Source organism: Myxine glutinosa, chromosome 3 (assembly GCF_964187855.1).
Source record: "Myxine glutinosa chromosome 3, kmMyxGlut1.1, whole genome shotgun sequence".
Lineage (NCBI taxonomy): Eukaryota > Metazoa > Chordata > Myxini > Myxiniformes > Myxinidae > Myxine > Myxine glutinosa.
Genome location: NC_136263.1, coordinates 48229770 through 48356118, shown reverse-complemented (window position 1 = coordinate 48356118; position 126349 = coordinate 48229770). Strand labels below are relative to the sequence as shown.

General features: G+C 46.0%; 1 long non-coding RNA gene across 1 annotated transcript; it reads right to left on the bottom strand.

The window, feature by feature from the left end:
• Nucleotides 1-9185: 9185 nt before the first annotated feature.
• On the bottom strand, nt 9186-99705 carry LOC137423612 (uncharacterized). The gene is made up of 3 exons (XR_010983755.2): nt 99575-99705; nt 10741-10856; nt 9186-10171 (listed from the first exon to the last, which is right to left on the bottom strand). It is a non-coding gene; the product is annotated as an uncharacterized LOC137423612 (long non-coding RNA).
• Between the last annotated feature and the right edge of the window lie 26644 nt (nt 99706-126349).

The window sequence follows — 126349 nt, the reverse complement described above, 5'->3', positions numbered from 1 at the left end:
AACTTTTGTCCTGGAAGTCCTTGGTGTCCTTGTGTTTTATACTTCTCCCTCCCCCCCCCCCTTCCCACGCCTCCTCCCCCCAAGCCCTCTCCCTTCCACACATCTCCCTGCTCTCAAATGTTGTGTTTGTGTGCTTCCCCTTCTCTCCCCATCTTGTTTTCCGCTCCCTCTTTTTAGATATTTTGTTTGTCTGGTTGATTTGTTTGTGAAGTAAATGTTAGCTCTTTCACGAGCCTCGATTCAGGATACAAAAAGACTGACCTGAAATTTAAAGAATTTGCATATTGGGTCACAGAATTGGTTCACCAATCAAAAGCTAGAAGCTGATTTTTTTTTTTTGATCTAAAGCTCAAAGGTCAAAGATGCATAAAATCATCAATTTTTTTTGGTATTTTTTATAAACGGTTTTTGTTATTTTGAGCATACGGAAGGAGAAGAACGTCTGCAAACAAACAGACGTGGACGGGCTTTGCATTTTCAGATAGTTTCCAGTTTGTCTTTGTGAACGTGGATCTCTTCCCATTATTAGTCTCACTGGTTTCACCAGACTATAGGTTTGCTCTCCCGCCAGGCTTCTAATACCTGACTACGACTACGTTGACCCAGAACCAACATGCCTTTGGGTTGAGGATCATAACTAGTCCGGTTTTTTAAACTTTTTTTTATTACAAAAAAGGCCTCTCCCATAAACAGGTCAAATACAGGTGTAGGAGGGTGATGGGGGCAAGATATTCTTTGTTCCTCTCTTTAAACCAGTTTGGATCTTAAAGTTATTGTGGTGTTTTTTAAAGGATGGCCTCATGAATTGTGCTGGTGTCACGGATTCATAGATGGACAAAATTCCCATTCCCCAAATTCCTCCAAAGGACGAGATCTGACGTTAGAACACCAAGGGCGTTCGAGAAGAAGAAGAAGCAATTATTGTCAGATCTGGTCTGTGGTCCTCCTTCACGCAGGTGTGCACACTTCATTTACCGACAAGGGATGAGGTAAAGAGTGCGGGGAGGGGAAGGGTTATGGGGTGCGAGGTAGGGGAGAAACTGAACGAGGACTCGTTGGCTTTCGAGAGAAGGGGGAGGGACCAACATAACGGATGGGTGGAGTCACTCCTTATAAGGTCTTCAACACAGCTGTTCACTGCCATCTCAGCTCATCCCCAATCCAAAACCATGATGTTTTCCACCCTCGTTAACTCCACCCAAATCCCTCCTATTTTTCCAGTTTTCCCACCTTGGAGTTTCCTTCTCCATACATATGCGTTTTGCGTCCCGTTTTTCTCTGTTACCTCCTAATCCGTTCAGTGTACTAGCTCTTCCACAAGCCTCGACTATGTATATAAAAAAGCCGGCCATGCTTTAAATGTTTTAACTGCGCAAAAACAACGAATGTAATGGTACGATATGTACTGACGTCGTCGCTACTGCGGATTGGTTGAGGGATTAAAAGTGTGTTCTTTATTACAAACGAAACCTTCCATACAACCCCCCCCCCCCCCCCCCCCGCCAGGACCCTTTTATTTAAAAAAAGAAAAAGGAAATTGATGTTGTGCAATTGATAATTTGAAAGATTTATTGATTAATCCATACACCCCGTACACATCGCAGTAAAACCACTGCACAGTATTGTATTTACTACACAGTAATATACTGGTTAAATGTTTGTGGTCACCCCAAATGCGCTAAGCACAGCAGGGTGAAGCAATACGCAACTTTCAAAATTACGTAATCTGCCCCGAAATTCTCGGTGGACATGTGCAGAAATTCAAAGAAACCTGCGTGTTCAGGGCAAAAGAAAGTATGTCGAGTTTTCAGGATAAGGATTGTTACTGGAAATGGTTCACAAAGCTCAAAAAAGAAGCCAAAAATATTTGCAAAAGTACCTGAGAGAAAGGGCTGTGCCTCTGCACAACAAAAGACTTGGAGACCTTTCTCAGCTCACCGAACGGGCACCTCGTCATAGTAAAACTCCCGACCAGTTGCAAGGCCCAAGTGGACAGGCACAAACCCCTGATGGACCGCTACCAGTGAATGGACTTTGTATCTGGATTAGGTGCTTCTGAACACCAATGGGAAGGATATATCTGGGGCTTGTCAATGTACAGGCTAAGTTTAAAATTATGAGATTTGCTATTATTCATGTTGGGAGAGGGGGAGCTGCAGGTGAAAAAGTCACGTGAAAGAGTCTAGTCTACAGTCACGTGAAAAAGTAAGTACACCCCATGTAAAGTTTTGACTTTTTCAACATGCTCTCCCGCCAGGCCTCTAATACCTGACTACGACTACGTTGACCCAGAACCAACATGCCCCTGGGTTGAGGATGAGGATCATAACTAGTTCGGTTTTTTAAACTTACTTTTTCCACATGGGAAATTTGCATTTATGTTTATTTAAATTATACAATGGACTACAAAATGTAAATGTTTCATGATATTTGTTATGTTATATCACCTTTATCTATCAATATTGTTGAAATGAAGATCAAATGCTGTATGTTGAAATATGTTGAAAAAGTCAAAACTTTACATGGGGTGTACTTACTTTTTCACGTGACTGTATGACCTTCTTTCTGAAGGCCTCAGAGATCTCTTTTGATCTAGGCATGGTGACGCCGCACACTTCAACAACAAAGAGCAAACCAAACTAAATGTCTGAGGTTTAAATAAGACAGGTTCCTCCAAGATCCTCTCTAACGATGTTCTAATCATTTGCACTAATCATTTGTTCTAATCATATAGAGAGAGAGACAGAGAGAGAGAGAGAGAGTAGAGAGAGAGAGAGAGAGAGAGAGAGAGAGAGAGAGAGAGAGAGAGAGAGAGAGAGAGAGAGAGAGAGAGAGAGACAGACAGACAGAGAAAGAAAGAGAGACAGAAATTATACTAGATTTTTGCATCTCTTGCTAAAAGGAGAAGCATCTGTCAGTTTGTATGTATAAGTGTGTTACATACACTGCTGCTGCTCGCTGTACTAAAAGAAAATGTTACGAACCATACTCCTCTAATCCACAGACATTTCTCGCATTCCTATATTTATATGTGTCCGATTTGCATTCAGCAACAGAACAATTATGGTTAACAATCGCAAAATTGCCACTCTTTCGTCTAAATGCTGAAGATTATGTTTAAAAGACTGCTTGAATCAAAGATTTTGTGCCAGCAATGGCAATGGCAGGTTAAAAGTTCCCGAATCACTGAAAACACATACAGAGCGGTAAAGCAATATTGTTTCAGTTTGTCTGTCTGGCAGATGAACAAAATTGAAAATAATTTCAAGCCAGAAACATACTGTTTTATGGATGTCATAAAGAACACAAATAGCAGGAATAAAGAACTAATTTAACGTGTTAAATCAGGTGGTGTAAAAAATGGTGCATCACTTTTTTTTCTACAGCCTTTAAAATGTTTTTTTTTTCTACAGCCTTTAAAACTTTAATTTCATTTCAATTTAATTAGCCATGGGGATAAAAGTTTGCAAAAAGATACGTCATCGGTCACGTGGTTTGGTGGTGATATTGGATTTAAAAATAAAAATTTAAAAACTACTTCTCCGAAACTGCTTATCCCATGGATACGAAACTTGGAACACATGTTTACATTCCAATGGGGGAAAATATTTGCACACTATAACGCCAACAGTCATGTGGCTTGGCCGCCATCTTGAATTCAAGCAAAAAAATGTAAATAATCTTTTCCGTAGTACCACTCAACGGATCAATGTGAAATGTCAGACATATGATCAACTACTGCCATGGGAAAAATATACCTAAACTATGACATAATCAGTCACATGATATAGTGGCCATCTTGGTTTTAAGGAAAAGCTTTAAACATTTTGTTACGTTTGTGGGGGGTAGGCAATACCTTAGTTCAGGTAGAATTGTATAGGTAGTATGCTCCGACTGTCGTGAAGAAGAAGAAACCCCATGTATCATAAGAAGGAAATTTGTTTAGACCGGATGTCGTGTAAGAGCGTATCTTCATTCCCATCACGAGGAGTGGGGTTTTGTTAATTAGTTAGGGATTATGGGTAATTAATCCCCTGTATGTAATGGCCTCTGTTGTTTTTCCTCTATTCCTGATGACAAAGCAGCACACACACCTTGCAAAAAATCGCGCATTTATAACACTAAATAAAACCAAACGGAACAAGGCGTTGAACAATACTGCTGGCACTGCCAGCCGCGACATCACCACATCAAGCAGGCAGGGTCATAAGGCCATGCCCCGGAGAGCAGTGATTGGTCCGGGACCATGGAGTGAAGGGATGGCGGCCGCTGATTGGTGAGTGCGCGAACGTCATCGGAGGAGTTGGAAGACCGGGGAATAATAGACTTGAGTCCAGACATTTTGTCCTCTGTTCTTGCGCGATTGGATTTGATAGAAAGCAACCACCGTTCGTGTTGTCTCCTCTTGGTTTCTCTCTCAGTTTTCTGGCTTTGATAGAAAACGGTCACCGACAAGCTCTCTCTGCTTCGGGATTTCACGACGAACAGTCACAGTTCATAGCGCTCTTGCGCGAGGAGGATTGTCGACGAGCACGTGAACATTTTGTTGCGCTCTTGCGCCGGGGACATTGGAAGTCTGGACGATTGGGAGGATGAGCGCGGCTGAGTGTACGAGGGTGTGCTGAGGCCTACTTCCCGCCAGGGCCTGTGCCACACCCGGATTGCACTCTCGGGGCCTGGACGATTCCCGACGGGGTTCAGGAGCCGCTCAGTGCTGAGTGCCCACAAAATAACACATTTATTATCCAGTTATTCTTCCTTTTGTGCTGTGTACAAGTCTATGTGGGGACGTCCCATTTAGGATACTAGGACGTGCCCGTACGTGGGTGCCCGTTCCTTGGTGCGGCCCAGCATCTAGTCGAGACCCAGTCACCCAGGCCGATCACCCATTCCGACCCCAAATTCCTCATCGACGATAACTAAACAATATATTATATGAATCGCACCGTACATGCCTCCTTCTAGATCTTGTTCTTGTCTTGATATACTCACTCAGGCTCACTCTATCATGACTGAGTCCTCCCAGCTCCTCCAAATGGCGCCCGCTACGCCTCGAATTACTATCCGTGCACGCGCTCTCACATCGGCCACGCCTACGCAACAACGTGTTCTGTGATTGGCTGGCCTACCCCGCAACCTGTTCTGTGATTAGTTTGGTAAATAAATCGCCATAGCTCGGTAACTACTTGTCCGATTAATATGAAACCTTGAAAAGGCACATCCTCAGGTCCCCAGCAATATACCTGGCAAGTTTCAAGTATATCGGACCCGTGGTTGTCGAGAAACAGCGGTCACAGACACACAGACACACAGACATACACACACACATACACACAGAGATTACTGGAATTATAGATAGATTAGTTCTATCGTGCATTTTCTTGTTTGCTGGCATTTATTTTCATTAAACCTGTTTATTTGTTGCAATTTGAATTCTGTGCCGGTTTGAGCAGGTTCGAAGACAGCCGGTGGACCCGTGCAGGTAAGCGCTTGTAGCTCTTCTCCCACTTCTCCCCCCCCCCCCCCACACGTATAATGAAGGTCCGCCATTGGATTGAACGCCTTGGAGTTAAAGCTCGTTTGGGCATCCGTGTTGCCCTGCGGTGTTCACTACAGGATAGACACACGACAATGTTTTTTTTCCGAACTGCTGAACGGATCAATATGAAATTTCATATGTATGATCAACTCCCCATGAGGAAAAATGTTTCTAAACAATGGCCTCATGAGTCACGTGGTAAGGCGGCCATCTTGGATTAAAGGGAAAAAATTGAAAATATATATCTTCAGAACTGCTTAACCGATCCAAACCAAAATGTACAGATATGATTGACTACATATGAGGAAAATTTATTGAAAATGATGACATCATCAGTCATGTGGTATGGCGGCCATTTTACCTGGAACCCTATCATTACTGCTCGCAGTTTTAGTTATATATTTTAACACTGTAAAAAATAATCGCCTTGTTTGCACCTCCAAAAACATTCAGTTTAGCTGTATTTGGGCAAAATGCTACGCTGTCTCGAGCAATGAAATTTGCCACGCTCTCTGAGGGCAGCAGAGCCACAACAAGAATCAGATAAAATGGCGGCAGATAGTGATACAACGACAGAGCTAACTTCATTCAAAAGATCTGCTTCTTCAGTGTATATTTTTCTGAAAGATCATTCGATAAATTTAATCCTCCGTTTCTCCGAGAATAGTCGGGCGAAGGTTCAGCTCTGGACTGTTCCGTTTGACCCATTTGCTTCGTATGGTTTTCATCGAGCCTGCTATTCAAAGTTCACGAAGAAAGCTAATGTATAAACCGTGGGAGGACGCGAAAAGTAGGAGTTAAAAGGATCATTCCCAAGTCCTTATTCTCAAACTCTGTGGGGAAAGGTGTTGATATGAACCCTCTTATTAGTTTTACAGTTTGAACTGCACAATGCGAATGAAAACCTGAAAATAGCGACACTTGTTTGAATGACAGTGGAAGACAAAGTGAAAGTCACAAATAGAACATTCGGGGATGGAAAGAGATATGGGGAAAGGGTAGGGGTGCAAGCAGACAAGGTTTTTGTTTGTATTTGTAGCAGAGGAGGATAAACTACAAATCAAAAAGGTTCGTATTAACACTGTACAGTAACTTAGTGAGGCCTCATCTAGAGTATTGTGTTCAATTTTGATTACCACATTTAAATTTTGGAAATAATCAATCTGAGGAAGGACATAGCTGCCATAGAGAGGGTTCAGCCTTCAGCGTAGAGTGACTAGATTGATTCTGGGACTAGCTAGACTCAGCTATGAGGAGCGGCTGAAGGAGAGACAGGGCTTTATATATTAGAAAGGAGGCAGGTACGAGGGGATAGATTTACCGGGTTATCTAGTAGTTCCGTCAAGTTTTGTCCTACTTCTGGTGACATCATGATCAGATTTCTCCAAAGATCGATCTTTATCCTGCTCTACTTTCCGAAGATCTGGTGGAGACAACTTCGACCGTTGAAGCCATTACTCCATCCATGCAGTGCATACAAGCACTGCCTCTTCTTCCCTCAACCTCCCAGCATGGTTGACTTCTCCAGACTTTTGTTTTGCATGCAGGATGTCCTTCTAATATAGTGGCCTAATTTATTCAAGCATTGATTTGTTTGCTGTTTTTGCAATCCATGGAATTTTTATCAGTCTTCTCCAACACCACATTTCAAAAGTGTCAATCTTCTTCCTTTCTCTTTTCACTGTGCATGACAGTATCCGACCTTTATTTTTCGTGCGTAAAAAATAAGAAGCTAGGGAGGCGTTGATTGGTGCACGTATGTAGGCGATCCTAATGCACACGCGTGAATTTTTTCCCACGTGCAGAAGCTGTCATTCGACGGCAGACCGCCGATGAGTGAGGACATGTAAGTGAGTGCCGTCGGATTTTCGTTTTTGACAAAATGACGGAAAAACTTGAACAACGCTACTGCATCAAATTTTGTGTAAAGCTTGGCGATTCCCAAGTGGAAACGATCCGCAAGATTCAACACCGTTCATTCCATTATGAAGGAGGATTTGGGCTTCAGGAGAATCTCAGCGAAGTTCGTGCCAAAGCTGCTAACGATTGAGCAGAAGCAACTCCGTTTGGAGATCGCACAGGACATGCTGGAGACTGTGAACAGCGATCCCAGCTTCCTCAACACAGTGATCACTGGCGATGAGTCCTGGGTTTATGGGTACGACCCAGAAACCAAGTCGCAGTCATCACAATGGAAGCATCCAAAATCCCCGAGGCCAAAAAACACAAAATTTGATGCAGTAGCGTTGTTCAAGTTTTTCCGTCATTTTGTCAAAAACGAAAATCCGACGGCGCTCACTTACATGTCCTCACTCATCGGCGGTCTGCCGTCGAATGACAGCTTCTGCAGGTGGGAAAAAATTCACGCGTGTGCATTAGGATCGCCTACATACGTGCACCAATCAACGCCTCCCTAGCTTCTTCTTTTTTACGCACGAAAAATAAAGGTCGGATACTTTTTGAACACACTACGTACATGCATACAATGCTCTGTTCATGACTTGCATCCATCATCCACCAGCCTCCTCTTGGTTTGTTTTGTCACATCTTTGTCTTTCTAGAACCTTGTGCATTCTGACAATGCTGTTCTCCCCAATGTTAGCTGGTTATTAATTACTCCTCCACTTTCTCCACTCACTTCAATATTAGAACCCAGGAAGATGAAACTCTGTACTATTCCCACATCATTGTCTCCCAATATGAACATGTCAATTTTCTCAGTTGATAAGATTTGAGTCTTTCTTCGGTTTAAATACCTTTCCCTCTTCACAGAAGTTTCAGTTTGTCTGCAGAAGTTTCCTGAAGTCATCTTTACTTTCTACTAACAGAGCTGTATCGTCAGCCTACCTTAGATTGTTGATGCGTCTTCCTCCAATGTTGACTCCGGCCTCTGCCATGGAAGTTTGATTTCCTCTTGATGTATTCACGATACAGATTGAACAAGTAAGGGGAAAGCATGGTGACATTTTTCAAAAACTTCACCAGACTTGGCAGGAAATGGTGAGAGCGTTCACTCTGAGTCTGGGCATTTAAAAATTAGATAAAAAACAAGCATAGGTTGGTAATAATATAGCACAAGCTTTGATGGGATAATGGCCTCCTCCTGTGTTGAGGTTCCTTTTATGATGCATCGCTGTTTGACTCCTTTTCCAATTCCAAATAATTCTGTCGCTCCATACTCTGTTCTTTACTGTAGACTCCGAAGACTTTACTGTAGACTTTACTCTTTACTGTAGAACTCTGTTCTTGTTTGGTGTACAGTGGAGTGGTCCAAAAATTTGAAGATTGGATTTTCATTTCTCCACAAGCCTGCCCCTATTCCTATTGAAGAAAGTAGTTTGTGGTGAAAATTTGAGCTTGATTGGACAATATTTAGAGGTTGCTCAAAATGTTGACAAATTTTAATGAATAATAAGATACAGAATTTTTAGCATCATACATCAATTCATAGATAATTATCTATTTTCAATTACTCAAATTATTTATTATTGTTATTGTTGTTGTTTGTTTGGAAACGAATAAATAATTATGTACAATGTACCATTGCACAATGTACATGTATGTTCAATAATTGTTCATTGTTCAATGTTCATTCATATCGTCAAATTAAGATTAAAAACAAATCAGTAGATTAAACTTTCATGTATTAATTTGACAATAAATCATTTATCGGAAAAAATAAATCATCCATCAGAAAATATAAAATATCTATCAGAGACGATAAAACAAATCTATCAGAACAATTAAAACAAAGTAAACATCAGAATACACATAATTTGAATGATTTTACGTAACATTGTTTTCAGAAACTTGTGTTTCAAAACATTGCCTACTTCTTTGACAAGATGGCTTTGGTTGACACTGGAAAGTTTTCACGATGAAGTTTCACAACTCTCAACACAAATTGCTTCTGCTCTTCATTCTTGGTCAGAGTGTCATGGAAAGTTTGGATGAGAGCAACACCTCGCTCAGCAGAGTCATTGATAACCTTCATGCTGCGTATCTTCTTCTCAAGCTCTTGGTATGAGTTGTCTGTGTTCCAGAGGTGTGGCTCCTTTTCCAGAAAGCTCAGTGATACTTCTTTGTCAGACTCTGAGATGACAACACCAAATAATTCAAGAGATCGACTTGTGATGTAGGTGTCCACTGAGTCAGAAAGCCTGAAGGCTTTAGCATCTATCCTATGAAGATTGTTTGGCTTTGGAGCCCGCTTGAAGTTCTTCACCATCTTTGCCTTTGTCTCATCATCCACGCGGCTATCAAAAAGTGCTAATGCAGCAAGGTGTTCTGACAAATACCAGAGGTGTCTAGTGAAGGCTTTGACAGCAGTTTCACAGACAACCATATCTGGGTAAGAATCAAGGGTTGAAAGAAGAAGCAAATCATTGAGATGTGCCTTTGTGGGTAGCGGCGCCTCATGCCAGAATCTCGCATACACAAGTGCAACAAAAAGAGCAATCTGTGTAATTCCCTTCAATTCACGTGATGTTAGCTTTATTTGGTCTTTGAAGAGAACCATCTTGAGAGAATATATGGCTTATTATTGCTTGAGAGCATATATCCCCCATATATTATTTCCTTTTCAGACTTGCCCAGCAACCAAACTGTGGAAGAGCTGCGAGTTTCTGCCATCTGAAAAAAACAGGAAAAATTAAAAATGTTATTTTTTGAGCAACCTCTAAATAAGTTCCAATTGACCTCATGTTTGGTTCATATGATCTTTATAAACATAGGAACAAGGGCAGCCTTGTGGAGCATGGATTTTTAATAGTATTAAATATTACATATATCTGTGGACCACCCGAGACTGTACAGACTTCTAATCTGACATCAGGTGCCCCATTTATCTCAACATAATCCTCATCAATTGATGATCAACACAATCAAAAGCTTTGCTATAAACCATGAAACAGAGATACACCTTCCTTTGATATTCCCTTGCTTTTTTCATGATCCACCTCAGATTTGTGATGTTTTTTTGTATGCAAGGTCAAAGCTCATGGAAGAATGAGAACCCTGTACGGATCAGAACGCAACAGAATGAAAGGAACAGCAAAAGAGGGGGGGGGGGGGGGAAACCCCCAACAGCAGGTTTGTACGATAAAATATAGGGAGACTTGGCCAAATATTGGAAGTGGGGAGGAAAGAGAGGTTGGGGAAGATGCAGAGGATGGACAAGATTGATACAGAAGCAAACTCACAGGAAGGAGAAACTGGAAATTTGGAAGGATGTAGGAGAGAGGTTGACGGGGTAGAAAAGATCATGGTTTCGGATGGGCGATGATCTGAGATGGTGGTGAACAACTGTCTTGAAGACCTGGTGGAAAGAAAGAGATTGAAGAGGATGTGGAAGTTGGTTTGAGAAAAAAGAACAGAAAAAGAGGAACTAATGAGTGGAGGTGCGCAGTGATCCTGGATTCAGGTAGTTTCACCAGAAGGGGTTGGTGGTGGAACGTGTGAGCCCTGCAGAAGAAACCTGGGGGTAGGGTGGGCAAAGCACAGAAAGAGCAGAGGGTGCAAGACCAGAAGCCGTAGAAGAAACCGATAATGAAGGGCATAGACAGAATATGATATTATGGAGGTAATTAATGATAATGGAGTGTATAGACAGAATATGATATTATGGAGGTAATTAATGATAATGGAGTGTATAGACAGAATATGATATTATGGAGGTAATTAATGATAATGGAGGGCATAGACAGAATATGATATTATGGAGGTAATTAATGATAATGGAGGGTATAGACAGTTCGGTGACGATCCTGAAAAGAGCCCTTGGAACAAAACTCTGAAAAAGTTGAACATTTTGGTCCATGAACCGTGATCCCTTACCTGGGAGGACTCCGTTCCGCCTCATGAAACCCGCAAATGGAGATAACAACCAACGACACACACACACACACACACACACACACACACACACACACACACACACACACACACACACACACACACACTGATACACACGGCTCTCTTATAGTATAGATAGTTGGACAAAACGAGCTCTTTCATTCCGTTTTAATTGTCACAAATATAGGGGGAAAAAAACGTATTCCTATATTTGCGTACGTAATAAATATATGGCCAGCATGAAGTAAATAGGTTGTCGCGGTTAATTTTCTCGTATTAACAAACGGACTGAAATACTTCTCGTTGATTTTAAGATGTAAAACAAAAGTCGCCAACATTAACCTCATCACGGCCACGTGACGGGTTTTGTGACGTCACCCATGCGCCATGACGTCATGTAAAACGAAGCCCGATTCTCACGGCGTCGTTTAAATTGTAATCCAACGCGATGGCTCGAACGAGGCAAACGGTCCGATTTGTTTGACTAAACGTCGTGAGATCTTGTGCAGAGGAAAAATAAACGAACGAGGAATAAATAGTCCAGGAGCCAGAATCTGCTCAAAATGGTTTCGTGCAACACCCACTACACAGTTGGTTTGTCACTTCCAGGTGATTGGAGAACATCTATAGAACAAATCCAGCCCTGATGTACAGTTGAATTGTGGCAGCAACAATACATGGCAGCCACTTTTCTATGAGGGGGGGTGGTGTCCGAGGCGTAAATCTGAGATTTTGACGGATTTCATTTATTTATTTTTTCTCTTAGCCCCTCCAGGCAAGATACATCCAATTTTGTTGTGAAAGTTTCATTCATGAGTATGAGACATCTATATGTGTATGTTATAAAATAGTTTCATATTTCGCATGTCACAGCTGTTCATATAATTATGCAAAAATAATATCGCCTAATTCGAGGAATTCCCGAAATTTCCAAATATTTTGCTATCAAACATTTTACACAGTTGTCTATGCGTTGAAATAGTATTGATGTGATGAAATATCATATTATTGTCGTAGCATGAAACTGCACTTTGTATTTTGCAGTTGTCTGAATAAGAAGCAAGGAACATAACAACCTAAGCATAGCGAGCGAGAGTAGTGCAGAGGAATCTTTCCCACTTCTACCACAAAAACGCATGAAACTAATCGATTGGAAAAAATGCATCATCTGCCAAACAAGCACAGCTTCAGATTTAAGGAAAGCAGGTGATGAAGGAATTGCAACGTTTGTATCAGCTGCAAAATACAGTGTATGTGTGTGTGTTTATACACTTGTTTATTTTATATATGTATGTTTATTTTAATAATACAACAAATAACAGTTATGTGCTTACATTGTAATGTTCAGTGAATGACTATGGTTATGATACGCAGCCAGATTTGACCTGGTGAGATATTTTTGCTGAGATAACTTGTGGACTTTTGGTCATAACAGGAGTGAGGTTGATGATTTAAGGGGAAATGAAATCTATATTTTTCTGACTTTACTTAAGGATTGTCCAATTTTGTTTCTTGAAAAGATCATAAAGATATATCATATTACAACCATAACCACATTTGAACAACAAAGATAATATTGCATAATTACAGTCGAAAAGCATAAACTACATATTTCAGCGATTTTGTGTGTTTTGGGTATAATAATTTTTTTTTTTAAATCATACTCGAACAGCATAACGAAAATCCCCTCATACTTCCCACTATCCTTTTAATTATAATGTTGAAGAATCCCTGTTGGAAGAGCAGAAAAAACAAAAATACAAAAAAAAATCGTCAATTTCGAGCTTTACGCTACCCCCTTAATAGAAAAGTGGCTGCCATTTATTGTTGCTGCCACAATTTAACTGTCCGAGAGCCCGAGAGCAGACCGCAAGATGCTGAAAGACTCTAAGAACCCCAGAATGTCATCACGGGACCTACAGGTAGCTCTTGCCACTGTTGATGTCAAAGTGCACGAGTCTACCATTAGAAACAGGCTGCACAAATTTGATCTACATGGGAGGTGTGCCAGGAGGAAACCTTTGCTGTCCAGAAAGAACATCAGGGCAAGACTAAAGTTTGCCAATGAACACCTAGGCAAAGACCAGCACTTCTGGAACAATGTGCTCTGGACAGATGAGTCAAAGGTAGAGCTATTTGGCCACAGTACCAGAAGACATGTTTGGCGAAAACCAAAGACAGCATTTGACCACAAGAACCTGATACCAACTGTAAAGCATGGTGGTGGAAATATTATGGTTTGGGGCAGCTTTGCTGCATCAGGGCCTGGGCAGCTCACCATCATAGAATCCACTATGAATTCTTCATTGTACCAGAGGGTGCTTGAGGATAATGTGAGGCCATCTGTGGGAAAGTTGAAGCTCAACCGAAGGTGGACCTTGCAACATGACAATGACCCTAAACATACCAGTAAATCCACCAAGGAATGGCTGAAAAGAAAGAAATGGAGGGTTCTGGAATGGTCAAGTCAAACCCCGAATCTAAATCCCATCAAGATGTTGTGGGGGGGGATTTGAAACGAGCTGTGCATGCAAGAAACCCCTCAAACGTCGCACAGCTGAAAGAATTCTGCATGGAGGAGTGGGCAAAAATTTCTCCCAGTCGATGTCAGAGACTGGTAGACAGTTATAAGAAACGCCTACTTGAGGATGTTTCTGCCAAAGGGGGCAATACCACCTATTAGAGCCAAGGGTGTACTTACTTTTTCCACATGCGAAATTTGCATTTATGTTTATTAAAATTATACAATGGACTACAAAATATAAATGTGTCATGATATTTGTTATATTATATCACCTTTATCTATCAATATTGTTGAAATGAAGATCAAATAGCTGTATGTTGAAATATGTTGAAAAAGTCAAAACTTTACATGGGGTGTACTTACTTTTTCACATGACTGTAATTGTCCGAACAGTAGACAGTAATTTTCTTGTGTAAATATGGAGAAGGACGGAGCCTTGCTTGCAATAAATACATAAATACGCTTTGTTATGAGAATCGCTAATTTTTTTAAATTGTAGATTTCACTCTATATTTTGACACTTATTTAGTCCACGAGCTCCGATCCTCAAATCCGAACATATATTTCGAGTACACTACTCACAATAAGTTAGGGATATTGTGGGAGTGAGTTAATTTTTTTATAGGGGTTAGCGTTATGGTATTGAAATCAAGAATGCTGTGTTTTTTCACATTCATTAATAACCATAGAATTAGGACCAACAACTTTTTTCAACATAATTAATACACAAAATCAACTACACCGAAGAACCTGCCAATATCCCTAATATAACTTATTGTGAGTAGTGTACATGCTTTAATTCATGTATGAGAGCCCATCATGGAAAATCGCATCATCTTACTATAATTCACCAAATGTCTGTCCATCCGTTTGAAGGTACCGCAAAAACGGCTCAACCGATCGCAACGATATTTTGGATGGGTATTCCTGGGACCCCTGGGAGTAAAATAAGCTATATTGTTTTTCCAATTTTTCCAAGTTTTCCAGTTTTCCAAACACGATGGAATAATATTTACCGATATGAACAGTGATGTGGCTTTTGTTGAAATTCAACAAATGCTCTTTATTGTACGTACCAGAAGAGAGTAGATCGACTCCTGACGAACTCTTCCTATATAAACGTGCGGCTCCGAAGTAACACGGCAGCGTGTGCAAAGCAACTGAGAAACAGGTGTAGCGGCCGCTTCCGTGTTACAGATTCGGCGCGCACTCTTCACACATAAACGTGTGACTGAGAAAGATGTGCAGCGGCCGCTTCTGTTTTGCAGAATTCAATCCTTTTTCAAAATGGGCGCCATGTACTGTTTAGATTTTGATGATTTGCGTGTGATATGATTCAACGGATGTTTATATGAATCGTTTAAAATTAAAAAAAGCCTTCAATTTCTTATATTTTGCCTTTTAATTTGGGCTTCCCAATTGAAGCCCTGCCCATAGGGCGGGTACCGTTGCTAGTATAATTAATGCATGAAATCACTCCAAGCTCCTAATTTGAAAACTATAGCACCTACAAAAGCGATATATACAGCGACTCGTAGGTATGAAGATCAGACATTCAATGATATGAGTGAGGAAAGTGAAAAAATTAATTGAGAGCTTTATCATACAGAAACCGTTGCAGCCTGTTCTAAGTCGAGGCACTGTTGAGAGGCCGAAACAAAATGGCTGCTTAAGATCCCTGCATGGTGACAGCCAGCTGACCATGATGGCACTCTATGCTATCACCTTGGTAAGGTTTTTTTTAATTTTTGTTTTTTTTATGATGAGCACCCCATAAATTATCTTCGAAAGGGGTGTTTAAATTTACACAAATACCCAATTTTCATTCATGCACTCCCATGGAGTTCTCTTAGTATGCATGCAAAGTTTGGGGCAGCTAGATTGAATGGTTTTGGAGTTATGGAGGAGGCACACACACAATGACACACAATGACACACACACTTTCTCTTTTCTTATTATAGATGGAAAACACAAATGAATAAAATGTACAATTTATTTTAACTGTTTTGTCAAGTTTAGTTTGAGTACAAAGAGGATGTGGATGGGCTTTGCATTTTGAGATGCTTTCTAGTTATTTTTGAATGAACAGGTAACCCGCAAGTCTTGTCCTGCTGAATTGTGACGCGCCGTTATGCAGAAGTGAGTAATTTGACTCCAGCTCTGCTGCAAGAAGACGGTGGGAGGTGTTGGAATGGAGAATTTGCTGTCGGCTCGCGAGTAGATGGGTGGTGGAGAGGCGGGTGGGTGCTATGTGTTCCTTGACTGACAGGCATGCCTGTGCCGTGCGGAAAACGGGAATTACTGTGGGAGACTTCAGCACGATCTCGCCCTGTGCGCCAAACTCTCTCGTGCTCGATCCTGCGAATGCACGCGCGAATCATCCTGTGGGATTTTCCACATGGATAGGGGAGGCAGGGAGAGAGGGGGTGCTGGAAGTTTGGGGTGAAGTAGAGACACAGACAGACAGACAAATACAGAGACACAGACAATAACTGTGCGTCCTCTCAGCGAGACTGAGGTCATCACGCGGTTCCATTCATTCCCAAACAACTCATTTGGGGATTTTATTTTTATTCTGGACCCTAAACATGGGCGGCTTCTTGTTGGGTTTGTGGGATGGCTCTCCCCCTCCTCTCGTTCCCCTTCCCCCGACCCGCCCCTCTGCGGTCCCTCGTATTTTTTGTTCACACACATAGTCCGTAAATCTTACAATGAAATGGTTATGAATGTAATCAATGTTCAGAATCTAATTTAATCATCACATGTTTTGATAGTTTTTGCCCGACAGGATGGTGCAGATGCAGTGAGTGCACTGACCTTTGACCTGTCTAAGTCTAACCTCACTATAAGCTGTCGGATTGGGTTTTTTTTCGCGAGCAGGGTGTTGTATCATGCAAAGTGGCTCGTTCCTTGGATGGACTTTAAGCCGGGTATCCCATCTACTCGCATTAGTTGGAGGACGTTAAAGATCCCACTGTATTTTTGTGAAGAGTGGGCGAGTCATCGCCGGCTCCCTGAACAAACTACAAATTCCTGTCCAAACACCAACAGGAAGGCGAGGCAACCCTGAACAGCCGGTTCGTGAAAGACTTGGGCAGAAAACTTTCTCCATCCAACCCCACAAATTAACTAGTAGTAGTAATAGTAGTTGTAGGGTATACAATGTCATGGCAAGGTAGTACCAAGTGGAGTGCTTGATAAAAGGTTTATGGGATAAGAAATATTTTAATGCTTTGAGGGTAAAGAAACGTAATTACCACGTCTTATAAATTCTGGTTTGTGAGCACGTGCGGTCCAAGTCCAACAAAGGTCGGACAAAGCCTAATTAGAGACCACTCTCACGACGTGACTCGAGCTATTGAACGAGACTTGAGACATAAACAGACACACACAGGGACGCGATTGTGTGCGCAGACAGGTCGAGGCGACATCTCGGGCCGAACTGAGTGTTCGTGCTTTCGAAGCGCGTAGGCCGTTCCGATCGGACCCCCCGTGGGACCCCCTGGTGCGCGTGCGCGGCAGACCCGGCTCGCGGACGTGTCTGCGTGCGAACTGTCACGGACTCGCTGTGACCTTTTGTGACATCCCCGCTCCCGTGCAGTGGTGCTCTTATAAGGAGAGAGAGAGAACTTACGCTGCCGTGTTTAATTACAATGGCCGCCGTTGTGTAATCGTCCCTTCGGGGCTATCAGTATCTGTCTGCGTGTCTGACTGTCAAGTCCGTCTGCAACCTTGTCTCACTGCTGTGTAATCATGGGCTGTTTTATACCATCCGTGTGATTAAACACGATGTCGTCTGTCAGATATCACTGTCTTTATGTAAATGCTGTTTAATTGCCTCGATTTCCACCTTTGTCTCCACGTCACAATGGTTGCCTTGACGTCACAATGGTCCTTGGGAGGGGGCAGAGCGGGTAGAGGTCGTTACATCATGATCAAATATCAAAACAGACGGGAGAAGATAACACCAGACTGACCAGCCATTAGTGGCTTTTCTCATGGGATATTGACCGGAAGTGTCTGCTCCTATATCTAGCCTTCCAATCACTCCCTCCAAATCCCAGTCTGGAAAATCCCAGCTGGACTCCCACGCTCTCTTTCTTTCTTTATTTCTCTCTTCTCTTTTCATATCTCTCTCTCTCTCTCTCTCTCTCCCTCTCTTCCTCTCTCCCGGTGTCTCTGTCTGTCTCTCTCTCTCTCCCCTTCTCTCTCTCTCTCTCTCTCTCCCTCCCTCAAGCTGGTGTCTCTATCCTCGCTTTTCATCGCACACGTCCATCTCAATGCTGCGGATTCCCGAAGTTCATCCAAATGTCGATAGCTATATTTTAAAGTCGATTTCATAATCTGAATGTATTTATGGAACTATAGCTCGAGCTATGCAGGCATTTCACCAGAAAATGTCATAACAATGAGCGGACAATTTACATTTTCTTTCACTCCCATCTCCAATGAGTTGTTGTTCTTTTCAGTGTTTGTATTCTGTTTGTATTCTGTAGTCGAGGAGTTTGTTTTTCCTGAATGCTACATATACCTTGATGTCAGTTTTTAAAACAAATACAGGTGTCGAGGCTCTTGGAAGGGCAGAACATCCCTGGCATGTCATCAATTCCCAAACGAGGCGTGAGTTCTGGGGATTCCCAGCAGTCCCATAGCCAACTTCACATAAATTTTTTGGAGTAAACAGAGGCCAGGTAAGAAAATAACTATAGGCAAGCCAAAAGAGAATAGGTAAGTTTAAGTCGATAAACTGATAGATTTAATTAATGTAGTGTTGATGTAGCCTAGGCATGATGGGCCAAATGGCCTCTTGCTGCGTCAAAGTTCATTATGTAAGAGATGGGAAAGGGTCAATAGAAAGAAAGTGGGGATGAAGGGAAATTGATGGATGACAACGTATAAGAGAGGAGTTTGGGCTGGCAGAATGACCTTTGTGCTGTCTAGTCTCGGTTCGATTCCAGACCTGACCGTAAGTTGTCACTCATGTGTTAAGCAGGCAGTGTTGGTTGCATCAATAAGTATGCTATGTGTTGGAATGCATGGTGGTGGTGGTTCGTATGCAGCCTGTGGTTGCTTGGCTGCATCATTTTCTGGGGGCACAGCTGTGCCACTGAAGCAATGCCCCCCATTACCAGTCTGCTGGTACTCATTTTGCTAACCTCGGAAGGATGACAGGCTGAATCAACCCAACTGCTGTTAATTCAACGCCATGACAGGGGCTCAAACGCAGGACCCTAAGATCTCAAGCCAGCCACCTTAACCGTTAAGCCACCACCAATGATTGACCAGCATTAGTTGGTGGAAGTTCAATATCCCATAGTGTGTTTCACAAAGAGCACCAGGCGATTTTGGCAGCATTAACAGATTCCAAATTCCTGCCCTACACTGTCATGACCAGCTGTTGATCCCATGCCACGTTATAGTTGTGGCGCTCAAAGCGGTCTCACCCTCAGTGCGGCAGAGGCCTTGGACAACGATTTTTCACATTGACCAAGAGAGAGAGAGACACACACAAACACACAGATGGAGTCCTCCCTCCCAGGACAAAAAGTACCACCTTCTCTTCGGTAAGGGCTCACGGTTCATGGACCAAGCTGTTAACTTTTTCAGAGTTTTGTTCCAAGGGCTTTTTTCAGGATTGTCACCGAACCCCAAATTGCCTCCAGTTGTAGTTCATTTGTGGTAATATTCCCGGGGATGGTTTTTAAAATCTCAGTAGGTTCTTCTTCATCATTCCTGTTGCTCCAATTATCACTGGTACAATTTCGACGCGCTTCAGCTTCCAAGATCTCTTGACCTCATTTTTGAGGTCCTGGTATTTGGTTATTTTCTTGATTTCTGTGTTGTTAAGGCCAAAATCGCTGGGTACTGATATCTCGATCATAAATGCTGTCTTTTCCTTTTTGTTCCTGAGTACAATGTCTGGACACAATGCTTTGTTTTCTATGTTCACGCTTGATGGAATCATCAGGTCGTACGTGAGCATGACGTCCTCATTTTTAACGATTGCCCTTGGTTCGTGTTTCCCTGAGTTTTCTGGAACTGGGATGTTGAAATTTTTGCAGATTTGCCAATGAACCACTTTGCATACTTTGTTGTGCCGTTGTGTGTAAAGTTGTTCTGATAATAGTTTTATGCATCCCGAGAGCAGGTGACTAGTGCTTTCTGTTTCTGTCTTGCAGAATCTACACTTGTCCGTCTGGCTCAGTCCCGCCATCTTTTTTAATCCATTGGTGTTGTGTCCTTGATCTTGGGCATTTATTATGATTCGTTCTCCGTCCCAGTTGAGCTGACCTCTTCTTCATCATTCCAATGAGCCTTCTTTGTCTATCCCCACTCTGTCCAATTATTTTTTTGTATTTACCTGCTCTTTTGTCATTCTCCCAGTTGTTGGTGTATATTTCTTGATATTTATATATATATATATACAGTATATATATATATATATATATATATATATATATATATGACTCCATGGTAAGATCTCCAACCTTTAATTGAACAAACAATGACTCAACGTTTCGATTAACAACATTTGAAGCCACACGCCTCCGTTAATCTTCCTCAAGAGTGATAAAATCATCTCAACATCCCCTTATATGCAAAGTGGGAGGGGTCTCCGGTCACGAGAGCGGTGTGATACGGTTTCATTGGCTGTCCAGCTTTGCCCACCCCACTTTGCATATACCCCGCCCACTTTGCATATAAGGGGATGTTGAGATGATTTTATCACTCTTGAGGAAGATAAACGGAGGCGTGTGGCTTCACATGTTGTTAATCGAAACGTTGTCATTGTTTGTTCAATTAAAGGTTGGAGATCTTACAATGGAGTCATTTGGATTTACTCCAAACCGCAAATCTTTGCTTATACGTATATATATATATATATATATATATATATATAATATATATATATATATATATATATATATATATATATATATATATATATATATATATTATATATATATATATACTGTATATATATATATATATATATATATATATATATATATATATACTGTATATATATATATATATATATATATATATATATATATATATATATATATATATATATATATATATATATATATATATATATATATATATTGTCTTTTTTGCAATTGTTGGGGCTGTATTTGTTGCTGTTTCATTTGGCATCTGCCAAATGCCAAACCTCAGAGATGGAATGGAGATTTACCGGGTCTCAAACTATCCACCTTCGTTAGCGTGTTTGTGTTTGCACAAAATGTGTGCAATATGTCATACACAAGACATGTGTACACAACATACCACTATACAACATGTCACATATAACATGTGTGTATACAGTATAACATGTGCCCAATGTGTCTACAACACATAAAAAATAACGTGTGCATACCATAGACAGCATATGATGCCATGCAAAATAAAACAAAATATGCCAAAAAAATCCGAAGCAAAACCAAAGCCAAACGTGTATAAACCATAATCGTGCATGTGTACGTACAAATCACGACCCATGCACGTGTGTGTGTGCTCGTGCATGCGTGTGTCATCTCCACCGGTACTCATCTTTCTCAGGCCCTCCTTCCACTCAGTTCCGCCAAATCTCAGGCCCTCCTTCCACTTGGGTCTGCCAAATGTCAGGTCCGCCAAATCTCAGGTCGCCCTTCCCCTTGGGTCTGCCAAATCTTTATGCCCCCCTTCCACTTAGGTCTGCCAAATCCCAGGCCACCTTCCACTCAGGTCCACCAAATCTCAGGCCCCCTTCGACTCGGGTCCGCCAAATCTCAGGCCCCTTCCACTCGGGTCCACCAAATCTCAGGGCCCCTTCCACTCGGGTCTGCCACATTATTACACTTTCTCTGTTTAACAAGATTTTAAAAATAAGGTTTCAGAAATCAATTGGTGATAAATGCAAACATGTGCATCACGAGGAGTTTTCAGTAATGCCAGAGCATTACTGTATCTTGTACGCTTATTAAAAGCTGATATTCAAAATACTAGGGCATGCCCGTACTATATCTATATCTAAAATTATATCCCCCCCCTCTATTTACATGAAATGGTTTGGTCCAAAGCGAACGGCTTGCGAGTGGTGACAATCCCCCCCCTCTATTTACATGCAATGGTTTGGTCCAAAGCGAACGGCTTCCGGAGTTTGGTAAAGAAATCGCCATCGCGTGCACAAACGCGCAGGAAAGCGAATGAATCGCAAATTCGTTTTTATTAGTTGTAAAACATAGTTTAACGCCAACATAGTTTGCAAACGTGAAATAAATGAATACGCTCTCAAATGTGCCATCCGAGGCAGAGTGTGCCCGCCACGTTCGGCACACGCGATCGTTCGCTGCTCTCTGATTGGTTGAATCGTTTTTTGGACATAGCTCGGTAAGTAATTGTCCGATTAATATGAAACCTTGAAAAGGCACATCCTCGGGTCCCCAGCAATATACCTGGCAAGTTAAAAGTACATCGGACCCGTGGTTGTCGAGAAACAGCGGTCACAGACAAACGTACAGACAGACAGACAGAGATTACTGGAATTATAGATAGATGATTCCATATTTCACGATCGGAACTCATGACTGAAATAATAATGTCGAAGTCTTGAGTGAAATGAGAACAAAATGTTTAGCCTCTAAGCTGTCTAGCCTGGGTTTGATTCCCGACCCAGCTATAAACTTTCATCCTGGTGTTTCACAGACTGGATGAATCTTCAATGTGCATCCCGTCTTCCGACATTAGTTGATGGACGTTAATGATCCCCACGGTGTCCTTCACAAAGAGTGGGCGAGCTGTTGCCGGCGCTGTTGTGGAAGTACAGCTCATACATATGCTAATTATATTGTTGCGGTTTTTCGAAGCCTGTTCCCTTACAAAGGGGAGATGAAGCCCCTTTTTCCCTCTGGGTCTTCAAAACCGCGAGACCGAGTCGCCAGAAATCGTCCGGGCAGACGTGGAAAAGGGTTTCGGGACAAGTTCATGTGTACCTTGACTACCCACGCCACAGCGGAAGCGGGGATCGAGTCTCACACGAACCACGCATAATTGCGTACGCCCGAGCAGATGGCGTACCACGTGACTCGTGCTGTTATCTTCCTATAGAACCCGATCAGAGCGATCTAATTTGTACCATGCGAGACCAATGATGGAAGGGACAAAACGGTCGAATCAGAAGGAATAACAGATTTATTTACACTATTTACAGGGATTTGGTAGAAGAAAAGGGACACAGGGCAGAACTTAAGCAGTCGTATTTATTGCCCAGACACAGGCCCGATCACTCACACAGGGAAATGGAAGAAGAATGTTCGTGCGCCGAACGCACCTGCTTTGGTCGCTCCAGGAACAGCTCACCCGGCGTGGCCCTCTGGCGGTCACAGCACGTATCCCGGCGAAAGCAGGCAGGCGGGAAAATCCTCGCAGCACGTATATCGGCAAAGGCAGGCAGGAGGAAAAACGTGGCCCAGCGCGGGTTATCTTTTCAGCGCGATTAATACTGCGCAGAGCGCGGGGAGCAGGGCAAGTTCGTGTACAACATGATTATGCGCATCTCCTTCTGAACTCAACTCCGAACTAACTCAGCGCGTCTCCTCTGGGGTCTCATCTGAGTGCTCCAAACTCATAACTCACTCACGTGGGGGGCTCTGGGCACAGGGCTATATTGCCCCGCCCTAGCCGGACTCGAATGTTCCAAACCCCGCCTTTTGCCGCAGTGGTAAGTCACTCCCCTCGAGCCCTGATTGGCGGCTCACGCTTACCGATGGCTCCTCCTCTGCCTTCCTTCGGCCTTGGTCGACTTGTTCAGGCCTGCCGCGTGGTATTTCGGCGCCAATGCCAACCCAAAGCGCCATAAGGACACCTAATTTTCATTATCCTACTCAACGCAAAACTAACACAGGAAAGGACTACGCTTACATTTACTAAGAAATAACTGAGCTTAAACGAGGCTACATGTTGTAGTGTAACTAACTGAATGAATGAATGAATGATCGTTTTAAGGCCATTTGCCCCGCTAGAGTGGGGGTTAGCCTTGCGGGTCCCATGACAATCATGGTTCCCTTTTTGAGGCAATGTTTTTATGGCCGGATGTCCTTCCTGGCGCCAACCCTTGGTCGCCTCTTATGATGCGCAGGGCTACGGTGTACCTATTCTAAACCGGGGTACACACCGGGAGAAGTAATAACTAGGAGTGTAACTGTGTTTAATGTAGTGTAACAGTGTAACTGTGTGTAACTACTATAATGTAGTGTAACTAACTAGGAGGGGAAATTAACCTTTAATACAAAACCACAAAACCGCAACAATATGTATAATATAGCATGTATATTAAAGTAGTTCCATCATGGCTGCTCACTGAATCGGTGTGTCTCTATCATTCCCGGGCTTTCGGCTACTGTTACATGGAGGCAACGGCGCTACTCAGCGATTGTTAAATCGGTCAAATTGGAGTTAAGTCTGCAGTTATCGTTTTGGAGATCGTTCTGGGTCATGGCGAGGTTTAATCCACTAGAAAACTTTGACTTTTCAAAGCCTGCTGAATGGCCCTGCTGGAAACAGCAGTTCGATCGATACTCCGAAGCGACGAAGCTGACCGGAGAAACAGGAGAGGACCAAGTGAGTTCCCTTATTTATGCGATGGGTCCGGAGGCAGAAGATGTCGTGAGCACCTTTACCTATACACCTGCTGTTGATGGTGACCATCCTGGTGAAAATGAGAATGACTTGCAGACGGTGTTGAGGAAACTTGATGCCTATTTTATTCCCAAGTGTAACGTGATTCATGAAAGGGCTGTTTTCCAGTCAATGACACAGCAAGCGGATGAGTCTGTGGAAAAAATAGTGTGGCGCCTTTGCCCTGGTCCTGGGTACTGTGGTTTCCATGATAAAAATGAGGAAATCTGGGAGCAACTCGTGCTAGGAATTGCTGACAAGAAACTCACCTTGGAATTACAACTGAAGGCAGATCTCAATCTGGAAATGGCAATTCAGATGGCAAGAGAATGACAACTCGTTATAGATCAGATGGGTCTTAAAGAGGACCACTCAACTGCTGTGGAAGAGGTGAGCAGACAAAAGGACACATGACCAAGTGTACTCGCTGTGGAGGTTTTGCTCATAAAGACAGTCAGACGTGTCCAGCTGCCAAAGTAAAGTGCTACAGGTGCATGAAAATGGGGCACAACAGAAAATGTTGTCGTGTAAGGGCAGGTGACATCGTGATCGGTCATGAGGAAGATACCATGTTTCTGGGAGGTGTGAGTGTGCCGGATTCCCGAGATCATCCGTGGTGTGTGACGGTTGACTTGAACAACTGTTCGGTGTGCTTTAAAATAGACACTGGGGCAGGTGTGAATATTCTCAATAAAATAATGCTTGACAAACTTGCTCCAAAACCCAAATTGGAACCTGCGAAATTAGCACTTCTAGGTGTCAGTGGGGAAATCCAATGGGATGGTGTTTTCATGACCGATATTGTGCACAAGCAGCGATTATATCATGTGAAAATGTATGTGGTCAAGAACTGCACCAATAATTTTCTGAGGGGACCAACAACAAGTGCCATGGGACTGGTTTTGTACTCGGGTGAGATCCATGCTAGCATTTTTGCGGACATGGGTTGTCTGTGGTACAGCCCAGTAAAAATTCAGCTTCAAGACAATGCTGTACCTTACAGTGTTTCTACACCTAGGTGTGTATCGGCTCCTCTGTTGCCCAAGATAGAGGCTGAGCTTTAACGAATGGAAAGCAAGGGTGTCATTCATCGAGTGATGGAGCCAACTCCATGGTGCACCCCCATGGTGCTGGTTCTCAAGAAGTGGTAACATCCGAATTTGTGTTGACCTGAAACACCTGAACAAAACAGGTCATCGTGCGAAGTTTCAAATGCCTACAATGGATGAGATACTTCCCAAACTGGCTGGTGCTACTGTTTTTTTTTAAACGAGACGCTTCAAGTGGGTTTTGGTCAGTCCCACTCCATCCTGATTCGTGCAACGACACGACGTTCATCACTCCCTTTGGCAGGTACGCCTTTGATAGGTTACCTTTTGGCACTCCATCGGCACCAGAAATCTTCAAGAAAAGATGATGCAATTGCTGGAGGGTCACAGTGGAGTCTTATCATATGCTGATGATACACTGACTGGTCTTTGGAAGGACTCTCAAAGAACATGATGAAAATCTTGATCGAGTGCTCGAAACTCAAGAAATCTGGTCTCAAACTGAACCAGAAAAAGTGTGAATTCCGGAAGAACCAAGTTGAATTTCTGGGTCACGTGATCGACCACCATTGTGTCAGAGCTTCACGAGCTAAAGTTCAGGTGATCGTGGACACGCACCCACCTGAACACAAAACAGAGCTATGCAGGGTCCTGGGTATGATTAATCATCTAGGCCGTTATGTCATGAACCTATCGTCGATGATTAAGCCACTCAATGATCTACTTTGAGACGATGGATTTGGGATCAAAGCCAAATTCAGGCTTTTAAGACAGTGAAAGAACTGTTATCCTCTTCAAGGGTTCTAGCATTCTTTGATACAAATAAGGAGACAACCGTGAGTGCGGATGCTAGTAGCTATGGCATCGGAGATGTCTGACTACAAAAGCAGTCTAATGGGGGAGTTGAGACCTGTCTGTTTTGCATCACGCACACAAAGTCCTGCAGAAACCAGGTATGCACAGATCGAAAAAGAATGCCTTGCTTCGGTTTGGGCCTGTGGAAAATTATATCAATACCTGTGGGGGTGACATACCATTAGGTTTGTCACTGACCACAAGCCTTTAGTATCTTTAATCAACAAGGACCTGGATCAAGTGCCTTTGAGATGCCAACGCCTTCTCATGTGTCTCATGTGGTTTAATGTGGGAGCAGAAAATAAATTCTGCGACATGTCGCTGGTCTAGAAGAGCTTTGCATTGCTGCTGCTGTTGCTGTTGTTTGGGTTCTTGGGGGACTATTTTTTAAATGTGCACCCATTGGTCGGACAGCTGCCGACCACACCCACAGCTGTTGTTTGACTCCACCCACTATAGCACGAGAGAAATTGATATGGCCGCCATCTTGGTTTTCTGGTGGGCCTAACAAATTAGGCCTGAAGGCCTCTGTTGATTATTCACTGCCTAAGTTTCTTGGGTCAGATTTATATTTGCTTTGTTTGGGTCGAGTGTTATTGACTCATAAGGGACCCCAAAACATCCAATCAATGTCGAATAATAGTAAGGTTTCATCAAGCCCATCATAACGCAGGGTAATCAAGCATTGCGTTACATTACGTAATCCAAGCGTTACGTTACGTAACTTACGAAAAAAATAGGGTCACATAATTTTTGAACTGCCCCATATTGGTGGCATAAACATACATACATACACAAGCCGTGCCCGTGTGACATACCCGTCGCTTAATCCCATATTTGCTCCTACCTCTTAAACTTATATCCCTTCACTTCCTACTCCTTCCACACCACCATAATCCTCCTCTCTCTCTCCCCTTGTCTTCGTTCCCTCAATCATAATTTTCTCGATTTAGTTTCTCCAACTTCGGTGCGTACGTAATAAATAGATAGCCCCTTGCACTGCCTTGCCCTTGCATTTTTTTCGTCTCACTGGCACCATTTGTTTTTCTTCTTCTTGGTTCTCATGAACAATAGACCAGGGGACGATGGTCTGGATGAGGCGCTTAATCGTCTCGTGTTGCGTGTAATACCGATACGAGGAGGGTAGTTGCGCGTTGGTCATGCTCCTGTCCTGCTATTTTGAGATGAACGTGACATGTTCATGTCACAGCAACGCGATGACCATTGGCTCCCATTACACGCTCCAGGGCCGCGCTAAGCCACGTGTTCCGATTTATACACTCCCTGTGGGTCGCGTTGGGATCGAGACGACGTGATAATGTTACAATACTGTAATTACCATGGGTTGGCAGTGCCAGCATGGCGAAGAAGCCTCTGAGCTGTCTAGCCTGGGTTCGAACCTGGACCCAGCTGTAAACTGCCATCCTGGTGTTTTAACGGACGTCAAACGGGCGTCCCGTCTCCGGAATTAATTGGTGGACGTTGAAGATCTCACGGTGTCATTCGCGAAGATGAGGCGAACTATCGCCGGCATCCTGAACGAATTACAAATTCCTGTGCACGTGTAGGGTCTTGTATGGGAATGGTGTCCATGATTCCATGTGGCTGGAGAACCGACGCTCTGTGCATGGTGATGATGACCCATCCATAAGTTTTGAAGTTTTCTTTGACAACTTTTCTTTAACTATAACTATTCAAACTAACACATTCGGCTTACATTCAGGGATTGTGCAGAAGTCCTGTTAAAAATTTCAATCCACCATATTCAATCCACAGGTGTCGTCTGTCGAGGCTCATGGAAGAGCAGTACAGGTGTCTTCTGTCGTGGCAGCAGTACAGGTGTCTTCTTCGTGTGTACAGGTGTCGTGTCGTGTCGTGGTGATACTTATCACCAGCACCCTCACTTATTGCATCAGTTGACTGAAGACAGGCTGATCATGATCATTGTTCATGATGAAGCCGATGATGAATCATCAGGTAAATATATATATACACACAGTACTGTATATTGTGGGGTATGCTTACATATATAATAGTAGGGTATGCTTACATATATAATAGTGGGGTATGCTTACATATATAATAGTGGGGTATGCTTACATATATCATAGTGGGGTATGCTTACATATATCAGAGTGGGTATGCTTACATATATCATAGTGGGGTATGCTTACACATTCTGTAAGCAATAACAAACTGTGCGGTACATAATGCATAGAAGCTTTATGGTTATAGGCCAGCATCACCGACATTTATTTAGATTTCTTTCTTTCTTTTATGGACGCGTTTACGTTTTTGACGAAAATTTTCCTTGACATTTTTATTTCACAGTTTACACTTATAGAAATTACAATTTTTAAATGCAAGATATCGATTGAGGTTTTTTTTTTTATGGACGCATTTACATACATATATACATACATACATATACACATACATACATACATACATACATACACAGTTACATACATATATACATACATACACACAAACATACATACATACACACAAATATATACATATATATATATATATATATATATATATATATATATATATATATATATATATATATATATATATACATACATACATATATATATATATATATATATATATATATATATATATATATATATATATATATATATATATATATATATATGTTGGAATTGAGACTTAGAACTTGGGACTCAGAAGACTCAGAGAAAGGAGCAACGGATATATTTATTAGAACTCGTTTACACAAGCTTGCGGACAGCAAAATGTCGCAGGAGGCTCACATGAAATGACCAACACTACAACAAGATGCTCTGAAATAATTCGATTAAAACTTGCTTTATATAAGGAATATCGGGTGTGGTTTTAGCTCACAAGATACAGAGACAGAATGGGCTCATTGGTCCTCCCACCATTAGTCCCATCCTGTTGTTCAGTTAGTTAAAGGAAGTTCATACAAGGCCACTTATAGGTTAGCTCAGATAAGGAGATGGTCAGCAATATGTGGCAACATGTTTACAACTTTCTGTATAAAGACCTTGGTTGGGAAAGTACAAAGGGAGGGGACACTCATAAATGTGTCAGCCCACAGGATATTGGCAAAGTTATGAGGGAGGCTGAGAGATAGCAGCTGCAACCAAGGCCAGGAAGGGGAACAAGAGATTGTGCCCACACAGGGCAAGAGCTCACAAGCACAGAACTCCTTATTAGGATATTACACATCCTCAATGCACAAGAAAGAACTAAGTATTATAAAAGAGTACAGCAATCAGTCAAAACAAAACATATAATTGGTTATACTTGGTAATTGGTAAAGCAGCAAGAAATACAAAGGGGGAGGGGCAAAACAGCTCCCTACATATATATATATATATATATATATATATATATATATATATATATATATATATATAGATATATATATATATATATATATATATATATATATATATATATATATATATATATATATATATATAGTTGCGAATACGGAGTACGGCTCTTCCCCTTAGCAAGAGGTGGTTAGCCCCTTGTCTTGTTAAGCTGACCGTCTCCGCTCCTGAAGCTACAACGTCCTTCCCGGACCGACGGTAGGTAGGCTTTGTTAGGCCTAGGGGTTCGCTACGTACCTAATTACTACCGCCAGCCGGGAACGAGGGAATAACTTCTGCTCGAACCACGGTTTTAGAAGGACTAGTTGCCGAGCGGTTTTAGCAACCCGAAGTTCGAGTCGTTTAGCAAAGACTAACCCGATCCTGAACGTTGGCCAAATCGTGCCACAGGTGTTCAATGATGGAAACCTCTAAAACGAACGGATGTGAAGAAAAGAAGGCAGAGTAAGGAGGAACAGGAATTTATTACTACTATTTACACAATCAAAAGTAACCAAGGAGAAGGAAAGAAGCGAAAATAAAGACAGAAGGATGGAAGTATCAGAAGACACAGTGCAATTATTAGCTTATACAGACTTACTTAAACCCCAGGACAAGACACACAAAACAAACTCACGTACACGAATGGGGAATTGCAGATTGGATTGGCTGGAGGGAGAGGAAGGTGGGACCACGAGGCTGGAAGGTTTGGCAGGGCGCACAGCAAACAGGTCCTCTCCGGGCTGGAAGCGAGCAAGGTGGCGGCGGCACACGTATCTCGTTCGTTGCACGCGGCAGGGCTGGTTCTTGCCTCGACACGCCTCGGGCTCTCTCTTGGTCTCTCTTGGCACCACCCTCTGTATCTCTTGCTGTATCTCTCTTCTTCCCGATCTTGTCCACGCATATAGCATACCTCAAGCGCGGGTGTGGCACGCCCTCGTCTCTTTGGGTACCGCCCTCCCCCGTGCTCTGTTTCGTGACCTTATATGGCAATGCCACGGTCTTGCGACCTTATTTGGGCATGGAGTCGAACAGCGCGCCCCTCTTGGCGAGCCACGGGCTTGTATCCTTATTTGGGCATGGGGCTGAACAGCCCGCCCCTCGTGGCGAGCCACGGGCTTGTATCCTTATTTGGGCATGGGGCTGAACAGCCCCGCCCCTCGTGGCGCGCCCTGGGCTTGCCTCATCCCGGGGACCCCGCCCTTCCTGTCCAAACAGAGCACGGAGCACATATTCATCATAGCAGCGAACGCCGCTTCCAAAGCCAGGCCAGATGAGGGGGCGCGCACCCCACGCTTGTCAAGCTGCGTTACCCAGAGAGGGAGAGTTTGGCTGGGAAATGTAATTATTGAAGGGGAGCTATCCTTATTTGATTCGGTGCAATGGAGTGTCAATTACTGGGCAACAGAGCCTTAAACTACATAGAATAAGAGAATAACTATTTAGAGGTTCTAAGATTGGCTAGGTGTATGCGATGAATTAACTAAGGGGACGACCTTTGACCTTTACAATTATGGAGGTATTTACACAAATCACAGGATTCTCAAATCCGTTACAATATATTGTTGCGAATATGGAATTTGGCCTCCATATCCGCTTGTAAATATTCCCCTATTTTCTCCAATACTCCCCAACTTTCCCCAATCCCCCATTCCCTAGTCCCATTGCATGTAAACAACAATCAGTAGAGCCGACCTTCCCCTTATTCCCCCATTAAATGTCGTGCCCAGGTCCACCGCACCACACGTAGACAACTTTCGGACATCTTCCTAGTTATTCTTAATCTATGTCAGTTAAGGCCTCGTTTCCATTAATTATGACTCTTCGTTGCACCAGAATGTGATTATATGGCATCAGTAGTGAGTTTAGGACCTTTCCCATACCTCCTCCCATCTTCTTCCCCAAACAACAACAATAACAACAACTACAACAACAATTACAACTACAACTACGACTACAACAACAGAGGGGCGGGGAGTGTGCGTCCTCACACCGGCTCGGTTACCCGCCATGACCATGCGCTCCACGGCGTTACCCCGAAGGGGCTGGCTGTCAGCTCCTCGTCAGGGGCGGAGCCAGTAACCCCCCCACGCACCCAATGAGAAGCAACGTGCCGATTCCATCTGGGGCGGAGCTAACGAGCCGAGGGCGTGTCACTCCCCGCCGGATATACGCGGCCCCGCGCCGGATGTGACGTGAGATGCGCCTCAGCTTGGAGAGAGAAGCCACCGCCACCCCCAGCGCGACGATACCTCCCCGCATCTTTGGACCGGACCGGACCGTACTGTACCCTGCCCCGAGCCCAGGAGGACCTGGAGCCATCGATCCTGCCTTTCCTAGCCATCAAACCCCCGTGTGAGTCAGCCGTTGTCCCGTTTGTCTGTCGTCTGTCCGGGGTTAATATAAGAGTGTGTCTAAGTGCCTGTCTTTCTGTGATTATACTTCTAGCCCCTGTAATCTGACCTTTCCGTACGAATATAATCTCCTCCGGAGGTCTTGAGAATCGAAACCTTGGTGTCGTATTGTGTTATTGTAATCCAGCCGGGTGTCTTCTTTTTCTTATTGAGCCAGCATCGCGCGACTAGTCAACGTTCGGGCACAATCGGGTAACTTGTGCAGACGTGGTCATACCATAAAACCGCTCGGTAAATAACATCCAAGCCACGTCTGTAACAATATATAACAACGCTACTGCATCAAATTTTGTGTAAAGCTTGGCGATTCCCAAGTGGAAACGATCCGCAAGATTCAACACCGTTCATTCCAATATGAAGGAGGATTTGGGCTTCAGGAGAATCTCAGCGAAGTTCGTACCAAAGCTGATAACGATTGAGCAGAAGCAACTCCGTTTGGAGATCGCACAGGACATGCTGGAGACTGTGAACAGCGATCCCAGCTTCCTCAACACAGTGATCACTGGTGATGAGTCCTGGGTTTATGGGTACGACCCAGAAACCAAGTTGCAGTCATCACAATGGAAGCATCCAACATCCCCGAGGCCAAAAACACAAAATTTGATGCAGTAGCGTTGTTCAAGTTTTTCCGTCATTTTGTCAAAAACGAAAATCCGACGGCGCTCACTTACATGTCCTCACTCATCGGCGGTCTGCCGTCGAATGACAGCGTCTGCAGGTGGGAAATAATTCACACGTGCGCATTAGGATCGCCTACATACGTGCACCAATCAACGCCTCCCTAGCTTCTTTTTTTTTACGCACGAAAAATAAAGGTCGGATACTTTTTGAACACAGTATAATTCGAATGTGAGTACCTCTATAAAGTATGTGCAATTAGAATGTGAGTACCTCTATAAAGTATATACAATTAGAGTGTGAGTACGTCTATAAAATATGTCCAATTAGAGTGTGAGTACGTCTATAAAGTATGTACAATTAGAATGTGAGTTTGTCTATAAAGTATGTACAATTAGAATGTGAGTACGTCTATAAAGTATATGCAATTAGAATGTGAGTACGTCTATATATATATATATATATATATATATATATATATATATATATATATATACATATATATATATATACATATATATATACATATATATATACATATATATATATACATATATATATATACATATATATACATATACATATATATATATATACATATATATATATATATATATATATATATATATATATATATATATATATATATATATATATAGTACATGGGCGTATGTATATTTGTGGACCGTTTTGCTAGATTCTTGGCAACTAGGCTTAAATCACTCTAAATAGCATATATATAAAAAAAATTGCTGTTGCCAAATTTTCACGACATCTTCATGGCGACATGATTTCAAGATGGCCACCATTTCGGACCTATTTTGCCTTATATCTCACTTATTAATCAAGGTATCAGCACAAGAATAGTGTCCTTACCCACATTTTCGGCGTCAAGGAAGACAATGGTAATAATCAAATTTCAGCTGGATGGCCAACATCTTTATAATTTCAAGATGGCCACCATTTTTAAACTAGTTTTGCCCAAACTCCAGGTCAAAGCCATACTTTAAAAGGTTTTCATGTATATCAGGTTTAAATATAAATGTCCTGGTATTGAATCTATTTACTTTTACTCACAGGTACTTACATTTTTAGATAATGGTTAGGATTGGATTGGGAGGGGGTGGATAGGAGGTGGGGGGACAGGGGAGTTCTTCTGCCAGATCCACACCCAAATATTATCTAAAGAATCAAGCTACCGTACATCTAGTTTTAGTCAAATATTATTCCTGAAACTGTGTTGGATGACTTTTTAACAATCTTTATTCTTTTCAGATGTGCAGCAGACGGCCTTGAGAAGTTGCATTCTTGGATAACTGTGGAGGAAGAACGACTGCCGGCATCATGACCACGCCAGAGGAACCTGCTGCTAAAAAGAAGCCCATTGACTTCAGTCTTTGTTTGCTATGCCAAGGGAAGAAATACATAAAAAGGAAAGTGCTTGAGCCTTTAAGCACACCACAGGCAGATACATATGAGACATTTTTGCGAAATCTCACCAAACGAGATACATACAGGAATCCGACATATGTGTCCATAAATCAAAGACTGCAAGGCTTATCCGCTGGTGATCTGATGTCAAGAAAAGCATTATGGCATCGGAGCTGTTACGGTATGCTGACACATATACAGCATATTGAACGTGATAAAGGACGATATGAACAAGCCACAAGTCAAATGGACACTCGTGTTCTGACCGGAGGTAAGAAACGAGAAGACCATCAACAACTCCTATTCCAGAGGAAGCCTCCTGTTCAGCACCAGCAGAAAGGCAGACACGGTCGACAGTACTATCATTCTGCCGGAATATGTGCTTTTTCTGTCAGACTGTGAAACAGGACAAAAAGACCGGGACAGAAGAGATACGCTGTGAGTGTAGAAGCAAAGATATTGGTAGGTCAGTTAAACAGATTGTGGAAAACAGTGACAACAGTGTCTGGAAACTCAACCTTGCGGACTTTCTCGTTGAGCGAGATTTTCTTGCAAGGGACATAACCTACCATAAGAGCTGTTTGACCTCCAACTGGAGTCGCTACGTGCAAATGCCACAGCGCAAAAATTGTGCAGGTGACCAAAGTGGTGATGGGGACTTAGGACAGAGAGAGAGATTTGTATCAGCTGAAATTGAGTTCTTCGCTGAATTACAGGATTGCATCGATGATGGACAGTTTGTCTCAACACCTGAGGCTGATGAGGTCCGACTATAATAAGTCAAACAAAAACCGAAAACCCAGTAACATGATGCGGGACTATGGTATTCAGAATCACAGCATCACCAGGGGCAGGCTGTTACAGAAGATCCGTGAGAACATTTGTTGTGATATTACCGATGGTCAAGACCAAAAACCTTCTGTCATTCATGGCAAAAAGGCAAGAAGGACAGCAATAGATGCTGCAATTGAGGTGATTCCTAAAGCTGTGGAGGAAGGAATTCTTAATGCAGAGAAATTCGGACAGGAGGCTTACAGTGCATTTGTAGAAAAGAGAATAAAGGGAAACCAAAACCTGTGGTCGACAATGACCAAATTGAAATTGCCATCTTGGAATTCGGTTGGCAAAGACCTGTTGGTGAAAACTGGTAGTGAGGTAGTGGCACTGAAAGTGACGACATCCCTGTTTGCTCGACTACTAGTCATTGCAAGGTCATCGAGGGAAGCAGTGGATCTAGAGGAAGTGGTAGGGGCACATGAACTGTCCAATACCAATAGAACTCTTCTCCAGCCAAATGGAATGGTCCACCCCACCACCGACAAGAGCAAGATCATATCACTCCTGGAGGGTCTTGTGAAATCCAGTGATGACACAAACTCAAGTGACCATGCTGAAGAACTTGCAGAACACCCTGAGAATGTGCAAGAAAGACCCAGGACATGCTTAATTGTTGATGGAATGGTGCTATTGCAAGAATTAATGAGATTGCAAGAATTAATGAGTGTCAAGAAATTTCAGAACTGCAAGGAGCTAGGCACAGCGTATGTACAGCTAGCCGAATGCAGAGGACGTGCTTATGAGTAGCTTCGGGTTGTGTTTGTCAATTACACAATTGATGCATCATTGAAGGAAGGAACAAGGGAACGTCGTAGAGGCAAGACCAAGGCAGTGAAAAACTATATTGTTGATGAGCAAACCAAAATCAAGGACACCAAGTCATTCCTTGCTAGTAATGTCACAAAGGATTCACTGACACTCTTCCTGGCAAATAGATTGATCAACAGTAGATCCTCCATGCAGATTGTAACGGTGACAAGGAGAAGTGTCCAGAGCAATTTTGAATGTGAAATTGCTAAAGAGGTCAGTAGCCAGGAGGAAGCTGACACACTCATGATTTTGCATGCAGTGCAACTTGTGAAAACAGGATTCATTGTGAGTATCTATTCCCCAGACACAGATGTGTTGTTACTTGCTCTACGTCGAAGTGATGACCTAGGAAGTGATGCTGCAGTTATCATGGGCACTGGAAAAAACCGTCGGAAAATCTTACTAATGCCAATCTATGAACAGCTTGGTGCTCAGAGGGCAAAAGCACTTGTTAATTGGCATGCTCTCACCGGCTGTGACACCACTGGCCACATTCAGGGCAAGAGTAAAACAACTTGCTTCAAGGCATTCACTGAAAGTAGTCAAACAGTAGTGTCAGCAATTGCTCAGCTTGGAGAGGGTGATAAACCATCTGATGCTGTCCTAGAAGGATGTGAAGAGTATTTCTGTCGCCTCTTCTGTCCGAAAGGTGTCACAATAAGAAGTGCTGCTGAACTACGATGGCACCTATTCCGCCAGCTGATGGCTGATCAGGGAGTCGAGAAACTAACACCAACTGCTGGTGCCTGGAAAGAGCATGTCCAGCGTGCTCATTTGCAAGCACACACGTGGGCACAATATCTAACTCTAAAGCCAACTGTGATCGACCCAAACACCTTGGGATGGGAAACTGTTGGAGGCGAATTGAGACCAGTCCTGACGCAGGTTGCAATTGCTCCAGCCTCAATTCTCCAACTTGTTCGCTGTGGCTGTGGATGAGCTGCAAAGAGTCCTAGCAAATTGTGTTCACGCAGGTGTTCATGCAAAGCTAGGAATGTAGTCTGTACCGAATTGTGTAACTGTGATGCTGATTTGGAGAAATGCTGCAACACTGATGCCCAGCCTATTGGGAATGACATTGTGTTTGATCAGTAGAGAGCCCGTCGTTTGGATTTTTGATAGGAGTTGTTTGATGAAACAAACTGATTAACAAACTGTAGCATTGCTTTCAGAAAAGGCTTAAGTCTATGATGGTTGCTAGCCACCACAACTAGTCTTCATCAATCGTCTCAGACTAAGACACTAGGCTATGTTTGCTCATACTTTGATTAAAAATGGCGGCCATCTTGAAATTATAAAGATGTTGGCCATCCAGCTGAAATTTGATTATCACCATTGTCTTCCTTGACCCCGAAAATGTGGGTAAGGACACTATTCTTGTGCTGATACCTTGATTAATAAGTGAGATATAAGGCAAAATAGGTCCGAAATGGTGGCCATCTTGAAATCCAAGATGGCCGCCATGAATATGTCGTGAAAATTTGGCAACAGCAATTTTTTTATTTTATATGCTATTTAGAGTGATTTAAGCCTAGTTGCCAAGAATCTAGCAAAACGGTCCACAAACTTTGGTTTCCCAACATAAGCCCATGTACTAATATACAGTCACGTGAAAAAGTAAGTACACCCCATGTAAAGTTTTGATTTTTTCAACATATTTCAACATACAGCTATTTGATCTTCATTTCAACAATATTGATAGATAAAGGTGATATAATATAACAAATATCATGAAACATTTACATTTTGTAGACCATTGTATAATTTAAATAAACATAAATGCAAATTTCCCATGTGGAAAAAGTAAGTACACCCTTGGCTCTAATAGGTGGTATTGCCCCCTTTGGCAGGAACAACCTCAAGTTGGCGTTTCTTATAACTGTCTACCAGTCTCTGACATCGACTGGGAGAAATTTTTGCCCACTCCTCCATGCAGAATTCTTTCAGCTGTGCGATGTTTGAGGGGTTTCTTGCATGCACAGCTCGTTTCAAATCCCCCCACAACATCTCGATGGGATTTAGATCCGGGCTTTGACTTGGCCATTCCAGAACCCTCCATTTCTTTCTTTTCAGCCATTCCTTGGTGGATTTACTGGTATGTTTTGGGTCATTGTCATGTTGCAAGGTTCAACTTTGGTTGAGCTTCAACTTTCCGACAGATGGCCTCACATTATCCTCAAGCACCCTCTGGTACAATGAAGAATTCACAGTGGATTCTATGATGGTGAGCTGCCCAGGCCCTGATGCAGCAAAGCTGCCCCAAAACATAATATTTCCACCACCATGCTTTACAGTTGGTATCAGGTTCTTGTGGTCAAATGCTGTCTTTGGTTTTCGCCAAACATGTCTTCTGGTACTGTGGCCAAAAAGCTCTACCTTTGACTCATCTGTCCAGAGCACATTGTTCCAGAAGTGCTGGTCTTTGCCTCAGTGTTCATTGGCAAACTTTAGTCTTGCCCTGATGTTCTTTCTGGACAGCAAAGGTTTCCTCCTGGCACACCTCCCATGTAGATCAAATTTGTGCAGCCGCTTTCTAATGGTAGACTCGTGCACTTTGACATCAACGGTGGCAAGAGCTACCTGTAGGTCCCGTGATGACATTCTAGGGCTCTTAGAGACTTATTTCAGCATCTTGCCGTCTGCTCTCGGGCTGAACTTGCTGGGGCGGCCTGGCCTGAACAAGTTGGCAGTTGTTTGGAATCTTCTCCACTTGTAGATGATCTTCCGGACAGTCGAATGATTGATTTCAAACTGTTTGGGGATCTTTTAAAATCCCTTCCCAGACTCGTAGGCATCTATAACCTTCTTTCTGAAGGCCTCAGAGAGCTCTTTTGATCTAGGCATGGTGACGCCGCACACTTCAACAACAAAGAGCAAACCAAACGAAATGTCTGAGGTTTAAATAAGACAGGTTCCTCCAAGATCCTCTCTAACAATATTCTAATCATTTGCACCTGAGCTGGTGCATCTGATTCTAATTTTAGGTATTTGAAGGAGTGATAAATGCAGGGGTGTACTTACTTTTTCCACATGCGAAATTTGCATTTATGTTTATTTAAATTACTAGGGCATGCCCGTACTATATATATATCTAAAATTATATCCCCCCCCCCTCTATTTACATGAAATGGTTTGGTCCATTCGCAAAGACAAAGCGAACGGCTTGCGAGTACGGTGACAATCCCCCCCCTCTATTTACATGAAATGGTTTGGTCCAAAGCGAACGGCTTGCGAGTACGGTGACAATCCCCCCCCTCTATTTACATGAAATGGTTTGGTCCAAAGCGAACGGCTTGCGAGTACGGTGACAATCCCCCCCTCTATTTACATGAAATGGTTTGGTCCAAAGCGAACGGCTTGCGGAGTTTGGTAAAGAAATCGCCATAGCGTGCACAAACGCGCAGGAAAGCGAAAGAATCGCAAATTAGTTTTAATTAGTTTTAAAACATAGTTTAACGCCAACATAGTTTGCCAACGTGAAATAAATGAATACGCTCTCAAATGTGCCGTCCGAGGCAGAGTCTGTTCGCCACGTTCGGCACACGTGATAGCTCGCTGCTCTCTGATTGGTTGAATCGTTTTTTGGACATAGCTCGCTAACTACTTGTCCGATTAATATGAAACCTTGAAAAGGCACATCCTCGGGTCCCCAGCAATATACCTGGCAAGTTTCAAGTATATCGGACCCGTGGTTGTCGAGAAACAGCGGTCACAGACAGACACACAGAGATTACTGGCATTATAGATAGATACAATGGACTACAAAATGTAAATGTTTCATGATATTTGTTATATTAAATCACCTTTATCTATCAATATTGTTGAAATGAAGATCAAATAGCTGTATGTTGAAATATGTTGAAAAAGTCAAAACTTTACATGGGGTGTGTTGTGTAAAACCAATCAGGTCCACACAACTTTAGTCCAACGGTTTGGTTTAATTGCATTTAGATCATGACATCATCCTGTAAAGTAGAAAATACAATAAGTATACGATGTGACGTCACATGGGTCCATTCATATCATTCAATGCAAGCAAGCTGGGTATTCTATGCAGGCGTACCGTTAGCGAGTCTACCAGATGTAACATGTCACAGGAGAAGTCTCGGAGCACCGTTCGCAGCAGCGGGTCTTATAGTCACGCCCCTAGCGGTGTCAACGAGCAGCGAGCATCACCCCGGGTTCAGTACGAATACGATTTCACTACATTCACCCCCCCGTCAGAATTATACGGCAGTGCGGCTAGAAGCGAGTGAGCGTCAGCACGAACAGGGTGGAACATCAGTCGACCCAACCGTATCGGGCCGGGCGGCGAATTTCCCTGCCAGCACGCGTCCGAAATTCCCCGGGTACGGCATCACGTATCCCTGTGTCCCCGGCGTCGGAGGCGCCAACAGGGTCGGGTGACGAAGGGGGTAACTCCAAGTCGTCGGGCCCAGGTAGTCTCGGCGAGGGGAGGGTCGGTAGACTTTCGGCGATGGGAGCGTCGGGAGAGGCCATAGTCTCATAGATGGGTTCGATCGGTTCGTCCGATTCCCTACTTAGGTCGTCGACTCCGCAAGGGGCAAGGTGACGGACGGAGACAGTAGTCTCTCGGCCATCAGTCGTCATCACACGAGCATGCTCAGGATTAGCCTGGAGAATCTGCACTTTGTCCACTAGGGGGTCGTACTTGCTCGCGCGAACCGCCCGTTTAAGGTAGGCCGGCCCGGGCCCAGCGAGCCAACTGGGCAAAGACCGTATACACCCCGAGCTCCTGGGGTGGTGGAAAAGTCGCTCGTGGGGAGTTTGGTTGGTTGCCGTACTCAGGAGAGCCCTGATCGAGTTCAACGCCACAGGTAGCGACCAAGCCCATTTATCGAGGCCCCGGCCGAGGGTCCGGAGGTGGAGCATGACGGCCCTCCAGATAATCCCGTTGAAGCGTTCGATCTGCCCATTAGCCTGGGGTCTGTACGGCGTGGTGTAACTAGACGCAATGTTATTTTGAAGCAGATAGCCGCGCACCTCCTGAGACAAGAAGACCGCACCCCGGTCGGTATGGACATAGGCCGGGTAACCGAACATTGAGAACAAGTTCTGTAAGCATCGCATCACCGTGGCAGCAGTCATGTCCGCGCACGTATAAGCAAAGGGGAATCGCGAGTACTCATCTACGATAGTGAGCAGATAGCGAGAGCCGCTCGACACCGGCAATGGGCCCTTGAAATCCATCGCCAAGCGTTCCCACGGGCGTGTAGCCTTCACCAAAGTCCCCATGGGAGGGTTATAGAAACGCGGTTTGATTTCCGCGCAGATAGCGCAGTCGCGACAGATACGGCGGATATCGTCAATCGAGTATGGGAGATTCCCACTCCGCACAAAATGAGCGAAACGCGTTACGCCGGGATGGCCCGCAGTGGCATGCAGCACCCGTAGGCCCTCCAAAGAGGTGATACCGGCACATGTAGCTGGCCGTGATAAGGCATCTGCGGCCTGGTTATCCTTCCCTGGGCGATATTTGATGGTGTAACAGAAGTCGGCGAGTTCGATACGCCAGCGAGTGATTTTCTCGTTCTTAATGTGCTGGGCGTGGAAGGTGTCGTACATGAACGCAACGCTTTGCTGGTCCGTGATGATTTGGAAGCCCCGCCCGAGTAAGTACGGGCGCCATCGCCGAATAGACTCGACGATCGCATACGCTTCCTTTTCAACGGACGAGTGTCTCCGCTCAGCGGTGGTAAGAGTCCGAGAAAAGAAAGCCACGGGACGCCCCCCTTGGGAGAGGGTCGCCGTGATGGCCTGATCCGAGGCGTCACTTTCGAGGACGAACGAGCCGCTCTCGTCGATTGTCGCCACGGCGGCTCGGGCGATGTCGGCCTTAAGGCCGTCAATGCGGCTGGACTCAGGGGGAAGGTGTCGCAGGCCACAAGGGGGCGAAGTTTCGCGGAGAAACTTTGCACCCATTTGGAGTAATGGGCAAACAGCCCAAGGCCGCGCTTCAGGGACGCCCGATCGCAGGGAGGGGCCATGTCGAGCAAAGGTCGCAGACGCTCCTTATCCGGAGCGACAGAGCCATGGGTCACGGTGTACCCCAGAAGATCTATCGTGCGTAGGGAGTATTGGCACTTATCCTCGTTCATAGTTAAGTGATACCTCTGTGCGACCTCAAGGAAGCGCTTCAGATTAGCATCATGGTGCCCTTGGTCATATCCACAAACCGTAAGATTATCGAGGTAGACGAAAACATCGGTTAAGTGCTCCCGCGCAACGAGGTCATCCATGGCCCTCTGGAAACGAGCGACCCCGTTCGTTACCCCAAAAGGCAGTCGCATAAATTGGTACAACCGCTGCCCCGACTCAAATGCGGTATAGATACGATCCGCCCTAGAGATAGGGATCTGGTGGTACGCACTACGGAGATCGAGAGTGCTATAGACCGAATACTGGGACACCTGTTGTACTAGCGCGTCCATCCCCGGAAGGGGGTAGGCATCCAGCTGTGTAAAGCGGTTAATCGTTTGGGAATAGTCGATTACCATACGTCTGCGATGGGCCTCGCTGCGCACCACCAAGACCTGGGCGCACCACGGCGACCTACTAGGTTCTATGATGCCGTCTTTCAAGAGCTGAGCCGTTTCGTCCGCAATGAATTGCATGTCAGCGCGAGAGTAGCGTCGGGATTTTACCGCGACAGGGGTGCAGTCGGAGGTTAGATTGGGGAACAGCGAAAGCGGCTGGACGTCCATTTGCGTTAGGGCGCACACCGCAAGCGCGTCGTCCGCCCCCACAACAAGAGTGTCAGGCCCACCAAACTCCATTACCAGACAGCCATGCAGCTTAAGAAAATCGTGTCCTAACAGAATATCAGCACATAATGCGGGTAAAACCATAAGGTGTACATCAGGAAAAACCCGTCCCTTTAGCACGAGTTTCAATCGGCATTCCCCCTTCGTGCTGAGTCGAAGCCCCTGGGAAGCCATGAAGATCCGTCTCGTAGACCTCCAGATCCGCCATCCATGCCGGAGCACAAGTCGCTGGTCGATAAAACTATCCGTAGATCCTGTATCCACCAAGGCCCGAACACAATGGCCTTCGACCATGAGGGGAATAAGGGCTTGAGCCAGGCCAGACGAGGCAGCTGGGAGCGGGACTGAGCCCCCCGAATGGCTCAGTCCAGCCTCGCGGGTGGATCCTATGCCAGCAGCAGTTTTGCGGTTGTGGCCGGAGTCTGTGTTGTCCATGGGAAATCCATTATCGTCATCAGAGGGCTTTCCCAAGCATTCCAGTGTTTCGCGATTCAAAAACTGACAATTTTGGCAGAAAAAGGCTTCCGTAGTATTCGAAATCGCCTTTTGACAATTGTGGCAGAAAAAGGCTTCCGTAGTATTCGAAATCGCCTTTTGACATTTTTGGCAGCAAAAGGCCTCCGTAGTCGTTGAAATCTCCTTTGTCGGGGCGTGGGCCGCCGTTAGCTCGTGGACGACTCGAGGAGAACGTTCCGCTGGGGCTTGGCGTGGCTTCAAAGCCCCTTGCGTGGCCCGGAGATTGGTCAAGGACACGTCCTTTGTGCCCGATGGAGGATGAGACGATGGTGGCTGTCCGGAGACGCCCGCCAAGGACGTCTGAGCGCCCAGGGGCCCGCAGAGAGGGGCCCTCCCCTTCGAAGTCGGGTAAGGCGCCGGGTGTCGGGCTCGGCTCGCGGGCTCCGCAATGAGCCCATTCAAGGTCGCCGCACCCGCGCGACCGCGGCCGCGCGAGTCCATGAGCCGCGAGCCGCGTGCCGTTTTCCTGCACACTTTCGCGTAATGACCCTTTTGCGAGCACAAATGGCATATAGCATCTCATGCCGGACACACGACCCGGGCATGACGTGGCCCCCCACAAAAAAGCAAGCGGCCCCGCGTAAGGCCTTGGGTCTGGTCGTAATGGCAGCCGTCAGGGCTGGGTCATCCTCCGGAGCATCCCGGAGTTCAGCGAGCGGATCCGCGTCCTCGGCGGTAGCACTCTCTGGCCGGGCGTGTAGTGTGGTGCCCGCCACGAGGCGCGTGCGATCATAGGTGTTCGATTGCATCCGCGCTTCGGTGTACACTGTCCCTTGCTCGAGTGCGGTAGCGAAGGTCAGGTCGGTCTTCTCCAAGAGTTTGAGCCTTAGTTCCTGGGAGGAGACCCCTGCAACGATGGCATCTAAAAGACGATCATCCTGAGCCTGCGCGGGAGTCCGTGGCTCCCTGACGCTGTCCAGCAAAAGCTGCCGGAGCTCCTGGGCGTAATGGTCCATTGCCTCGTTGGGTTGCTGACGTCGCGTTTGCAGCAAATATCGTGCATACACCGGGCTTTTTTCCTTTATGTACAGCCGTTTGAGCTCCGCGATGGCAAGGTCATACGTCTCGCATTGAGCGATAGCGTTGTATACCCGGTAGTCGATTTTTGAATGGAGAGTTGCTAGCTTCGCGGCAGCCGTCGGAGCGGTCTCAGGCTCATCAAAAAGATTCTCCAATTGTCGGAGCCAGTGCTTCAGCTGCAAGCCTCCATCCGTGGCTTGTGGGTCGGCGCTGAATACAGACACTGTCAGCGTCTTGTTGCCAGCCATGTCTGTAGATCTTAAATGCAATTAAGTGTTGTGTAAAACCAATCAGGTCCACACAACTTTAGTCCAACGGTTTGGTTTAATTGCATTTAGATCATGACATCATCCTGTAAAGTAGAAAATACAATAAGTATACGATGTGACGTCACATGGGTCCATTCATATCATTCAATGCAAGCAAGCTGGGTATTCTATGCAGGCGTACCGTTAGCGAGTCTACCAGATGTAACATGTCACAGGAGAAGTCTCGGAGCACCGTTCGCAGCAGCGGGTCTTATAGTCACGCCCCTAGCGGTGTCAACGAGCAGCGAGCATCACCCCGGGTTCAGTACGAATACGATTTCACTACAGGGTGTACTTACTTTTTCACGTGACTGTACAGTGTACATACAATATATTTTTTCTATATCTGTGTATTAACCGCACCCCTAACTTTTAACTTTTTTGCCCATAAAAAAAATGAGGTGAATACTTTGGAAAACATAGTAAACCATTCTGGTTGTCATTTTGGTGTAATTTGTGTCTTACCTGTTTGTTGCCGAGTCGTCCGTGCAGTTTCGTACGGAACTTCGTCCAGAACCGCAACAGAACTCGAAACAGTCCGTAACGATTTCTGTACGATATAGTGCTCAAAAATATTTTTTCCCACTTTCCTCACTCATATCATCGAAGGCCTGATCTTAATATCGACAAATTGCTCTGCTCAACACAACAAAAATACATCATATTCTCCTTTGTAATAATCGGCCGATGGATCAAAGTACAAAGTTCAGGCCCCCACCCCGCCTGCGGTGTCGTGCGGTTCCTCGGTCACAACAGTCCACTCACAAGCGCTCATACGGAACATTACTTGATACTATACTGAATATGTGTGTCTGTGTGGGTGTAAGTATATATGCATACATGTGTGTATGTATATATATATATATATTGTTGTGGATATGAGGATTGTGTTTTTTTATTGTGTTTTTATTGTATAGTAAATTGTTGTTAGAATATCGCCCTCCTTGCTCCAGTGTTGTATAAAGGTCAAAGGGCGTTCCCGTAGTTAGTTCCATAAAGCATACATGAAGGACACCATAATATCCCTATTCAGTAGTTTATTTCCTTATTATGTGTATTAGGGTAAGGCCTTGTCTTCCATTAAGATGACACTCCATTGCACCAAGTGAAACAAGATAGATCCCCTTTCATTCCTATTCCCAAAACCTCCATTTCCAACTGCGTCATTGCCAAGCCTCAATTGCCAATTACATCCCCTCCAAGCCTCAATTGCCAACTGCACTGGGCAGTTTGTCAGGGTTGCTACAGCTGTGGGTTGTTGCTTTCGCCCCAAAACCACCATTAAGCATGTGCTCAGCTCGGGGAAGAAGGGCGTGCCTGCCCATCGTCATCAAGGGTGGAGTCAGAGGGCCTGTGCCCACCAATCAGGGCCGAAGCGAGCTCACCGAGGGGCGTGTCCTGAAGGCCGGCGGCTTGATCGCCTGAGGCGCTATAAAAGCGCGTGCGCAAGAGCCGAGTGCGTGGTTGGACAGGGAGACGTGCAAGTGGTTGGACAAAGAGAAGTGTGGTTGGACAAAGAGAAGTGTGGTTGGACCAAGCAAGAGAGAAAGAGTGGTTGGACAGGGAGACGTGCAAGTGGTTGGACCAAGAGAGAAAGAGTGGTTGGACCAAGAGAGAAAGAGTGGTTGGACTGAGTACGAGAAGAGTTGAGTAAGGGATCCCTAAAAGAGCAGCTTCAGCCACAGCAGCAGCAACCACAGCAGCTTCAGCCATAGCAGCTTCGGGGCCTTGACGGCAGTTTCGAACGGGGCCGCAAAGGAACGGCGGCTGCAAAACGCGCCGATCGAGAAAGGGGCGGCGGCTGCTAATCCCCGACCCGACCGTGCTGCGGGTCCAGCTGAACCTTCCTCCCCCTCCAGCCATCCACCTCCTGCCATTCCTATCATCATTCCCCGCGTGAGTCTGTCTTTGTTTGTTCTGTCCCTGGGTAATAATTAAGACTGTAGGTAAGCTAATAATTGCACTGTGTCTCTGATTCTTCTGTATATTATTTTTATTATCTTTCCTTCTCCTTGGTTACTTTGAGCGTGTAAATAATAAATCCTGTTACTCTTCTGTACGTCTTCTTCTTCTTCCTCTTTACATTCGGTCGCTTTAGAGGTTTCCAAATTGAATACCTGTGGCGCGATTTCGGCCAACGTCCAGGAATCAGGTTAGTCGGGGTAACTGTTCGGCCACAGTGCCATCCGCTCGGCAAAACAACATCTTATCCGCGGTCCGTAATAATTGGTGTCAGAAGTGTCGGATTCGGACCTGAAGCGCTTAACGCGCTCAAATTACGAGTGGCCCAAAATTGTATTTTATAAAATTCTAAATTTAAAAGTCGCGCCATGGCTGGTCAAGGCGATGGGATGCCGGTGGGAGAGATAGATGGGGTGGAATCGACCCAGGACCTCGGGGAAATGTATGTGGAGGAAAGGGAGGAGGAGAACAATGGCAATGTGGTTGAGGGAGTATCAGGCGCACAACATGGCGCCCTTGCGCACGTGGTTACAGCGGCACCAAATTTCGCCGCGCCCGTGGTCGCAGCAGCCGAGCCCGAGATGCCAGAGTACCTTTTTTTTTTTTTTTTTTTTTTTTGTATACAAGATCGAGGCTCGTGAAAGAGCAAAATTGGGTGATGGCTCATGCGAGTCTTTATGATTCAAATGATGGCAAAAATGGATGCCCAAAGTGATAAGTCCACCCGAGAGCGAAGAAAAATGGGTGAGCGATTGGAGGGCCAAATGGGGGTAGTGAGGGACGAAGCGAGGGGTACCAGTGCCCAAATTGGGAAGATAGACAGTAAATTTGAGGGGTTAGACAAGAAAATTAAGGGGTTAGACAACAAATTTGAGGGGTTAGACAAGAAATTTGAGGGGTTAGACAATGGGATAGAAGGGGTGAAACATGGGTTAACGGGGGTGGAAAATAGAATGGCTGCCCAGGAGAATCAGATAGAGGGGGTGAAAAATGGGTTAAGGGGGTTAGAAAACACAATGGACGACAAATTGCGGGAAGTAGGGGAGCAATCCGCCCGGGAAATCAAACGGATGGGGAACCAGATAGAGGAGGTGAAAATCGGGTTAGAAGGTAAATTGGATGCTCAGAGGGATGAATTGGGACAGATGAGGGTGGCATCCACAAAAAAATGGAGGAGATGAAGGAGGAAATACGACGAGGTGTAAGCGAGGAGGTCTCGGGGGTACGCGAGGAGGTAAAGCGAGGTGAGAAGCGTATGGAGAAAGAGGTGAGAAATGGGACGGCAAGGTTACAAGGGGGCATAGAGGACCTGACGCAGGAGGTGGAACAGCTGACGGTGGGACAGACGGAGTTAGCGGAGCAGGTACAAAAGAACACTGCGGTACTAGGAGGGTTAAAAGCGACACAAAGAGACATCAAGGACGACTTGATAGCGACGAAGAGGCAATGTCAGATGGTACGTGAGGGACTGACAACCAGGTTGGACGAGGTGACAGAAGTAATGGAGACGAAGGACCGGGAGATGAGGACGCACATAGAAACGGTCAAGGTGGCGTTAGAGGACGAGATTGAGGAGACGCACCGGGAAATAAAAGAGGTGAAGCAAAAGTTAGAGAAGGTGGAAGAGGGGGTGAGTGAAATTAAGAAGAGACGGAGGGAAACTAAGAGGGAGATAAAGGAGGAGGTGATGGAATATGTACAAGGTCGGTGCTCAAATCGTGATGGTGTGCTCGCTAACCAAATAAAGAGTTTGCAGGTGGCGAAGGAGGTGCGGAGACGAGGTGCCAAGGTGAGTGGCGATATACGAGGAAATGTATATGATATCAGGGGAGCTTCAGTCGGCTTGGGGGGTGATTTGGATCTGGGTGTTCGTGAGAGGCCGTTGGTGAAGTGTGCGACAGGTACGGTGTGCGAAGGAGGAGGTGTGCAAGAATGTCCGACTCTGGGGTGTGTGAGGAAAAAGTGTGCGCCGAGGAGTGAGTGTGCTGTCGAGAGTGAGTTGGTCGTAGCGCGTGTGCGAGGGGGCACATGGAAGCGCGTCGTAGGGAGTGTTACAAGGGATGTAACGGAAGCATGCACGCCTGTGGTGAGTGTTACGGAGGAAGTAACGGGAGAGTGTGCGCAAGAGGATGCGCGAGAAAGGTGTGTAACGGACGGGTGCATGAGGGAAGAGTGCGCTGTCAAGAGTAAGGGAGAATGCACGCCTGTGGTGAGTGTTACAGAGAGTGTAATGGGAGAGTGTGCGCAAGAGGATGCGTGAGAAAGGTGTGTAACAGAGGAGTGCATGAGGAAAGAGTGCGCTGTCAAGAGTGGTGGTGAAAGTGGTAAGAGTGACACGGAGCGTGAGTTGGTTGTGGCAGGTGAGAGAGGATGTACACCTGGAATGGAAGGATGCACACCTGGAATGGTAGAGCGCATTTGGGAATGCACACTGGAATTGGTAGTGAGGCACGTGGTTGGGTGTGCAAGTGAGAGCACACCGGTGGTTGTCACCGAGGAGGTGACCGAGAAGGGGACGCGAAGAGGTGTGTTGGTGAGGTGTGCGAACAACGAGTGTGTGCAAAAATGTGCGGTGGTCAGGTGTGTGACCAAGTCTGTGAGCGGAATGAGTGTACCTGGGGGTGTAAGAGAAGGTGCAATGATGAGGAGCAAGGAACGGGCTGCGGGGTGTGAGCATGCAAGTGGAGCATCGACGGTGACCGGGTTAGCAGTTAGAACGACGTATAGCCGAATCTGGCCCTCGGTACGTGCCGGGCAGCTTCGCGTGCCGCGAGGACCAGCGGGGATCCGAACCACGGCGGTTTCGAAAGAACCGCCGTATGCGATCCACGCTGGGCCTCGCTCGGAACGGCCGCGTCCGTGCTCCACTAGGCGGAGCGGGCAGCCCGATAGGAAGGGTCATCATGGCGACCCCTTTTTGTTGAGGCGTTCCGGCAGGTCGAGATCGGGCCATTGGATGGTTCCGTGCCGAGGTGGTGCGTGGGATCTCGGCCCGGGTAAACCTCCTTCCCTGCACCGAGTGCCGGACGTATCCAGCCGCCGGCACCAAGCAACCCGCATTCATTGCTCGGCTGTGCGAAGCCGGGCTGTATAAGTGAATTGGCGCACCGAGAGGCTCTAGTGAGTAGACGTGATGATGAGGATAGTGTTTTGGACCCGAAATTGCAAAGCAAAATTTGATGATTGGTAGAATGATTGGCAGGATGAACTGGCAAATTTTTGATTGGTTGAAATTTGGTGTGCAAAATTGGTAGTGAGAGATACCCGATGTGGTGGGATGGCAACTCTGCCATCTCTCACAGCGGGGGCAAAGGAGCACTAGGTTTATGGGGTTTATGGCAGTGAGAACTAGCCCGGGAGGGTTTGGATAATGTGTAGGGACCTAGAGATGACCTTAGGTAACGTTAAGATTAGGTAGTGACAATGATACCTGTAGTGGGGACGCAGGTAGATTAGTGTGGATGATAATGACGTGGTATGTGTAGTTTAAAGGGAAGACGGGGAGCACTAAGTTAGCAGGGCAACAGGTAGATTAGATGATGCCGTGTGAGTGTTGGAGGTGTATTCAGAAGTGTATTGTGAAAAGTGTGTGGTTAAAAGGTGTGATTGCACAGGTGTGCAACAACAGGTGTATGGAGAATGGTTGTGTGGAAGACATGGAGTCTGGAGTATATGGAATATTGGAATGGATGGTCGTGGAGTGAGTATGGGGGAAACTGTGGAGTGGAGTGGATGGTGCGAAGGTGTGGATGGGGGAAAGGAGGATGGACCCCATCATGAATACCCGGGGAGGGTAGTGTAAGAGTTAGGTAATGGTCTTAATCTAAACCTCTCATTGGTTTATAGTGGATACTGATTGTAATGGTAGGCGTGACATCCAATAAGCGACACGCCCAATTCTTGGGCTCGATATTTTGCACTCCTAATGGTTATCCTTTCTGGTCGGATCCAGCTTGGACTAGACTATTAAGTACATATGTACACCTGATATAGGCTGCACATTACTCAAAACAAAACACTGAAACAAAAAAAAGCCGACTTGGAGGTACATGTAAGCAAAGTATGTCATTTGTTTTTGAAAAAATGAGGATGCCCCCAAAAGTCTCTGGTACTGCATATTGATATAGCTTTATATATTACAATACTCCTGGTCTAAAAAAAACCTCCCAGTCCCACTTGGGATGAGGGGAATTTGTAGCCACACAATCATGAAACTTATAACCACTACATGATATAATTGACCTCAGTCATCAACTTTTAAAGAAAATAATTTTAAAAAATTGAGTGTACAAGTACTTTGGTCATTCAGTAGTGAGCATGGGGGATTTCTGTTGAACAAAAGTATATTATAATGTTCAGTGTGCAATGTGCAAATCCTTACTTTCTCAGTAATCTAGACATCTGCAATGTTCTTATTTACTTGTCTATTTAATACATGGGCAAACACAACGTTTTGAGCAGACAAGATTGGCATTGCCACATTTGCATGTGGTACAGTCTCCTTTGCAACCACATTTGATTAGTTCTCTGCATGCTCTGGAAACCTCTGGCATTGATATCCAAATTGGTACCCATACATCTGACACCTTGGTCCATGCAAATGTCTGTGGAGAAGGAACCACTTGCTGTGTCTGTGTGCTGGTTGTCCAGATTCCGGCTTGGTACAATGCCCACCGGGCATGTTGAAGAAGAGCATCCTGTGTGGGTGGTATTCTGTCCATTGATCGATTCTTCTGGCAGAAGAGTTCCTGTCTTGCTTCATTGACGGAGCTCAAGGGACTTGTTCTATCATACAAGATGATGATTAGTTTCTCGATCTTCTGGAAGTGATCAGCGTCTGTATAAAGAAGCTCAAAGGGGTGACGAGCCAGATACACAAATGTTTCTGTGATGTCTTCATAGGCTTGCCAAGCCTGCCAGGCTGACTTCTTGCCCTTACCTTGGAAGGCTGATGTGGTATCACATCCAGAAAGGGCATGAAATACTGGTAGAGCTTGTGATCTTGTTTCCCCAAGTCTGTCACATATGGCATTGATACTGTAAAATCTGTAATTCTTACCCATTCCAAAGGCAACCCAGATGTCTACCAATGGCTGAGTGACCATGAGATCATAAAATGTACCAATAAGTATGACTACAACGTCTGTGTCAACAGTGCGCACTTTAATAGTCTTCATATCTTGCTCTAGTGCATGCACGATGTGCACTATGACCCTCGTATCTGCTTCCTCATGGTTGCAGTTCAGCATGGCGTTGATGGTGCCTGTGGATACTACAGATTCACCTGATGTGATGTACACGGATTTGCCTGATGGAAAGGTAAACTCGGCAACCTTGGACGTCAGAAAGGCAAATAGCTCCTGTTTGTTTTTTGGATCACGGAGGAAGTCCATCCAATTGCCTGGAAGCTTGGTTTGGCCGGACACTTTTCTGCGCACACCCTTTCCTCGCTTTTCCCGGGTCGATTCCTTCAAACTGTCTGGAATGTATGTGTCCCACACAACATCAAACCTTGTGGCATTCTGTAGCTGCTTCACCAGGTAGGGGATGAACACCTTGTCTGCATACTCAATGAACGTGCTGACTGCAGTAGTCGGCAGACAGTGCACAATGACAGCACCATCCAGTACAATGCAGTCATAGGTTGAAGGTGGCTCAGGCTGATCGGGCTGCTCAATACATTTCAGTAGATCGGACTTTGTGTTTGGTAAATGCAGCTTACCAAAGTCTGAGAGAGAAGGTGGAAAGGGTTGTATCTCATGGGCAAAGAATTCCTTCAGGTCACCCTCGCGACTTTGCATGGCAATGTACAACTGGCCAAAAAGTGCCACATTGTTCTGGAGCACTTTGATCTTCTTCCCCTGCTTTGTCGGGGCCTTGGGTTTAGGTCTCTTGAAGAGAGCCAGTGAGTTCTTCTTGATTGGGTCATGTATAGAGCAGCTGCGATCTTCAAGTACACTCTTGACATACTCCTGATACTGCTTTATGCCTGTGTCTTCCAATGTGCGTAGTGCGGATACTACAGACTCATCCATGCAATTGCGACTGTCGAGTGTCACTAGCTCTTCAAAATCATCAAGGAAGGGGTTTCCCATTCTGTTGAAGGTTTCAGAAAGATTGTTTACTTCCTTCTGAAATGTTTTTTGTGATGCAAGGCCCTGTTCATGGTTCCGAAAATCTGGGTCATCATTGGGAAAGTATTCTTCCTCAAACTGTGTTTGCAATCTGGCCAACTCGGGACCTGTTAACATCCAGCGTCTAAATGCGACAGGGTTTCCTGTGAGTCCAATCCAACCACCAGAGCCTTTGACTTTCGCGTTCTCCTGTTCATGAGCTTGGTCAAATGGGATAGTAGAGAATATTTTGCTGGTTTTAGAAAGGACCCAGTGGCATTGTTTCTCCAGTGCCCAGTGGCAAAGGATAAAAGCATAATTAAAACATTCACATTATTTCCATGTTCAAATCCTTGTCTCAAGAACGCACTATCTTGAGAAAAAATAGTTTAGATCACTTTTAAATTCAATTAGTTTGGATGTTGCAGTCAATATTATGTAGTTTGATTTCTTTGATCTTTAGACCTACGGGAAACAAGTGAATCCTCTTGGATTGCGCTGAGGTTCGGGCATGGAATTTCGAGCCTCGATCATGGTTCGAGCCTCGATCTTGTATACAAAAATAATAATAATAATAATAAGAACCTTGGGCCGAATCTCGCGCTTCACCAGTGCGCGTGCGCGAATTTACGTCACGTCGGCAGCGAGAAGGGGTTCCCCAACACGAACCAATCAGGAACTGCCACGTCACACTTATATGATCTCAGAATTCCTGTGACAGGAATTCGCGTTACACTGGCTGGAAGTCATTCGCTAGAGGCGCTTCCTCAGCGCTAATAAACAACCATGTTGTCCATATGTGGTAGGTTATTTGTGTATCTTTTTTAAAAATAGGGCTTCAATAAAAATATTCTGGTATAATATAATCATACTTTGGTACAATTTAGCCATCGTATGACCGCTAAAAACCAAGGAAATTGCTATTTCAGCATAAATGGCGGCCATTTTAGATTTTTATGTTTTACTTTAATATTTCAGGAGGGTGACCGAACATGTTGAGGACATGGTTCTGATATTTAAGTAATATTTTGATACAATTTGGCTTTCCTCTAACAACTACAACCCAAGAAAATTGGTATTTTATCATGAACGGCAGCCATCTTGGATTTGTTTGTGTTACCATGGTTACGTACATATTTCGAGAGGGCTCCTCGGCTAAAATCAACTGATATACCCGAAGGAAGCCTCACACCAAAAATGGCGCTTTTGTCCGCCCGGTAACGGTAATCTTGAAAATTGACCCCAAGCCACCCCGCTATTGTAGCTGTAATGAGTTTTTCCATTTGTAGCCTGAATATTAACGGAGGATGCAGCTCTGTCCGTAAAGTTCAAGTAAGGGATTTTTTATTACAGAAGAAAGTTGACATTGCCCTCTTACAAGAGACCCATGCCAACGACTGCTGTGTCGCAGAGTGGTGTAGGCTCTTCCCCGGCCTGTCCTTTTTTAGTAACGGTGACTCCCGCAAAGGCGGTGTCGCAATAATTCTTAGCCCCTCCTTTTTGCCTTCATCGCTTAAATTCGACGAAATACACAAGGGATCCCTAGCATCCCTAGAATTCCACTACTGTGGAAAATTCTATACTATTTTTAATATCTATGCCCCAAGTACGCCTGTAGCTCGGCGAGTTTTTTTTAATGCCCTTGGGACACACCTAACGTCCCTCGACAGCCAAAACACCCTAAAAAACCAAGACAATCATGTTTGTATTGGTGGAGATTTTAATTGCACCCTCCAACCCCAACTAGACAGGAACAGTGCAGAGCCCCATCCTGCCTCCACAATCCCTCTCACCAAATTTTTAAAACAAATGAATTTGACAGATATATGGCGGGTACAGCACCCATCAATCAGGCAATACACATGGTGTCGATGCATTCAGGGTAATATTGTACTTGCTCGCTTGGACAAGTTTTATATTAATCCTCCACTTGAACGCCTCGTTCTGTCATCCAAAATTTGCCCATCAGGATTCTCGGACCACAGCGCAACATTTCTCAAAATTTCTGCCCCCTGCCCGAAACACAAGAGTGCTTTTTGGAAATTTAATAACAACTTACTTGATGATAGTACCTTTAAGGACATTTTTCCGGAAATTTGGAATATTCTAGTTGCCTCCCAAGGGAATTTCTCAAACCTCAGACAATGGTGGGATAATGCCAAAACGCACATCAGACTGTTCTGCCAACAATATCGTGCATATGGTGTTCAAGAGGAAAGAAAAACCACAACCTTACTTGAAGATGAAATCCTGGAATTACAGGAACAGCTTCAGGGAACTGCAAGTGTGAGCTACCAGGGAATGAGGCAACAAATTCATGGAAAAACGGCCTTGCTGAATTCCATATCCGAAAGGCGAGCACAAAATGCTTTATTGCGCCTGAAGATGAGGTACATACACGACCTTGATGCTCCAACCAAATTCTTCTTCAGCCTTAAAAGGGGGGCCTCTTCGTCAATGATTACACGCTTGCTCCATGATGGGGAACTCCTTTATGAAGATGGCAGAATCAGGGAATGTGCCCGGAAACATTTTAAACAACGGTTTATGCGGCATGACATTAACCAGGATGCAATATCGGAACTTGTTTCTAACCTTCCAACATTGGCGGAGGATCAGAAGCAGCAGTTGGAGGATCCTCTTAGGTTACCTGAGCTCACCACTGCCTTGAAGGCCTTGGAACCTGATAAAGCCCCTGGACTGGATGGGCTGACTAGTGAATTTTTCCAGTTTTTCTGGGACGCCATTGGACCTCACCTACTGCGGGTATTGAAGGAATGTTTAGAGGATGGATAACTGCCGTGGAGTTGCCGGAGAGCAGTCACCACCTTAATTCCTAAGAAAGCGGACACTCAACTTATAGAGAACTGGCGTCCTATTTCTCTTTTATGTACGGATTATAAAATTTTAGCCAAAGCCTTGTCTAATTGAATGAAACCTTTTATGAATGTACTAATAGGAGAACATCAATCCTTTTGTATTCCTGGACGTACTATTTTTAATAATATCTTTCTTATCCGTGATACCATTCGGTTTTGTAACAATTTTAATATGAATGTTGGTCTGTTTTTCATTGACCAAGGAAAAGCCTTTGACTGTATTGACCACATGTACCTTTTTAGAGTTTTAGAGAATTTTGGGTTTGGACCTCTTTTTATCTCGTACCTTAAACTTTTGTATTGTAATATATCCAGTGTTCTTAAAATTAATCAAGTATTGTGTAGCCCCATTGCTGTACAACGGGGAGTACGGCAAGGTTGCCCGCTATCTGGACTTTTATACTCTCTTGCCATCGAACCTCTTCTGCTCCAATTACGTACGCACATTTCTGGCTTCACTGGATCAATTCTTACCACACCGCTAAAAGTCTCTGCCTATGCAGATGATGTCTGTATTTATATAAAAAATAGTGCTGACGTCACTGCGGTGGCTCAGGCACTAAAGACATATTGTCAGGCTTGTTCAGGCCAGGTAAACTGGAAGAAGAGTGAAGCCCTTTGGATAGGACCTGGAGATTGCCCGCCAATTGTCCTACCAGGAGGAGTGAACTGGCAGAAAAGTGGCATTAAATACCTCGGTATTTTCCTAGGAGACAACACCTTTGAGCAGCAGAACTGGGTGGGATTACCGGACAAGGTAATGGTAAAACTGGCCCGCTGGAAAGGATTTCTTTCTCAACTTTCATACCGCGGAAGAACTCTCGTCATTAACAATCTTGTCGCCTCTATGCTATGGCATAAGATGATATGCCTACAACTGCCCGGGAGCCTTCTTATGACACTGCAAAAGAGCATTGTCGACTTTTTCTGGAGCGGGAAACACTGGCTCCAACCCCCCGTGGCATACTTACCACTCACTGAAGGTGGCCAAGGTCTTATTGATATCCGCAGCCGGATTATGGTCTTCCGGCTTCATATCGTGCGCCAACTTGTATATGGAGATGAAGCCCTACTCTGGAGGCCTCTGGCTAACTGCATATTGCAGCTTACATGCAAGCTGGGTTACGACCGAGAACTTTTCTTGATGAACCCTCATCAAATCGATTCATCCTTGCTGCCCACCTTTTACCAAGGGGTGATGAACGCCTGGCAAGCCCTGTCCTTTTCCCGTGAAATGGCAATATACAACATGGAAATGTTGTTGAATGAGCCCCTATGCTACAACCCCTTCCTGGAAAACAGCTTGAATAATAGGGGACTTGTTCAACGTTTTGTTGATGCCAAGCTGCTGCGAGTGAAAGACCTCATGACAGAGTCTGGGAGCTGCCGGCTGAGTGCTGCCGCTGTGGCACAAAAAACCGGAATAAAATCTGTCAGGATCATCTCTCGGTTCCTTCATGGGATATCCACAACGTATCGTAATACCTGCGAGGAACTTGGCCCTTCCCCCGAGGAAACAGCGGGTGACTTCCCCAAACTCCTAGTCTTCAGCCCGCCACTTAATCTGTCCCCTGGCCTGAACAGCCCTGATGATACTGCATTATCCCTTCCCGCCTTTCCAAAGAAAACTTTGTACAACGCGTACATTAAAATTTTATACGCAAAAACATTTTCTGAGCACCCGAGGCTTCGATGGCGGCATGTTTTACCCCCAATTGCCTCAATTGGCGAAGTTTTTATCTCTTGCCTACTCCAAAGTATGTTGGAGATATTCAATGGAAACTTGTACACTGGATTTTACCTTATAATGTTTTACTGAACCGGTTTTCTACTGCTAACTCTAATCTGTGCCCTTTCTGTGCATCCATTGAAACCCTACCGCATATATACCTTGAGTGTGAACGATTGCAACCTCTTTTTACATTCCTTCAGGAACGCTTTGTGAAGCTTGGTTCCCTCTTCAATCACAATGTTTTTATTTATGGTGTTTTAGGACCGTCTTCCCTTAGAAATGTGGTTTTAATGAATTTTTTAATTGGCCAGGCCAAGTTTGCAATTTATAAATCCAGGAAGAAAAAAATGGGAAACGCTTCTGACTCGTCATATGATGTACTGCTCACCTTTAAGGCTCTTGTAAATGCAAGACTAAAGCTAGAATACCAGTTTTTTAAAATGAACAAGAATTTAACATGTTTTAAAGAAAAGTGGGTTTTTAATGATGTCATATGCACACTTGATGATGATGATTTGATAATAACTTTTCCTTGAGACCATTTTTATTGTGTTTTGTTTCTTTATGACTGAACATAACAGATTTTTTGTACTCTTGTAATAAAAGGAAGAAACAGTCAGTCTCTCTGTCGGTAACACTGGGATTCTCCTCTCCAGTACCTCGAACCCAGCTCCAGCCTCGAACCCAGCTCAGCAGCACGCACCCCGCTCTCGTACCAGTTCAGCAGCATGTACCAGCTTCTCGTACCAGCCTCTCGTACCAGCCCAGTAGCATGTACCCTCCTTGCGCGATTGTCGCACGCATATCTCAAGCGGGGCGTGACACACCCTCGGCCGTTTGGGTCCTGCCCCTGTGCTCTGTTTTGTGGCCTTATATGGCAATGCCACGGTCTTGTTACCTTATTTGGGTATGGAGCTGAACAGCCCACCCCCCGTGGCGAGACACGGGCTTGTAGCCTTACTTGGGCATGGAGCTGAACAGCCCCGCCCCCGTGGCGCGCCATGGCTTGTCTCTTTTCGGCGACCCCGCCCTTCTTGTCCAAACAGAGCACGGAGCACATATTCACCATGGCACCGAACGCCGCTTCCAAACCAGGGCCAGTTGAGAGGGCGCGCACCCCACGCTTGTCAAGCGGTTTTGCACAGAGAGGGAGAGTTTGGCTGGGAAATGCAATCCTTGAAGGGGACCTATCTTATTTCATTTTGTGCAATGCAGAGTCAACTAGTGGAAAACAGAGCCTTAAACTAATACACATAATAAAGAAATAACGATAGAAAGGTTCTATGGTTCTCTACGTGTGTGCGATGGACTACCTAAAAGGACGACCTTTGATCTTTACACAAATTGATGGAGGTATTTACAAAGAATTACTATTATTTACAGAGGGTGATATTTACAACGCAGGATTCTCAATTCCGCAACACTGCACCCTCATCCTCCAGGCATGTCCCGGGCCTATAAAACTTTACTTAATGTGGCACGTAGGTGTAATTCCCTCTACAATTAATCGGACCCGGAGTGCGACAATTTTAAAACACAAATAAGTATGTCCCGCTGTTGCATTGCACCCTACCTAACAGATTCACGCCCACAATTAACCGAATTGCGGAATTGATTCTCAAACTACACATGAACAGTGGGGACCATTATTTACAAGTGACGTTAATTGTATTTACAAAACGCAACCCAGGACCTGCGATTTTTATTTTGGGAACAAAAAGGAAAATCCTGTGGGAGGGGAGGAGACAGCATGCACTGCATCGACGCACCAGTACCAATAAAGAGCACCAAAGCACCAGAAAGCACCATCCAGTGCTCATTTCACACCATAATAATAAAACACAAAAAAAAAACACACTGTGCTGGTCTTCCTCGTTCTGCTCTGCTGGTCCTTTGTTCTTCCAGATGTTGTCATGTTCTTTGCTTGCGGCCTATTTGGTGGAAATAAAAAGGCACACAATGCGTCAATTTTTTATTTATGGCCCACAGGGGCCGGCTATGGGTGGTTCACCTGTGGGCTGGGTGCCACCTCACCGAGGTCCACAAGCAAGATCTTTCTTGGGCCATCGTGGCCGGTCCCAGCAGAGGGGCTAGGCCCCAACACATGGGGTCCATAAGTGGTGCTTGGCCACAGACTGTGGTCCTTAAGTGGTGCGTGGATGCAGGCAGCTGGTTGCGAGAATTTCGGGCACACAGACACGGCCTCCCACACGCTCCCCTCAGTGCCCAGAGAGCACGATCCTCGGTTGGGTGAAGGAAGACAGAGAAGACAGGTGAGTCATGGGTCAGGGTGCAAGGGTACACATCAAACAAGGCAATGCAGAATGAGGGGCGCATGGGAGCGAGCTGAGAAAGGTTCGTCCCTACGTACGTCCCCCACATGTGACCTACACTGCCCCCCTTGCCCCTCCCCGTATTTACAAAATCTACACACTTATCAATTCGTCACAACGTCTCGTCCTCCCCATATCTCCCCTAATACCAAATTCATCCACAATCCCTCGAACCAAATTTGCCATCATCCAAATTCCTCACCAATTCCTCATAAGGAGGAAGAGATGGAACATTAAGCACAGTGTCACACCCATGTCATGATGCGTCTCACAATCCAAACATTTTCACAGAAAAATAAAAACAGATGGCACGGTGTGGGCTGTGGAGTTTCGTCACCGCAGGTGAGTGGATGTAGATGGTGCGAGGGGATTCTTAATCCTAACTATCCTCTAAATGACTTTAATACACTTTACACTACCCGGGGTCTTTCCCTGCCAATCCATTGGCCATCTTACACTCTATGCGGTTTTAAGAACCAATTCCCATTGACCAAACTGTGGTGCTTCATCAATTTGGGGTCTCACTCCCCCGGTTCAACTCCCTGTGCCTTTGCACAATTTCGGGACTGAGTCGTGTGGCTCCCCTAACAGGTCTACTTACCTGTGCGCCTCCACCACTGAAGTTGCCTCCCGAGCATACCTGCTCCTTGCTAACCTACCTGGGGAAGGCCCTCTCTGGCACTTACCCCCCTCGGTGCCCTCTCTGGCACTGGGCTACCCGGGTCCTTCCTTTGGATCCTCGGGCCCCATTGAACTCTAACTGGCTCCCAGAGCCTACCTGCGGCCTCACCTGGCCGACAGACTACCAGTGGCGGAGCGCCCAACCAACCATCCCTCTAACAGGCCACACGCCCAGTCTTTTCCACGTCACTAATGCACCCATCCAAACACCATTCTTCCACACGCACCACAGATGCCAATATCCAACCACAATTTACCTATACCCTCTACCTAACTCTTAAACTACCCTCCCCGGGTATTCGTGATGGGGTCCATCCCTCCCATACACACCTTCGCACCATCCACTCCACTCCACAGTTTCCACCATACTCACTCCACACCATCCATTCCATACTCCATATATTCCAGACCATTTATTCCATACAACCATGCTCCATACCTGTATTTGCACACCTGTGCCATCACACCTGGTGCTTCCTGCACCCTCCTTCCTCCCAGGCTTCTTCATTCAATACAATGCACAATCACAATTATTCCTCATACGCTGCTCCATACACTTCCACGCTCAATACAACTCACAATCTCCTCACACTTTTCACAATACACTTCTAACTCTCCAAACCATTGCCTCAGGCACCCAAATTCTCCCACGCTCATACACACATCTCTCCCGAGCATTGCCGAGCAATTCCTCATTTGCTCAACATGCTCACCCGCAAAAACTTCCATACCAATTCCTCATCCCATAAACCACAAACACACGGCATCATCTAAGCTGACTACTCCCTTCTGAAACTCGCGCTTCCCAGTCGCCCCTTATACTATTGCGCATACCACGTCGTTATAATTCATTCTAACCTCCCTACATCCCCGACTACCTGTACAATGTCGCTACTTACCTCTACCGTTACCTATGGTCATTCTTCTCTAGATCCCGATACATTTGTCCAAACCCTCCCTCGGCGAGCTGACACTGCCAAACCCCATAACTAGTGCTCATGTGCCCTGGGATGCGAGGGATGGTGGATTTACCATCCTTGCACATCGGGCATCTCCCACTATAAATTTTGCCCATCCAATTTCCTGCAAATCAAAATTTGCCAATCACTGCCAATCATTTTACCAATCATCAATTTGCCAATCATTACTGCCTATCCTATTCACTATTCCAAAATTTTGAATCCACAACACTATTACCATCACGGTCCGCTATATCTGAGCCTCGGTGCGTCGTTACATTATTAAAACTCGGCTTCGCATAGCCAAGCAATAAATTCGGGTGGTTTGGACGCCTGCAGGCTGAGTCCGTCCGGCCTTTGGTTCAAGGGAGGCGGCATGCTCGGCCCGAGATTCCACGCACCATCTCGGCGCGGAACCTTTCGGTCTCCGGCCCGATGGCTCGATCCCGCCCGGCCGGAACGCCGCAATCACGAGGGGGCGCCGCTCCGGTCCCTCCTTCCTGCCCTTGAACCGGATCGGTCGCTTTGCCGGCAAAGCCCAGACTCGACCGTGCGGGGCAGTGCCAGGCCCGAATCCGCGCCGAGCCTCGCATCCAACAAAGCGCACCACGCCCCGAGTGCTCGCGTCGGCTATCCGTCGCCCTAAACGCTGCCCCGTTTAACGTCGATGCTTCACTCGCCTGCTCACACGCATACGCGACCCGTTTTACACTCACCAAGCCCGGCATTCCAACGCCGCCCGTACATTCCACACACTCCGTCCATTCCACCACCGCACTCCCTGTTACACACCACACCTCTCGCGCACCCTCTTGCGCACACTCGTCGTTTGCACACTTCGTTCCACACCTCTCCTCCGTTACGTCCTCCGTAACACTCACCATGGGCGTGCACTCCCGCATCCACCCACTCACGCGCTTCAATGGGCTCTCCCGCACCCGCGCCACAACCAACTCAGGTGTGCTTTCTCGCACACTCTCGCCGTCCATCCCAAGCGTGCATCCTCGCACCCGCTCCTCCACCAACTCACTCTCCGGGTCACTCTCACCCTCGCACGTACACTCCGTATCGCTCTCACTCTCTGTGTCACACTCCGTACACTCCGACGTGCATTCCCGCTCACACTCGGTTTTACTCCCACACTTTATAACACACTCACTCGCCGAAGCACACTTTTTCCTCACACGAGTGCCATTCTTTCGTACACCACGCCCCACGGACCTCCCACAAACGCCCGGGTGCCATATCGACCCCAATCGCACGACAATTCTCTTCGCGCCAAACACTTTGCCGAAAAGCCTCTTAGCACCATATACAGCGCGACTCACCTTTGGGATCCTATTCTCCACGCGCATCTGCTGCAAATCTTTATAAGGATTAGCAAGTATGGCATCAGGATGTGAATTCAGACTTTGTACAATATCCATCTCTCCCTGCCGCGAGTGCTTTTCTAAGCCCCCGGTCTCTCCAATGTCAATTCCCACTACTTCTTTTTCTTTATTCACCTCAACGACCGCTGGCTTTAATAAAATTTTCTCTCCTACCTCAGCGGTCACCGGCTTCCCTAAACCCCGGGTCGCGATCTCTATACCCGTCATTTTACCCGCGCTTTGTTCCGCCTCGCTCAACCAGCGCTTCTCGACCCGCTTTACCTCGTCGCATACCCCTGGGACCTGCTCGCCCAACCTGCGGTCTCTGTCCCTCTCCACTTCCCTTACTTCATATGTGGCTTGCCCCCTCGCCAACCCCTCATTTATTTCTTTGGCTTGGCCAATTATGCCCCCCAGTTTGTCCCCTAATCTGCTTCCGAATCCCTCCAATTTGCTTCCCAACTTGTTTTCTAGCCCCGTTAACCCATTCTTCACCCCTTTCATCCCGTTGTCTAACCCCTCAAATTTGTTGTCTAAACCCTCAAATTTAGCTTCTAGCCCCCCGATTTGATTTCCCATATTACTTAACCCGTCTCTCAATCCCCCGATTTGATTGCCCAAGTCCCCAATTTGGGCACTAGTACCCCTTGCTTCGTCCCTCATTGCTCCAATCTGGTCTCCCAATTGCTCACTATTCCTTTCCATCATTTGTTCCATTTCTCTGCTGGATTTTTCAGCCATTTTTGCCATATACCCCATCATCTGCGCCATGAAGAGGTCCAATTTCACCAATCCCGTGGGCTCGGCTGTCGCCGCACCGCCATTTTCTGCCTCTGCAACCACGTGTGCAAGGCCGCCATCTTGTGCGCCTGAAACCTCCGCTACCCAATGCGTATTGTTTTCCTCCCGCATTACTCCCACCCCTTTGTGGTCCTGGGCTGCTTATAACTCTTCTTCTTCTACCCCCACCGGCATCCGGTCACCTTGATTATCCATGGCACGATTTAATTTAGATCTTACTACAATTTGGGCCGCTCCAAATTTTGACAAATGTTTTTTTGGGATGTTTTAAAAATTTGGTTTGGGTCCAAATCCCACTCCTCGACACCAATTGTTACGGAAAGGGAGTACGGCGCTCCCCTTAGCGGGGGGGGGGGGTTAATCCCCCTTCTATTTGTACTGGCCGTCTCCGCTCCTGAAGCTACCCCGCTCCCTTGTGGGGTGGGATTGCCCGAAGCGATTGGTCAAGGGAGTCCCGTACGCCTCCGGCAATCCCTCCACGAGGCAAGTGGGCAACTCCGTTCGAAACCACGGACAAGATGGTATTTTGCCGAGCGGTTTTAGCAGCCCGCGGTTCGAACCATTAACAAATACTAAACCCGATTCATATGCGTCGGCCAAATCGTGCCACAGGTACTCAATGGGGGAAAAGACAAGGACGATCGGATGAGGAAGAAGAAGAAGGCAAAAGTAGGAAATAACAGGATTTATTATTATTTACACAAGACTAAAGGAAGAAAAGAAATCAAAGTAATATACAGAAAATGGAAGGAGCAGAAGGACACAGAGCAATTTCTAGCTTATCTACAGGTTTAACTTAAACCCCAGACAACACAGCCAAACAGACTACAGTCAGACTTACACGGGGATGATGACAGGAATGGCAGGAGGTTCGTTCATCTGGCGAGGTTCCGTTCCGACCCACGACTCTCTCTCTCTCTCTCTCTCTCTCTCTCTCTCTCTCTGTCGGTAACACTGGGATTCTCCTCTCCAGTACTTCAAACCCAGCTCCAGCCTTGAACCCAGATCAGCAGCATGCACCCCGCTCTAGTACCAGTTCAGCAGCACGTACCAGCTTCTCGTACCAGCCTCTCGTACTAGCCCAGTAGCATGTACCCTCCTTGCGCGATTGTCGCACGCATATCTCAAGCGGGGCGTGACATGCCCTCGGTCGTTTGGGTCCCGCCCCCATGCTCTGTTTTGTGGCCTTATATGGCAATGCCACGGTCTTGTTACCTTATTTGGGTATGGAGCTGAACAGCCCCGCCCCCGTGGCGCGCCATGGCTTGTCTCTTCTCGGCGACCCCGCCCTTCTTGTCAAAACAGAGCAGGGAGCACATATTCACCATGGCAGCGAACACCGCTTCCAAACCAGGGCCAGTTGAGAGGGCGCGCACCCCACGCTTGTCAAGCGGTTTTGCACAGAGAGGGAGTGTTTGGCTGGGAAATGCAATCCTTGAAGGGGACCTATCTTATTTCATTTTGTGCAATGCAGAGTCAACCAGTGGAAAACAGAGCCTTAAACTAATACACATAATAAAGAAATAACTATAGAGAGGTTCTATGGTTCTCTACGTATGTGCGATGGACTAAATAAAAGGACGACCTTTGATCTTTACACAAATTGATGGAGGTATTTAGAAAGAATTACTATTATTTACAGAGGGTGATATTTACAACACAGGATTCTCAAAGCCGCAACAATATTATTGCGTGGTGAGAAAATTCAAAGGAATTATCGTTGAACTAATCAGGTTATCATGGATTTGAAATAATCAACCGGAAGTGGATATGGATATGGGTCATTATAGGTGTTATGGAAGACACCTGTGGCATTCAGAAAGTTATATGAGCTCCATACAATACTCTCATTAGACTAAGACATTCCAAAAATATTCCATGTATATACATATATATATACAGTCACGTGAAAAAGTAAGTACACCCCATGTAAAGTTTTGACTTTTTCAACATATTTCAACATACAGCTATTTGATCTTCATTTCAACAATATTGATAGATAAAGGTGATATAATATAACAAATACCATGAAACATTTACATTTTGTAGTCCATTGTATAATTTAAATAAACATAAATGTAAATTTCGCATGTGGAAAAGTAAGTACACCCTTGGCTCGAACAGGTGGTATTGCCCCCTTTGGCAGAAACAACCTCAAGTAGGCGTTTCTTATAACTGTCTACCAGTCTCTGACATCGACTGGGAGAAATTTTTACCCACTCCTCCATGCAGAATTCTTTCAGCTGTGCGATGTTTGAGGGGTTTCTTGCATGCACAGCTCGTTTCAAATCCCCACACAACATCTCGATGGGATTTAGATCGGGGCTTTGACTTGGCCATTCCAGAACCCCCCATTTATTTCTTTTCAGCCATTACTTGGTGGATTTACTGGTATGTTTAGGGTCATTGGGAATTTCACACATTCATCCTGGGAATTCTTCCAAAGTAAATTGCTCTCTCTCATGCACAGATTTATCCCATCTCATCTTCAGTTGTCATACCCTTCCTCCCGTCCATGGTACATGGAATATTGTGGTAAGGCTGTTGCCCAGAAACAACTTGCCTTCATCTCCTGGAAAGGAAATCTCATTTCCTTTCACAAAGCCTGAAACAAGTGTGTGTCCACCCTCAGGAGAGCCAGGAAACAATATCTCTCCGTTCTCAAGACCGAACTCTCTTATCTGTCTCCCTCTTCCAAATCCTGGTGGCGTCTGGTCAAATCTGTTTCTGGTGTTTGTTCCCCCTCCATCCCCTCCCTTACCTCAAATGGCTACACAGCTGACTCCGCACGTGAAAAAGCTGAATGCCTCAACTCTGTGTTTGCCTCTAAATCTTGTGTCCCAAACCCATCCCTCTCTGTACCCACCGAACCCACTGCTCCTGGACTCTGTGTCCTTTCCTCCTGACAAGGTGGAAAAGTTTCTTTCAACCCTCGACTCTGATTCTGCAACTGGACCTGACGGCGTCAGCCCACGGGTCCTAAAATCCTGTTCTTCCGCTCTTTCACTCCCTCTCTGTTCTCTTCACCCTCTCTTTTGCTCAAGGTCAACTGCCATCTTCTTGGAAATCAGCCAACATCACCGCTTTGCACAAAAAGGTGCAAAAACAGACCAATCAGCCTTCTCTCAATTTATCAGCAAAGTCATGGAATCCATCATTGCTTCGGATATGAAATCTTTCCTCTTCTCCAATGGCTTGATCTCTGATCATAAATTTGGTTTCAGACCAGGTCACTCTACTCTGGACATGCTGCTTCTGCTGTCTCAACAATGGATGGAGGTCCTCAATGCCAAACAGGAAATGAGAGCTGTCTCCCTCGACATATCACGTGCCTTCGATACGGTCTGGCACCCCGCTCTGCTCACCAAACTCTCCTCCTTTGGTATCCATGGAAATCTCCACGCATGGCTGGCGGACGTCCTCTCTCGTCGTAGTCAACGTGTGGCCCTGAATGGGTTTCTCTCATCTCCTCTTCCTGTTCAGGCTGGAGTTCCCCAAGGCAGTGTTCTGGGCCTTGTGCTTTTTCTGGTCTTCATCAATGATCTCTCTGACTCTCTTGAAAATCCTCTCTATCTCTTTGCTGATGACTCCACTCTCTGCCGCTCCATTCCTCATCCCTCAGATTGGCAGTCTGCAGCCTCCTCACTCTCTGCAGACCTGGACAAAATCACAGACTGGGCAAACAAGTGGAACATCTCTTTCAATCCTGACAAATCTCACACTCTTACGATGTCTCTCCGAAAAGACCGACTGGACAACCCTCCCATCTACTTTCTGAATAATCCTCTCCAAGAAGTTCTGTCACTCAAGCTTTTGGGTCTCACTATCTGCCATGATCTTTCCTGGGAAAACCACATTTCCAAGCTCGCCTCCAACGCCTGTCGCCGACTGGGCATCCTCCGTCGTGCGAAGTCCTTCCTCGGCACACCTGAGCTCCTCACCACATACAAGGCTTTCATCCGCAGCTCAATGGAATACTGCTCTCCCCTCTATGCTGGTGCTCCTGCCTCACACCTAGCTCGCCTTCACGCTGTTGAAACCAAAGCGTTCAGAATCATTGGAATCTCCCGCGATGACGCTATCTCCGAGGGCCTTTCACTTACTCACCGCAGGCAGGTTGGTGGTCTTTCCATCTTCTACCGACTCCTCTCCAGCCTTGCTCCCCCAGCTCTCTCTGGGCTCTGTCCCCAAAATATTCCTACAGGTCGCACAAGATCTGCCTGCGACCCTCTTATGGTTAAACTGCCAAAATCAAGACTCTCTGCTCACCTTCACTCCTTCATTCCTCTTTTCTCCCGCCTCTGGAACAAACTCCCTCACTCTCTTCAATCCCACTCCTCCCTCCAGGTCTTTAAAACGGCTGTTCACCTCCATCTCTTATCTTCCCCAATCCAAAACCTTGATCTTTTCTACCCATGCTAATTTCACACCAAATCCACTTTTTTGAGGTGACTTTTGTCTTCTTTCCTGGAAGTCCTTTGTGTCCTTGCGTTTTATACCTTTCCTGTCTCCCCCCCAGGCCCTCTCCCTCCCACACATCTCCCGATGTTCCTGCTCTCAAATGTTGTGTTTGTGTGCTTCCTCCCCTTCTCTCCCCATCTTGTCGACCACTCCCCTTTTCATATACTTTGTTTGCTTGTTTGTTTGATTTGTTTGTTTGATAAATGTTAGCTCTTTCACGAGCCTCGACTCTGTATTCAAAAAAAAAAAAAAAAAAATTTGTCATGATGCAAGGTCCATCTTCGGTTGAGCTTCAACTTGCCGACAGATGGCCTCACATTATCCTCAAGCATCCTCTGGTACAATGAAGAATTCATCGTGGATTCCATGATGGTGAGCTGCCCAGGACCTGATGCAGCAAAGCTGCCCCAAACCATAATATTTCCACCACCATGCTTTACAGTTGGTATCAGGTTCTTGTGGTCAAATGCTGTCTTTGGTTTTCGCCAAATATGTTTTCTGGTACTCTGGCCAAATAGCTCTACCTTTGACTCATCTATCCAGAGCACATTGTTCCAGAAGTGCTGCTCTTTGCCTCGGTGTTCATTGGCAAACTTTAGTCTTGCCCTGATGTTCTTTCTTGAAAGCAATGGTTTCCTCCTGGCACACCTCCCATGTGCATCAAATTTGTGCAGCCTCTTTCTAATGGTAGACTCGTGCACTTTGACATCAACAGTGGCAAGAGCTACCTGTAGGTCCCGTGAAGACATTCTGGGGTTCTTAGAGACTTCTTTCAGCATCTTGCGGTCTGCCCTCGGGCTGCACTTGCTGGGGCGGCCTGGGCTGAACAAGTTGGCAGTTGTTTGGAATCTTCTCCATTTGTAGATGATCTTCCGGACAGTCGAATGATTGATTTCAAATTGTTTGAAGATCTTTTTAAATCCCTCCCCAGACTCGTAGGCATCTATAACTTTCTTTCTGAAGGCCTCAGAGAGCTCTTTTGATATCGGCATGGTGACGCCGCACACTTCAACAACAAAGAGCAAACCAAACTAAATGTCTGAGGTTTAAATAAGACAGGTTCCTCCAAGATCCTCTCTAACGATGTTCTAATCATTTGCAGCTGAGCTGGTGCACCTGATTCTAACAATTCGGAACATTCCAGAGGGAGGCAGGGCTGAATGACCGCACGTGACCAACCTCGGCCAATGGGAGGCCATGGAACCTTCCAGAAGGAGGTGGGATGGAATGCCACACGTTACCAACCTCGGCTAATGGGAGGCTGCAGAACCTTCTATAAGAACCTTCCACTCAATAAAGGTCCGTGCCCATCGTCATTTGAGCTCTCTCTCTCTCGGCGTTCATCTTGAAGCTGGCTGTCTGTCGTGCTGGTTAGTCCTTCCTGTGCCGATTCTTTATCTGAGCTGAGGTCATCGCCTGCACTGAATCGTTCCTGGAGCTGATCGTCGTTTGTGCTTCGTCCTTCAGACCTTTCTTCATCCAAGCTGCACGGCCGGATCGAACCGCGCGCTGTGCGCAGAACCGTCCCCCCTTGAGTCCGCGTCAGCACATCGATCGGTACGAGGTTAACCTGTGCGTTTCATTCCCAGTTTGTTTGTGTGCAAGGCGCCTCTCGGGATCTAGAATAGGTAAGAATTGATAAGCCTGCCTCCCGTCTCTTTTTCTGTGCCTTGTAAATAAAAGGCTGTACATTTTGTCCTTTTCAAACCTGTTCGTATCGTTCTTTTCTCCATTGGCCAAGCATAGCCCGAACCGAATTTGACTTGAATTAGGCCCATAAATCACGCAAGATAACGCCGCGACCCACACCGTGCGATTCGCTCGGCACACCATAAGGTGTGGGAACGCGAGGGTTCAATACCCGGTCTTTCTGGCCGCTTGTCTTTGATGGTATTTGGGTTTAGTGACCAGCAACCCTTCGGCGCGTGGCTGGGAGACTGGCGATTGAAGTTGCTTTGCAACTCGTCGGGTGTGAACTTAGTCGCGGCCGACGACCCTGTGGACTCGGGGTCTGAGGGGAAACGGGATCATAACCCCCCCTTAGTACGTCGACAGACCCCGGATCCGCAACAATATATTTATATTTTCAACAAGTTGAAACCTTTTGTGGTGTGACATAGCGAGACCCACAGGGCTTTTAAATATATCAACAAACATACGTTGCCAGTGTATTATAGAGCCAACCAAAAGTCATGGATGACGCAAGCATTGTTCCAGGATGCCCTTCTCAACTGCTATGCTGGTGTCGGGGAAGTATTGGGGGAGACTCAAGACTCCAATGACCGGCCACAGGTTTTACAAAAGGTCTCGTTTATTAACTGGTTTATTCACTTTCATTTCAATACCAAATAACTACCGTTTAACTCAAGCGACCAGGTTAACTCTATCCGCATGGTCCTTCTCGTTCGGCCGATGTTCCTCTGCCATTCCTCAGCGCTGTTCATAGGGTCCCGTTCCGTTCCGTAGGTCAGAGCTTCTTGGTCACAAGTCTGCTGACTCATCGTTTGCTCTGGTTTTTATTGGCCTTGTCGCACTAATCCTTTCTCCGCTAATGCCCCGAGGTCATGCATGCACTGAGTCCTGGCATCAGCTCGCTCCCCCCCTGCTGTGAGTTCCGTTTACCAAACGATAGGGGGGTGCTCCAGCCAGGGGCTGTGACCAAGAGATTACCATGTTCTTGCACATTCTTGGGATCCATTTACGAAATCGTTACCAGTCTTTAATCAATAAGTTACACTGAGTTACACTTCCACAATTCCCTCATCTTTTTGTTTTTGTTTATAATAACCATTAATCTAAACATCAATATAAGTAAACAGTCAATCACTACAAGTAAACATCATTACAAGTATAAGTAAATGATCAATCACTGCAAGTAAACATCATTACAAGTATAAGTAAATATAATCAATAACTTTGGTAATCAAATTCCCTTAGGCATACACCGTCATCCTGCAAGAATCACAAAACATTTCGTTGGTCATTGACTCCTTCCATATTGTTCAATCTATTGCATTTGCATCACAAATATATTTTCAAAACAACACTTCACCATCACCAAGATACAACAATTTCACTTCATTTTCAAGTTTTGTAAAGCATCTGCACCATCTGGCAAAAAACGTTTGCCTCCACACAAATGTTGACTTTGTTTGAAAGGAAGGGCTGATCACTTGTGTTTGAATCCAGGTATGAAACATTTTCTCCTAATGTCTTCATAGCTCCTGCACTACTTCGTGTAGGATTTCGCTGTTGTGGTAACACTGCGGAGTCATAGACTGACCCTTCTCTCCATGTAGCATTCTTGCCACTTTTTGCTGTGAACCATAATGATTCCTTGAACAAGGCCTTCGCCCAGTTGTAGTCGACTTGCCTCCTCCCTCATTATGAGTGGGCAGCAAGTATTGGTGTGACGTTGATTGGCCAGCAAGATGTGGAACAGGGATGCCGGATGCATCCACAATGATGTTGGGACCATGGTGTTCAGGTCATCCATGGTCCATACCAGGAGTGGCCCGCAGAATCGTGCACAGCTGTTGTGGAAAGGCACAGCCATTGGTTTGCAGCTCCATGCTGGCTCCCCGGAAGTTGGTGAAGTAATAACATATGTCCCCGCATTTCACAGAGGTTGCAGGTAAAATGTCGTTGTCCTGCAACTTCTGATGTGATGAATGTTCGAAGCCTTCGAACAAGAGTAAGTGATCGCCTTTCTTTCATATGTTGCAGTGTGATCCAGGCAAATGGTCACATAAATTTCCTTGGTGAAGGTAAGCATTCATCTCCAAGTTACACGGGAGAATGTCTTCATCATTCTTTGAGAAAGAGGGTGTATGCCATGATTAACTTCATTTTTAGCCACAAATTTTCTTTCTCGAACTTCTTCCCAATTCCGTTAGCACTCCCTTCAAAATGTGATCTCGTCTTATCCTTATGCTCAGTCACATCTGAATCTGCTTTCCGCACACACTGAATCAGATAGGGTACATCTTACCATGAAACAGCATAATCATGTATATCTTCCGACAGTTTCACATTCAACAATTTGTTGTTTTTCCTTAACACATTCAAAAAGTTATATTCATTTATATGCGTCACACAAATAATATTCAATCAGGTATGTATTTCACTACTAAACTAAGAATAGCATCCACAATTGCTTGCAGGTTAATATAGTTCAAAAATTAACTCATGCAGGTATTTTAGCACTACTCTAAGAAAATAAATTGTATATGATTACAATCACAAACGGGAATATCTAATTCCCAACAACAATTTTCCCAAACCAACAAATTAAGCATAATGTATTATTACCATAATTCCTCTCCACTTTTTCTTTTCCCTCTTTTTTCCTAACAGTGTGTCACTCGTGGTGATATGAGTTCACTGATATTGTAATTGACACAACTCATAACATTGTCGTTATGCCATTATCTTAATTCTACTGTATTCACTATTCATTTGCAACATCACTTGATTCATTCTTTTAATCTCGGTATTATTCATATCATCATAACAATCTTTCTATTTTAGGTCCATATTTGTTTCTATTCTTATCAACCTCCTACGGTTTATCAATTTGTTCCAAAACACTGCAACCAAAGGTTTTAACCAAAGCTCTACCAAACTATTTCCAATTTGAACTCAAAATGCTAATTAAACAACAATTCAAAGAATTAACTTCAGTGGGTCAACAAACTCATTTTATAAACAGATCTAATTTTCCCATCCAATAATTTTCCTTGCTAAATGTCATATTGCAACACTTTAATAAACCTTCGAAAAATGTCTCCCAAATCAATAAATTCCCTTTTTACTTCTCCCAAATCAATAAATCTGTAAATTACATATTCAATTATAGTTTCTCCCTATTTGTTCGGCCTAAATGGCCACCGAAGTGGCTGCCAACATGCAGTACCGTTTTTATCTACCAAGCAAGTATTCGTCCACATAAGATCTCTACCAAAATGTTGTTTGTAAAAAACAAATCTGGGATTTCTGATTACATGGATGCACACTCTCAGGACATTTCAGGCTGCTTGTTAACAATCCACTACGATAAATTAATTTCTTTACCCACAATCAAATAATTAGTACAAATTGAGGATATTATCCCTATCACATTCATTTATAGATTCATTATGTTGGATCTAAATTTTCTCCCACTGCTGCAAGGAAGAACAATAGCTCTCATAAGTCTTTGTAATATCTCACTTCATTTACCCAGCATCGAAGAATTTATTTACTATCCATTCCCATCTGTTAACCAGTGACTTTGTTTGAACTCCAAAACTTAATTTGATGAATCTCATGTGTACAGCGACCACTTATTGAAACCCATACTTTTGTAGAAAATATCCAAGTAAGTGTTTTTATTTTAAACCCCCTTAACTGTTGCTCATCCATTTATATGCACCCAGTGAGTACTACTGACACCAGTATGCCAATATAGGTGTGCGAGTTTAACAAATATGTTGCAGGTACACGTGACATCGCGTTCTGAGTATAAATAACGTAACAGCGCGTTCATGTCTGCCCCTTGGTTTAAGATTCACAATGCATTCCGTTTTAAAACTCACAATAGTTCCAACCAGCAAGATATTCTTTACTATTTCCCCATATCATCTATGCCTAATACACAACCATACATGCAGCACAATTTATATGCTGATAAAATTCAAGTTTATATCTATAAAATCCGTGAGCAGAGCACTCTGGGAAGTCAGTGCAAGACCTCTCCCAAATTTGGCCAATTTTGTACTCCCACATTTCCATAAAGCTCATCTATCTATAATTCCAGCAATCTCTGTGTGTCTGTCTGTGTGTCTGTGACCGCTGTTTCTCGACAACCACGGGTCCGATATACTTGAAACTTGCCAGGTATATTGCTGGGGACCCGAGGATGTGCCTTTTCAAGGTTTGTAATTAATCGGACAAGTACCTACCGAGCTATGTCCAAAAAACGCTTCAACCAATCAGAGAGCAGCGAGCTATCACGTGTGCCGAACCGTTAATGCAATGCAAGCGTTAATGCGTTAATGCAAGGCTTTTCTTTTTTTCCCTCTTCTCTTTCTACTTTTCCTTGCGATTAAATTGCAAACAGCCAAAATACGTTGGCGCTAATTGAATAATTGGCCATTAACACTAAAATAATCGTAACTGCGATATGCCAACTTCCGGACAGTGCAGCCTTCCATGTTGTTGTTGTTTGCAGCAGCTGTTTGCAGCAAGGCAAGGCTTTTCTTTTTTTCCCTCTTCTCTTTCTACTTTTCCTTGCGATTAAATTGCAAAAAGCCAAAATACGTTGGCGATAATTGAATAATTGGGCATTAATAGATAGATAGATAGATATGCGATATGCGAACTTGAAGACTTCACTGTTGTTGTTGTTTGCAGCAGCTGTTTGCAGCAAGGCAAGGCTTTTCTTTTTTTCCCTCTTCTCTTTCTACTTTTCCTTGCGATTAAATTGCAAACAGCCAAAATACGTTGGCGCTAATTGAATAATTGGCCATTAACACTAAAATAATCGTAACTGCGATATGCCAACTTCCGGACAGTGCAGCCTTCCATGTTGTTGTTGTTTGCAGCAGCTGTTTGCAGCAAGGCAAGGCTTTTCTTTTTTTCCCTCTTCTCTTTCTACTTTTCCTTGCGATTAAATTGCAAAAAGCCAAAATACGTTGGCGATAATTGAATAATTGGGCATTAATAGATAGATAGATAGATATGCGATATGCGAACTTCCGGACAGTGTAGACTTCACTTCCGGCCTTACGAAAGTGCTCTATACTTACCGGCTATATACTTATTACTTACTGTCTATCTTATAGATAGATTGTAGATAAAGACAATGCCCCAATCGAGTCGTCGTTTACGAGAACGAAGGAACGAAGCTGCACGTAGTGCACGCGCAATGGAATCTGACGAGGAACGAGCTGCTCGCCTGGCACGCGACGTTACGCGCGTGACACGGCGTCGTGCAGCTGAAAGGGATGAAGAACGGACTGCTCGCTTGGCAGACAACACTGGACGCATGTCAAGGCGTCGTACAGAAGAAACTGCTGAAGAACGCGCTGCTCGCTTGACACGCGACGTTACGCGCGTGACAAGGCGTCGTGCAGCTGAAACTGCTGAAGAACGCGCTGCTCGCTTGACACGCGACGTTACGCGCGTGACAAGGCGTCGTGCAGCTGAAACGGATGAAGATCGGACTGCTCGCTTGGCAGACAACACTGGACGCATGACAAGGCGTCGTGCTGAAGAAATCCCTCACCAGCGAGAAGACCGGCAAGTAAGGGATGCCCTGCGTCATGAGGATGTACACCGTGTGAGACTGGAGCAGGCTCACCATGACAATCGCAACCTTGCTCGATTCGATGATACCGATTTCTTCCGAGAGGTCCTTCATGGTGAGTACAGGCACGCGTTGAGCAGGACCTCAATATTCCAATGCCCTAAATGCTCGCATTGTGCTGCTTTGGTGTGGCATGAGGAGAGAAGAGGATTTTGCTGCAACCACGGCAAGGTCGTTCTTATGCATGATCCTACGAATCCAAAACCCGGTTCAATTCCATCACAACCTCCAGATGCTATTAAAAACCTTTTCCTTAACCAGGACTTTGTGAAGCACGCGAAACAGTACAACAACGCGCTGGCAATGGCAAGTATCGGTGTCCGAGAGATACGTATGCCTGGCTTCAATCCTGGAGTGCGCATACAAGGTAAGGTTTACCATTACATTGGTGCTCCTCTTGCCGATCTGGGTTGTACCCCACGCTTTGCTCAGATCTACTTTCACGATCCAGCCCATGAGCTGGATTATCGTCGTGCCCACACCTCGAACAGTGGCCTGAATGAACAGTTTTTGCTAAGAGCACAACAGGCCATTCATGAGTGCAACCCATACGTCCAGCAATTCAAATCAGCCATTGAGTATGTGGTTCATAATGATAGCGCCAATGAACTGAATATTGTGTTAACAGGTCGCACGCGGCGCCGAGACCTTCATCATGGTACCGTCAACCTTCCCTCAGCAGACAGCGATGTGGCTGTCATTGCTCCAGGGGCTATGACAACTGAGCAGTTTGGAAGGCTGGCAGTCGCTGTTCACCTCAGGGGAGGAGGTTTACAGACAATAGACGCCATGCATCCAGCGTATGACCCACTATCATACATACTTCTGCTACCCTGCGGCTCTCAGGGGTACCACACTGAGTTGGCAGGGACTACGCCAACAACTTTCTACCGCTACCATCTACAAGTACGTGATCCTACTCATCACTTCAATCTACTGCTTCGTGGTGGAAGGTTGACACAGCAGTACGTATGCGACATGATGGCAAAAATTGAGTCACACCGTCTCACTTGGATTCGCTACAACCAGAAGTCAATTAAGGCAGAAAAGTATAAGATCATCGTTGATGCGTTAAACAGTGATGCTGAGGTGCTACCTGGACGCCTCACCATTCTGCCTCCGTCAATTTATGGGTCGCCACGTTGGTATGCCAAAGAGTTTCAGGATGCAATGGCTTTAGTCCGAGTCAAGGGAAAGCCAGACTTTTTCCTAACTTTCACCTGCAACCCAAAGTGGCCAGAAATTAAAGCATCGGTTTTTGAGGGTCAGCCACCCAATGCAAGACCTGATATCATCGCCCGGGTGTTTCATATGAAGGTGGAAGCACTCCTCGCAGACCTCCTCAAGCATGACATCTTGGGGCATGTGGACGCTTACGTGATGGTGAAGGAAACGCAAAAGCGTCACCTTCCCCATATACACATGCTCCTGACCGTGGTACCTCGCGACAAGCCCAGAACACCTGCAGATGTCGATCGCGTGGTCTCTGCTGAGATTCCTGACAGCCTCACAAATCCGGAACTACACCGTATTGTGACATCACACATGATTCACGGCCCCTGTGGGGAATGGAACATCTTGAGCCCTTGCATGGCAGACCGGAAGTGCACAAAGGACTATCCCAAAGCCCTACGTCAAACGACAAGCTTCTCTGATGACTCCTATCCCCTGTACAGAAGACGGGCAGAAGCAGCACCTGGTGATCCCATCATGAAGACAATACGAGGCGGTGCTAACGTATTAGTTAACAATGCATGGGTTGTGCCTTACAATCCATATATTGTCCTCAGGTACGATGCTCACATCAACCTTGAGATCGTCTGTGCTGTCACCTGTGTCAAGTACCTGTACAAATACCTTGAAAAGGGCCCGGACCAGTGCCTGGTCAGACTAGAGCCTCATGAGAGGATGCGAGAGGCATTACGACATGATGAAGTGGCACGCTACGAACTAGGGCGTTACATCACCGCATCTGAGGGATACTGGCGCATATACGATTTCCCCATTCAACGCAAGTACCCACCAGTCGAGATGCTGGCACTCCATCTACAGGATGAGCAGGTGATCACGTTCACTGACGAAGGTGCCATACAGAACGTGGCAGAGTCAGGACCCCCTGCAACAACCCTCACCGCCTTTTTCGAAGCCATGAATCTCCATCCACACATGCGTCATGTTCTATATCCAGATGTATTCCAGCACTTCACCTACTTGAGGAAAAGGTTTCAATTGCGGAAGAGAAGGCTGAGTTTCCAGGATAACCGTAAGGCTGATACGGTTGGGCGGCTCCCCATTATTCCCGTCAACTCCCATACTGCCGAGTTGTACTATCTCCGCATGCTACTGTACCGCGTGCCTGGCCCCACATGCTTTCTGGATCTCCGTCGTGTTGGTGGTAGGGTCATGGAGACCTATCTGGCAGCCTGCATTGCATATGGCATCGTTGACAATGACCAGGAGGTGGATTCTGTTATGGAAGAGGCTGCAAATATTGCTTTTGGCCCTGCAGTCCGCGAAGTATTTGCCAACATGCTCATATTCGTTCTCAGAGGCAACCACGTGCAGTTCTGGGAAAGGCACAAGTATGTGCTGTGCGAGGACTTCATGCGTGCTGCAGGTGTGAATGTTCCAAATGGACGCATTGTGAGTGCAGTGCTACTAGAGCTGAGGAACAAAGTTGAGTGCCACGGCTTTTCGCTCAGTAGGACCTTTGGCCTTCCTGAGCCTGACCCAGTTCATTTCCAGTCTCGCATTCCGCGCGTCATCGAGCACGAAACAGTGCACAATATAGGAGAACTTGAGGCTCACATCGCTCAAACAGAGTGCCTTCTTAATGACGAGCAGCGCGTTGTTGTCGATACAGTGATGTGGAGTGTGGAACACGGACATGGCTGCATGCTTGCTGTTGATGCAAGTGGTGGGACTGGGAAAACCTTCACATTGTCTCATATACTCAACAAAGTGCGCGCAATGGGCAAAGTGGCTCTTGCAACTGCTGCAAGTGGTATTGCAGCTACGCTGCTGCCTAAAGGGGCCACCTTCCATAGTAGGACCAAGTGTCCTCTCATTCTCACTGATGAGTCCACTTGCAACATCAGTGAAAATGACACCACTGCAGCACTCATACGCATGACTAATCTGATGGTGGTGGATGAGGTTTCAATGATGGATCGTCGCGCATTGGAGGCAGCAGATCGAACATTCCAGTGGCTTCGGGGCTCCGAGGAACCATTTGGCGGCATCGCAATGGTTTTCAGTGGTGACTGGAGGCAAATCCTTACTGTTGTGCCACACGGTAGCCGTATTGACATAGTTGGAAGGTGCTTCAAGAGCTCATACCTGTGGAGAAAAGTGCAGATTCTTCGTCTCAGAGTAAACATGAGGATCATGCAGGGTGCTGGAGAACAACAGGACGAATCTGCTTTTGCAAAATTCCTGCTGGATCTGGGTGAAGGGAAGATTCCTGTCAATCCAGAAGAGGGTGAATTTGCTATTGAGCTCAGGGAACCGCTCATTCTTCCTGGTGAAAAACTTCAGGATATTGTCACTTGGGTGTACGAAGACTTGCATAACAACATTAGCAACCCCAAGTGGCTTTGCGAGCGTGTTATACTATGTCCGACCAATTCTGAAGTCGATCAGGTAAATGCCTACATGACGACCATATTTCCAGGGGAGGAACATGTTTGCTGTAGCGTCGATACAGCGGAATCTGAGGGTGATCATTTGTATCCGCCTGAGTTCCTGAACACCCTCTGTCCATCTGGTATGCCGCCACATCGTATCTCTCTCAAGGTGGGTATGGTCATCATGCTGCTGCGAAACTTCGACCAGCAGAGCGGGCACTGCAATGGCTCAAGGTACATCATACTTCAGATCCTTCCAAATCTGTTGGTTGCACAATCTGTGATGGGTGTCAATTCTGGACGCACATTGCTCATTCCACGCATAACCTTGAGTCCATCTGACAACATGTTCCCGTTCACTCTGCGGCGTCGGCAGTTTCCGGTACGACCCTGCTTTGCCATGACTGTGAATAAATCCCAAGGACAGTCGCTACACCATGTTGGGATCTTCTGCTCACGAGACTTCTTCAGCCATGGTCAGTTCTACGTGGCGGCCAGTAGGGTTGGCAGATCCAGCAGCCTCCGCATTCTTGCCCTGGACGAGGAAACAAAGAAGAAGCGCCGTTTCCTCAGCAACGTTGTTTATGAAGAGGTGCTAACGAGATAAAGGTGTGTACAATGGACATGTAGGCAATTTTTATTATTATTTATTTATTGAAGAACAATTGTTTCGAACGAATTCTTCAAAAATAGTGCACAACTTCTTTTGGCAGTCGTACACCATGTTGGGATCTCCTGGAGAGGTGCCGTTTCCTCACCAATGTTGTTTATGAAGAGCTGCTAACGACATACAGGTGTGTACATGTGGACAATTCTTATTATTTATTTATTGATTGAAGAAACATTGTTTCGCAAAGAATTCATCAAAATAAGTGCACAACTTCTTTTGGCAGTTGTACACCATGTGAGGATCTCCTGGAGAAGTGCCGTTTCCTCAGCAATGTTGTTTATGAAGAGCTGCTAACGACATACAGGTGTGTACATGTGGACAATTCTTATTTTTTATTTTTTGCTTGAGGAAAAATTGTTACGAAAAGATTTCATCAAAATAAGTGCACTACTTCTTTTGCCAGTTGTACACCATGTGAGGATCTCCTGGAGAAGTGCCGTTTCCTCAGCAATGTTGTTTATGAAGAGCTGCTAACGACATACAGGTGTGTACATGTGGACAATTCTTATTATTTATTTATTACTTGAAGAAAAATTGTTACGAAAAGATTTCATCAAAATACATGCACAACTTCTTTTGGCAGTCGCTACACCATGTTGGGATCTTCTGCCCAAGAGCCTTCTTCAGCCATTGCCAGTTCTACGTGGCGACCTCTAGGGTTGGCAGTTCCAGCAGCCTCCGCATTCTTGCCCAGGACGAGGAAACAAAGAAGAAGCCCGTACGTGGTGCCTTATGAAGTGGTGCTAACGACATAAAGGTGTGTACAATGTACATGTAGACAATTTTTATTATTCTTTGTTTGGGAGGGAGATGGGAGGGTGATGGGGCAGGGTGATGGGAGGATGATGGCAGGGTGATGGGAGGGTGATGGCAGGGTGATGGGAGGGTGATGGCAGAGGGTGATGGCAGAGGGTGATGGGAGAGTGATGGGAGGGTGATGGGGGGAAGATGGGAGGGTGATGTGGCAGGGTGCTGTGGCAGGGTGATGGCAGGGTGATGGCAGAGGGTGGTGGCAGAGGGTGGTGGGAGGGAGATGGCCGGGTGATGGGAGGGTGATGGCAGGGTGATGGGAGGGTGATGGCTGGGTGATGGGACGGTGATGGCAGAGGGTGATAGCAGAGGGTGATTGCAGAGGGTGATGGCAGAGGGTGATGGCAAAGGGTGGTGGCAGAGGGTGGTGGGAGGGAGATGGCAGGGTGATGGGAGGGTGATGGGAGGGTGATGGGGGGGAGATGGGAGGGTGATGGGGCAGGGTGATGGGGCAGGGTGATGGGGCTGGGTGATGGCAGGGTGATGGCAGGGTGATGGGAGGGTGATGGCAGGGTGATGGAAGGGTGATGGCAGAGGGTGATGGCAGAGGGTGATGGCAGAGGGTGATGGCAGAGGGTGATGGCAGAGGGTGATGGCAGAGGGTGATGGCAGGGAATTAACATTAACGAATAACATTTGTAATGTAATAATTTGTAATAATTTGTAGTAATAGATATAATAATAATAACGAATTCTGCTCTGTTTCAATTCTGTTTCAATTTGCTGATATGCTTTGCAAACCTTTTTTTTTTTAAACTATTTTAAAACTAATACAATTCGAACATGGAATACATACTGACACTGCACTTTCAGGTCTCCTACAAATCCTACCCTGTCGCCTCACCGTGGCGTAGGAGTGGCAATGGTCAATGGCATCGAATGTCATGGCTAGCAAAGACAGGGAGGTACACTTGATTTAAATTTGGAAATTGTTTTTTTTTTTTTTTTGGCCACGGAACGGGCACCCACGTACGGGCACGTCCTAGTAATTTAAATAAACATAAATGCAAATTTCCCATGTGGAAAAAGTAAGTACACCCTTGGCTCTAATAGGTGGTATTGCCCCCTTTGGCAGGAACAACCTCAAGTTGGCGTTTCTTATAACTGTCTACCAGTCTCTGACATCGACTGGGAGAAATTTTTGCCCACTCCTCCATGCAGAATTCTTTCAGCTGTGCGATGTTTGAGGGGTTTCTTGCATGCACAGCTCGTTTCAAATCCCCCCACAACATCTCGATGGGATTTAGATCCGGGCTTTGACTTGGCCATTCCAGAACCCTCCATTTCTTTCTTTTCAGCCATTCCTTGGTGGATTTACTGGTATGTTTTGGGTCATTGTCATGTTGCAAGGTTCAACTTTGGTTGAGCTTCAACTTTCCGACAGATGGCCTCACATTATCCTCAAGCACCCTCTGGTACAATGAAGAATTCACAGTGGATTCTATGATGGTGAGCTGCCCAGGCCCTGATGCAGCAAAGCTGCCCCAAAACATAATATTTCCACCACCATGCTTTACAGTTGGTATCAGGTTCTTGTGGTCAAATGCTGTCTTTGGTTTTCGCCAAACATGTCTTCTGGTACTGTGGCCAAAAAGCTCTACCTTTGACTCATCTGTCCAGAGCACATTGTTCCAGAAGTGCTGGTCTTTGCCTCAGTGTTCATTGGCAAACTTTAGTCTTGCCCTGATGTTCTTTCTGGACAGCAAAGGTTTCCTCCTGGCACACCTCCCATGTAGATCAAATTTGTGCAGCCGCTTTCTAATGGTAGACTCGTGCACTTTGACATCAACGGTGGCAAGAGCTACCTGTAGGTCCCGTGATGACATTCTAGGGCTCTTAGAGACTTATTTCAGCATCTTGCCGTCTGCTCTCGGGCTGAACTTGCTGGGGCGGCCTGGCCTGAACAAGTTGGCAGTTGTTTGGAATCTTCTCCACTTGTAGATGATCTTCCGGACAGTCGAATGATTGATTTCAAACTGTTTGGGGATCTTTTAAAATCCCTTCCCAGACTCGTAGGCATCTATAACCTTCTTTCTGAAGGCCTCAGAGAGCTCTTTTGATCTAGGCATGGTGACGCCGCACACTTCAACAACAAAGAGCAAACCAAACGAAATGTCTGAGGTTTAAATAAGACAGGTTCCTCCAAGATCCTCTCTAACAATATTCTAATCATTTGCACCTGAGCTGGTGCATCTGATTCTAATTTTAGGTATTTGAAGGAGTGATAAATGCAGGGGTGTACTTACTTTTTCCACATGCGAAATTTGCATTTATGTTTATTTAAATTACTAGGGCATGCCCGTACTATATATATATCTAAAATTATATCCCCCCCCCCTCTATTTACATGAAATGGTTTGGTCCATTCGCAAAGACAAAGCGAACGGCTTGCGAGTACGGTGACAATCCCCCCCCTCTATTTACATGAAATGGTTTGGTCCAAAGCGAACGGCTTGCGAGTACGGTGACAATCCCCCCCCTCTATTTACATGAAATGGTTTGGTCCAAAGCGAACGGCTTGCGAGTACGGTGACAATCCCCCCCTCTATTTACATGAAATGGTTTGGTCCAAAGCGAACGGCTTGCGGAGTTTGGTAAAGAAATCGCCATAGCGTGCACAAACGCGCAGGAAAGCGAAAGAATCGCAAATTAGTTTTAATTAGTTTTAAAACATAGTTTAACGCCAACATAGTTTGCCAACGTGAAATAAATGAATACGCTCTCAAATGTGCCGTCCGAGGCAGAGTCTGTTCGCCACGTTCGGCACACGTGATAGCTCGCTGCTCTCTGATTGGTTGAATCGTTTTTTGGACATAGCTCGCTAACTACTTGTCCGATTAATATGAAACCTTGAAAAGGCACATCCTCGGGTCCCCAGCAATATACCTGGCAAGTTTCAAGTATATCGGACCCGTGGTTGTCGAGAAACAGCGGTCACAGACAGACACACAGAGATTACTGGCATTATAGATAGATACAATGGACTACAAAATGTAAATGTTTCATGATATTTGTTATATTAAATCACCTTTATCTATCAATATTGTTGAAATGAAGATCAAATAGCTGTATGTTGAAATATGTTGAAAAAGTCAAAACTTTACATGGGGTGTGTTGTGTAAAACCAATCAGGTCCACACAACTTTAGTCCAACGGTTTGGTTTAATTGCATTTAGATCATGACATCATCCTGTAAAGTAGAAAATACAATAAGTATACGATGTGACGTCACATGGGTCCATTCATATCATTCAATGCAAGCAAGCTGGGTATTCTATGCAGGCGTACCGTTAGCGAGTCTACCAGATGTAACATGTCACAGGAGAAGTCTCGGAGCACCGTTCGCAGCAGCGGGTCTTATAGTCACGCCCCTAGCGGTGTCAACGAGCAGCGAGCATCACCCCGGGTTCAGTACGAATACGATTTCACTACATTCACCCCCCCGTCAGAATTATACGGCAGTGCGGCTAGAAGCGAGTGAGCGTCAGCACGAACAGGGTGGAACATCAGTCGACCCAACCGTATCGGGCCGGGCGGCGAATTTCCCTGCCAGCACGCGTCCGAAATTCCCCGGGTACGGCATCACGTATCCCTGTGTCCCCGGCGTCGGAGGCGCCAACAGGGTCGGGTGACGAAGGGGGTAACTCCAAGTCGTCGGGCCCAGGTAGTCTCGGCGAGGGGAGGGTCGGTAGACTTTCGGCGATGGGAGCGTCGGGAGAGGCCATAGTCTCATAGATGGGTTCGATCGGTTCGTCCGATTCCCTACTTAGGTCGTCGACTCCGCAAGGGGCAAGGTGACGGACGGAGACAGTAGTCTCTCGGCCATCAGTCGTCATCACACGAGCATGCTCAGGATTAGCCTGGAGAATCTGCACTTTGTCCACTAGGGGGTCGTACTTGCTCGCGCGAACCGCCCGTTTAAGGTAGGCCGGCCCGGGCCCAGCGAGCCAACTGGGCAAAGACCGTATACACCCCGAGCTCCTGGGGTGGTGGAAAAGTCGCTCGTGGGGAGTTTGGTTGGTTGCCGTACTCAGGAGAGCCCTGATCGAGTTCAACGCCACAGGTAGCGACCAAGCCCATTTATCGAGGCCCCGGCCGAGGGTCCGGAGGTGGAGCATGACGGCCCTCCAGATAATCCCGTTGAAGCGTTCGATCTGCCCATTAGCCTGGGGTCTGTACGGCGTGGTGTAACTAGACGCAATGTTATTTTGAAGCAGATAGCCGCGCACCTCCTGAGACAAGAAGACCGCACCCCGGTCGGTATGGACATAGGCCGGGTAACCGAACATTGAGAACAAGTTCTGTAAGCATCGCATCACCGTGGCAGCAGTCATGTCCGCGCACGTATAAGCAAAGGGGAATCGCGAGTACTCATCTACGATAGTGAGCAGATAGCGAGAGCCGCTCGACACCGGCAATGGGCCCTTGAAATCCATCGCCAAGCGTTCCCACGGGCGTGTAGCCTTCACCAAAGTCCCCATGGGAGGGTTATAGAAACGCGGTTTGATTTCCGCGCAGATAGCGCAGTCGCGACAGATACGGCGGATATCGTCAATCGAGTATGGGAGATTCCCACTCCGCACAAAATGAGCGAAACGCGTTACGCCGGGATGGCCCGCAGTGGCATGCAGCACCCGTAGGCCCTCCAAAGAGGTGATACCGGCACATGTAGCTGGCCGTGATAAGGCATCTGCGGCCTGGTTATCCTTCCCTGGGCGATATTTGATGGTGTAACAGAAGTCGGCGAGTTCGATACGCCAGCGAGTGATTTTCTCGTTCTTAATGTGCTGGGCGTGGAAGGTGTCGTACATGAACGCAACGCTTTGCTGGTCCGTGATGATTTGGAAGCCCCGCCCGAGTAAGTACGGGCGCCATCGCCGAATAGACTCGACGATCGCATACGCTTCCTTTTCAACGGACGAGTGTCTCCGCTCAGCGGTGGTAAGAGTCCGAGAAAAGAAAGCCACGGGACGCCCCCCTTGGGAGAGGGTCGCCGTGATGGCCTGATCCGAGGCGTCACTTTCGAGGACGAACGAGCCGCTCTCGTCGATTGTCGCCACGGCGGCTCGGGCGATGTCGGCCTTAAGGCCGTCAATGCGGCTGGACTCAGGGGGAAGGTGTCGCAGGCCACAAGGGGGCGAAGTTTCGCGGAGAAACTTTGCACCCATTTGGAGTAATGGGCAAACAGCCCAAGGCCGCGCTTCAGGGACGCCCGATCGCAGGGAGGGGCCATGTCGAGCAAAGGTCGCAGACGCTCCTTATCCGGAGCGACAGAGCCATGGGTCACGGTGTACCCCAGAAGATCTATCGTGCGTAGGGAGTATTGGCACTTATCCTCGTTCATAGTTAAGTGATACCTCTGTGCGACCTCAAGGAAGCGCTTCAGATTAGCATCATGGTGCCCTTGGTCATATCCACAAACCGTAAGATTATCGAGGTAGACGAAAACATCGGTTAAGTGCTCCCGCGCAACGAGGTCATCCATGGCCCTCTGGAAACGAGCGACCCCGTTCGTTACCCCAAAAGGCAGTCGCATAAATTGGTACAACCGCTGCCCCGACTCAAATGCGGTATAGATACGATCCGCCCTAGAGATAGGGATCTGGTGGTACGCACTACGGAGATCGAGAGTGCTATAGACCGAATACTGGGACACCTGTTGTACTAGCGCGTCCATCCCCGGAAGGGGGTAGGCATCCAGCTGTGTAAAGCGGTTAATCGTTTGGGAATAGTCGATTACCATACGTCTGCGATGGGCCTCGCTGCGCACCACCAAGACCTGGGCGCACCACGGCGACCTACTAGGTTCTATGATGCCGTCTTTCAAGAGCTGAGCCGTTTCGTCCGCAATGAATTGCATGTCAGCGCGAGAGTAGCGTCGGGATTTTACCGCGACAGGGGTGCAGTCGGAGGTTAGATTGGGGAACAGCGAAAGCGGCTGGACGTCCATTTGCGTTAGGGCGCACACCGCAAGCGCGTCGTCCGCCCCCACAACAAGAGTGTCAGGCCCACCAAACTCCATTACCAGACAGCCATGCAGCTTAAGAAAATCGTGTCCTAACAGAATATCAGCACATAATGCGGGTAAAACCATAAGGTGTACATCAGGAAAAACCCGTCCCTTTAGCACGAGTTTCAATCGGCATTCCCCCTTCGTGCTGAGTCGAAGCCCCTGGGAAGCCATGAAGATCCGTCTCGTAGACCTCCAGATCCGCCATCCATGCCGGAGCACAAGTCGCTGGTCGATAAAACTATCCGTAGATCCTGTATCCACCAAGGCCCGAACACAATGGCCTTCGACCATGAGGGGAATAAGGGCTTGAGCCAGGCCAGACGAGGCAGCTGGGAGCGGGACTGAGCCCCCCGAATGGCTCAGTCCAGCCTCGCGGGTGGATCCTATGCCAGCAGCAGTTTTGCGGTTGTGGCCGGAGTCTGTGTTGTCCATGGGAAATCCATTATCGTCATCAGAGGGCTTTCCCAAGCATTCCAGTGTTTCGCGATTCAAAAACTGACAATTTTGGCAGAAAAAGGCTTCCGTAGTATTCGAAATCGCCTTTTGACAATTGTGGCAGAAAAAGGCTTCCGTAGTATTCGAAATCGCCTTTTGACATTTTTGGCAGCAAAAGGCCTCCGTAGTCGTTGAAATCTCCTTTGTCGGGGCGTGGGCCGCCGTTAGCTCGTGGACGACTCGAGGAGAACGTTCCGCTGGGGCTTGGCGTGGCTTCAAAGCCCCTTGCGTGGCCCGGAGATTGGTCAAGGACACGTCCTTTGTGCCCGATGGAGGATGAGACGATGGTGGCTGTCCGGAGACGCCCGCCAAGGACGTCTGAGCGCCCAGGGGCCCGCAGAGAGGGGCCCTCCCCTTCGAAGTCGGGTAAGGCGCCGGGTGTCGGGCTCGGCTCGCGGGCTCCGCAATGAGCCCATTCAAGGTCGCCGCACCCGCGCGACCGCGGCCGCGCGAGTCCATGAGCCGCGAGCCGCGTGCCGTTTTCCTGCACACTTTCGCGTAATGACCCTTTTGCGAGCACAAATGGCATATAGCATCTCATGCCGGACACACGACCCGGGCATGACGTGGCCCCCCACAAAAAAGCAAGCGGCCCCGCGTAAGGCCTTGGGTCTGGTCGTAATGGCAGCCGTCAGGGCTGGGTCATCCTCCGGAGCATCCCGGAGTTCAGCGAGCGGATCCGCGTCCTCGGCGGTAGCACTCTCTGGCCGGGCGTGTAGTGTGGTGCCCGCCACGAGGCGCGTGCGATCATAGGTGTTCGATTGCATCCGCGCTTCGGTGTACACTGTCCCTTGCTCGAGTGCGGTAGCGAAGGTCAGGTCGGTCTTCTCCAAGAGTTTGAGCCTTAGTTCCTGGGAGGAGACCCCTGCAACGATGGCATCTAAAAGACGATCATCCTGAGCCTGCGCGGGAGTCCGTGGCTCCCTGACGCTGTCCAGCAAAAGCTGCCGGAGCTCCTGGGCGTAATGGTCCATTGCCTCGTTGGGTTGCTGACGTCGCGTTTGCAGCAAATATCGTGCATACACCGGGCTTTTTTCCTTTATGTACAGCCGTTTGAGCTCCGCGATGGCAAGGTCATACGTCTCGCATTGAGCGATAGCGTTGTATACCCGGTAGTCGATTTTTGAATGGAGAGTTGCTAGCTTCGCGGCAGCCGTCGGAGCGGTCTCAGGCTCATCAAAAAGATTCTCCAATTGTCGGAGCCAGTGCTTCAGCTGCAAGCCTCCATCCGTGGCTTGTGGGTCGGCGCTGAATACAGACACTGTCAGCGTCTTGTTGCCAGCCATGTCTGTAGATCTTAAATGCAATTAAGTGTTGTGTAAAACCAATCAGGTCCACACAACTTTAGTCCAACGGTTTGGTTTAATTGCATTTAGATCATGACATCATCCTGTAAAGTAGAAAATACAATAAGTATACGATGTGACGTCACATGGGTCCATTCATATCATTCAATGCAAGCAAGCTGGGTATTCTATGCAGGCGTACCGTTAGCGAGTCTACCAGATGTAACATGTCACAGGAGAAGTCTCGGAGCACCGTTCGCAGCAGCGGGTCTTATAGTCACGCCCCTAGCGGTGTCAACGAGCAGCGAGCATCACCCCGGGTTCAGTACGAATACGATTTCACTACAGGGTGTACTTACTTTTTCACGTGACTGTACAGTGTACATACAATATATTTTTTCTATATCTGTGTATTAACCGCACCCCTAACTTTTAACTTTTTTGCCCATAAAAAAAATGAGGTGAATACTTTGGAAAACATAGTAAACCATTCTGGTTGTCATTTTGGTGTAATTTGTGTCTTACCTGTTTGTTGCCGAGTCGTCCGTGCAGTTTCGTACGGAACTTCGTCCAGAACCGCAACAGAACTCGAAACAGTCCGTAACGATTTCTGTACGATATAGTGCTCAAAAATATTTTTTCCCACTTTCCTCACTCATATCATCGAAGGCCTGATCTTAATATCGACAAATTGCTCTGCTCAACACAACAAAAATACATCATATTCTCCTTTGTAATAATCGGCCGATGGATCAAAGTACAAAGTTCAGGCCCCCACCCCGCCTGCGGTGTCGTGCGGTTCCTCGGTCACAACAGTCCACTCACAAGCGCTCATACGGAACATTACTTGATACTATACTGAATATGTGTGTCTGTGTGGGTGTAAGTATATATGCATACATGTGTGTATGTATATATATATATATATTGTTGTGGATATGAGGATTGTGTTTTTTTATTGTGTTTTTATTGTATAGTAAATTGTTGTTAGAATATCGCCCTCCTTGCTCCAGTGTTGTATAAAGGTCAAAGGGCGTTCCCGTAGTTAGTTCCATAAAGCATACATGAAGGACACCATAATATCCCTATTCAGTAGTTTATTTCCTTATTATGTGTATTAGGGTAAGGCCTTGTCTTCCATTAAGATGACACTCCATTGCACCAAGTGAAACAAGATAGATCCCCTTTCATTCCTATTCCCAAAACCTCCATTTCCAACTGCGTCATTGCCAAGCCTCAATTGCCAATTACATCCCCTCCAAGCCTCAATTGCCAACTGCACTGGGCAGTTTGTCAGGGTTGCTACAGCTGTGGGTTGTTGCTTTCGCCCCAAAACCACCATTAAGCATGTGCTCAGCTCGGGGAAGAAGGGCGTGCCTGCCCATCGTCATCAAGGGTGGAGTCAGAGGGCCTGTGCCCACCAATCAGGGCCGAAGCGAGCTCACCGAGGGGCGTGTCCTGAAGGCCGGCGGCTTGATCGCCTGAGGCGCTATAAAAGCGCGTGCGCAAGAGCCGAGTGCGTGGTTGGACAGGGAGACGTGCAAGTGGTTGGACAAAGAGAAGTGTGGTTGGACAAAGAGAAGTGTGGTTGGACCAAGCAAGAGAGAAAGAGTGGTTGGACAGGGAGACGTGCAAGTGGTTGGACCAAGAGAGAAAGAGTGGTTGGACCAAGAGAGAAAGAGTGGTTGGACTGAGTACGAGAAGAGTTGAGTAAGGGATCCCTAAAAGAGCAGCTTCAGCCACAGCAGCAGCAACCACAGCAGCTTCAGCCATAGCAGCTTCGGGGCCTTGACGGCAGTTTCGAACGGGGCCGCAAAGGAACGGCGGCTGCAAAACGCGCCGATCGAGAAAGGGGCGGCGGCTGCTAATCCCCGACCCGACCGTGCTGCGGGTCCAGCTGAACCTTCCTCCCCCTCCAGCCATCCACCTCCTGCCATTCCTATCATCATTCCCCGCGTGAGTCTGTCTTTGTTTGTTCTGTCCCTGGGTAATAATTAAGACTGTAGGTAAGCTAATAATTGCACTGTGTCTCTGATTCTTCTGTATATTATTTTTATTATCTTTCCTTCTCCTTGGTTACTTTGAGCGTGTAAATAATAAATCCTGTTACTCTTCTGTACGTCTTCTTCTTCTTCCTCTTTACATTCGGTCGCTTTAGAGGTTTCCAAATTGAATACCTGTGGCGCGATTTCGGCCAACGTCCAGGAATCAGGTTAGTCGGGGTAACTGTTCGGCCGCAGTGCCATCCGCTCGGCAAAACAACATCTTATCCGCGGTCCGTAATAATTGGTGTCAGAAGTGTCGGATTCGGACCTGAAGCGCTTAACGCGCTCAAATTACGAGTGGCCCAAAATTGTATTTTATAAAATTCTAAATTTAAAAGTCGCGCCATGGCTGGTCAAGGCGATGGGATGCCGGTGGGAGAGATAGATGGGGTGGAATCGACCCAGGACCTCGGGGAAATGTATGTGGAGGAAAGGGAGGAGGAGAACAATGGCAATGTGGTTGAGGGAGTATCAGGCGCACAACATGGCGCCCTTGCGCACGTGGTTACAGCGGCACCAAATTTCGCCGCGCCCGTGGTCGCAGCAGCCGAGCCCGAGATGCCAGAGTACCTTTTTTTTTTTTTTTTTTTTTTTTTTGTATACAAGATCGAGGCTCGTGAAAGAGCAAAATTGGGTGATGGCTCATGCGAGTCTTTATGATTCAAATGATGGCAAAAATGGATGCCCAAAGTGATAAGTCCACCCGAGAGCGAAGAAAAATGGGTGAGCGATTGGAGGGCCAAATGGGGGTAGTGAGGGACGAAGCGAGGGGTACCAGTGCCCAAATTGGGAAGATAGACAGTAAATTTGAGGGGTTAGACAAGAAAATTAAGGGGTTAGACAACAAATTTGAGGGGTTAGACAAGAAATTTGAGGGGTTAGACAATGGGATAGAAGGGGTGAAACATGGGTTAACGGGGGTGGAAAATAGAATGGCTGCCCAGGAGAATCAGATAGAGGGGGTGAAAAATGGGTTAAGGGGGTTAGAAAACACAATGGACGACAAATTGCGGGAAGTAGGGGAGCAATCCGCCCGGGAAATCAAACGGATGGGGAACCAGATAGAGGAGGTGAAAATCGGGTTAGAAGGTAAATTGGATGCTCAGAGGGATGAATTGGGACAGATGAGGGTGGCATCCACAAAAAAATGGAGGAGATGAAGGAGGAAATACGACGAGGTGTAAGCGAGGAGGTCTCGGGGGTACGCGAGGAGGTAAAGCGAGGTGAGAAGCGTATGGAGAAAGAGGTGAGAAATGGGACGGCAAGGTTACAAGGGGGCATAGAGGACCTGACGCAGGAGGTGGAACAGCTGACGGTGGGACAGACGGAGTTAGCGGAGCAGGTACAAAAGAACACTGCGGTACTAGGAGGGTTAAAAGCGACACAAAGAGACATCAAGGACGACTTGATAGCGACGAAGAGGCAATGTCAGATGGTACGTGAGGGACTGACAACCAGGTTGGACGAGGTGACAGAAGTAATGGAGACGAAGGACCGGGAGATGAGGACGCACATAGAAACGGTCAAGGTGGCGTTAGAGGACGAGATTGAGGAGACGCACCGGGAAATAAAAGAGGTGAAGCAAAAGTTAGAGAAGGTGGAAGAGGGGGTGAGTGAAATTAAGAAGAGACGGAGGGAAACTAAGAGGGAGATAAAGGAGGAGGTGATGGAATATGTACAAGGTCGGTGCTCAAATCGTGATGGTGTGCTCGCTAACCAAATAAAGAGTTTGCAGGTGGCGAAGGAGGTGCGGAGACGAGGTGCCAAGGTGAGTGGCGATATACGAGGAAATGTATATGATATCAGGGGAGCTTCAGTCGGCTTGGGGGGTGATTTGGATCTGGGTGTTCGTGAGAGGCCGTTGGTGAAGTGTGCGACAGGTACGGTGTGCGAAGGAGGAGGTGTGCAAGAATGTCCGACTCTGGGGTGTGTGAGGAAAAAGTGTGCGCCGAGGAGTGAGTGTGCTGTCGAGAGTGAGTTGGTCGTAGCGCGTGTGCGAGGGGGCACATGGAAGCGCGTCGTAGGGAGTGTTACAAGGGATGTAACGGAAGCATGCACGCCTGTGGTGAGTGTTACGGAGGAAGTAACGGGAGAGTGTGCGCAAGAGGATGCGCGAGAAAGGTGTGTAACGGACGGGTGCATGAGGGAAGAGTGCGCTGTCAAGAGTAAGGGAGAATGCACGCCTGTGGTGAGTGTTACAGAGAGTGTAATGGGAGAGTGTGCGCAAGAGGATGCGTGAGAAAGGTGTGTAACAGAGGAGTGCATGAGGAAAGAGTGCGCTGTCAAGAGTGGTGGTGAAAGTGGTAAGAGTGACACGGAGCGTGAGTTGGTTGTGGCAGGTGAGAGAGGATGTACACCTGGAATGGAAGGATGCACACCTGGAATGGTAGAGCGCATTTGGGAATGCACACTGGAATTGGTAGTGAGGCACGTGGTTGGGTGTGCAAGTGAGAGCACACCGGTGGTTGTCACCGAGGAGGTGACCGAGAAGGGGACGCGAAGAGGTGTGTTGGTGAGGTGTGCGAACAACGAGTGTGTGCAAAAATGTGCGGTGGTCAGGTGTGTGACCAAGTCTGTGAGCGGAATGAGTGTACCTGGGGGTGTAAGAGAAGGTGCAATGATGAGGAGCAAGGAACGGGCTGCGGGGTGTGAGCATGCAAGTGGAGCATCGACGGTGACCGGGTTAGCAGTTAGAACGACGTATAGCCGAATCTGGCCCTCGGTACGTGCCGGGCAGCTTCGCGTGCCGCGAGGACCAGCGGGGATCCGAACCACGGCGGTTTCGAAAGAACCGCCGTATGCGATCCACGCTGGGCCTCGCTCGGAACGGCCGCGTCCGTGCTCCACTAGGCGGAGCGGGCAGCCCGATAGGAAGGGTCATCATGGCGACCCCTTTTTGTTGAGGCGTTCCGGCAGGTCGAGATCGGGCCATTGGATGGTTCCGTGCCGAGGTGGTGCGTGGGATCTCGGCCCGGGTAAACCTCCTTCCCTGCACCGAGTGCCGGACGTATCCAGCCGCCGGCACCAAGCAACCCGCATTCATTGCTCGGCTGTGCGAAGCCGGGCTGTATAAGTGAATTGGCGCACCGAGAGGCTCTAGTGAGTAGACGTGATGATGAGGATAGTGTTTTGGACCCGAAATTGCAAAGCAAAATTTGATGATTGGTAGAATGATTGGCAGGATGAACTGGCAAATTTTTGATTGGTTGAAATTTGGTGTGCAAAATTGGTAGTGAGAGATACCCGATGTGGTGGGATGGCAACTCTGCCATCTCTCACAGCGGGGGCAAAGGAGCACTAGGTTTATGGGGTTTATGGCAGTGAGAACTAGCCCGGGAGGGTTTGGATAATGTGTAGGGACCTAGAGATGACCTTAGGTAACGTTAAGATTAGGTAGTGACAATGATACCTGTAGTGGGGACGCAGGTAGATTAGTGTGGATGATAATGACGTGGTATGTGTAGTTTAAAGGGAAGACGGGGAGCACTAAGTTAGCAGGGCAACAGGTAGATTAGATGATGCCGTGTGAGTGTTGGAGGTGTATTCAGAAGTGTATTGTGAAAAGTGTGTGGTTAAAAGGTGTGATTGCACAGGTGTGCAACAACAGGTGTATGGAGAATGGTTGTGTGGAAGACATGGAGTCTGGAGTATATGGAATATTGGAATGGATGGTCGTGGAGTGAGTATGGGGGAAACTGTGGAGTGGAGTGGATGGTGCGAAGGTGTGAATGGGGGAAGGATGGACCCCCATCACGAATACCCGGGGAGGGTAGTGTAAGTGTTAGGTAGAGGGTACAGGTAAATTGTGGTTGGATATTGGCATCTGTGGTGTGAGGTGAAAGAATGGTGTTTGGATGGGTGCATTAGTGTTGTGGAAATGGCTGGGCGTGTAGACTGTTAGTGTGTGTAGTTGGTTTGGGCACTCCACCACTGTGAGGATGTCGGCCAGGTGAGGCCGCTGGTGGGCTCTGGGAGCCGGTAGTTGTTGTGGATGGGGCCCGAGGATCCGGAGGACGGACCCGGGTAGCCCAGTGCCAGAGGGCACCAAGGGGTGACAGAGCCAGGAGGGGCCTTCCCCAATTAGATAGGTTAGGGTGAGGAGCTAGGTAAGCTCGGGTGGCAACTACAGTGGTGGAGGTGTGCAGGTGGGTAGACCTGCTGGGAGAGCTACACGACCCAGCCCGGAAATTGTGCAAGGGCACAGGGAGATGAATCGGGGGAGTGAGACCCCAAATTGAGAAGCACCACAGTTTGGTCAATGGGAATTGGTTTTTAGAACCCATAGTGTAAGTTGGCCAATGGATTGGCAGGGAAAGACCCCGGGTAGTGTAAAGTGTGTTAACGTCATTTAGAGGATAGTTAGGATTAAGAATCTCCTCGCACCATCTACATCCACTCACCTGGGATGACGTACCTCCACACCATGCCAGGTTGTTTTTATTATTTTTATGATGCAAATGTTTGGAATGTGAGACGCATCATGACGTGGGTGTGACATTGTGCTGATGTTCCATCTCTCCCTCCTTATGAGGATTGATGATGAATTGGGTGATGGCAAATTTTGGATAGTGGGATTGTGGAGACGAATTTGGTATAGGGGAAATATGGGGAAGACGTGACATTAGCGACAAATTTGTAAAGGTGTAGATTTTGTAAATATGGGGTAAGGGCAAGGGTAGAGTAGGTGACAGGGGGGGTGACGTACGGTAGGGACGAGCTTCCTCACTTCGCTCTCCGTACGCACTTCGCCTTGCATTGCCTGTATTGATGTGTACCCTTGTGACCTTACCCCTCGCTCATCTGTCTTTTCCCCCTTTTGTCTCCCACATGAGGACCTGTGCGCCACTGGGCGCCGAGGGGAGCGTGCGGGAGGCCGCCATTGTGCGCCCGAAACTCCCGGAACCAGCTGTCTGCATCGATGCACCACCTTATGGACCACATGTCTGTGGCTGAGCACCACTTATGGACCCCATGGGTTGGGGCATGGCCCCTCTGCTGGAACCGGCCATGAAGGCCCGAAATCTTGCTGGCGGACCTTGGCCACAGGGCACCGATGCCCCACAGGTGAACCACACTAGTCTGCCCCTGTGGGCCATAAATAAATAAAATGGACACGTTGGGTGCATTTTTTTATTGCAAATAGGCCGCCAGCAAAGAAGATGACAACAAGATAGTAATAGCCAGCAGAGGGAGCCGAAGAGCAAGAGACCACCAGCAGGGCTAGGGGTTGTTGTTTTTATTTTTTATTGATGAACAGTGATGACTGTGCACCGATTGGTGCTTGAGGGTGTGTTGAGGCGTTTTGGGTGCTTTCATGGTGCATCGATGCAGAGCAGACTGTCTCCCCCCCCCCCCTCCCCCAGAAAGAACAATCACAGGTCCTGGGTTACGTTTTGTAAATAAAGTAGCGTCAATTGTAAATAATGCTCCCCACCGTCAATGTATAGTTTGAAGACCATTCCGCAATTCGGTTAGCTGTGGGCGTGAATCTGTTAGGCAGGGTGCAATGGAGCAGCGGGACATATTTATTCATGTTTTAAAACTGTCGCACTCAGGGTCAGGTTAAAAGTAGAGGGAACTACACCTACGTGCCACACTAAAAGTTAAGGTAAGAGGCCCGGGACGTGCCTCAGAGGAGGAGGGTGCAGTGTTGTGGATATGAGGATTGTGTTTTTTTATTGTGTTTTTATTGTATAGTAAATTGTTGTTAGAATATCGCCCTCCTTGCTCCAGTGTTGTATAAAGGTCAAAGGGCATTCCCGTAGTTAGTTCCATAAAGCATACATGAAGGACACCATAATATCCCTGTTCAGTAGTTTATTTCCTTATTATGTGTATTAGGGTAAGGCCTCGTCTTCCATTAAGATGACACTCCATTGCACCAAGTGAAACAAGATAGATCCCCTTTCATTCCTATTCCCAAAACCTCCATTTCCAACTGCGTCATTGCCAAGCCTCAATTGCCAATTACATCCCCTCCAAGCCTCAATTGCCAACTGCACTGGGCAGTTTGTCAGGGTTGCTACAGCTGTGGGTTGTTGCTTTCGCCCCAAAACCACCATTAAGCATGTGCTCAGCTCGGGGAAGAAGGGCGTGCCTGCCCATCGTCATCAAGGGTGGAGTCAGAGGGCCTGTGCCCACCAATCAGGGCCGAAGCGAGCTCACTGAGGGGCGTGTCCTGAAGGCCGGCGGCTTGATCGCCTGAGGCGCTATAAAAGCACGCGCGCAAGAGCCGAGTGCGTGGTTGGACAGGGAGACGTGCAAGTGGTTGGACAGGGAGACGTGCAAGTGGTTGGACAAAGAGAAGTGTGGTTGGACAAAGAGAAGTGTGGTTGGACCAAGCAAGAGAGAAAGAGTGGTTGGACAGGGAGACGTGCAAGTGGTTGGACCAAGAGATAAAGAGTGGTTGGACCAAGAGAGAAAGAGTGGTTGGACTGAGTACGAGAAGAGTTGAGTTGAGTACGAGAAGAGTGAGTAAGGGATCCCTAAAAGAGCAGCTTCAGCCACAGCAGCAGCAGCCACAGCAGCTTCAGCCACAGCAGCTTCGGGGCCTTGATGGCAGTTTCGAACGGGGCCGCAAAGGAACGGCGGCTGCAAAACGCGCCGATCGAGAAAGGGGCGGCGGCTGCTAATCCCCGACCCGACCGTGCTGCGGGTCCAGCTGAACCTTCCTCCCCCTCCAGCCATCCACCTCCTGCCATTCCTATCATCATTCCCCACATGAGTCTGTCTTTGTTTGTTCTGTCCCTGGGTAATAATTAAGACTGTAGGTAAGCTAATAATTGCACTGTGTCTCTGATTCTTCTGTATATTATTTTATTATCTTTCCTTCTCCTTGGTTACTTTGAGCATGTAAATAATAAATCCTGTTACTCTTCTGTACGTCTTCTTCTTCTTCCTCTTTACATTCGGTCGCTTTAGAGGTTTCCAAATTGAATACCTGTGGCGCGATTTCGGCCAACGTCCAGGAATCGGGTTAGTCGGGGTAACTGTTCGGCCGCGGTGCCATCCGCTCGGCAAAACAACATCTTATCCGCGGTCCGTAACAATATATATATATATGTACACTACTCACAATAAGTTAGGGATATTGTGGGAGTGAGTTTATTTTTTTTATAGGGGTTGGGGTTCGGTATTGAAATCAAGAATGCTGTGGTTTTTTCCACACATTAATAACCATAGAATTAGGACCAACAACCTTTTTCAACATAATTAATACACAAAATCAACCACACCGAAGAACCTGCCAATATCCCTAACTTATTGTGAGTAGTGTATATATAATTATATATATATATATATATATATATATATATATATATATATATATATATATATATATATATCCACGATATCCATTTTTCCGTTCTCCAACCTATAGCTTTGTCTTTAAGGTCCTGGGTCCTGGTTTTTGTGTTTTTTGTGTGTTGAATTTTGTGTTTTTTTGTGTTTTGTGTTTTGTTTTTTTTGTGTTTTTGTGTTTTGTGTTTTTTGGCCTCGGGGATGTTGGATGCTTCCATTGTGATGACTGCAACTTGGTTTCTGGGTCGTACCCATAAACCCAGGACTCATCGCCAGTGATCACTGTGTTGAGGAAGCTGGGATCGCTGTTCACAGTCTCCAGCATATCCTGTGCGATCTCCAAACGGAGTTGCTTCTGCTCAATCGTTAGCAGCTTTGGTACGAACTTCGCTGAGATTCTCATGAAGCCCAAATCCTCCTTCATAATGGAATGAACGGTGTTGAATCTTGCGGATCGTTTCCACTTGGGAATCGCCAAGCTTTACACAAAATTTGATGCAGTAGCGTTGTTCAAGTTTTTCCGTCATTTTGTCAAAAACGAAAATCCGACGGCGCTCACTTACATGTCCTCACTCATCGGTGGTCTGCCGTCGAATGACAGCTTCTGCAGGTGGGAAAAAATTCACGCGTGTGCATTAGGATCGCCTACATACGTGCACCAATCAACGCCTCCCTAGCTTCTTTTTTTTTACGCACGAAAAATAAAGGTCGGATACTTTTTGAACACAGTATTATATATATACATAGTGCCCTCAAAACACAGTGCCTTCAGAAAGTATTTTTTGTCACTGATGTACACAAAATACCCCATAATGTCAAAGTAGAAAAAAAATTATTAGAATTTTTTTTACAAAATAATTAAAGATGAAAAGCTGAAATGTCTTGGGTCAATAAATATTGATGTCACCTTGACACGTCATTAAGAATCGAAATATATATATATTATTTTGGTTTCCAAAAAAACATGCTTTTCTTTAGAAAACCGATATGAATAAAAACAAACACACTAATTGATCAGTGGAAAAAAGTATTTTAAATTTTGTGAATTTAAAAAAAAAAAAAACTCATAAAAATTAATTAGAAGTAAAAAAAATTAAAACCCAGAAACATTTTCAAAGCTTTTGGAAAAAACAAACAATTGCAGCAGAAGAAGAACAGCAGACAGAATTTGCAGGGAAGTTAAGTATTTTGACTCGAATAACTTTTTTGCATGTCCCTCATATAAATAGAAACAAATAAATGGATGGCCCTTTACTTCGACATTTTGATGCAAAGTTGTGTCATAACTTTAGCTACAGATTCTGTGTTTGACGTGTGGGTGAAGTTCTCGTTTTAGAACGAAAAGGATGATTCCAAATAATTTTCTTTGCAAGGAGTCACTGATATTTTTAGGATTATAAAAGATGTAAAATCCCATCATTTAATTGTCCAACACATGCCAAGGGAAGTTCGACACAAGAACCCAGAGTGTGTCGTTGTGCAGAAAGAAAACCCACCTTGACGTCAACAACAGAATATCATGTTATATTTTCTTTGCCCCAAAATAGGACAAAGAAAGAACTTTAAAACTCCAAGAAATTGAAACAAATTAACAAAACTCCCATCACGTGCTCGTCGATGTGGCCGAAAGCGATTTAATTAATTAAGGCTTATAGAGCCGGTATATTTATTGACGGCGTTAAAGCCGGTAGAATTCCCGTGATGGATGATTTGAGTAACTTTTAAGAGCTGTTTCTTTTGGAGTCATGCAGAGCTGCCGAGACTGAAGCCGAAAGCCCAAGGAGCTCCAGATGAAGTCATCTGTTTGGCCTGGAGTGGGAAAACGAAAGAGGGGCCTCGGAGGACGAGGTGGGGAAGAGTGGAGCGGGGGGGGGGGGGGTGGGGGGAGAGAGAGGAAAGGTAATTGGAGTTGAGAAAACAAGGCATGGCGGCGATGAGGGAAGAGATTGTCCTTGAAAGGACGTTATCCGTGGTTTTAAATTGGAGCAGATTCCACATGGACGTAATCCCGAAAATGGGCGAACAGATCAGTCGAGTTGGCAAAATAAAAACACGGAGACAGAGAGCGAAATCCCTGCGCCATGACCGCACTCACCAGCAGCAGGGAGGGAGAGGACGGAGAGGACTGAGGGGACGGAGGGCCGCGGTCCGCGATCCGCCGGTGATCCCGGGTCTGCGATGTTCCGAGTCACGAGGACCGCCCACGAGCCGTGACCTGTGCTGAGTGAACGTGTCACGAGAGGTGTGTGTTTAAGAAAAGAAAACAACTTTAATGAAGATGAACAAATGGAGCGACATCACAACATGGCGATTAAAATGTAACCACAAGTCATTTTAAGACTGTCCAGTGGCGTTTATTTGCTTAATGTCTCGTTTCATTATCGATGTTATTCGATTTGTGGGGGTGGAGAGGGGGGGGGGGGCGAGGGCAGGGGCTAACTTAAGCAAAGATCCCCGGGTTCGAGTTCCACTATTGCCTCGACTCAAATGGACGCCCGATTGGGCCACAAGGCCGAGGACCTGCGCAGCTAGTTCAACATCCCCCGTGGTCTCAAATCATTCCGATAAGGTCCCACGTTGTGTTTCCAACGCCATGTCGAGAATTTCCAATTTTTCGCATGAAATCCCATCTGGATCTAATAATTATCCGAGTGTTCCACAAACATTCCAATGGGATCTGATACATGTACAATAAGATATGTTTCATATAAAAAGGCCTGAACCCTCGCACACTTCTTCATTACAAGCCCACGTGACAGTTACAGAACTTTGTAATATACATATACCAAGATCATCAACACTACTACTAATACTACAACTACTACTAACATCCCACGTTATTGAGGGGTTAGCCACACGAGATCGATTGGCCCAACTCATTCACGAACAGGCTGGCCAGTCCTGACGTTCGACTGAAGGCAATTGGGACAGGAATTTGTAATTTGTTCAGCGTGCCGGCGATAACGCACCTACTCTTCGCGAAAGAATATTTAACGTCCACTAGCTAATGCTAGCAGATGAGACAGCCAGCTTGACGTCCACCTGAGGAAGGAAACTTCATGTTGCAATGCCCTGCCTGCGAAGCACCAATCCGACAGTTTATATAGTGGGGTCGGGAATCGAACCCAAAGTAGACAACCCTAAGGTAAGTGCATCACCTCAACACCATCCGATGAGATTCACCTCGATCCCCAAATACATACATTCACCCCTAAATTCACACAACCAACCTGCTCGCATGGTGCCAGATTCCCTGCCATTGCCTCCAAATGTTATAATGCATTTTCATGATGAGTGTATATAATGTGTATATTATGTATTACATATTCAGAAATATATATATAAAAAAATAAACAAGAAGACGTCATGCGGAGCACGATACTTGCAAAATCCACCCCCAAAAAAGTTTTCCATTGATACAGCAAATTGTCCATTTCATCAAGATTAAAATTTAAATCTTGATCAAAGCTCGGGTCAACAGGATGAAAAGTGATGATTTTTCAGATGAAAAATGATTTGGGGAGGTTGACCTTGAGTTGACCTTTTGACCTCAAAAATAGTTAGTTTCCCTATTTAGTGACTCAATGTGCAAATGCTGTTCAATTCTCAAGTCAATCGGATGAAAATTGAGGATTTTTGAAACTTGGCCTATGTTGCCATTTTGGCCTATGTTGACCTCAAAAATAGCTGGTGGTTGAATTCAATGACCATATATGCAAATCCTCTTAGAATTTCAAGTCAATCGGATGAAAATTGATGATTTAAGAAATCTGGCCGATGTTGACCTTTTGGCCTATGTTGACCTCAAAAACACTTGGTGGTTGAATTCAGTGACCAGATATGCAAATGTTCTTCAAATTTCCAGTCAATCCGATGAAAATTGAGGATAGAAATTTGGCCTATGTTGACTTTTGGGCCTATGTTCACCTAAAATATAATTTGTGGTTGAATTCAGTGACCAGATATGCAAATGCTCTTCAAATTTCCAGTGAATTTGATGAAAATTGAGGATTTTAGAAAATTGGCCTATGCTGACCTTTTGGCCTATGTTGACCTCAAAAAATACTTGGTGGTTGAATTCAGTGACCAGATATGCAAATGCTCTTCAAATTTCAAGTCAATTGGATGAAAATTGAGGATTTTAGAAATTCGGCCTATGTTGACCTTTTAGCCTATGTTGACCTCAAAAAATACTTGGTGGTTGAATTCAGTGACCATATATGCAAGTCCTCTTCACATTTCAAGTCAATCAGATGAAAATTGAGGATTTTATAAAATTGGCAAAGTTGGTGACCTTTGGCCTATGTTGACCTTTTGACCCCAAAAACAATAGGCTTCTTGCTTATGACCAACTCTACCATTTGGTGAAGTTTCGTGACGATCCGTTTAGAATTGTGGCCTGTAGGCTGGTGACAAACAGACAAACAGACAGAACCACAAACGCAAACGACCAATATACTTGAATAATCTTCGATTTTGCAAGTAATAAACAATATATACAGTAAATAATATATATACATGGAATGCAAGAGCACAGGTGGATGAGATGGAGGAGCGGTTGCAACAGGAGGAGGTCGTAGGGATGGTACAGCACGGGAAGAACGGCTTGGGGTGGATGAAGCATGAGCGATGGGGAAATGCATGTGTGAAAGAGAGGAGGAAGATGGTTGAGAGGGAGGTGAGAAGAAAGGAAGAGGAGGGGAGATATGTGAAAGCAGTCAGACAGGCACAGCAAGGTGCTTGGACTAGGTGGAAAGGTGTGCGTGTGAGGCCATTGAAGTGGCAAGAGATTTGGAGGATGGAGCTAATATTGTTGAGTTTCCTGTTGCGGGCAACATATGATGTGCTTCCTTATTGTTGAAATGATGTGCTTCTATGATGTGCTTCCGTATTGTTGAAATGAAGATCAGATAGCTGTATGTTGAAATATGTTGAAAAAGTCAAAACTTTACATGGGGTGTACTTACTTTTTCACGTGACTGTATGTATATATATATTTGTATATGCACGTGCACAATTTGTAACGTGAACGGTAACTGTAAGCTGCGCTTCACTTCCGCTGATCTTGGGGACAGTGAGTGAGCTTTGGCGTGGCTCTTCCTTCTATATGCATCTCCTACACATATCACACATCTTATACACATGTCACGATACATACTTGTCTGATGCCTGTTGCCATACATGCCTGCTGTTTCTGTAGACTAAGAAGAAGACCTTTGTTGGTCGAAAGCTTGTCGAGAATTAAAGTTCGACCGTCCTGAAGCTACGTCCGCGTCTGATTTAATCTCCCGATTATATATTGTTACGGTTTTTAGAACCTTCACTTTGTAAATTTCAGTAAATGTTCCCTTATAAATGATCCCCTGTAAATATCCCCATATATTGGCTTTATTAAAGATCGCACCCTAGTTAGTCCATGTACAACACGTAGAGCACCATAGGACCTCTCTGTAGTTATTTCATTATTATGTGTTTCAGTTAAGGATCTGTTCCCAATAGTTGAATCTGCATTGCATTAATCAAATAAGATAGGCCCCTTCAATTTCCCCAATCATCTCTCCCGCTCTTCAAAGTGCAGAGAGAGCGGTAGGGCAGCGTTCGCTGCTCCTTGTCTTGATTCGATTGCTTGCCCCAAGCCGCCATTTAACATGCGGCCTCAAGCCGAGGAAAAAGGGGGCGGGACGCAAGAACGAGGTGTGGCACGTCAACGCACCATCAGAGGTGGAGGCAGCAAGCCCTTACCAGCCAACCAGGGCTGATGAAATACCATCACGGGCGTGGCTCTATGAAGCGCAGATTGATCTTGAAGCGCGTAATATAAGCGCCAGCGCGAGCCTTTTGACAGAGTCGACTTGGGTTGGAGACGGCGCTTGGTGGGGTCTGGCTGAGAGACGAAGCTGTGCAGAGCTCTTTGACGAACTGCTTCGGAAAGCCCCTACCGCGTGAAAATATACGTGCAGCTGCCGCCGGGTTTCGCCTCAAGCCCGGAGCGTGGACCGGAACGTGGACTGGAGCCAACCTCAATGCTGTGCATTTTCCCGGACCTTCCTGCCATGCCGTCTGCCTGGATCTTCTCCTCCTTCCAGCCATTCCTTCCTGCCATTCCCTATTCGTGTGAGTCTGTTTGTTCTGTTGGGGCGTTGATAATATAAGACTGTTTTAAGGCTGCCCTGTGTCCTGCTTCTTCTTCTTCTTCTGTATATTCTTTGCCTTTCGTTTCCTCTTCATTTCGTGTAAATAATTAATAAATACCTGTTATTCCTTTACTTTGGTTTCTTCTTCCCCCGATCGCTTTTGTCCTGTCTCCAATTGAGTACCTGTGGTGCGATTTTGGCCAACCGCTATAGTCGGGTTTAGTCTTTTGTTAACGGCCTGAGCCGTGGCTCGCTTCGCTCGGCGTGTCCATTACAGCCGCAGCTAGGGCGGGGCTCATTTTCTCGCTTACCGGAAGGCGCTGGTAATTAGGTCATAGGAATAATTGGCCTACTACCATATTCAGCGCTGACCGGAAGTGACGTAATAGCTCCAGGACCGGCGGAGACGGCCAGCTTAACAGGACAAGGGGATTAACCCCCCCCCCCCTGCTAATGGGAGTGCCGTCCCCCGAGATCCGTAACAATTGGTGTCAGGAGTGGGATTGGACCCGAACCAAATTTTTAAAACATCTTTAAAAATTTGGTCAAAAATTTTGAGCGGCCGAAATTTTATTTAATATCCCAAATTAAAATCGTGCCATGGATAGTCAAGGCGATCGGGTGCCGGTAGGGGAGGTAGAAGAGGGGTTAGAGGCAACCCAGGGCCCCAGGGAGGAGTTGGGAGAGGGAAGAGGAAGGCAATGAGGATGCGGTAGAGGGGGTTGCAGGCGCACAAAATGGCGGCGCCTCGCACATGGTGGCGAGGGCCGCGCCTGCCGCACAAATGGGGGTTATGGATGTGCAATCCTATCTGGACACCTTCATGGCACAAATGAGGGCCTATGTGGTAGAATCGGGGAGTAAGATGGATGCAATGGGCAGTCGATTGGAAGTAGAGGGGGAGAAATCAAGGGCGGATATGAAAGAAATGAGGGAAGAAGTAAAGGGTAACATAAATAATTTGGAAAACAAAATTGGGGGGCTAGAAGGCAAATTGGGAGGAGTAGGAAGCAGATTAGGGGGCAAATTGGGGGGCATAATTGGCCAAGCCAAATAAATTAATGAGGGGTTAGCGAGGGGGCAAGCCAGGTATGAGATAAAGCAGGTGGAGAGGGAGAGAGACCGCAGAGTGGGCGAAGAGGTCGCGGGGGTACGCGACGAGGTAGCGCGGTGTGAGAAGCACGGAGAAAGCGAGGTGGAGCAAAGCGCAGGTAACTGGACCGGGGTAGAGATCGCGACCCGGGGTATGGGGAAGCCGGCGACCGCCGAGGTAGAAAAGGAAATTTTATTAGAGCCAGCGGTCGCCGAGGGAAAAGAAGATAAAGATAACACAACACAACAACATGCATTTTAAGGCCATTTTCCCTGCTAGAGCGGGGGTTATCCTTGCGGTCCCCATGACAATCTTCTCCATTTTGCCCTATTTTCTGCATCTCTCCTTGTTAACCCCCTTGCCCGCATTTCTTCTTCCACCATCTTTAGCCAAGTCTTTCTCGGTCTTCCCCGTCCTCTACTTCCTTCTACATTCATTTCCATCACTCTTCTCAACCAGTCACTTTCATCCTTCCTCAACACATGACCAAACCATCTCAACCTGTTCCTCTTCACAGCATCAATCACAGGCAATATTCCCATCATCTTTCGCAATACATCATTTGTCTTCCTCTCTCTCAACGATACTCCGCACATCCATCGAACCATTCGCATTTCCACCCTTTCCAGCCTTCGTTGCTGCTCTACGTCAATTACCCATGTCTCGCTCCCATAAATCATAACACTTCTCACACATGCAGCATACACCTTTCCCTTCAGCTTCAGTGACACTCCCCTCCTCATCAGCACGCCACTCAGTTCCCGAAACTTCTTCCATGCACATCTCACTCGAGCAACCGTTGCCGAGTCTGATCCACCTTCTCCATTCAGCATGTCTCCGAGGTAGCAAAATGTTTTCACACCTTCCAGCTTCACGCCGTCTCCAAGATCCAACTCAACATTTCCTCCATCTGCAGCTCCCTCTGTTGACGATTGTGACGAATGACGAAAAGAAGATAAAGGAAAAGAATAAATTCAAATTGGCAAAGAAACCGAACAAATAGTCGAAATTGAAATTGAAAGGACGACGGAGGTAGCCCAGGAATTGAAGGGAGAGGTGGATAATGCACAAAGTCTGGATTCGCATCGTGATGCTGTGCTTATTAACCAGATGAAAAGTTTGCAGGTGGTGGAGGAATGAAGAGGAAGAAGTGCCCAGGTGAGTAAGGTGGTTTATGGTGCAAAAAGATTTTGCAGGAGAGTGTTTGCCGCGAAAAGAATTTTCGCGCGCTTGGGATCAAGGTGTAACCTGGGCGCTCGTAAAAGGTCCGTGGTGCGCGTTATGGATGGCAATGGTGCGCGTGTGAGGAAAAGGTGTGTGAAGGTGAACGGCACGCATGTACGAATGGCGTCGGAGCGCGAGTGTGAAACCGAGTGCGAGCGAGAATGCACGTCGGAGTGTATGTGTGATGAGAGTGAGATGGATGAGGAGCGGGTGCGAGGAGGCACACCTGAGTTGGTTGTGGTGCGTGTGCGGGAGGGCACATCGGAGCGCGTGAGTGGGTATGTGCAGGAGTGCACACCCGTGGTGAGTGTTACGGAGGACATAACAGAAGAAAGGTGTGGAACGGAGTGTGTGATAACAGAGTGTGCAAATGGTGGAATGGATGCGCAAGAATGTGCGCGAGTAGAATGCATGGGATGTACGAGAGGCATTGGAGCGCCGGGTTTGGTGAGTAAGGAACGGAACGAGTGGTGTGAGCATGTACGGGGAGCATCGACGGGGACAGCGTTCAGACCGATGTTTAGCCGACGCGAGCTCCCGGTCCGTGCCGGGCGGTGTGGGCTGCGGGAGCCGGCGGGGATCGGTGTTGCGTCGCTCCTGTTCGAAGCGTCATGCACGATTCAGGCCGGGCCCCGCCCCACACGGTCGAGTCCGCGCTTTGCCAGGCAAGGCGAGCGGCCCGGTTCGAGGGGAGGTAGGAGGGGTCGGAACCCTTGTGGTGGCGGCGTTCCACCCGGGCAAGGTTGGCCCACCGTGCATGGGAGTGAAAGGCCCTGCGTAGGGATGGTGCTTGGAGCCTTGGCCCAACCAAACCCCCTCCCCTGAATCGAATGCCGCACGGACTCAACCGCAGGAGACCAAACCACCCAAATTCATTGCTCGGTTTTGCGAAGCCGAGCTTTGTACATGTAATGACGCACCGAGGCTCAAGTTTAATGGACATTTGGTAGGGATAGTGAATATGATTGGCAAATTGGATTGGCAAATTTGATGGGCAAATTTGATTGGCAAAATTGGAAATTGATGGCAAAAGGTATATGGTGTAGAGGGATGGTAAATCCACCATTCCTCACATCATAAGCAGGGCACATGAGCAATAGTTTATGGGGTTTTGGCTGTGTAAACTAGCCCGGGATGGTTAGGATAAAATGATAGGAATTTAGAGAAAAATGACAATAGGTAACATGAGAGTTAAGTAGTGACATTGTACAGGTAGTAGGGGCCGTAGGTAGATTAGCTGGTTGATAACGACGTGGGTTGTGCATAGAATAAGGGATGACTGGGGGAAGCACTAAGTTAGAGGGGAAACCAGGTAGCCAGATGATGCAGTTGTGTTTGGAGTGAGAGTGATGGAAATGAGGAATTGGTATGAAAGTGCATGGTAGTGCTGGTTATGAAATGAGGCAATGATAGTGAACGATGTGTGTGTGTGAAAGTGAATGAGCAGAGCATTGTGGACATGTGAGTAATTGTGATTGTGCATTGAGTTGAGTGTATTGCATTGAAGTGAATGGTCCTGGGAGGAAAGGAGGGCGCAGGTGGCACCAGGTGTGTGGGCACAGGTGTGCAAATACAGGTGAGAATGGTTGTGGGGAATAAATGGTCTGGAATGAATGGAGTATAGAATGGATGGTGTGGAGTGAGTAGTGTGGAATACGTGGAGTGGAGTGGTTGGTGCGAAAGGAGTGGATGGGGAAGATGGACCCCTTCACGAATACCCGGGGAGGGTAGTTTAAAAGTAGGTAGAGGGAGTAGGTAAATTGTGGTTGGATATTGGCATCTGTGGTGCGAGTAGTTGCACAGCGTGTTGGATGGGTGCATTAGTGGAGTCAATTGGCTGGGCGTGTGGCCTGTTAGTGAGTGTAATTGAATGGGCACTCCGCCACTGTTAGGATGTCGGCCAGGTGAGGCCGCAGGTAGGCTCTGGGAGCCAGTAGAGTTGTTCAATGGGGCCCGAGGATCCGGAGGACGGACCCGGGTAGCCCGACGCCAGAGAGGGCGGTAGTGGGGTGAGAGCGCCAGAGGGCCTTCCCCAGGTAGGTTAGGGTAAGGAGCAGGTAAGCTCAAGAGGAAACTGCAGTGGGGGAGGTGTGCAGGTGAGCGGACCTGATGGGAGCGCCACACGACCCAGCCCGGAAATTGTGCGAAGGCACAGGGTGAAGAATCGGGGGGGGGGGGGGGGGGGGTGAGACCCCAAATTGGTGAGCACTACAGTTTGGTCAATGGGAGTTCGGTTCTTAGAACCACATAGTGTAAGATGGCCAATGGTTTGGCAGGGAAAGACCCCAGGTAGAGTAAGTGTTAAAGTCATTTAGAGGATAGTTAGGATTGTAAGTCTCTTCGCACCGTCTACATCCACTCACCAAGGTGACAAGACTCCACACCACTGATTTTTGCAAATGTTTGGAATGGTGAGAGGCATCATGACGTGGGGGTGACATTGTGCTTGTTTATTCCATCTCTTCCTCCTTATGAGGGATTGATGGTAAATTCAGAATAGAGGGATTAATGAGAAATTGGGATTGTTGACGAATTTGGTATAGAGGGGAGATATGGGGAAGACAAGACGATAGCGACGAATTTGTAAAATTGGTAAATATGGGGTAAGGGGCAAGGGTAGATTAGGTGACAGGGGGGATGACGTACAGTAGGGACGAGCTTTCTCCGCTCGCTCCCATGCGCACCTCACCTTGCATTACCTTGTATTGATGTGTACCCTTGCGATCCTGCCCCGATGCTTGCTTTGTCTTTCCTTCCCCACTCACGGCTTGTTCTTTTTGGGTCCGAGCTCCCAAAGGGTTTCCAAAGAGCTCTTTGACGAACTGCTTCGGAAAGCCCCTACCACGTGAAAATATACGTGCAGCTGCCGCCGGGTTTCGCCTCAAGCCCGGAGCGTGGACTGGAGCCAACCTCGACGCTGTGCATTTGCCCGGACCTTCCTGCCCTGCCGTCTGCCTGGATCTTCTCCTCCTTTCAGCCATTCCCTATTCGTGTGAGTCTGTTTGTTCTGTTGGGGCGTTGATAATATAAGACTGTTTTAAGGCTGCCCTGTGTCCTGCTTCTTCTTCTTCTTCTTCTGTATATACTTTGCCTTTCGTTTCCTCTTCATTTCGTGTAAATAATTAATAAATACCTGTTATTCCTTTACTTTGGTTTCTTCTTCCCCCGATCGCTTTTGTCCTGTCTCCAATTGAGTACCTGTGGCGCGATTTTGGCCAACCGCTATAGTCGGGTTTAGTCTTTTGTTAACGGCCTGAGTCGTGGCTCGCTTCGCTCGGCGTGTCCATTTCAGCCGCGGCTCGGGCGGGGCTCATTTCCTCGCTTACCGGAAGGCGCTGGTAATTAGGTCATAGGAATAATTGGCCGACTACCCTATTCAGCACTGACCGGAAGTGACGTAATAGCTCCAGGACCGGCGGAGTCGGCCAGCTTAACAGGACAAGGGGATTAACCCCCCCTTGCTAACGGGAGTGCCGTCTCCCGAGATCCGTAACAATATATATGTGTGTGTATATATATATATATATATATATATATATATATATATATATATATATATATATATATATATATATATATATAATATATATATATATATATGACGGGTTGTCCCCCCCTTTGGAACTCAAGAAGAGGCACCTTGAAGCAGCAAAATGTGGTTTAATACAAAATCGAGCAAACACAATATTGTGGAGCATGCCTTGAAATCGCAGGGCCCTGTCACACAGGACCTGCAAGTCCAGGCCGCCCTCAAAACTCAGCAAAATACAATTTGTTATATACATGAAATAACAGAAAAAACGCTGCGCTAAAGTATGACCTCAGACAAGAGAGATTAAGTTTAAAGGCACAGATGTGTGAAAATACGATAGTTCTCAGGCTATTCCTCCCAACAACCTGGGCTTTCAAGGACCAGGGATGCATTCCCATAATAAAGTTCAATGGTATTTACTTTTGGCAGTAAAACACATACAAATCAAAGGAACAAATCAAAGGATACATCTTACATCATCCCCTGTTCGAGGTTAACTTACAACTATTCCCATAACTTTCTTCCTTTAGAAGATGCTGAAAAAACGTCTCTCCAGGCTGGATCTGACCGAGTCATGGACAACATGTTTTGCAATTGAATCTAGCTTTTTTGAAGCAAGTAAAAGGAAGACACAATTAAATATATATTTCTCAGGTGCCCTGGGTCACGTGGTGCCCCCCATGGCCCCCCATGCCCTGCCCCCGACATATTTCTCCCTTTTGTCTTTACGACAACTCTTCGGAAAGACAACGTATTACCCCAGCGGGTCAGCATCCCCCTCAGTCACATGCCAGGCGCGCCATGCGTCACGCATGCTCAGAGAGGGATACCGGCCCCTAATTGTGGCCGTCTGACATTTGACGCATAAATTGTTAGCCATAATTCGCGACGAAGACGCCTGGTTAGGAGATAGCTGCCGCCCGGCCGGGTTCTGAATCCACCCTCGTCCCAGCGTAGGTGCGACCCAGTCGCCAGCCAGATAAGGGACCCCCCTTATGCAGGTGCGATCCTCGCGAATCAGGGCAAACGATCCATGTCCAATGCCATCAAGCCTGGCACATGTGATTGTTCTGTGGGAGAGAGGGTGGCACATCCATCATCACAAATCTCCTTCTCATTGCCTGAATCAGCATCAGTATCCGTGGTGTTGGGTGCCTAAGCTGAAACGACCCCAAATTGCTTACTACAGGTGGTGCAGGTGGTGGTGTAAGTGGTGGTGAAGGTGGTTCTCCCGGATATCCCAGATATTTGTTTGCCATCTGCTCCTCACTACTTGCATAATAGCAATAGCTCTTAAAGGAACCTACACTACTTAAATCATGGGTAAAAGAATCCCAATCCCGACGAAGAAAACTAAAATCATAATCGTCATCAGAATCCCACGCATCAACAGGTTCGTTGATTTCAAGCCAGGAATCGTGGACCTCTAAAGCCACATCCTCTTGCCACGAAACGTCTAGGCCGTCGACGATCCAGTCGTGGGTGTTTGAATCTTGCCACGAAGTGACAGAATTGGCCGGTTATCCTGTGAAACATCTTCTCACACACACCATGATCAAATTCCTAGCCCCCCAATTATGATCAGTCAATGGAGAAACTCACTACATTTTCTCAATCCTGCTTTGTTGTCTTCCTATGTGCAACCATCATTTTTTGTAAACACATATTTGTAAACATCATCTCGTATTGCTTCCATCCCAGAAGTGTCTCAAAATCTGAAGCACAATTTTCCTATACATCTCATCTCACCTGTGTAAGAAAATTATTTACATTGACCCATATCACTATTTACATTATTAGCAGCTCGTAGTTAAATATCAAAATATACACAAAGAATTAAGTTAAGCACCCCCCCCCGTTTTTTTACAACCTCGCACATTACAAGTTTGTTGTCGTCAAAACAGTGTAATATACCCATGATATTGCTATATTTTCTGGAGAAGTGATATTATGGTCACATAAAAACATAACAATCATGCCGTTTTCAATATTTTATTCTGAATAATTTAAGGTGAAATTTTTTGGGAATTTTAGGCATATTTTCACCTCAATTTAAGTATGGAGCTATAGGTCCATCACGGACAGTGTGGATGACGTTTATGTTTTCTAACGTACAGTCATTGTTCTGAGAAGACCTCTAGCGATCTTTGCGTCAATAACGTGTGTAGGACCCACGTGATCGGATCACTGACTCAACCCTACGTCTCATAGACCCTGTAAGCCGTCGTATGCGTTGCTGTGGCAGGTTGTTCCATTCCCGATGTAATGCACGTTCCAATTCATCCAGATTGGCTATTGGAGGGACCATCTTCGCAATTTGTCGTCCCAACATGTCCCAAACGTGCTCGAGGGGGTTCACGTGATGTCGTATGATGCCGTCGTCCACGATGATGTGTCGTATGATGGTCCACGTGATGGACCTATAGCTCCATACTTAAATTGAGGTGAAAATATGCCTAAAATTCCCAAAAAATTTCACCTTAAATTATTCAGAATAAAATATTGCAAACGGCATGATTGTTATGTTTTTATGTGACCATAATATCACTTCTCCAGAAAATATAGCAATATCATGGGTATATTACACTGTTTTGACGACAACAAACTTGTAATGTGCGAGGTTGTAAAAAAACGGGGGGGGTGCTTAACTTAATTCTTTGTGTATACATCAACTGGTATTCTTCCTTTGATAACCTCTCCCTTATGAGCAATAATTCAATTGCCCAACGTACCTGGTGGAGTTTTGTTCACCTGGTCTGCAGAGCTGTGATCCAATCTGCACCAGCACTCAATCACCTCTTCGATTGGGGTCATCCTGCCTGTAGCAATCTAACGCAACGTTATTAAACGAAATTCACAACTTTACATTCATTGGTCCCCCCACCCTTAGTTGCGTGGGGCGGGACGTGAGTTTATAGTCGGGTTTAGTCCGACCCGACTTACCCGACCTAACCCTAACCTATCCGACCTTCACAAAAACAACAGTCCATAACTAACCACTTTCCTTTATTTCCTGCCTTTACCATCAACTTTTTCCAACCTTCTCCCTTTTCTCAGCAAATCCTGCAGATTCACTTGTCATTGACAAATAATTCATCTGATCTGACTTTCCTTTATCATCTTTGCACTTCCAACAACCTTCTTCAACACGTCCTCCCGAACCCCTTTTCTTCAGACTCAACCCACATCAATACAATGTCCCCTTCCAGGCGCGTCTGTCTAGCCACTCACAAATTGTCCACAAGACAAAATCACCATATTTCACACTTCAGCTCCCAAGAGCTCAATTTTGAACAGGGGTAAAACCAGCAATACTCAACTACCTTCTGCCAAGCAAGAGGCCAGAGCAGTATCACTCCCTCTTCCCTCTGCTCACCATAACTGGCAGACAGACAATGGCGAGCCACAAGCCCCAACCCTACTAGGCTCCAGCTCCCATCCAAAGGATACAAACTCCCTCAGACTGGCATAATCTCTTTGCCAGCTTATGTACGAACCAAGACTGCAAACAAATAGTTTTCCAATAAAAATCAATTGTCACCCTATTGCACCATATTGGCAGAATTCACTTCATTTCTCCACCACTCTTGTGTCGAGTGGTGCCCCAAAATGACATTGCACGAACCCTTTCAATACCTGTCTAAACCTACTGAAATTTAACTACTTCCTTCCCAAATGACGGTTCCCCATACACTATTCTGGCACAAAATTGTTGCATCCCACAGATGCCACGATTATTTTAACAAACCCATTTTCCTAATCCACCTTTTCAATTTTCATTTCGATTTAAAGTCAATTCAATGTCCTCTAATACCTCTCTTAGCATCACGTGCACCTGTTGTAGGCACCTGTTTTAGCCTCTGGCCCAATAGCTGCCCAATATTATGAATATTCCCAATATCCCAATAAACATAGAAAAAGAAAATAACCTGATCTATTTATTGTAATAAAAAATAGTTCTCATATGTCTTACTGTCTGGCCAATTTTTCTCACCCACTGTGACTCACTCAAAATAGATTCTCACTGTTGTTATGTCTGAAATTCGTCTCATGAAAACCCATCCAAGAGTCCAGTGTAACAGACAGACAAACACATAGACACACTGAAGATCCCAGGGTCCCATCGAACTAGCTTGTCCCCAGATCCACGAACAAAACATGTAACTTATGTCAACAACTGAACTCCCAAGACAACAACGATAAAACATCCATCCACCTCAATGGCTCGCCAAGTAGCTCATTGTGTCCCTGTCTCTCTTCTTGCATCTACACTGTTCACAATTACTCACTCATACACTGCTCCATCACCTCCTTCCCTACACCCCAAATCTCCACTTGCATCCTATGCAAATCATTCACTCAACACCATTACACTCATCCACAATACCCTCACAGTACATCACTTCTCCAAACCATTGCCTCATTCGCTCAGATTTTCCCACGCTCCAATTCCTCATTTCAACATGCTCACCAGCAAGACTCATTCAATTCCTCATTTAATAAACTACACCACAAACACACTGCATCATCTAACTAACTACTGCCCCTTTAAAACTCGTGCTTTCCCTGTCATCCCTTTATACTACTGCACAGTGCACATCCCTCGTCATTATCATCCATCTAATCTCTCTACGTCCCCACTACTACAGGTACCTTTCCCTCGGCGAGCTTACACTGCCATATTTCCCAACCACATTTCCAGCGAAGATGACGTCACTATTTCACACCTTTCCTCCCTGGAACAGCTGGTGGTCCTCCATGAGATGCATTCCGATGTTAATCACTTCAAAGCTCTCAATTAGCCCTCCTTGGAATCGCACCTTTAACATTACCGGCACTGCCCTTTCTTGGTTCAAATCTTACCTCTGACAGACACCAAGTCATCCCCATCAACAACTGCAAATCCTCCACTGCTCCCCTCTATCCTGACAATCTGCATCACTGAAATAAATCCTGGCTTCAAATCAACTTTCTCAAACTTAACTATGATAAATCTGAAATAATCGCATCATCTTCCTTCGAACTCAGAGCACACTGACACAGTATACATCAAACATTGGATTCATATTTCCACAGAACTCCACCACTCTGTTAAATTTAAACATGCCCAATGCCCAAACACAGCTCTTGTCCACCAGGCTGCAAAAATCAAAGCATTTTCAGTCCCCCTTTTTCCCATACACTAGCCAGTGTAAGCCAGCCAAACATAAACAAAGAGGTTCCAGCGAGCTGTGACCTCCATAACTCTAAACAAATCCACTGGCACTTTTAAAACAAACTTTCCCAGTCACTTACTAAAATAAAGTGCAGCTCTTGTCCGTAGATATACGTTAACCAAGATTACATGAGACTTGACAACAATAGTACTGCCCCGTGGAGCAAGGCACCAGAGACGACTCCCCTCTCCTTCGACAAATACACTAGACAGATCACAAAGACACTAAACAGCCTTCTTTCACCTGAAAAATGTCGCCCGTCTCCGTCAATCCCTCTCCTCCTGTGAAACTGTAACCTTCAACCACACGTGCCAGCCACACCTCCACCACGCGTGCAGCCACCCAGATCCCTAGCAACACGCCATACCTTTAACACGAGGCCTCCACCACGAACAACACCGTTCACACCACCTTCCAACCACTGCAGGTGCACCTGAGCTCCATGGCACACCCGCAACTCCCTCAAAATCAGTGTTCAGAAACATGACTCCATGGACGGCCAGAAAATCAGACAGACACACACACACACACACACACACACACACACACACACACACACACACACACACACACACACACACACACACACACACACACACACACACACACAGGGATAGACACAGGTGGGTTATCGCCTGCATTCTGTACAAATTCCCTATTCCTGCCCATAAGTCGGCCCATCAAGTGTAACCCCTTTCACGAAACCGTTTCCTCCGATCTGGAGAACGACCGAGAGAGCTCAGAGCTCCCGTCCTTAAGTATCTCCCTTTATTCAACGCATTCTGCAATCCCAAGTCGGCCAAATACAAGCCCCTACCTGCCGTTGAATAAACACCCAGTCGGTTGACTCAGCCTATCATCTTTGAGTTTTACTCCCATGCTAAATCTGGAGAGCTGTTAATATGTATAATTAAATACATGTTTTAAAACCCTGTCTAGACATGCTCTTCACACAGGCTCACTTTCGCCTGCCATTTTCCCCAAGCAGACTGAATCCCATATTGACTCTCAATAAAAATCCAAACTGACACCATTTATTTCTTAGCCCCAAATTTACTCAGAATTAATTTTCACCTCACATCATATAAATAATATCATTCAAATACTCATATATACACAAGTGGCCAGTTCTCAACCGCATTGCCTAACGCCTGCAGGCAATGTAGGAAACCCCTTGTCAACTGTCAATCACACGTCAATGACACACATCCATCTGCATTGCCTAACGCCTGCAGGCAATGTAGGGAACCCCTTGTCAATCATTCACATGTCAATGACACACACACAATGAACGTAAATATACACACTTCAATGACAGACACGTCGTACCAGCTCGCATTTTAACTGCATAAATTCTCCATACCATACAGCATAAATCCATGCACACGGGATTATTCTTAATCTTGTTCTCATGCACACTCATGCACACTTTGTACAATCTTGTTCTCAATATTTCAAGAACCTCTCCAATCCTTCCTACCTGTGAACTTACCTGGCCCCTTGCTGTGAGCCTATCCATCCCCTTCAGGCTCACCTGTCCTGTTGGTTTCTACCTGGATTTCTTTCTTCCTGTGCTTTATCTGCTTCTTCCTCCGCTCTTGAAGTCTCAGCACTTCTCCTGCCTTTCTCCTACCTGGTACCTGCGCTCTTCTTCCAGTTTAATATATCCTTCTCCAAAAATCACATAAGGTTCCTATTTCCAAATATAAAAATCACCGATATCTCCCTCGAAATGCAAAACAAAACAATCCCAAAATCCCAACTCTGGCATCCCACATATATATATATTATTTATATATATATATATATATATATATATATATATATATATATATATATATATATATATATATATATATATATATATATATATACATACATATAATATACTAGTGAGATACCCGTGCTACGCACAGGTGGGAGGCCAGAAGTAAACAGGCAATGCAGATACGGCGAATGCTAAAGCATGAAACCAATAAATTTCACATTCCTGTGGCACCCTCAGTTGCACGTCAGACATGGACAGGAAGTTTGTGAAGGACTTCCATGAAAAACGTACTCGTTCGCAAACAAACGGGTACGTTCACGTATAGAAACATTGATCGTGGGTCCGTGGCGAATCTGCATATGGTGATCCACGAAGTTCACGTTTGGAAGGTAGAAACCATCACGGCATGTCGTCATTTACTTGAACTCGATATCGCTTTTTTCATTCCAAACAACATAACTCCAATCACAAATAAATCACAAAATAAACTTTTAACAACATTGTTAATGTTTCCTTCATTGTAAAAACTACCAAGTCAACAGTTAAAAGGCTTTTGAGCCGATAGGTGTTACGGCCTTGGCAAGATCGATGGAGACAGCGATCTGTTAGCGTATACACCGCCCAAATAGCTATGTGGAATTCTCTCATGTAGAGATTAAACTCACGTCGTTTGAACTTTGGCTGAGGTCATTATTTACTTTTAATGATGTTTATATACGAATCAAAAATAAGATAATTGGTTTTGGGTCGTCCTTTCCGCGTATCTCGTGGGATTGTGAGTTGAAGAGACGACCGTGATGGCGGGGAGGGGGTTGGCATTCTCTCAAGCAGGGATTCAACCAATGTCCTTGTAAAAGGTCTTTGTCCGAGGTCACCAAGTCCAATCGGTTCAGCCGATCAGTGCAGCCATGCAGCAATCGGTGCAGCCGTTTGTGCGGCACCCGGGAAAGTAACGTTATGCGGGAGTCCAAACCTGAAAATGCTGGAGGCCAAAGCTGAAATTGGAAAACAATATACCCTATTTTACTCCAGGAGATCCCAGGTTTACCCACCAAAAATATCGTTGCGATCGGCTCAGCCGTTTTTGCGGTACCTTTGAACGGATGGACAGACAGACAGGGGGACGTTTGGTGAATGATAGCAAGATATATATATATATATATATATATATATATATATATATATATATATATATATATATATATATATATATATATATATATATATATATATATATATATACATATACATATACATATATAAAAAAAATATATATATATATGTATATATATATATATATATATATATATATATATATATATATATATATATATATATATATATATACATACATATATATATATATATATATATATATTTTATATATGTATATATATATATATATATATATATATATATATATATATATATATATATATATATATATATATATATATATATATATATATATATATATATATATATATATATATATACAGACTTGGCATTTAATATGGAATCTTTTTTTTTTTCTTGACTTGGGTTTACTTTCTGAACTCGGTATATCAATCTGGTGAGTTTCTTTTACGCTTCGGTGATTTCTTTGTTAAAAGAACCATGTCACTGATTGTCTGTCGCAGCAAGAAGTCAATAACAGGATTATATCACAGGTGGCGTGACAAAATGTACGGACATGTACATTTGACGATTGGCTTCACAATTAGGTATATAAGGGTTGTTGCGTTCTGTATTAGTGGAAAACAACTGCTGCACATCTACAAAAGTTATTGCCGCTTCCCCTGGAGATGGTCCGTCAACTCGACAATGCTGTTTTTCATTTAGTGGTGGCTTTACGAAATTCCGGCATGAAGCAGCATGCTATTGCTCAGCAGTATGGCATCACTCAAGGTCAGGTGTCAAAGATCCTGAAACGAAATGCTCAGAGGGGTGTCCCTACTCCAACACCGAGGTCAGGACGTCCCCGCAGAACCACAAGGAGGGATGATCGCCAGCTGCACCGGTTAGTCCGCAATGGCCGTACCAAGTCAGCTAATTGGCTTAGGGCTGAGTGGCAGAAACTGACAAATGTGCCTGTATCCAGAAGGCTAGTCAACCAACGACTGGTTCAAGCAGGCTATAGTGCCAGGCGTCCCCTGAGAAAGCCACGTCTGACCAGACAACACCGCCAGCGCCGATTGCAGTGGGCCAGAGAGCACCGTCAATGGCAGCCAGGACACTGGAATCACGTGATCTTCAGTGACGTCTAGATTTCTGGTCTATCGTCAATATGGCCGCGTCCGAGTGCGCAGACAAGTGCATGAAGCCTACAACGAAGATTGTATCGTGCCAAGAGTCCAAGCTGGAGGTGGTGGGGTGACCGTTTGGGCTGCTTTTCATGCAGGGGGCAAAACTGACCTGGTTGTTCTGAATGGAAACCTGAACGAGTTCAAGCACAGGGCCATTCTGGAAGAAACATTGCTTCCATTTGTTCGTGCAGCCTTTCGAGGAAACTTTGTCTTCCAAGATGACAATGCACGGCCTCATCGTGCTCGCATGATCCAACACTTTCTTGCTGACCGTGGTGTAGAGCATATGGTGTGGCCTGCCATGTCCCCGGATATGAATCCGATAGAGAACTTGTGGGCAGAATTAACGCGTCAAATCGACAACTTGGACCAGCAGCGGACCTCTGTGCGTGAATTGCAGCAGACTATTGTCACTGCATGGCAAGCGATTCCTGTCCAAACCTTGGCAAATCTCGTGAACAGCATGCCTCAACGTGTACGTGCTCTCCTGAATGCTTGTGGGGGTTACACGAAGTACTGAACTGTAATTTTACTGTCCGTAATCCCAGTCGTAATTTAACTTTTGTTTTTGTTAAAAAAAAAATTGGGCTAATGTGCAAAATAAAGAGATACTTCTGGAAAACGCACAGAAGTTTAACACAGTACTGTCCATGAATTGAGTTCGATATCAGTTTACATCACTTTCAAGGATCAATTTATTTGCTTCGAAATGTCAAATGTGGTTTTTGTTTCTTTTAAAGGTCATAAAACAAAATCTAGAATAATTTCAACATAATTCCAATGAACTTTTCGTTCTAAGTCATCTTGAAAAGTAAGTTCACCCCCACAAAAAAAAATTCCATTTTAAATGCCAAGTCTGTATATATATATATATATATATATATATATATACACTACTGTGTTCAAAAAGTATCCGACCTTTATTTTTCATGCGTAAAAAAAAAGAAGCTAGGGAGGCGTTGATTGGTGCACGTATGTAGGCGATCCTAATGCACTCGCGTGAATTTTTTCCCACCTGCAGAAGCTGTCATTCGACGGCAGACCGCCGATGAGTGAGGACATGTAAGTGAGCGCCGTCGGATTTTCGTTTTTGACAAAATGACGGAAAAACTTGAACAACGCTACTGCATCAAATTTTGTGTAGAGCTTGGCGATTCCCAAGTGGAAACGATCCGCAAGATTCAACACCGTTCATTCCATTATGAAGGAGGATTTGGGCTTCAGGAGAATCTCAGCGAAGTTCGTACCAAAGCTGCTAACGATTGAGCAGAAGCAACTCCGTTTGGAGATCGCACAGGACATGCTGGAGACTGTGAACAGCGATCCCAGCTTCCTCAACACAGTGATCACTGGCGATGAGTCCTGGGTTTATGGGTACGACCCAGAAACCAAGTTGCAGTTTTGATGCAAGTTTGATGAAACACAAAATTTGATGCAGTAGCGTTGTTCAAGTTTTTCCGTCATTTTGTCAAAAACGAAAACCGACGGCGCTCACTTACATGTCCTCACTCATTGGCGGTCTACCGTCGAATGACAACTTCTGCAGGTGGGAAAAAATTCACGCGTGTGCATTAGGATCGCCTACATACGTGCACTAATCAACGCCTCCCTAGCTTCTTTTTTTTTACGCACGAAAAATAAAGGTCGGATACTTTTTGAACACACTACGTATATATATATATATATATATATATATATATATATATATATATATATATATATATATATATATATATATATATATATATATATATATATATTGTTACGGAACCGGAGTACGGCACTCCCCTTGGGGGGAGGGGGGGGTTAATCCCCCCTTCTATTTTCACTGGCCGTCTCCGCTCCTGACGTTACACAGCTACCTCCGGAAAGGCAGGTGCGCAGCCCCGTTCGTACCGCGGACAGATGTTAATTGCCGAGCGGTTTTAGCAACCGCGGCACGAACTATTAACAAGGACTAGACCCGATTCTTGAGCGTTGGCCAAAATCGCGCCACAGGTTTTCAATGGGGAAAAGACAAAGACGAACGGATGTCAAGAAGAAGAAGAAGAACCAAGGTAGGAAATACAAATATAATTTATTTCTACTATTTACAAGACCAAAGAAACCAAGGAGAAGGAAGGATAATAAAATAAAGACAGAAAGAATGGAAGGAGACACAGTGCAAATATTAGCTTATCTAAACAGGCTTAACTTATTCCCAGGGACAAGACACACAGAACAAACTCACGTACACAAAAGGATGGAATGGCAGGAATGGTTTGGGATGGCAGAGGAGGGTCCAGGTAGATGGTGGCGTCGAGGTCCAGTTCCAAGCGCACGCTCTGATCCACGCTTTGGGGTCGAGGCGAAAACCCGGCAAACACAGCTCCGCTTCGCGTCTCACCGACCGGCAATAGGGCCTAGAGGGTCTCGGCCTATTGCCGCAATACAGGCACCCCCTCACGTCTCTCTCTTTCCTCAATCGTCTCTTCGTGCCGCCGTGGGGACGTCGCGTGCTCTCCCAGGACTCATCTGAGGTGGGGGCGTCCCGCCGCGGGTTATATCGGCCACACCCTCTAACCTTCGCGAACCTCCCCGATCGTTCTTCCTCCGCCCTCTAAAGCCAAACCCCTCGTGCTTGGTTAGTTGTAGGGCCTCTCCTGGCTCCACCCATGATGACGAGGGGCGGGCCACGCCCTCCTTCCCTAACTTGACCATGTGCGTAATGGAGGTTTTTGGGGCGATTCGAGCGAGCCCCAGCCAAAGGGCAGCGAACGCTGCCGGCAATTGCGTTTTAGTGGCAATTGAAAGGGGATTCTACCTTATTTCATTTGGTGCAATGCAGTGTCAACTAGTGGGAACAGAGCCTTAAACTAATACACATAATAAGGAGATAACTACTGAACAGGGAGATCTATGATTTGCTACGTGATTGTATATGGCCTAACTAAGGGACGACCTTTGACCTTTACACATAACACGGAGGGTGATATTTTACAACAATTTATTACACTTACAACAATACAAAAAAACGCAACAATTCTCAAATCCACAACAATATATATATACAGACTTGGCATTTAATATGGAATATTTTTTTTGTGGGGGTGAACTTACTTTTCAAGATGTCTTAGAACCAAAAGTTCATTGGAATTATGTTGAAATTATTCTAGATTTTGTTAATGTGACCTTTAAAAGAAACAAAAACCACATTTGACATTTTGAAACAAATAAATTGATCCTTGAAAGTGATGTAAACTGATATCGAACTCAATTCATGGACAGTACTGTGTTAAACTTCTGTACGTTTTCCAGAAGTATCTCTTTATTTTGCACATCAGCCCAAATTTTTTTTAACAAAAACAAAAGTTAAATTACGACTGGGATTACGGACAGTAAAATTACAGTTCAGTACTTCGTGTAACCCCCACGAGCATTCAGGAGAGCATGTACACGTTGAGGCATGCTGTTCACGAGATTTGCCAAGGTTTGGACAGGAATCGCTTGCCATTCAGTGACATTAGCCTGCTGCAATTCACGCACAGAGGTCGGCTGCTGGTCCAAGTGGTCGATTTGACGCGTTAATTCTGCCCACAAGTTCTCTATCGGATTCATATCCGGGGACATGGCAGGCCACTCCATATGCTCTACACCAAGGTCAGCAAGAAAGTGTTGGATCATGCGAGCACGATGAGGCCGTGCATTGTCATCTTGTTAGACAAAGTTTCCTCGAAAGGCTGCACGAGCAAATGGAAGCAATGTTTCTTCCAGAATGGCCCTGTACTTGAACTGGTTCAGGTTTCCATTCAGAACAACCAGGTCAGTTTTGCCCCCTGCATGAAAAGCAGCCCAAACGGTCACCCCACCACCTCCAGCTTGGACTCTTGGCACTATACTATCTTTGTTGTAGGCTTCATGCACTTGTCTGCGCACTCGGACGCGACCATCTTGACGATAGACCAAAATCTAGACTCGTCACTGAAGATCACATGATTCCAGTGTCCTGGCTGCCATTGACGGTGCTCTCTGGCCCATTGCAATCGGCGTTGGCGGTGTTGTCTGGTCAGGCGTGGCTTTCTCAGGGGACACCTGGCACGATAGCCTGCTTGAACCAGTCGTTGGTTGACTAGCCTTCTGGATAGAGGCACATTTGTCAGTTTCTGCCACTCAGCCCTAAGCCGATTAGCTGACTTGGTACTGCCATTGCGGACTAACCGGTGCAGCTGGCGATCATCCCTCCTTGTGGTTCTGCGGGGATGTCTTGGCCTCGGTAATGGAGTAGGGACACCCCTCTGAGCATTTCGTTTCAGGATCTTTGACACCTGACCTTGAGTGATGCCATACTGCCGAGCAATAGCACGCTGTGTCATGCCGTAATTTCGTAAAGCCACCACTCCATGACAAACAGCATTGTCGAGTTGACGGACCATCTCCAGAGGAAGCGGCAATAACTTTTGGAGACGTGCAGCAGTTGTTTTCCACTAATACAGAACGCAACAACCCTTGTATACCCGACTGTGAAGCCAATCATCAAATGTACCTGTCCGTACATTTTGCCACGCCACCTGTGATATAATCCTGTTGTTGACTTCTTGCTGCGACAGACAATCAGTGACATGGTTCTTTTAACAAATAAATCACCAAAGTGTAAAAGAAACTCACCAGATTGATATACTGAGTTAAGAAAGTAAACCCAAGTCAAGAAGAAAAAATTATTCCATATTAAATGCCAAGTCTGTAAATATATATTATATTATATGTATATTATATTATATACATATATATTATACATATCTATATATATAAAAGCAAAATGTCCGTTTGTTTGTGAACCTACTCCTCTGAGCTCCTCAGGTTACTCGGCCCGAAACTTTATCGGATAACATCTTTTACCACCCGGCACCTAAATAGGGGGTTTTAAAACAATTATCTTCTCACAATTCATAATTTATCGACATCCGAGCTGCCACCTGTCACCATGATCTCCAAGGATTGATCCACATATACAAAGCTTAATACAATGCCCAATTTTTATCGGATTTCAACATGGATACCGATATAATTGGTGAGATTGTGACCTGCGATCATCAAATATGTTATCAGAAGTGAAAAGTAACTCTTAATTAAGGCGTTACCATGATCGGTAAGTTCGGCAAAGGAGTCACATGACCTCTGAAATGCACTAATTATTCAAAAACCGAAAATAGTACAAAGACAACCTACACATAGATTTAAAGGGAATTTTACTGCTCATCTAACAACATAACTCTCAAGGGTGAAAAAATTGTTTGTACAAACAATGACCTACCTGACACCATCTACAAACCGCCACATGCCAACGGGTGAACCCTCCAACAATCACGTCACAACAAGGTGAGTTGTTTTGCTGTTTGTTTGTGATCATACTGCTTTGAGCTCCCAAGGTTAATCACAACGAAACTTTAACCACGAGGTACCTTAATAGGGGGGCTTATACCGTGATGAGGAGGTCATTTGGCCCGTTATTGCCATGTTGCACTCACGAGTTAATTTAATTACTAACCCGCAGTAATTTCTTTGCTACAGCTTCACTCCTTTACATCCTTTAGACCCTTTACACCCCTTAGACCTAGACTCTTTACAACTCTTAGATCCTTTAAACCCCTTGAGACCCTTTAAACCCCTTAGACCCTTTTCATCCCTTAGATCTATATGACCCTTTATACTCCTTTGATCCGTGTGGACCCTTTACACCTCTTAGATTCCTTTTGACCCTTTACACGCCTTAGACCCCTTAAACCCTCTACACCTCTTGGACCATGACACCCTTTAGACCCCTTCATACACATTTCGACCCTTTTGAGACATATACACCTTCGACACTTTGACCAATTGACTTTTTAAGACACTTTGAACAACTTAAGACTATTTGGACACTTTTGTCCCCTTTTGCTCTTTCATCCATAGACACCTTTAGACCCCATTTGGTCCTTTTAAGAGAAATGATTCTTTAAATACTTTAGTCCCCTTTATGACCCTAAAAACACTTTAGACCCCTTTGAAAATTCGAAAAGATTTCCTCCCAAAATCGGTTTTGATGAACTTTTCTGTGCAATATTTGCGTCGCATCACAAGTTGCAATTACGAATCTAAACTGATATCTCAAAGTGAAACTGTAACTACTGATATATGGATCATCGAATGGGAAACCAAAATGAAATGCTATGGGAAATTGATGAAAGCAAAGCTGTGGGGAGTATAGAGAGGAGTGGGGGGGGGGGGGGGGGGGGGGGAGGGGGTTCGGGAGCTGAAGACACAATGTGGAGAGGGATAGGTGCCTGGAGGCAGTCGCTTGGTATGGAAAGAACTTCGGTGATCTTCCATCAGGTGGTAGGCCCAAAACATGCCTAAACCCATTTCCCAGTTATAAAATATAAAATAACCACCTTTAGAGGCCATTTTTCCACGCAAAGCGGGGGTTGGCCTTTTTCGGGAACCGTGGTTGTTGTTGTTTTTCGGTCCCCTTTTTGAAGCAATGTTTTACGGCCGGATGCCCTTCCTGACGCCAACCCTTTTTGCCGCCTTTAACGACAAACAGGGAATTACCAGTGAGCTGGTACTCAATTAGCCGACCTCGGAAGGATGACAGGCTGAGTCAACCCCCCTGGCGTTAATTCAGCGATCGACCGGGATTCAAACCCAGGATCCTAGGATCCTAAGCCGGCACCCTAGCCGCTAGCCCAACACCAGTTGAGCTTTCATAATATCACCTTCAACCCCGAGCAGTATTTCAGAGGTACAACAAGCATGGATTGGAAACCTTGGCTGATAGAATGGAATAAGGTTGTCGAGGTTACCAGCTGCACCCATTGCGACGTATACTCTGAATATTTATGCTGAATTCCCGTTTCTACTAATACACACTCCAAAGGAAATTGTTAATTTCACGTCAGACATCGAGGAACCCCCACGCCCATCGGTGAGCTCGCCTCGGCCCTGATTGGTCGGCACGGGCCCTCTGACTCCACCCTTGATGACGATGGGCGGCACGCCCAGGATTCGGCAGCTCCTCCCCCTTCTTCTCCGAGCCTACCTCGTGGCTAATGGAGTCGCGGTGAATGCAGTTGGCAATTGCGGCTTTATTAATTGAAAATGAAAGGGGATCTATCTATTTGAATTCAGTGCAATGGAGTGTCAATTAATGGAAGACAAATCCTTAGCCTAATACACAGAATAAGGAAATAACTGTCAACAAGGAGGAAATCTATGATTGGCTAACGTGATTGTTTATGAAATAACTACGGAACGACCTTTGACCTTTATACACAGACTGGAGGCAGGAGGGTCCAGAATAAAGCAATAAAAACAAAAAAACACAATCCTCATATCCACAACACTGCACCCTCCTCCTCTTAGGCACATCCCGGGCCTCGTACCTTTACTTTTAGTGTGGCACGTAGGTGTAGTTCCCTCTACATTTAACCTGACCCTGAGTGTGATCGTTTTAAAACATAAATAAATATGTCCCGCTGCTCCATTGCATCCTACCTAACAGACTCACGCCCACAGCTAACCGAATTGCGGAATTGTCTTCAAACTATACATTTACGGTGGGGGCGCATTATTGACAATGACT